The sequence below is a fragment of the Bos indicus x Bos taurus genome, chromosome 3 (assembly GCF_003369695.1).
Source record: "Bos indicus x Bos taurus breed Angus x Brahman F1 hybrid chromosome 3, Bos_hybrid_MaternalHap_v2.0, whole genome shotgun sequence".
In the NCBI taxonomy this organism is placed as follows: Eukaryota; Metazoa; Chordata; class Mammalia; order Artiodactyla; family Bovidae; genus Bos; species Bos indicus x Bos taurus.
Window position 1 is genome coordinate 58,504,617 of NC_040078.1, and position 144,179 is coordinate 58,648,795.

Consider the following 144,179-nt stretch of genomic DNA (forward strand, 5'->3'; position numbering starts at 1 on the left):
ATAATAGAAACGATGTTGTTTGTTTCATCACTGCTAGCTTATTTCCATATATTATCACACGTAACATCAAAATACACTACAAGATTTATAATACCATCGTCTCTGGAGTACTGCTTAAGAAACTGAAGCATGGAAAGGAGTGCTATTAGATGTTTCTTCCATCTTCGTGCAAGCTTAGAACAGAACAGGGTAGGTCTTCACATTTGAACGCAGCGAGGATTTCGCCTCTCTCCCTTATCCTGAACTCCTCCGGTCTCTTAAAGCAGAAGCCTGTAGCCCCGTGCAGAAACCCTCCAAGGGAAGGGTTTGGTGAAACCCCGCCCCGGGGGCGGGATCGAAGTGGGCGTGGTCTCAAACGGATCCCGGGAAGATCTGTGCGGGACTGCCACAGAGCCGTAAAGAGCTCCTTGAGTCGTGAAAGGGTACGGCGCGGAAGCGTTGCTTTACGACCGTTCGGACAGGCGCGCCGGGTCGGCGTTCACTGCTTGCTACTTCTGTGATATGCACGTGGGCCGCTCTTCGGGGTTTTGCAGGTAACTCAGCCCTCTTGGCGTGAACCAAACACATTGAAGGACGGTGTGGCAACGGAGGTCAAGGATCTTGAGCTGATGGATTTTGCTGCTGAAAGTGAAGAGATGTCGGGAGGAGGTCTCCAGAGTGAAGCTGAGGGGGCGCGGCTAAGTCTCGACACAGATCAAGAGAGAGTAAGGACTGAGGAGTCCGGCGATGGAGAGGCGGAGAATGGTCTGACCGGAATGGAGAAGACAAGGGCAGGGGAAGAAGAAAGTAGACGAAGAGCAGAGGAGATGCGAATGGACCTAACGGTTGTGAAGCAAGAAGTAATGGACTGGTCAGAAATGGTAGAAGGTACGCTGAATGGCCAGTGGGTAAAGCAGGAGGAGGACCGACATGAGGTGAAAGAGGAAAAACCAGGCACATTGGAGGTGAAGGAGGAGATGGATAGTAGTTTGATGGTAAAAGAAGAAAAGGTGGAAGAAACAGAGATAAAGGAAGAGAAAGTGAAGGTGAAGGAAGAAGTGATGGACTGGCTGGAAGTGAAGGAAGAGAAGAAAGATATCTTGGAGATTAAACGTGAGGAAGTGTCTCTTGATCAGAATATTAAAAAGGAGGAAATAATGGATGAAATGTATGTAAAAGAAGAGAAGTATTTCCCCAAAGAAGAAATGGTGGATTATACAAAGGTGAAAGAAGAGCCTCAGATAAATCCTTCAGTGGGCTCGAAGCGGAAACTGGCCATGTCAAGGTAGGGCAGAGCTGTGAAGGTCTTTTGTTGTCTAGGTTGAAAGAAACTACACGATCAGAAAGGTGTGGATTAATGAAAAATAAGCGCGAGTTTGGGCCGGGAGTCTGAGTGGTGGGGGGAGAGGCGATTAGGAAAGGAGGGTTTTGTCAGATAACAACAAATTCTGTGGAAATATGTGAGGTTGGTACTAGTGTCCAGTGGCCAAGTTAGGAAATGAAAATTCTTGGGACCAGAAAACCCCTGGACCAGTATCTGGCTTGACTTTGTATGCCCTTGGCTCAGTATTCCTTTGAGAGAGGATAGGTGTGAGGAACAGTCTAATAAAACCAACAAGGAAAAGTGGAGTAAGTTAAAATTAGGCAAAATACATTGTAACTCACTCAATTGGCTAGTTTCTCTATGGGTACTATGAACATTTATTGCTTTTGATTTGATTTCTTTATAGTGTGATCATGTGGCAGCATAGGAAATAAGAGTAGTCAGATTCTCGGGACCATTTCTGTCTCGAATACAGTGAATCAACATGTAGTTTGCTTGTCTGTTTGTAGTTTGATTGTCATTGTACACTGATTGTCACTCAAGTGAAAGATCAGTTGGAGACAGATGATGGATAGTAGTATTTCTAGAGTGTTTTGATGCCCATTCTCAGTTGGGTGAGGAACTGAGGAAGAAAGATGCAACTGCTGCTCTCTAAATTTGCCTGGGTCTTCTTTTTCTGAATGTGTCTGCCTTTAAGATATATAAACAGCTCATGGATTGGACTTCTGGGTATGTGCACACACACAGTTGTTAACAGTGTCAGGCACTCCAAGTTCAAATATCAAAAAGCGATCTCATTGTCTGATTATTTAGAAAAGGAAGTCACAGTGAGGTAATTTTTTAAATTTGATACATGTTTTCTTGAATTACCTATCATTAAACAACATTGTAAATGTAGTGTCATTTAGAGATGGTTTCCTAGAGGAGAATTTTCTAATAATGTTTGACAGCTGTCCATTATTTCATTAGAGTTACTTGCATCTACTTTATTCACTGTGACTGCAGGTCTGTAAATTGTGATGGATTAAAAGTTTATAAATAAATATATAGAATTAATATTTGATAATCTATTAAGTTTCTTGTGGACTTTTGTAGATGTGAAACTTGTGGTACAGAAGAAGCAAAGTACAGATGTCCACGTTGTTTGCGGTATTCCTGCAGGTATGTATGTAATTTTCTACCTTATTATCTCTGCCTGTATCCATTTTACCTCAAAGCATAAAAGTTCCTTCTCTTTGTCTCTTCAGTTTGCCCTGTGTAAAGAAACACAAAGCAGAACTAACATGTAATGGAGTTCGAGATAAAACTGCGTATGTTTCAATACAACAGTTTACAGAAATGAATCTCCTAAGTGGTAAGCCATCTTATGTATAGCAGATTGATGCTTCCTGGCCATAGGCATATACCATTTATTTATTTTTCTGTGTTTTTGAAATTTGTAGATTATCGATTTTTAGAAGATGTGGCAAGAACAGCAGACCATATTTCTAGAGATGCTTTCTTGAAAAGACCAATCAGCAATAAACATGTAAGTATTTCTTCTGTTCTTTTCCAGTTAGAATTTCTTCTAATCAAATAGATTCTTTTTTTTCTTTTTGCATTCAACAAATAATATATTAAGTGGCTACTATGATCCAGGGCTGTTCCAGTTGCTAGGGATACAGCAGTGACCAAAACAAAGTCCTTCCCCTTGTGGAACTTGTAGCGGGAGAGACAGGGGATGAGTACAGGAACAAATATAATTTCAGATAGAGTTAAGTGCATCTGAAAGATAAAGAGGACAACAGGAGGTTAAAGAAAATCAAAATGGTGTTTGTGGGTGAGGGAGGTTCTGAGAGTAGTCAGGAGAGTCTTCTCGGAGAGATGCCATCAAGCAGCAGTGTGAATGATGAGAAAGAGGCAGTCACGTGATCGTTTGAAGGACGACTTTACAGACAGAGACAAAAGCAGAAGTATAGAATGAATCAGGGTCAGAGTTAGTGTGTTTGAGGGCTTAAAAGAGGAGCCCAGTGACTGTAGCATAATTGAGTGAGGAGCATGTTGAACGGTGAGGTTAAAGAAACTGATGAAGTCTCCTAATGTATTCAAAGTAAAAATGGAGGCCATGGGAGGCAATTGAGCATGTTTGCTTTTTGAAAGATCACTCTTGAGGCTCTCTGGAAAGTGGACTTGAATAGGCAAGAGTGGAAGATTGGAAGCTGGGAGATCAGTTACAGAGCTATTGTTGTGGTTCTGGTCACAGATGATGCTGTTAGAATTATTGGGAAGTGATTAGATGTGTTTTTTTTAATTGGAGTATAGTTGCTTTACAATGTTGTATTAGTTTCTGCTGTACAGCAGAGTGAATCAGCAACATGTGTAAATGTATATCCTCTCTTCCTTGGATTGCCTTCCACTTAGATCACCACAGAGCAGAGTTCCCTATGCTATACAGGGGAAGTGATTAGATTTGAGTTTTGAAAGAAGGGCTAATAAGACTTGCTATTTTAATAAACTTGTTATACTCTTTAATTTCTTTTTCATTCCTTAAGCACTGTGCAAAATGAAAAGCTTACATATTGGAAATATTTTCCAACTGCTATTGTTCTAAAAATTCTTTAATATTATTTAATCACATCACAGAATTATCTTTGGTTTTCAGAGACCATACTGGTATTGGAGTTGCAGAATTTTAATACTCTTTAAAGTATTTTATTGGTATTATTGGTACAGACATGACATTACACATGTCTGAAAGAAAAATTACCATATATCAAGTTTTTTTTTTTCTTGAGCTTAATTAAACATCATTAAATTATATAGTTAAAGGATAAACTGCTTTTTAAATATTTTCTTTTTATGAAATATGGCACGCATATAAAAAAGCATAAAATAGAAATATACCATTTAATAATAATTATGGAGTGAGCATCCATGTAGCTACCACCTAGATCTAGAATTAGAACATAACCAGCTTCTCAAGAATTCCTACCACCATGTTATGCCCATCCCTGAACCATTCTTATTTCTGGGTTTTCTGTAATAAATTTTATGAACAATGCTATAGTGAACACTTTTGTTTAGGAATTGTGGTTTGCTTATGCATATGTTTTTCTGGAGTTCATACCTAGGAGTGAAATTGCTTTGTTGTGGAGTATGCATATCTTCAATTTGACTGTATGTTACCAAAATATTTTTCAAAGTGGTGATGCCAGATTATACTCACAGTATTTAAGTATACCTGTTGTCACATCCTCTCCAGATTCTTGACTTGGTCATAGTTTTTAAGCTTTTGTCAGTTTGATGGCTTTGTTACTTTATTATGATTTTTAATCTACAGTTGTCCAATTCTTAATGAGATTGAAAGTGACAGTAAAAGTCGCTCAGTTGTGTCCAACTCTTTGCGACCCCATGGACTATACAGTCCATGGAATTCTCCAGGCCAGAATACTGGAGTGGGTAGCCTATCCCTTCTCCAGTGGATCTTCCCGACCCAGGAGTTGAACTGGGATCTCCTGCATTGCAGGTGGATTCTTTACCCACTGAGCTATCAAGGAAGCCTCTTAATGAGATTGAGCACCTTTCAAATATTTTATTGGCCTTTGGATATTCCCCTTTGTGGTGTATGCCTGTTAAGTCTTTGTTCATCTTGTCTTTGGTCTGTTGTTTTTTCCTATTGGTTTTCTTTGTATTTTTAGATGCTGATGTTGATTGTGTATGTTATAAATCCTTTGATTCTGTGGCTTGTGTTTGTACTCTTTTTCATTTCTTACGGTAAACAGCTTTTTTAAATTTTAATGTAGTACAAATTGTCTTGTGTTTCCTTTATAGTTAATAGTTTTATGTGTTTTTAAAGAAATCCTTCCCTTCCTTGAGGTTATGAAGCTATTCTCCTGTAATGATTTTCTGAAAGCTTTGTAATATCACATCTCACATTTATGTCTGTAAACATGGAACTGATTTTTGTCTATCATGTGAAGTAGAGGTCCTATTTAATTTTCCAAATGAATAATCTCCTTTTTCTAGCACCAGTTATTGAAAAGTTCACCCTTTCTCCACTGCTTTGCGGGACCATCTCTGTTATATATCAGGCATCCTCATATGCTTGGCCTGTTTGTTTCTGGCCTGTCTGTTCTATTCTGTTAAACCTCTTGTCTCTTGCAACTATTGTAGTCTTTGCTGAACTCACTGAAGAAGTCAATCTTCTCACTTTGTTCATTGTTTAGATTAGACCATAGCCATTTTTCTAGAATATTTTCTAGAATATTGTCTGAAATACAGATGTGGCTCTTTGTAACTTAATACAAATAAGAAAAACCAGCCAACTGATTTATAGTCCTACCTTCCCCACTTGGGTATTTTGATTGGATTTGCATTTATTTTGTAGAGTTACTTGGGTGATTGGATTTTACGGCATTGAATATTTAAATCCTTGATTGTTGTATCTCTGAATTTATTTGGGTCTTTAACATCTCTGTAATTTTCTTAGTGAAGGTCTTGCACATTTTTTGTTAGACTTATTCTTGAGCACTTTATTTTTTCTTAGTATTTTAAATAGTATTTTCTTTTAAAATTTTTTATTATCTCTTTGCTGGTATTCAGGAATGAAAGTTTTTGTTGTTGTCCATTTTATGGTAGTAGCCATATTAAAATCTATTCCAATACCTTATCTATAGATTTTTTGAGGTTTTCTCTATAAACAGTTCATCACAATTTGTGTCTAGCTTTCTGTCCTTATTCTTTTATCTCTTTTTCTTACCTTGTTAGAATAGCAAGAACTTCAATAATGTAAAATAGTAGTGATGATAGTAGATATTTAAAGTCCACTCCTGAGTTTGATGATTTGCTCGAGGGGTTCACAGGATGCAACGTGCAATTGAACTCATGGCTAAAGTTTATTACAGTGAAAGGATACAGAGCAAACTTTGCAAAAGGAAAATGTGTATGGGGCCAAGCCTGTAGGAATCCAGCCACAAGCTTCCCAAATTCCTCTCCTATTGGAGTCATACAATACACAGTTAATTTCCTCAGGCAATGGGTTGTGATAACTAATGTTTAAAGTTTATTGTCTACCAGGGAAACTCATTAGAGACTCAGTGCCCAAGGTTTTTATGGGGACTAGTTGCAGAAACACCCTTACCCTAGCAGTTGCCAAGTTCCATACACCCAGAAGGAAAGCAGATAAAAACCACATTTTTGTACAATTTCAGCATAATGAAGCAGAACCTACCATTTTTCATACCATTTTAGGAGAAATTTTTTGTCAGTGTAGGGTCCATTTACCAGTCAGTCAAATTGCCAAACTCCAGCCAAGAGCAAACCTTGCCAACAGAACTTTCTAAGGATAAGTTTCAGGCCTCTTATGTTAGCTCTTTTCTGTCTTTGTTTTGTAACCCTGATCATAGAGGGAAAAGTTTTAAGATTTCACCATGTTTACTTTTCAGTTTGTGGGTATAGTTTGATATCTAGATTAAAGAAGTTCTGTTCCCAGTTTGCTAACACATGTTAACATGAATCATGGTTATATTTTATCAAATGTTTTTTCTATATTTTATTATTATTTTAATATATAATATTCTAATAAGAATATGAATAATAATCTTTTAGGTGATTTTCTATTTTAAGCTAAACTTGCATGGTGTATTATTATCATATCATGCTTTTTATACTTTGCAGAATTCCGTTGTGTTATACGTGTGTACACATTATCCTTTCATTCATTTTGCATTTCTGTTCATGAGTGAGATAACTTCTAATTTTCCTTTTTGGTATTCTTAAGTTTCTCTATTGATGTGATTCCAGTTTCATAAAATTATTTGCTGATATTTCCATTTTGTTCTTAAATACATTAACATTGGGATTATTTCTCCCTTGGGAGTTTGATATAATTTTTTAATAGGCTGCAGAAGTTTATTCTTTACCATTAATGGGACTGTTCGGGTTTTCTCTGTCTCACGTCATTATTTTGTCTTAAGACTACATTTTCCTAGGAATTTGTTCATTTTACCTAACTTTTCCAATGTATTGGCATAAAGTTCTTCATAACATTTTCTTTAATGTGTCTGTAGGAAATGTAGTATTATCATTTGTGATATTGCTTACTTGTGTCTTTTTTTCTAGATCAGTTGCTATTACAGATTCCTTTTCTATTTAGTTACTGTGTCCTCTTGACTTCTGTTATATCCTTTATTATTTTTAGCTTAATTGCATTATGGTCAAAGAACATATTTTTTTCTGAGTTCATTTTTTAAAAAATACATTAAGACTTGTGTTTATGTCCCAGCATATAGTCAAATTTTGTAACGTTCCCTGTTTTCTTGGAGGAGCGGGGGAGGTATTCTGCAATTGCTAAATGTCTTATTCTAAACATATTCCTTTTAGGTCAGGTTTGTTAAATACATTGTTCAAATTATAACATTTCTGATTTTCTCTTTGTTTGTTTCTTTCTTCTACCAGTTACTGAGAGACATATTTTAATACTTCCCAATAGATAAAATCATCAGGATTTGTATGTTTCTCCTTGTGGATCAGGTAGCTTTGCTTCATATGCTTTAAGGGTACGTTATTAGATGCATACTTCAGGAAATTATTGGTGTATTTAACCTTTGGCCCTATGTTGTAACCCTTTTTGTCTCTAGCTTTTTGTGTTTTTGTCTGTTTTTAAACTATTTCCCTCCTTTGGTGTATTTTGTCCTTCACTTTTACGTTAGGCCTTTCTGTGTCCTTATGTTCTGTGTGTCTTTTCAAAATACCATATTGTTGATTTCTAGTTTTTCTCCATTCTGACAATCTGTAACTCTTAACTGAATCTCTTTTTCTCTTTTGGTTCCTGTGTACTGAGGCTTACTTCTTCTTTTTTTTTCATTGTGGTGGCTTCTGTTGCAGAGCTCAGACTCTACAGGGCATCGGCTTTAGTGGTTGCAGCATACAGCTCAGTGCCTGTGGCACTTGGGCTTAGTTGCCCCTTGGCATATAGCATCTTAGTCCCCTAACCAGGGATCAAACCTGCATTGGCAGGCATATTCTTAGTCACTAGACCACCAGGGAAGACCCCCTGATTTTCTTATATTGGTTATGCTTATTTATTTTTTGTTGAGTACTCCTTTTATTTTTCCCTTTAAAAATTACTTATGAGAATTGTTTGAAGGCTGGAATAAATAAATAGGCCTTCTTTTATTCTACCAGATACCTAGAAGCATTGCAGATCTAGGCTATCTTAAACCAGGTTGAAGGCTTAAGATTACATTAATCCCAAAGCAAGGCAAATCATTTCAAGTCTGAGCATGGACTGCCATGGCCAGGCTAGATGATTTCTAATGGATTTTTCTTTTTCCCCCTGTTCCAGTCAGACTAATAAAAAAAATTCCTAGCATGCTCTGGTGACCCTTATCCTGAGGGTGTATCATTCTGTGACTCAGTTTCATTTCATTTGAGAGGAGTTTCCACAAACATTACTAGATCTTGACTGTCTTGCTGAGGAGGCTCTAGAAAGGGGAAGCCTATATTTGCCATAATTAGCAAAAGTGGCTTCAGTGCTTTTTGCTTACTTCTCTGAGTTTCACTTTTCATTAAACATTGGCCTGTAGTTTCCCATTTCTGTCAGCTCTTCAATGCTTTTAAGGTGATCTTTGAAAATATTTACACAAATATATATAGCAAATAGCATTCTTAGATGTTTTCCATAGGAGAGTTGGGTCCTTATAATCACCGTCATTACTGAAACCAAAGTTTATGCACTGTGAAATTGCATGTAATTTCTTAAGTCATTTTCTTACTGACCCTCCCTTCCTCTTGACTTGACTTGATTGTCTAACTCTGTACATTGCAAAGTCTAGATGCCACTCACTTAAAAAGTTGCATTTATATTTTGCCACTTCTTTGAGTGATCTTTCTTCTTCGTTGATGATATTACTTCCTTCAGTACTCTCTGGAGTTGACTAATTCAGCTCAACCAACCTACGTGGTCAGTGGAATAATACATGTCAGAGCTAGAATTCTCATACCTCATTTTGTACATCCTACATCAGTGGCTACTTTTAAGTTAAGCCTTGTACTCGGCAGCGCCATAGTTCCTTCCCTGAATGAGCTACCTACCTAGTAATAGAAGCAGGCATATATACAGCCAACTATGGTATGAAACCATCAGTAAAAAAGAAGAAAAAAAAAAACTATATAGGTAATCCCTGTGATTGCTAAAACCTGTATGTTTTTAAAATCCCCATGAAATTCTTCTTTTGGCTTATAGGATATATGGTTAAAAGCACAGACTGCAGTTAGACAGACCTGGATTTAAATGTAGGCTTTACATCTCTAAAATAGCAGAAATGAGAGTAATAATAGTACCTGCTTCATAATATTGTGAGGATTAAATGATATATTGCTGTTTATTGTAGTTTGTGAAGCATAAGTATTCGATAAATCTTAACTTACATTTTAAACACTGTTTTATGTGCTTTTGGAATTTAAGCTATTTGAAAATTAATTTGTCTGTTTGTTTTTGTTTGTTAGATGTACTTTATGAAAAATCGTGCTCGAAAGCAAGGTATTAATTTAAAACTTCTACCCAATGGATTCACAAAAAGAAAAGAAAATTCAACATTTTTTGATAAGAAGTAAGTTTCTGACTTCTTTTTTAGTATATTAGATGTTCTTATTAGATGAGGAGCATCTTTTAAGCTTTGATTTGCTTGGAACATTGCTCCTCAAAGTGTGGCCTATGAGATGTTTGTCATTGATTGGTAGAGGACAAGATGACTGCAGAAACTGGACTTAAGCATTTAAGAACTTATGCTAGTTTTATGTCATGTGACTTTAACATTTTTGGTTTGCTCCCTGTGTGTTTGAGAGAGAGAGATGGAGAGAGAGAAGGTAGCGTGTATATGTATATATCTTTCTCTCTGAGACCTAAAATACCATCAAAGTATTTCAGAAGCTTCAAGGACAAAATAAGAAGTCAAAGCAGAATTTCTGCATATTTTTAACCAGAGGAGCTTGACTTTTATACTCTTTTCTACTTTGGAATTCCAAATAGTAATTCATTTGTGAGTGAGTGATGGAGAAGAAGGGAAACTTGGAAAACATTTACTCTAGAAAATCTGAATAGAGATAATACATTAGAGATTAGTTTCTTGCTCTCTGAAATTGCTAGGTCAAAAAGGCCCCATTCGTACAGAGGAGAACAGGATCCCAAAGTACTGTAAGTAGCCCATTAAATTATTAGGTAATACCTTTACAAAGTCAAGATTCTGGTTTAGAGTCAAAAAGCCTGAGTGAGTCCCTCCCACTTTATTTTTTTTTTTTATTATTTTATTTTATTTTTAAACTTTATTAGTTTTGCCAAATATTGAAATGAATCCATCACAGGTATACATGTGTTCCCCATCCTGAACCCTTAGTGAGTCCCTCCCACTTTAGTCTCTTAGTAACTGCAAGGCCTTGAACAAATTACTTCCTTTCTCCGGACTCTGTCTGTATAATGGTGGGGGTTGAACTAGGTAACGCTCAGTTCAGTTCAGTCGCTCAGTCGTGTCCGACTCTTTGCGACCCCATGAATCGCAGCACGCCAGGCCTCCCTGTCCATCACCAACTCCCAGAGTTCACTCAGACTCACGTCCATCGAGTCAGTGATGCCATCCAGCCATCTCATCCTCTGTCGTCCCCTTCTCCTCCTGCCTCCAATCCCTCCCAGCATCAGAGTCTTTTCCAATGAGTCAACTCTTCTTATGAGGTGGCCAAAGTACTGGAGTTTCAGCTTTAGCATCATTCCTTCCAAAGAAATCCCAGGGCTGATCTCCTTTAGGATGATTGGATCTCCTTGCAGTCCAAGGGACTCTCAAGAGTCTTCTCCAACACCACAGTTCAAAAGCATCAATTCTTCAGCACTCAGCTTTCTTCACAGTCCAACTCTCACATCCATACATGACCACAGGAAAAACCATACCCTTGACTAGATGGACCTTTGTTGGCAAAATTATGTCTCTGATTTTGAATATGCTATCTAGGTTGGTCATAACTTTCCTTCCAAGGAGCAAGCGTCCTTTAATTTCATGGCTGCAGTCACCATCTGCACTGATTTTGGAGCCCAAAAAAAAAAGTCTGACACTGTTTCCACTGTTTCCCCATCTATTTCCCATGAAGTGATGAGACCGGATGCCATGATCTTCGTTTTCTGAATGTTGAGCTTTAAGCCAACTTTTTCTCTCTCCACTTTCACCTTCATCAAGAGGCTTTTTAGTTCCTCTTCACTTTCTGCCTTAAGGGTGGTGTCATCTGCATATCTGAGGTTATTGATATTTCTCCTGGCAATCTTGATTCCAGCTTGTGTTTCTTCCAGTCCAGCGTGTCTCATGATGTACTCTGCATATAAGTTAAATAAGCAGGGTGACAATATACAGCCTTGACGTACTCCTTTTCCTATTTGGAACCAGTCTGTTGTTCCATGTCCAGTTCTAACTGTTGCTTCCTGACCTGCACACAGGTTTCTCAAGAGGCAGGTCAGGTGGTCTGGTATTCCCATCTCTTGAAGAATTTTCCACAGTTTATTGTGATCCATACAATCCAAGGCTTTGGCATAGTCAATAAAGCAGAAATAGAGGTTTTTCTAGAACTCTCTTGCTTTTTAGATGATCCAGCAGATGTTGGCAATTTGATCTCTGGTTCCTCTGCCTTTTCTAAAACCAGCGTGAACATCTGGAAGTTCACGGTTCACGTATTACTGAAGCCTGGCTTGGAGAATTTTGAGCATTACTTTACTAGCATGTGAGATGAGTGCAATTGTGTGGTAGTTTGAACATTCTTTGGCATTACCTTTCTTTGGGATTGGAATAAAAACTGACCTTTTCCAGTCCCATGGCCACTGCTGAGTTTTCCCAATTTGCTGGCATATTGAGTGTAGCACTTTCACAGCATCATCTTTAAGGATTTGAAATAGCTCCACTGGAATTCCATCACCTCCACTAGCTTTGTTCGTAGTGATGCTTTCTAAGGCCCACTTGACTTCACATTCCAGGATGTCTGGCTCTAGGTGAGTGATCACACTATCGTGATTATCTGGGTCATGAAGATGTTTTTTGTACAGTTCTTTTGTGTATTCTTGCCACCTCTTCTTAATATCTTCTGCTTCTGTTAGGTCTCTACCATTTCTGTCCTTTATCAAGCCCATCTTTGCATGATATGTTCCCTTGGTATCTCTAATTTTCTTGAAGAGATCTCTAGTCTTTCCCATTCTGTTGTTTTCCTCTATTTCTTTGCATCGATCGCTGAGGAAGGCTTTCTTATCTCTTCTTGCTATTCTTTGGAACTCTGCATTCAGATGTTTGTGTCTTTCCTTTTCTCCTTTGCTTTTCCCTTCTCTTCTTTTCACAACTATTACAGGAGCTGACTGTGGCTCAGATCATGAACTCCTTATTGCCAAATTCAGACGTAAATTGAAGAAAGTAGGGAAAACCACTAGACCATTCAGGTATGACCTAAATCAAATCCCTTATGATTATACAATGGAAGTGAGAAATAGATTTAAGGAACTAGATCTGATAGATAGGGTGCCTGATGAACTATGGACGGAGGTTCGTGACATTGTACAAGAGACAGGGATCAACACCATCCTCATGGAAAAGAAATGCAAAAAAGCAAAATGGCTGTCTGAGGAGGCCTTACAAATAGCTGTGAAAACGTAACGCTACTGTTCCCTTAAAATTTTACTACGTAAATTAAAAAAACTGAACCATCAGAACTATCATTATTCTAAAAATCTTCCATCTTTTCAACAGATATTATATTTTTAGAGAATGGTGTTATCCAGTTATATATTTCAAAACAGATAATTATAAAGGTGGTTTTCTCTTTTCTTGGTTGGTTTCCAAGATTATAGTAATATTTTGCATTTATCAGACTTCCCTGGTAGCTCAGAGCGTAGTCTGCCTGCAGTGCGGGAGACCAGCTTTGATCCCTGGGTAGGGAAGATCCCCTGGAGAAGGAAAAAGCAACACACTCCAGTATTCTTGCCTGGAAAATCCCATGAATGGGGGAGCCTGGCAGGCTAAAGTTCATGGGGTCGCAAAGAGTCAGACACGACTGAGCGACTTCACTTTGCATTTATCAAATATGAGATAATTCTTTTGTGTGTTTTGAAACTGACATAGAAATTGACATGATTTGTTTGAAATTTAAAGTAACTGGTTTGTGCCTTCTGAAATATAAAATGTATTCCTGTTTTATGAAAGAAAACATTCAGAGCCTCAAATGTAAAACTTTGAGGTCTTTAGATACATAAATGTTTGTGGGAAGTTTTTTCCAAGACTACTACATTCAGTGTATTTTCTGGGTTTAGATTACAAATTTATGCTGTTATTTTGGAATTCCTCATCTGTGAAGTAGCAAATCAGACTCTTCTTGCATTATGCCTTTTACTCATGAATTTACAATGATTTGGGCTTGATGTTTTTATATTTTTAGTGTCTTGCCATGAAGAGATTAGCAACATAGAACACAATAGACTTTAATTAGTTTTTCAGCTGTTTTCACCTCTGTAAAATGGAGCTAATGATAGCTACTGTGTAGTCCTGACCTCAGTGTGTTAATTTACCTAGACACTAACCTGAATGCAGGAAGAAATCAGCACATAGTAGCAATTGTAAAAGTAATAAACCCTCAGCATAAAGAGTTTAAAGGAAAAATAGCAAGTGTAATTCCACTATGTAGAGACAACCAATGATAATGTTTCCTTCTCATCATGTTTGCTTCTTTTTTTCAATTAATAAAATACAATATCCTTACAAAAAAGTATAAAAATTTACTTGACTCTCCTCAAGTTAAGCATTACTTTATAAATAAAAGGTACACCTTTTTTCTACAGCTAGCTTTTTCCTATTTAGCAACATATTATGAACTTCGTGCTTGATAATGCAAGTCTGCGCGTTTTAAGTAGTATATTTCAACTATGACTACTGTATCCTAATTTATTTATTACCAGATTATCAAACAGTTGCTTAATTTCTGGTTTTTAATTATTACAAATAATACTGTTGTAAACATCCTTGAACAAGTTGTTTTGCATGCTCATGTGACTTTTCTATAGATCGATTCCTGATAAGTGGCATTACTGGGTCACAGATTACATGCATTTAAACTGTTGAGAGAAACTCCAAATTGTCCTCTCAAAAAAAGTACCACTTTGTAGCTTTTACAAAAATGTATGAATACCTATTTTAGTTATACTGTGCTTTAACTGAATATTATTAAACTTCTTTGCCTATCTGATTAGAGGTTGAATTCTTCAACTTTTTCATTCAGATATGCATGTTTTTAATCTCATCTTGATCAGTTGCATGCATTGTAAATGTTTTTACCAGTCTTTCCATTCTTAATTTTGCCTTCTGGTCATTTTTGATGCATTTTAAAGAATGGCTAAAAAGAAGAAAGGTTCTATAAAACATAAAGATAGTGAAGTGGAGTGGTTAAGAACACAAACTGGAGCTAGGCTGCCTTGGTTCAAATTTCTGACCTTCCTCTTCTAGCCATGTGATACTAAGCTAAGCCACCTAACTTCCTTGTGCTTCAGTTCCTCGTCTATAAAGTAGGACTGGTAATAATAAACTAGGGATAAGCCAGTTTTCATTTCCACTTACAGTAACTTAGAAATCCTATTTAAACATTTCACTAGCACTGAATTGTCTCTTTTTTAATATTTGTTGCTATTTTGGAAGGTGGAAATTGTTTTAATTTGCTTTTACTTAATTGCTCCATAGATAATGAGTATTTGCCCATGTGTTTCAAAGCAATATTTTAAAATTCAAATGTGAAGTTTGACTTAATCTAATCTGTGGTAGTAAGATGCTCTTAGAACTGTTTTGGTAAAATACGTAATTCAGAACTGTGGGACAGAGTTTTTCCATTTGTTCTTTGTTAAATTGCCCATTATTATTTCTAAATGGAAAATAATCATGCCACAAACTGAATTTAGAATGTCTGTATTTGGATGTTCCTTGAATAATAAAGCATGAAGGTGAGTTCCCATTTAGTTGATAGCCATACTTATTAGTTAGTCAATAGTCCGCTCAGTTGGTTAATAGCTTGGAAGTCTTTTGAGTGTGTCCTTATACTTTGTTCATTTTTCAGCATTTTCATCAGTGATTTAGGTCATGATTTCTTATCTTGGTGCTGCTAACATATTGAACCACAGAGCTCCTGTTGTGAGTGTGCATTTTAGGATGTTTAGCAGCATCCCTGGCCTCTACCCACTGGATATTGGTAACACACACACAAAGGCATTCTTTGTGATACCTGTGGTTTCTCAGACATTTGTATGAAAATGGTAAAAACTTTGGATGATCATAATGTTATTTGCTGGAGGGAAGGAAGAAGGGGATACTACCTCTTATCAGAGAATTATTTTTACCTCCCATATCTCCGATACTCTGTTTTTAAGAGAATTGTTTATAAGCTTTCTTAAACTTTAAGAAGTAGTTAAAGTTTTGACTGAGATAAACATGAATTTGAATATGGTTTCTACACTTGGTATATGTTAGGTGTCCTTGGGCAAAAGTGAATTTGCTAGATTGTTGACAGGAATAAATAAAATAATATGAAAATAATACCCAGCACTTAGCAGATAATGTGCAGCAATAAAAGATCTGCATTTTCGTACTGGAAATCTTTGGGAATACATTTACTATATTATATTCATTCCTAGTAGGTCTGCTGCTGCTGCTGCTAAGTCGCTTCAGTCGTGTCCGACTCTGCGACCCCATAGACGGCAGCCCACCAGGCTCCCCCGTCCCTGGAATTCTCCAGGCAAGAACACTGGAGTGGGTTGCCATTTCCTTCTCCAATGCATGAAAGTGAAAAGTGAAAGTGAAGTAGCTGAGTCCTGTCCGACTCCTAGCGACCCCATGGACTGTGGCCCACCAGGCTCCTCCATCCATGGGATTTTCCAGGCAAGAGTGCTGGAGTAGGGTACCATCGCCTTCTCCCCTAGTAGGTCTAGGGCAGCATTATAATTAAACAATACTATTTCTCCAGTGAAACCTCCAAATGTTTGAATTAAAATGGGAAAATAATGAGTATAAATGAGCTCAGTCACTTTTTTGCTGCTGGAGGAGTTATGAAAATCTTTCAGCTTCAGAGATTCAGGGATTGGAATTGTTCCCATGTAATTTTGGTCCTGTACTAAGATTATTGTAATTACTCCCTAGGCATTAAATTGGTCCTTTGCTTATTTAAGCAGCTTAAGCTACAATATACACAAAAACTCAAACTGAAATTATTTAAAATTGAATGTTCCAGTGGTAACTTTTGAGCAATCTGAATGAAGAATTCTTTGTGGTATTTTTGTAACTTTTCTGTAAAGTTTGAAATTATTTGAAAATAAGAGGGTTTAAAAAAAAAATTAAATACCTACACCCCCTGCCCCCACCTCCATGAAGTGTGACTAATGTACATTGTGTCTGAATTACCTCCGTAGGACTAATAGCAACTTATATAGTAGCAAGTGCATTAATACCTTAGAATCATAGGTTCATTTTAACCCAAGCATTCTTTATGGTAGAAGTTTTTGACCAGTATGACTTCAAATCTCCAAAATCATATGCAAAATTATGTGATACATAAATTTTTCTAAGACTAGGAACCATAATTCTCATTTTATAGTCGAAGTGTGATGTAACCCTAACCAGCCTGTGATGTCAAAAGTATATTTAATAGCTGTAAATTTTAAAGGACTGGTGAATTTGCTATAATGTCATAATGGATAACTTTAATGAACAAAGAAAAGTTAAGAGATGCTTATGTTAAGAATAACTTGAGCCAATACAAAATGGACATTCTCTGTTAAAAATAGAGGAGCTTGGTAAGAAAATGGTATAAGGCTCCCCTACTTATTTTAGTCATTGTTATTCAGCCACTGTGTCATGTCCAGCTATTTGCAACACCATGGACTGCAGCACGCAGGTTTCGCTGTCCTTCAGTATCTCATGGAGTTTGCTCAGACTCATGTCCATTGAGTCGGTGATGCCATCCAACCATCTCATCCTCTGTCGTCCCCTTCTCCTCCCTTCACTCTTTCCCAGCATCAGGGTCTTTTCCAGTGAATTGGCTCTTTGCATCAGTTGGCCAACATTTAGAGGGGACTACAAACTACTTCTTTTAAATAATGACTCTTTCAGAGGTAAATGCTCTGCCTCAGCTCTTTGTATGGCATATAACTTTATATTTATTCTCAATCAGTGCTAATCAAAAACTGTTGAAAGAATGGAAAAGATCTGTATGAAGAAAACTTAAATTCTACTGAATGGCTTAAACAAGTCAAGCAAATGGGGGGAAAGGACCTTGTTATTAGCTGACTCAATATTACAGAAATAACATTTATTTCTTAAATGAATGATCTTTAAATCTGATATGATCCTAATGAAATCACTAATGAAATACTGTTTTTTATTTCGGAAATTTTTTTTTTTTTTTTGGAGAAGGAAAAGATCCATAAAATGACTTTAGTTCATTCTGAAGAATAAACATGGGAGAAGCACCAGGAAAAACCAGGGGGGAAAAAGAGGAATAAGGCTGGACTCATTAAAATGTATGAAATTTTAGTAAAGTTTTATGGTATTGATGTAGAAATCTATAGTGAGATTATAGAAAATAGACATGAGGCTATTTGACACTCTAGTATATGATCAGATAGAGATAGCATTTCAAATTAGTATAGATAATGACTTATTCAATAAATGCAGTTGAGACAGCCTGCCATTTAACAGTTTTTTGTTTTTTTTAATAGAATGTCCAGTCAGGTCGATTGCTCAGTCGTGTCCAACTCTTTGTGACCCCAGGGACCACAGTACACCAACCTTCCCTGTTCCATCACCAACTCCCGGAGCATACTCAGACTCATGTACATCACATCAGTGATGCCATCCAACCATCTCATTCCCTGTTGTCCCCTTCTCTTCCCACCTCCAATCTTTCCCAGCCTCAGGATCTTTTCAAATGAGTCAGTTCTTCACATCAGATGGCCAGCGTATTAGAGTTTCAGCTTCAACATCAGTCCTTCCAGTGAATATTCAGGACTGAATTCCTTTAGGATGGACTGATTGGATCTCCTTGCAGTCCAAAGGACTCTCAACAGTCTTCTCCAACACCACCGTTCAAAAGCATCAGTTTGTTGGCACTCATCTTTCATGGCTGCAGTCACCATCTACAGTGATTTTGGAGCCCAAAAAAATAGTCTGTCACTGTTTCCATTGTTTCCCCATTTATTTGCCATGAAGTGATAGGACCAGATGCCGTGATCTTAGTTTTCTGAATGTTGAGTTTTAAGCCAACTTTTTCACTCTCCTCTTTCACTTTCATCAAGAGGCTCTTTAGTTCTTCTTTGCTTTCTGCCATAAGGGTGGTATCATTTGTGTATCTGAGGTTATTGATATTTCTCCCAGCATTCTTGATTCCAACTTGTGCTTCATCTAGCCTGGCATTTTGCATGATGTACTCTGCATATAAATTAAATAAGCAGAGTGACAATATACAGCCTTGACATACTCCTTTCCCAATTTGGAACCAGTCTGTTCCATGTCCAATTCTAACTATTGCTTCTTGACATGGATACAGATTTCTCAGGAGGCAGGTCAGGTGATCTGGTATTCCCATCTCTTTAAGAATTTTCCACAGTTTCTTGTGATCCAGTCAAAGGCTTTGGCATAGTCAATAAAGCAAAAGTAGATGTTTTTCTGGAACTCTCTTGCTTTTTTGATGATCCAACGGATGTTGGCAATTTGATCTCTGGTTCCTCTGCCTTTTCTAAATCCAGCTTGAACATCTGGAAGTTCACGGTTCACGTACTGTTGAAACCTGACTTGGAGAATTTTGAGCATTACTTTGCTAGCGTGAGAGATGAAGGCCATTGTGTAGTACTTTGAGCATTCTTTGGCGTTGCCTTTCTTTGGGATTGGACTTCCCTGGTGGCTCAGACGGTAAAGCGTCTGTCTACAATGGGGGAGACCTGGGTTCAATCCCTGGGTTGGGAAGATCCCCTGGAAAAGAAAATGGCAATCCACTCCAGTACTATTGCCTGGAAAATCCCATGGACAGAGAAGCCTGGTAGGCTACAGTCAGACACGACTGAGCGACTTCACTTTCACTTTCTTTGCGATTGGAATGAAAACTGACCTTTTCCAGTCCTGTGGCCACTGCTGAGTTTTCCAAATTTGCTGGCATATTGAGTGCAGCACTTTCACAGCATCATCTTTTAGGATTTGAAATAGCTCAACTGGAATTCCATCACCTCCACTAGCTTTGTTTGTAGTGATGCTTCCTAAGGCCCACTTGACTTCACATTCCAGGATGTCTGGCTCTAGGTGAGTGTGAGTGATCACACCATGATTATCTGGATTGTGAAGTTCTTTTTTGTACAGTTTTGTGTATTCTTGCCGCCTCTTCTTAATATCTTCTGTTAGATCCATACCATTTCTGTCCTTTATTGTGCTCATTTTTGCATGAAATGTTCCTTTGATATCTCTTATTTTCTTGAAGAGTTCTCTATAGTCTTTACCATTATATTATTTTCCTCTATATCTTTGCATTAATCCCTGAGGAAGGCTTTCTTATCACTCCTAGCTGTTCTTTGGAACTCTGCATTCAAATGGGTATATCTTTCCTTTTCTCCTTTGCCTTTCACTTCTCTTCTTTTCTCAGCTATTTGTAAAGCCTCCTCAGACAGCCATTTTGCCTTTTTGCATTTCTTTTTCTTGGAGATGGTCTTAATCTCTGCCTCCTGTACAGTGTCACAACCTCTGTCCATAGTTCTTCAGGCACTCTACCAGATCTAATCACTTGAATCTATTTGTCACTTCCACTGTAAAATCGTAAGGGATTTGATTTAGGTCATACCGAAATGATCTAGTGGTTTTCCTACTGTCTTCAATTGAAGTCTGAATTTGGCAGTAAGGAGTTCATGGTCTGAGCCACAGTCAGCTCCCAGTCATGTTTTTGCTGACTTTATAGAGCTTCTCCATCTTTGGTTGCAAAGAATATAATCAGTCTGATTTCAGCATTGACCATCTGGTGATGTCCATGTGTAGAGTCTTCTCTTGTGTTGTTGGAAGAGGGTATTTACCATGACCAGTGCATTCTCTTGACAAAACTCTATTAGCCTTTGCCCTGTTTCATTTTGTACTCCAAGGCCAAATTTTGCCTGTTACTCCAGGTAGCTCTTGAATTCCTACTTTGGCACTCCAGTCCCTTATAATGAAAAGGACATCTTTTGGGGGTGTTAGTTCTATAAAGTCTTGTAAGTCTTCATAGAACCATTCAACTTCAGCTTCTTCAGCATTACTGGTCGGAGCATAGACTTGGATTACTGTGATATTGAATGTTTTGCCTTAGAAACGAACAGAGATCATTCTGTTGTTTTTGAGATTTCATCCAAGTACTGCATTTCAGACTCTTGTTGACTATGATGGCTATTTCATTATTTCTAAGGGATTATTGCCCACTGTAGTAGATATAATGGTCATCTGAGTTAAACTCACCCATTTCAGTCCATTTTAGTTTGCTAATTCCTAAGATGTCAATGTTCACTCTTGCCATCTCCTGTTTGACCACTTCCAATTTGCCTTTTTTTCATGGACTTAACATTCCAGGTTCCTATGCAATATTGCTCTTTACAGCATCAGACTTTTCTTCCATTACCAGTCATATCCAGAATTGGGTGTTGTTTTTGCTTTGGCTCCGTCTCTTCCTTCTTTCTGGAGTTATTTCTCCACTCTTCTCCAGTAGCATATTGGGCACCTACCAACCTGGGGAGTTCATCTTTCAGTGACATACCTTTTTGCCTTTTCATACTGTTCATGGGATTCTCAAGGCAACAATATTGAAGTGGTTTGTCATTCCCTCCTCCAGTGGACCACGTTTTGTCAGAACCCTCTGCCATGCCCCATCCGTCGTGGGTGGCCCTTGCATGGCATGGCTCATAGTTTCATTGAGCTAGTCAAGGCTGTGGTCCATGTGATCAGTTTGGTTAATTTTCTGTGATTGTGGTTTTCATGCTGTCTGCCTTCTGATGGATAAGGATAAGAGGCTTGTGGAAGCTTCCTGAAGTGAGAGACTGACTGAGGGGGAAACTGGGTCTTGTTCTGTTGGGTGGGGCCGTGTTCAGTAAATCTTTAATCCAATTTTCTGTTGATGGGCGGGGCTGTGTCCCCTCCCTGTTGCTTGACCTGAGGCCAAACTATGGTGGAGGTGATGAAGATAATGGTGACCTCCTTCAAAAGGTCCCATGCAGGCAAGGCTGACCCACGCCTCTGCTGGAGACTCCTGGACTCATAGGCGTATCTGGGTCAGTCTCTTGTGGGGTCACTGCTCCTTTCTCCTGGGTCCTGGTGCACACAAGGTTTTGCTTGTGCCCTCCCTGATGGCTCAGGGTAAAGCGTCTGCCTGCAATGCAGGAGACCTGGGTTCGATCCCTGGGTCAGGAAGATCCCCTGGAGAAGGAAATGGCAACCCACTCTAGTACTGTTGCCTGGAAAATCCCATGGACAGAGAAGCCTGGTAGACCACAGTCCATGGGAATCGCAAAGAGTCGGACATGACTGAGCGACTTCACTTTCACTTCCAGGAGTTTGTTTTCCCAGTCCTGTGTAAGTTCAGGAAGTTCTATGATGGGATTAATGGCAACCTCCTCCAAGAGAGCTTATGCCATAACCAGGTCTGCTGCACCCAGAGCCCCTGCCCCTGCGGCAGGCCTCTGCTGACCCGTACTTCCACAGTAGACACTCAGACACAGTTCTGGCTCAGTTTCTGTGGGTTGGTCATGCATTTTATGCCCTTCCCTGGTCTGAACAGCTCAGGTGACCAGGTGCTTGGCCAGTGCACTGTCTCAGGTGGGCTGTGCATCTTAATCACCTTCCGGGTCCTGGCTGCACAGCAAGAGCATGTGTGCCGTATGTCTCCACGGGAGAGCTGATCTGGCAGATGTCAGCCATCCATGATCTCAGGAAGAAGTGGTTAGCAGCTGGGAGCCTGCTCACAGTTTGGTGGAAGATGCCCTCTCTAGGGCTAAAATGCCCTCTCTGCAGCTAGGAGCCTCTTGCCTTCGGGCTCGGGCTGTGTCAAGGCTGCCTCTTTGCCTCTGGGCGGGGAGGGGCTGGTACACTGCTAGCTCTCCTTTGATATTTGCTCTGTCCCTTGTGCTGTGATCAGGCCAGGCTGCATGTTAGGATTGTTAGGTTAGAGCCTTTCTGGGAAAGTTCTCCTTTCCACAGTTGCAGTTAGGCATGTATTCTGTGGGTTTCCCACCGCCCCCAACACCCACCCCACAGCGCCACCCCCCCGCCCCCCGCCTCTAGGTTATGTTGCCTTCTGAGATTCCAGAACTCCCCATAGACCCGCCTGTGAGAGGGTTTCTTATTGTGTGGAAACTTCTCCTTCTTCATGACTCCCCAGGACAGGTCTCCACCCCTAACTCTTTTGTCTCTCTTTTTGTCTTTTATATTTTGTCCTACCTCCTTTCGAAGAGAATGGGCTGCCTTTCTGGGTGCCTAGTGTCCTCCACCAGTGTTCAGAAATTGTTTTGTGAAAGTTGCTCAGCAATGAAATGATCTTTTGATGAAGGTCCAAGTGGAATTAATTGAGATATAATTGACATATAGCTCTGTGTAAGGTGTATAGCCTAATGATTTGATTTACTAACATCATGAAGTGATTATCATAATAAATTTAGTAAACATCCCTCATCTCATAGATAAAAAATTAAAGAAATAGAAAAGTTTTTCTTGTGATGAGAATACTTAGGATTTACTCTCTAAGCAACTTTTATATATAACACACTGCAGTGTTGATTATATTTATCATGTTGTTTTTTTATCTCCTTAGTGCTTATTTCTCTTACAACTGGAAGTTTGTACTTTTTGACTACCCTTCTCCAGTTCCCCTTCCTTCTCCCTTCTCTCCAGTAACCAGAAATCTGATCTCATTTTCTATGAATGAGTCAATTTATTTTTGAAGTCTAAGTGACCTACAACATCATGTTAGTAAAATCTAAAACTTGAAATAAAAAAATATGGAAATATTTTCATAATTTTGAAAAGAGAAGCATCCCATCCAAAGCCATTAAGGGAAAAATAACTAAATTTACATAGCTTTTAAAAAAAAATTGTATAGCCTGAAAAGACCATAATAAAATCCAAAGACCCCCTCTCCAAAAAAATCTTTGACATATATGACAATGTTTATGCATTGATAAGAAAAAAGACTAGTAACTAAGAAAAAGGACAAAGGAGAAGAATAGATGGTCATAGAAAGATGTGTGTGTGTGTGTGTGTGTGTGTGTACACACAATCAAAGTATGTGTCTGACAAGCATATATTAATAGTATCTAATACAGTGAACGTGTGAGCTACCCAGACCATTTTCTTCTTTCACTGTTCTTGAGAGTAAAAACTTAGGAGTCATTTTAGAAGGCAGTGTTTCTAAAAACATTATGCGTGCCTATTCAAGGAATTTAGCCTACACATGTATTAGTACAGTTCACAGAGATATATGTACATATTTATCTAGTGCAGTATTGTTTTTAATAACACAAAACCTGGAAACAACTTTGAGTATCCCTCGGTACTGGACTGAGCTAAGTTAATAATGATGCCTTCATACGGTGGAATTCTATGCAACCATTAAATTACATATAGAAGTATTGTCATGCCATGACATCCATGATAAATATCCAGTGGAAAAATAATATTGGAGTTTAGTTGTCTGAAAGATAAGAAGCTAACTTTTACTATTGTGAAATTCACATGCAGTGAAATGCACAAATCTTACGTGTACATTTGTTGAGTTTTGACAAATGCATATATACCTGTATAACCCAGTCCCTGTAAATAGGTAAAACACTATCATCACCCAAAAGATTTTTCCTAGTTATCCCATTTCCTCCCCAGACAAACTATTCTAATTTTTCCCCTGAAGATGAATTTTGCCTGTTTTAAAATTTCATATGTGTGAATCCTATAGCTCCACCCTTGCTTTTGAACAATAGTTTAGCTGAATATGAAGTATCTCAGGGTCACATTTTAGTACTTCGGTTTATTTATAACACTGTCCTCTCACTTCTTTTGCCACTATTGAGAACGTTGTTTTATATAGTCTTTCTATGTCAATTGCTTTTAAGTTCTTCGTTTTTGTCTTTGGGTGATTTATCTTCCTTTGGGGGTGGTGTGCTTTCTGTGTAATTCTGGAAAATTCTAATTTGTTACCTTAACTTTTTGCTTTTTTGTTCATCTTTGCTACATTCTGGGCAATTAATTCAGCTGTATCAACCAAGTCACTTTTCCCTCCTTGTTGTGTCTAATTAATCTGACCTTTAGCCCATGCACTGGATGGGTTTTTGTTTCAGTTACATTTTTCATGTCTAGGAGTTACATTCCTTTTTCAAATGTATCTGGTCTTTTAAGTAGAATGTGTTCCCTTCTCAGGTTTTAACCTACCTTTTTATTCAATAATTTAATACATCTGTTATCTGCATAAATAATTCTGTCTGAAATTCTTGGTAATTTGCTACCGCTATCTGCTGTTTCTGCTGATTCTTCATTATGATGGCTTATTTCCTTGTTTTTTTCTAAAATTGTGAAGTCAAGTTCATGCAGGAGGTGGTATGCAATTGCTTATGCCAGATACCGCATTGCACCAGTCGAGGACCCTCTTTAATTTCTTAGTTTGAAGTTTATCAGACTATACTATCTATGGTAATGATTTGAACTCCAACCCATTTGAGGATTTCATAGTTATTCATTCTCAATTGAAACCTTTCCCCCACCCCCTGATCCTTTCTTTCCCCCTCAGGCTTAAGCTGAGATGAACATGTTTCCTCCTTATCTCCCTTTGCTGGTAGCCACAATTTTTCTGGTTCACCCTTTCACTAGTTTTATGCAGTGGTCTTAATTTAAGGTCTTCGCCTTATTTGATACCAGTATCTTGTCTCATGTTACCCAGTGGCTGTTGAAACATAAGCCTTTTAATTACTAAGCCTCTTGGTTACTCAGAGGCAAAGGCCTCCAGAGCGGGTGTAGTTTCCTCATTCCACTATGGTTTTTAGTTCCTGCTTCCTTTTGGCTCCTGAAGATGTTTCTTACTTTTTGATGAGCTCAGTATGTTTGCTTTATTTGTCCAGGATTTCTTATTGAGCGCTTTGAGAAGATTTTCAGATGATCTTCTTTACCATTTTGCACTATTTGCTTAAAATAAGTAGTGGCCCTGAACAAAGGGAGCTTCAGTTGTTGAAGAGAGATGGATCAGGAAGGCATGATAATGACTTTTTCACTGAACAGTTCTACTCTTAGAAATGTATCTGGCACATATAATCGTATGTATGGAAAATGAAATATGTACCAGGATATTCAGTGCAATGTTTTGATAGTAAGAGAGCAGTATGAATCTAAATACCCGTCAATAGTGGACTACTGAACTGAATTATGGTGTGCCTTTATAATGGGAAAAAAATTCAGCAACTCTAAATGTATGAATATGGAGTGGTTGCCAGAAATACTAAGTGAATAAAGACAGATACAGAACTACATTCATTATATACTAGCATTTTCTGCCACTGTGTGAGAAGTAAAGTTTAATTTAGTATCTATTCTTATGTTATAAGCTATTAATGGTAGTTATATTAAGGGAGGGGAACTATGTAGAGGAGGACAGGAGTGGGAATTATGTGCCCTTTTGTACCTTTTTTGAATTTTAGACTGTGCATGTTATATTTATTTTAAGAATAAATGAATTTTTAAAATGATAATTTTTAAAAAATTGATAAATGTGGTAGGACCATTATACATTTTGAGTTGTAGTTATAGTCTTTGGAAAGTATTCTGATACTCAGATAAAATTCCATGTTTTTATCCATGGCTTCATCTTTTCAGATGTATTTTAGTTTTTTTGTTTTTTGTTTTTTTTCTTTTATAGGAAGCCGTGGGTAGCAAACCTGGAGATTATCTTTGATTGTGTTTGAATAACATCTCATTTGGTTGCCTAAGTTCCTTATTTTATTTTCCTGAGCCATTAGGGTCTGAGCAGAGGATTCAGCAGTGAGGGGCAATATATTTTGAGTTGTCATTTGGATAAAAAGAATTAGACTGAGGACTCCTCCCCAGTAATATATTTACCTTATCTCCAGGCATATGCTCTCTTATGTGATCTAACCTCTTATTCCCTAGGAGTGGACCCAGCTTTTGACCTTCCTCTTCTGGCAGTTTATCTCCACATGGCCCTGACCCTCAGTTCTAAGCAGCCCAGTCTATCTTCATTCCTTTACCACTGTCAACTTAGAACTGAGTTGCTATCTTACTTTTGGTTCAGAGTTCTTAGGCTCTCTGTCTATGGGTCTGTCTTAAACTTAGAGTGTTTAGATAGTATAAGTGTGTCCATTGTTAAACAACAGTATGAATTGATATTTGAGTTCCAGTCCTGTTTTAGAAGCTAGCCACTAGATGTCTCTCTTGTAAAGAAATAACCTTTTACAGAGTCTTAAAATTACTTTTTGTAAAAATGTCTATATGTGTATAACTGAGTCACTTTGCCATATAGCAAAGATTGGCAAAACAGTCTAAATCAACTACACTTCAGTTAAAATTTTTTTCATTACTTTTTGAATAAAATTATAACATTCAAATTATATTGCAGTGATATACCTGGTATCCATCACTGTATTAACATCAGGAGCACTTTTTTCCTTCAATAATTATATGGCAATACATTTCTTAAAGGACAGGTTTTTGGTTTTGTTTTTGTGGGTTTGAGCTTTTTGTTTCTTTTTGGGCATGGTGTTTTATAAGTAGTATATATAGGTTTTTACCTTGCTGCAAACTAACTTTAGAAAAGAACAAAAGAAAATGAAATAATGGGTTTAGCAGTTATGGTCGTGATGAAAGAGGTGGATTAGAGAATATGACATAGTAGGTTTTCAGTGCACACTTGTTAACTAATTGAACATGGTTAGCTCTGTGGTTTCTTCCCCATAACTGATACAGTTTAATGGAAGAATTTCAAAGCAACAGCAAGGACTTAATGCCTCTATTCTTTCACACTGTTTTTCTAATGGTTCTTCGGTTAATCAGGTATTTCCTTACTGGGGCCATGTAGACAGTGGTAAGGAAGTTTTTACTCCACACATCAGAGAGGGTGTGCCTTTCCATAGCAACAGGCAGCATTCACTCAAGTGGAAACCAAACATTGTTGATCATGTTACGGTCCCCGTATTGGTTCAGTTAGGAAAGTCTGTCCTCAGCCACCAAGTCTGCTTGTTCATCTCAGGAAGGAGTACCTTTCCACTGCCTTCACTGTGGCATCTATCATCTATAGCATCCAGCAGCTGTCATCTTCTCCCATGCAGGCCCATCTTGCCTCACCCGGGATTACTAGGGAACCTCTAAGGAACTCTCTGTACCTTCAGTATCTCCTTACGTCAGTCACTCTTATACATTGATGCCAATACATCTTCTGAAAGCACGTGTTTACTCTGATGGTCACCTGCTCAGAATCCTTTAGTGCTTCTGTGCCCACAGGAGTCATTAGCTCCGAGATACCTTTACTGGTCACAGGCAGAATTGCCAGTAGGTGAAATTTGTCACCTCACCAGCTTTGAACTATCTGAAGGTCTCAAGTGTTTTACCCTTTTCTGTGACCTAAAATTACCTTCCTTTATCTCTCCCTACCCGCCCCCCATTTCAAATTGCTTTTTCAGCAGTTGGAAATACCTCTTTCAAATATTTCTTACTTTAAGCAGTATGTTCCTGTTCCTCTAAGGATTGGGATCCATACTAAATAGTAGATTTTCATAGATGCCCCCACCTGATTTCCTAGTGTGTTCAACTAAAGGCACCCAGAGTGGTTATTCCTAATCCTAGAATGCCTTCCCCTTTCCTGTTTCCTAGACATCTGTGAAAATACACATGGTAGCTCATCTTCTCCATTATTTCTCCTTTGCCAGGGTTCCTATGGTACATATTTTCTCCAAAGTTAATGTAAAACAGATGCCTGCATTTAGTGCTGGTGTTCAGTTTTTGGTATGCATGTATCTGCTTTCCTTTCTGTATTCTAGTGTTTCTTGGGAATGGCTCTGTTGACACTTTGAACAGGACAGTTTTTGTTGTGTGGCACTTTCGTGTGCATTACAGGAAGGTTGGCATTTCTGGTCCCTGCCCACTAAATACCTAAAGTGCTCCCCAGTCTCGGAACAATGAAAACTGCCTAGCCGCTTCCAGATGAGGTTGGTGCCACTCCGGGTGGAGAACTGCCTTATTAAGTGCTCGAATATATATTAGTTATTTGAAGCAAAATGTACTTTTTGTTCATTTCGATCTTTACCTACTATATCCGTTTTCTTAATGTGCTGTCTACCACATACTCCACAAGCAGGTTAACCTGTTTCCTATTATGATCATGTATTACCAGTAGTGAAACTGGTTTTTAAAAGAGCAAAATATAACTGGAACTTCTCAAAGTATTTCATAATGATGTGAGGCATAAAATTACGGTTTTCATTCTCCCCAGTTCCAGTAACCCTTTGCATTCACTCTTCCAAGAACATTTGCTATGGTACCAATCCTAACAAAATAGATGGGTTATTTTTATGAAGATAGTTATGTTTATTTTTGAGGCTTTAAATTTAAAAGATAAAATTTAAATTTCAAAAGATAAAATGCCTGTGAGTGAAGGATTATGTGCGTTTATTTATTATTGAAGCGTTTCACATTTTTGTAGATTTTCTTTCTGCTTTAAGTTAAAATAAGATTTTATAACCCACAGTGGAATAAAAATCGTTTTTCCTAATAGTCCATTGGGTGTTATTTTCTGTTTCCAGATTTTATAGCAGTTGACAATATATTGATTAATCTATCTTCACTATGGCTTAGAAATGCAAGAAGGAACCTAGAAAGAAAAATGTAATCCCTTGTATGAAACAAGATGCTTTATTTGCATGAAATAAAATATTCAGTTCAAACCAGTTTGAGCTATAAATGTGGTGTATTATTATATAGGCTTTCATAACTGAATGTCCACAGGTAGGATGGACTTCAGGACTTCGGGTACAGTGACTCATTGTATCATGAAAGACCCAGTTTATAGATGATTCTTCATTGTATTTTCTGTGATGTCCGCCAGATCCTTCTAATGGTTTAGGTAAAATATTTAGGAGTGCTTGTTTCCCAATGTAACTGAACAGGAAACCTGAAATTCACTGTGATTGGACCACCTAGGTCATCTGCCCAATCCTGAGACCTTGTGTCCAGGAGAATATAAGGTGTGACTTTCTTAAGCCAAACAGTAAGTGTGTAGTCCTAGAGATGGGGATGGGATCTATTATTCACCAAAATCTGATTTGGATTAGGAAGGAGAATGGAGGTAAGGGATTGCCAAGGAGACAGAATGTCCAGGATAACTCTTAAAAGTGATTTTAAAATATGGAGGCGAGTGTTTAAAATAAAATTGAGATCCATTTGAGTTATTAGTACAGAAAAATATATGGTTTGTTATTGAACTTTGATTTCTGGAAAGTTCATTATAGTATGCTAGATTGCAGCATAAACTCTTAAGAGTTAAAGTGCTGCCTGGGTTCAAACCCCAGCTCTGCCACTTTCCAGCAGAATAATAATGTTGGAAGAGTGCCTGACTTGTCTTTACCTTAGTGTTCTCTCCTATAAATGAAATAGTAGCCTTTATCCCATAGAATTATAAGAATTAAATTAATTGATACATATAAAACACTTAGAACAATGCCTGGCATTCAGGAGGCACTTAATAAACCAGTCAGCCTTCTGCATCTGCCAGTTCTGCATCTACAGATTTAGTCAATCACAGATTAAAAATATTTGGGGAAAATCTTGGAAGGTTCCAAAAAAGCAAAACTTGAATATGCTGTATACCAGCAACTGTTTACATAGCATTTATATTGTGTTAGATATTATAAACAATCTAGGGGTGATTTTAAAGTATTTGGGAGGATGTGTGTAGGTTATATGCTGATAGACATTTTATATAAAGGATTTGAGCATCTTCAGTTTTGGTATCTGTGCAGCAGGGTGCAGGGGAGGACTGAACCAACTCCCCCAGGATACCAAAGGATGACTGTTGTTTACTGCTGTTGCGACTAGCGAGTGCTTTCTGGTATAAGGCTTCACTGGTAGTTTGCATAACCTGTAGACTTTTCTGAGTTAATGAATGGTATGGGTTCGACGCCTGGATCAGGAAGATCCCCTGGAGGAGGGCATGGCAACCCACTCCAGTATTCTTGCCTGAGAATCCCATGGACAGAGAGGTCTGGCGGGCTACAGTCCGTAGGGCCATGAAGAGTCAGACACGACTCAAGTGACTGAGCACGCACATACACATGGTAGTCTGAAGATCAGACTTGTAGAAAGTTTAGCTTTCACTTACCTCATGACGTCACCTGTATTTATGAATCATAAGTAAAAATTTCAGGCATATGTAAACTGCACTGTACCAGCAAGCTTCTCCACAAGCTTGTAGGAAATACTTCCCTTAATAACTGCGAACAAGAGTTGAAGAGTTAATGGCCTGAATATACTGTAGAAACAGTTATTAGGAGAGTTAAATAGCAGGATGACAGATTTCCTTCTAAGCTTTCATTTTGCTCTTCTTTAAAAACCTGTGTTGGTAGTGCGTTAATCAGAATAAAATCCATATTGTTTGACAGAACATTCAGAGCCCTTAGCAGTCTGGTATTAGTCCACATGTCCAGTTTCATAAACACTGAATTCCATGAAAGTAGAGTTTGGTTATAAACTCGTGGCACAATATTCTAAGTTGAAGACCCTGCAATGTTTCTGTTCTAAGCTTCATAACTCACAGGACATTAAATTGAATGTAAAATTATAACAGTAGTAATAACAGTAACTAACATTTTTGGTTGTGGTGTTCTGAGCTCTTGACCTATATACTCACTTAATCCTATGATATAAATATTGTTCTCCCTGTTTTACTGTGAGAATGCTGAGGCATAGAGGAGATGTGTCTCTTGCTCAAGATCACATGAAGTAATAAATTTTGTTAAGAGTAGGATTCAAACAGAGTCCACTTCACCTCTCCCCTCTCCTACCTCTGGGCATTACAGTATATTGGATATCTTTTCTGTGTACAATGTCAATAAAGAACAGAGTTCTTTTATGTGAAACTCTATACTCTTCTTACAGTGATTTGGAAGGAAAAACGTGCGTTGGTGGTTCATTCACTGCCCTTTTAAAAAGAGGCTGCTTTGGGCTCATCCCCTGTGTCTCTTTGCATCCCTAATGCTCAGAGAGCCCTCATAAGTGTTCTTTGAGTAAATGTTGGTTAATCAGTGATGTAATGGAATGAGAATTGGCAATTTTTTTAAGAAACAAAAGTGTTCATGTGCATTTAAATTTTGTATTAGAAATCTTAGTTCTTAGAATTCAGTCTCCATATGTTACTCTTGCTGCTGCTGCTGCTGCCGCTAAGTCGCTTCAGTTGTGTCTGACTCTGTGCGACCCCATAGATGGCAGCCCACCAGGCTCCCCTGTCCCTGGGATTCTCCAGGCAAGAACACTGGAGTGGGTTGCCATTTCCTTCTCCAATGCATGAAAGTGGAAAGTGAAAGTGAAGTTGCTCAGTTGTGTCTGACTCTTTGCGACCCCATGGACTGCAGCCTACCAGGCTCCTCCGTCCATGGGATTTTCCAGGCAAAAGTACTGGAGTGGAGTGCCATCACCTTCTCCAATGTTACTCTTAGTTGCAGCATATTTCTTGAGGCACAAAGCTTTGAAGCTGTCAGAAGATTAAATAAGGAACCCTAGTTCTGGTTGAGTAATAATTTCTGAGATAAACACTTTAAAATAGGACTTCTAATAATAAAATATTTTTTATTTGGAAAAACTTGAGAATTTTCCCCTGAATATTCATCACTTTTATTTATTTGTTTTTAATAGGATAATTGCTTTACAGTGTTGTAATGGTTTGTGCCATACAGCAGCGTAAATCAATCATATATATATATATCCTCTTCCTCTGGAGCCTCCCTCCCACCCCCGCCATCTCACCCATCTAGGTCGTCACAGAGCACAGGCTGGGCTCCCTGTGTTATATAGTAGCTTCCCACTAGCAATCTGTTTTACATATGGTAGTGTATATATCGGAGAAGGCAATGGCACTCCACTCCAGTACTTTTGCCTGGAAAATCCCATGGACGGAGGAGCCTGGTAGGCTGCAGTCCATGGGGTCGCAAAGAGTCAGATACGACTGAGCGACTTCACTTTCACTTTTCACTTTCATGCATTGGAGAAGGAAATGGCAACCCACTCCAGTGTTCTTGCCTGGAGAATCCCAGGAACGGGGAAGCCTGGTGGGCTGCCATCTATGGGGTCCCACAGAGTCGGACACGACTGAAGCGACTTAGCAGCAGCAGCAGTGTATATATGTCAGTGAATAAAATATTTTTAAGTTTAAAAAGAATGTTAAAATTATTCTTGTCTTTTCTGTGACTTCCCCATGAAAGCATCTTTGATTTTTCTGATAATAAAAAATAGCCAGTCATTATGTCGACAGTTTATTTAATACAGACACACAGAGAAAGAATTAAGTCCTTTCATAATGTTAAGAAATAACCATTGTTAAAAATTTGGGGCGTATCCTTCATACTTCTAAATACAAAGTCATGAAGTCAGAAGAGTAGTTGAGTATATACATACATTACTTCCCCAGCCCCAAATTTGTGTTTCATCCACATATTATTGTCTTGGAACTGTGGGAGAGAATGAACCTCAACAGTTTCTAGTAAGCAAGAGTTGTTGAATAAATGTCCTATGTTAACTCACTAAAATCAAGTGTAAAATAATAATTATTTTTGTCATTTAATACTTGTTCACATAGGTGTTTCTCAGTCTTTTCTCATTATCACCTCCCAAGGAACCTTTTTAAACATTTTCCCTCAAATTGCTGCCTGCCCGCCCGCCCACCCTGATATTTTGATACCACGTATGTATCTGTTTATGTACTGGAACCCTCCAAAGGGCCACAAACAAACAATTATACTAATTTTTTCTACCCTCCTAAGAACCAGTTTTCAGCCTCTTGGGAGTGATGCTTCCCACATTGAGAATGTATGGGGGGGTGTGTGTGTGTGTGTATTTGGGAGAGGAGGAGAAAAAGCTTTGCTGTGCATGAATGATTACTTCAGTTTCATGGCACTCAGAGAAGGAGCCAGTGTTTTTATTACCTTGTCAGTTTGTCCAGAAGGGAACATTAGATTTAATTGTTGCCACCATTACTTCACTGGTCTATTATCGAACTACAAACATCGTGCTTTAGGGTGCCTAAGTTGCTGAGAATATTCTGGGTATAGTAATTCCATCCTTGAGAACGTTGATAAATATGGCAAGGACACAATGACATCTTTCTAATTGAAGGCATTTTGTTGAATTGAGGGAACAGAAGTCCTAATGCGTTAAGAACAATAATAAATATTTAAACCTCTATCCTAGTGGTTGTCAAAAATCATGATTTTGCCTCGCAGAGGACATTTGCAGTATTGGGGAACATTTTTAGTTGTCACAGCTGAGGGAGTGGATGTTGTTAGTGGCATCTCATGGTGGGAGGCCTGGTGCTAAACATCTTGCTAAACATCTTGCAGTGCGCAAGGTGATGTATCCCCACACCGTGAACCATAATAGAAGTATCTGGTCCAAACTGTCAGCACTGCTGAGGTTGAGAAACCCAGCTTTATCCTAATGATTCTATATCTTGGAATCTATATTTAGAAAATAACCCAAAACTCAGAAACAATTGTATGTATGCCTAGAGATGCTCACTGAAGCATTATTAATTTTAATCTTTTTTTTTTAACAAAGTATTCTTTCAGAAAACTTACAAACAAAAGAGAGGGGGACTCAGTCCCCCCCCAAAATAATGTTGTTGGGATTTTGATGTATGTATTCTTTGAAGTAGGACTTTTATCACTATATGGGCTTCCCTGGTAGCTCAGCAGTAAAGAATCTGCCTGCAATGCAGGAGATGCGGGTTTGATCCCTAGGTCAGGAAGATCCGCTGGAGAAGGAAATGGCAGTCCCCTCCAGTATTCTTGTCTGGAAAAACCCCATGGACAGAGGAACCTGGTGGCCTGTAGTCCATGGGGTCACAAAGAGTCGGGCACGACTGAGTGACTACTTTGACTTTCATATAGTGACATGCTGCTATTCAGTTACTTCGTTGTGTCTGACTCTTTGCGACCCCATGGAGTGTAGCCCACCAGCCTCCTCTGTCCATGGAATTCTCCAGGCAAGAATACTTGAGTGGGTAGCCATTCCCTTCTCCAAGGGATCTTCCTGACCCAGAGATCAAACCCGGTCTCTTGCATTGCAGGCGGGTTCTTTACTGTCTGAGCCACCAGGGAAGCCCATATCGTTCTATATACGTATGAGAAATGAAAGAGTTAATTCTTTCAGACTTAGAGATTTCATTGCCTTAGTCAGGACCACATCAATTTCAGGAACACTGAAGAACCACTTCAGAGGGAATTAATTAACTCATTCATTTCAGGAATTTTTTATACTGTACTCTTCAACCTTTTTGTCCACTCTCTCTTAAATTTTAGACTCCACATTACTGTTCACAGATGCCTCTTATACTATCATAAAGTGAAAACATAGAGGCAGTTTTTCAGTGAAGTAAACTCTAAGTTCTATGTACCAGAAAAGGTACATGATAGCCCCATCCCTGAGGCCATTCTTCTGTTTTTCTTTACTGTGATGTAAGAACAAGAACAAGTGGTAAAAAATGGGAAGCAGTCATAAATGTCTGGAGAGTCGATAAATAGATTTTGGCATTCTTCGTGCAATGGAATACTATGTAATGGTTAAAATTAATGAACTAATTTACATGTATCATCATAAGTCTCCAAAGCATAACATAAAGAGCATGACATGAGGTATTTAGAGTATGATAACATTGAAATAGGTGTTGCTATCACACAAAATATTGCATAGATATGTTTATATATGTATTAAAAATGTAAAACCATAAATGACAAAAATAGATACCCAACCTCAGGATAGTAATTACCTCTCTTAAGGAGAAGGGAATTGGATCAAGGACCAGTGAAAAGATTCATCAACCACATTTATAATCTTACATGTCTTAGAAGAAAGTATCTCAAGCATATAAATATGGCAACATGCAAGTTGGTTGACTATGTCTATGTTGAATGTTTTTATTCTTTTTTTGTTTTTAAGCTAAATACACTTTTCAGATTTGTTCATGTTTTAACTCGGGCCAAATATAAATAGATAATAGGCATAATTTAGCAATATATAATAAAAGAGTAATGAATGATTCCCATATAGCCACAACTAGTTAACTAAAACTAATAAAATCATTTCCAAGGACTTTTCTGTCTTTGTTTTTGGAATGTTAAGTACTTTCAGAGGGTATCTGGGGTCCACTGAATGTTAAGAAAGGCAAATGGTTCTTGAAATTACTCAAGCAACAGTTGCGGTGATTATGATTTACAATTCCAAAACATGACAAACTGGTAATCTTTCCTCTTCCCTCTGTAACTTAAATATATTTAGAAGGAAACCATATTGTACATTAAGATTAAAAAATTACTTTACTTCATACTAAGAAATGTGGTGTCTCTTGGCCTCTTGATACTGATACTATACTTACCTATTTCACAGATAGCAAATACTGCAAGATGTTTCATTTTAGAAGAATTCTTTATTTAAAATCAGTAACTGTTGTGTTTGTGTTCAGGTTTTTCTGTTTTGTTTTTTTTTTTTAAGTTTTCTCCTCTGAGATTTTAGATATCCAACCTTTAAATCAGTAAGGGATGCTTTACAACTTAAATCTATCCAAAAAAAAAAAAATTTAACATGATTGCTTCTTGTATAAGTGGCACTATCAAGTATCAATATGTGTTTCTCTAACTAGTGCCCAAAACTATCTTGTTACTGAAGAAAGCATCCATAAGCAAATCTGTGATAACTTACATTAATAGAAGGATTTTTACTTAATTTTATGTTAGTCTTCACACAAAAAATTGACCAAATCATATAAATGTTTGGTGGGAGATATTCTACCAGATTGTATTAAAAAAAATTATTTTAGATTTTGGGACCATGCTGCTAAGGGATATATTTATAGGAGATATTGACTATTGCTTGTACATACAGCTAGCAATAAACTTGCCGGTGGGTTGTTAGAAATTTATTTGCCAAGAAAGAAAAACATGTATAAAATGATCATGTAGTGAAGACATTTAAATTTATGTAATGGATTGAATATTTTGAGCATTAAATGTTTTTAAAAAGGAATGGTCTCCAAATTTTGATGTATCAGATAGAGCATATGGCCATTTTTCTAAAATCACACATTTAGTGAATTGTTACAGTTGATTCTGTGTCAAGCCAAAGTTTAGACTAACAGCGAACAGACTAACTCAGAGTGCTTTCTGCTTAGCAACCAATTTGTTGTCTCCTGTTTTGCTACTGAATGCACGTACTCATGGCTCAGAAGTGTATCTGCAGCCAGCTGGTCTCAACTGGACAATACTTCATTCACCTAATTTCCAAACTAGTCAGGCAGAGATATCAGCTTTTTATTTTTAGTCATGAGGAAATTTATTTGTAAACTTCAAGTAGTAGCTCACTGATCTCAGAAGCCCCTGAACTATGAGAAACTGCCTTTTAATTCAAGAATGCGAAATCCTTGGAATTTCTGTTCTGCTTAATATTTTTTCCTCTTAAAGCCTCTTGCAAGTATATTGTTTAAAAAACATAACCTCTAACATTCTAGAAAAGAGAAAATAGCTTTTAGTATAAAAAAATTTTAAACTCCAAGAATACTTTTAGAATAATTATCTGAAAACAAAAATTTAGGAAGTTAGTTGTGTGTTCAGATTTCTGTTGTCTGCCTTTATCCCCCACATGATTGTTTTCTCTCTTAGAAAACAACAGTTTTGTTGGCATGTGAAGCTTCAATTTCCTCAGAGTCAAGCTGTGTACGTAGAAAAAAGGTATAGTATCACCACTTTCTATTCACAATTTACTTGTTTTCATTACGCCTCCGTATTGAAAATAAACTGTTAGATGTGATGTCAGTAGTAGAATGGATAACTAAGTATGGTATAGTCATACAATGAAATGCTACACACCACTGAAAATGAATCAACTATAATTACGCACATCAACATGGACGAACCTCAGAAGTAATGTCTAGTGAGAAAACCAAGTTAAGGAAGAATATAAAGTATGATTTTTGTATGTAAATATGGAAAAAAATAAAAGTATACTTTTTAGGAATACCTCAATGGCACCCCACTCCAGTACTCTTGCTTGGAAAATCCCATGGATGGAGGAGCCTGTTAGGCTGCAGTCCATGGGGTCGCTAAGAGTCAGACACGACTGAGCGACTTCACTTTGACTTTTCACTTTCATGCATTGGAGAAGGAAATGGCGACCCACTCCAGTGTTCTTGCCTGGAGAATCGCAGGGACGGGGGAGCCTGGTGGGCTGCCATCTATGGGGTCGCACAGAGTCGAACACAACTGAAATGACTTAGCATAGCATAGCATAGTAATGGTAGAACTCTGAGGAAAGTGATTAGCACAGAAATCATAATAGTGTTTACTTCAAGATGGGGACAGATGTGAAGGAGAGCAGCATAGGGAGAAGCAGGAGGGCTGAATCAAGAGGAAACCTCTTCAGGCAGGTGGTTATACAGGAAATGAAAAATAATCCCAAATTCTACTATGATAAAATTACTGCTATTAACATCACAATGTGTCCTCAGAAAATACATTATTTTGGACATGAATATGTATACTCATAATTGGAATTAATTCACGTAACAGTTGTTTATCCTACTTTTTTCATATTATGAACATTTTCAGATACCATTTAAAAATTTGAATGGTGGTATACTATTTAATTCCTTGGGTTAAGAAAATTTTAAAGTTGCCTTTTAAATAATGTCTTTAGCATATATTCATACTATGCATAAATGTCCTCTCTTTGTAATTGCCATATCAATTTTAGGGAAGAACTTGATTATTTAAGGTTGCATGACTGACTAACAACAGGGAAAGGACTTACATTTTACAGGTAGGGATATGTAGCACAGTAGTGTATATGAATATGTATGAGCTTTTTTCCTAAGTAATTTTTGCTTAAAAGGATATTATATTTTGCCAAGACTAGAATAAAAGGTCTATGTTCAGTTTTTTCTCTAAAGCCACAATATTTAATAATTCTAAATTAACACCTTTAGTAGAAAATTATAAATAATAAGTTTTGTTTTTGTTTTTGTTGGGAAGAGTACCAGATGATAAAACTATCAATGAAATCCTAAGACCTTACATTGATCCTGAAAAGTCTGATCCTGTAATTCGTCAAAGGTATGTTTCAAAAATCTTGTCACTTTCTGAAATTATTCTACATAATGAGGTGTGTATTATGTGCATATTTAAATAAAGCCATGTTTTTATTAGAATGTGATATTTTCATAGTTTACTTTCTGTCCCATTTCCTTGGGGTGTACTCAGGGCTTTGTCAGTCAGAGGTGATGTTTTGGGTGAGAATTTTGGTTATAGTAAAAATAACAGTACTTAACACTTTGTATTAATTCATTTAATCCTCACAATAACCCTTTAAAGTAGATTATTGCCATTATATCCATTTTACAGGTGGAGAAACTAAGCCTTAAAGTGGTTAAGTGACCTCATAAAGCTAATAATTAGGGAAGTAGGATTCAAATTCAGGCAGTCTGGATTCAGAGTCTGTACTCTTAGCCCTTAAACTAAACTGCCTTTCAAAGTTGAACTCAAAACTCTGAAAATTAGAGTTTCCAAGTAGTTAAAGACAGGAAATCCTGTTTCAGCCAAGTCTTCATAAAACTAAGTAATGTAGTTCTGCCTCCTGTCCAGAAATACATGGACAAAAATGGTTAACATAGCATAGTGGAAAGATTCAGTTATGAATATCTGCTTTAGAATAGCTAATTTTGTCCCTTATTAGCTATGTGATCAGGAGTCAACTTACTTACCTAACTTCTGGGCCTTAATTTTTTCCATCAGTAAAATGAGAATGATGATGTTTACTAGATAGAGTTGTTATGAAGCTTTTAAAAAATTACGTATATAAGGTTCCTGGTACAGAGTCTTACACATAGTAGCACTGAAAGAAGGAAACTGTTAGCATGTGAATGTGTTTCTGAGCAGGAGTTTCTTTTCACCAGGTGATACCTGCTTAAGATAGTCATGCTTGGTTTGTTTTAAATTTTAAATTGGGTGAATTCTAAAGCATCTGATTCAGTTCTAGTTAAATCTTATCTTCTGCTTTTCATAAAAAATGTTGACACAAACCCGATCTATGTTGCATACCACACAGTGTCTTTGGGACCGCTACCATGTTTCTTTTCCTTTTACTGTAGTCGTTGTTTAGTCATCCAGCTCATGTCTGACTCCCTGCAATCCCATGGGCTGTAGCCCCCCAGACTCCTGTGTTTGTGGGATTTCCCAGGCAAGAATACTGAAGTGGGTTGCCATTTCCTTCTCCAGGGGATCTTCCCAACCCAGGGATCAAACCTGCATCTCCTGCTTAGCAGGCAGGTTCTTTACCACTGAGCCACCAGGGAAGCCTTTCTTCTTGCTACGAACAATCTAATTGTTATTACTGGTCATATATTTAACAATAAGGCAAAATACCTGTGATCAAATTGGATACTTTTTTAAAAAATTAAATAAATTAGCAAGATTAATGTGTACAGAGAGAAGATAGATAATTTTTTTTACACTTAGATTGTTGGTTAGAAAATATCTTTAACACTTTTTCTGTGCTTGGATAGGTAAATTTTAAGTATTATAATTAGCTACTCATAGATGCTTAGTTTTCCATAGACACAGTTTTAAAATACACCAAAAAGCAGTTTTACTTCCTTTAATATGACTTTTTTATTTCAGGTTGAAAGCCTACATTTGCTGTCAGACTGGGGTCCAAATTTTAATGAAGGTAGAAAATATGCAGCAAAATTTAGTAAGGTAAAGTTGCTTCTCTTTCCATTTCTTTAAATGTTTTCTAATTCTGTAATACAACTAAGTAGCTTGCTTAGTGGAAGTGGCTAGTTATTTTACTAATTATCTGGCTGTCAGCAAAGCCTAGGCTTTTAAAAATGAACTTCAAATTAAAATTTTTAGATAATCACACATCATAATATAGGATAAATGCAATTGAAAAATCACCCTGGTTAAGGACATGGAAGCAACCTAGATGCCCATCAGCAGATGAATGGATAAGAAAGCTGTGGTACATATACACAATGGAGTATTACTCAGCCATTAAAAAGAATGCATTTGAATTGGTCTAATGAGGTGAGTGAAACTGGAGCCTATTATACAGATTGAAGTAAGCCAGAAAGAAAAACACCAATACAGTATACTAACGCATATATATGGAATTTAGAAAGATGGTAACAAAAACCCTGTATACAAGACAGCAAAAGAGACACTGATGTATATAACAGTCTTTTGGACTCTGTGGGAGAGGGAGAGGGTGGGATGATTTGGGAGAATGGCATTGAAACATGTATAATGTCATATATGAAATGAGTGGCCAGTCCAGGTTCAATGCATGATACTGGATGCTTGGGGCTGGTGCACTGGGACGACCCAGAGGGATGGTATGGGGAGGGAGGAGGGTTCAGGATGGGGAACACGTGTATACCTGTGGCGGATTCATGTTGATATATGGCAAAACCAATACAATATTGTAAAGTTAAAAAAATAAATAAAAATTTTTAAAAAATAAAAAAAAAAGAAGAAAAATCACCCTGGTTAGAATATTTTAAAATAACATCATGTGCAACTGAAAGGTTTTTAAATTCCATTGTAACTTATTTCAAGAAATATTCTGTACAGGTGTGTGTGCATGCATCCTCAGTCCCAGCTGTTTTACAACTCCATGAACTGTAGCCCATCAGGCTCCTCTGTTTATGGAATTTCCTAGGCAAGAATACTGGAGTAGGTTGCAATTTCCTACTCTAAGGGATTTTCCCGACCTAGAGATCAAATCAAAGTCTCTTGCATCTCCCACATTGAAGCAGATTCTTTACTACTGAGGCACCGAGGAAGCCTATTCTATACAATAGAGTTCCAATGTTCCAGGTTTTGCTTTAGGAATAAAAAAATTTGTGTGATAAACTGACCATTGAATATATCACAGTGGAAAGAACTCTACACAGAACGTGAAGAAAGCCAGGCTCTAACAAACATTGTGATTTGAGAGTTTTAATATCAGTAGGTTCTCTGTCCCTTCTTTAATGGGTTGATGAAGTAGACAACGTTGACAGATCTTTGAGAGTCCCTGCAGTGTGTCCTTAATAAGTGCCAGTTACGTGTGCATTACACTAAATTGCAGAACACTGATCTTTTAAGATCTGTGATGCTTTGCCCCCTTTGTTTCATTAACAAAACTACTAGATTCACTTCAGACTAAATATGATTGGCCCCGTCTGCTTGTATCGCTTAGAGATTTAAGCATCCAAGCTGTGAAAACAAAGCTGGGTTTGAATCCCGGCTCAGTCTGCTTCTAATTACATTAACTTGAGTAAATTACATAGCCTAACTGCCTTAGTTTCCTCATCTCTAAACTGGGGGTAATAATAATCAGGTTGTCATGAGATATTGAGGTAAATATTTAGCACATGGTAAGTGCATGCTTTTATTATTACTATTGCTACTATTGCTGTTATTACTACTATTACAACAGATAAATGGATTCTTACAAACATCTTCCAAAATTCAAGGAAACCAAAATTCCTTGAATTCCTTACCTATTATAAAAGGTAAGGTAAATGTAAGATACTGCATAGTTTAAAGTTTATAATATAGGATAGACTGCTTAGGCCCAGATAAGTGTTCATTTTTGACTTGGAAATACATACTGTTAATCTGTGAAGAGAGAATGGGAATGGTGATCTCAGCTTGTCCTAGAGGACAGAGTTTTCTTGGAGAGTGACAGAAATGCCTGGAGCATGACACAACCCAGAGGGGAGCAGTTGGTAAAACCTTTTCAGGAAGTTGCATTAGAAAGAAATCCGAACATAGCAAGACAGGAGGATATAAGTGAGATTGGTAGATTGTATTTTAACAAAGGACCAAAGAGGATAAACCTTCACCAAAAAAGGTCAAAGGACTTACTGCAGTGAAGATCAGATGACCTAATTCAACTTCTCTGGGCTCCATTTCCCTGTAAGAGCCTTTAGTTTCTCTTATGTTATGGCTTTCCTTCTTTAGAAACTTAAAAAGGACTTCTATTGGGCCTTGGATTAACCTTTTTAATCCCCAGAGGGGAGACAATGGTACAGTAATAAAGTAAAAGATGAGTAGTATTGACTTTAAGGAATATCTAGAATACTAAACCCAAGCCAAACTGAGTAACATGAAAAGTATTCTGACTTTCCCTTATCTATGTAGGAAAACATGTCCTCCAGATTTCCCCATTTGAGTTGTTTACTTAAACTGAATAATATATGAAAATGCTATCAAAGAAGAGGAAGCAGTAGCTTACAACCAAGGTCTAAGAATTTTGTTTTTAAAAATTGCCATGCTGCGTAACTTTGACTAGTGATGTTTTTCACTTTAAGGCAATAATAATGTTAGAAACTCTTAAGTGAGATACCTTTTATCCTGAAGGTGGACCTATGTTGGGCTAAGGTACATCCTTATATCTCTGACTGTTAAGTCAGCCTTAAGTATAGTTATCCTAATTTCTACAAAACTCCCTAGTTTTATTAGTTTCCATGCAAAGAGTTGACTCATTGGAAAAGACTCTGATGCTGGGAGGGACTGGGGGCAGGAGGAGAAGGGAACGACAGAGGATGAGATGGCTGGATGGCATCACTGACTCGATGGACGTGAGTCTCAGTGAACTCCGGGAGTTGGTGATGGACAGGGAGGCCTGGTGTGCTGCGATTCATGGGGTCGCAAAGAGTCAGACACGACTGAGCGACTGAACTGAACTGAATCATGAATAATGAAATTTGATACTATGGAGATACATTTAGAAGTATATTTTTTTATTAAATATTTTTAAACCTGTGTTCATCACATTATACATTCATAGATAGGCTAAGATGAGCGTTTACACTTCATTGTATACTTAATTACAGTTACACCATTAAAGGAAAAGTACATTCAGAGAACATCTAAGTAAGATTATTATAGGTTATAAAATGCAGGCTTCTAATTTAAAATAAGGAGGATTTTATTATTTCCTGAAAAGTACTTAGAAGACTGAAACATATTTTCCTTGTGGCTTTCTGATTTTAAATATATCATACGATTTATAGCACTCCAGTAACTTCAGAGTAGTCTTTTGACCAAATACTTGGTATTGGTGATTTCCACTGGTTGTGTTTTTCATTCTTAGAGGGTTTATGACAATTGTCCCATTATATAACTGATCAGCTAGAGCAATCTTAAATTTTCCCATGCTTTAGCTTTACTTTATTCAACTTCTATGTTTAGATTTAGGTGATCATAGAATGTGTATCTCACCCTAAGGAATTTGTTACTCTTTAGGCATTTTCTTTCCAGAATACACAGGATTGAATTTGTATCTTCTTATGAAAGTAAGTAGGCTTCCCTTGTAGCTCAGTTGGTAAAGAATCCACCTAACCTGAGTTCGATCCCTGGGTTGGGAACATCCCCTGGAGAAGGAAAAGGCTACCCATTCCAGTATTCTGGCCTGGAGAATTTCATGGGCTGTATAGTCCATAGGGTGGCAAAGAGTCGGACACGACTGAGCGACTTTCACTCACTCACTCACTATAAAAATATGTCTACTTAAGTAAATCCATTCATTCATCCAGCAGACACTTAGTGAATACCCATTGCGGTCCAGGTGTTATAGACATTAGACTGAGAGCAGCAAGGAAGGGGAAGGCAATGGCACCCCACTCCAGTACTTTTGCCTGGAAAATCCCATGGATGGAGGAGCCTGGTGGGCTGCCGTCTGTGGGGTTGCACAGAGTCGGACACGACTGAAGCAACTTAGCAGCAGCAGCAAGGAAAACCATTCTTGACTCTGGAGCTCACATTCCCAGTGGAGGAGAATTCATGTAAGATACTCTCTTGCACATCATTTCTCACCATGTTTCTGTTTTCAGAGAGTAAATGAGTGTTTTGAAGCAGAAAAGGCTATGACAGTAGTACCAGGCACCATCAGAGGCAGCCATTATATTGCTGCTAACTTATTAACAAAATAAGTTAGAATACTCCCAGCTTTGATGTAGTTCATTCAGTTGTAATTTTTCAAATCTATTATATTTTAGACCTATATTTTACTATTTACTTTCCATAAAGACTCATTTATTTTCCATAAAGAAATTCAGATGCATTTTCTATTGTTTTATGTTTACTTTGTTGCTGCTTTGATGTTTATATCAGATCCTGATTTTGATAACAATGTAGTTTAAGCTGTTGTGGGATGAATTCTTTTCAGATTTACTCAAAAGCCATTAATTAAGCACATTTACTCTCCTTGGCCTATAAATTACAAAATTGGAGTTTATATAGGACTGAGTAGGGTACAGTTTTGTTGTAATGAAGAAAACAGACATGAAGCAAAGTTGACCAGGGTGCCTGGTGTGGATCTGTCTTCTGAGAGATGGAGATAAGGTCTGGAGAGGGTTAAGGCACATTGAGTTTCAAGTAGAAGTGTCATCATTTTCTCAGTCATTACTTTCAAAAAGAATGGCCTTTCTATATTAATCCCTTATTACTAAGCACCCTATTTCTGTATCCTTTGAGCCTCAAAAGCTTTTTATAGATTCCTGCATTCTTGTCTTAACATTTATCTCAATGAAACATCCCATATGGTGATAAACTCCCTTTTGAAAACAGTGGCTGCCATATGCATCTTCATTTTTATATTCCTGAAAGTGCTGAGTCAGTGACTTTCCCATAGTAGGAATTCAGTCTTAACTCTTTTAATAAGTAGTGTGGTGGTGGTTTAGTTGCTAAGTCATGTCCGACTCTTGTGACCCCAGGAACTGTAGCCTGCCAGACTCCTCTGTCCATGGGATTCTCCAGGCAAGAATACTGGAATGGGTTGCCATTTCCTTCTCCAGGGATGTTCCCAACCCAGGAATCGAACCCAGGTCTCCTGCATTGCAGGCAGATTCGTTACCAACTGAGCCACGAGGGAAGACCCAATAAGTAGTATCAGATCAGATCAGATCAGATCAGTCGCTCAGTCGTGTCCGACTCTTTGCAACCCCATGAATTGCAGCACGCCAGGCCTCCCTGTCCATCACCAACTCCCGGAGTTCACTGAGACTCACGTCCATCGAGTCAGTGATGCCATCCAGCCATCTCATCCTCTCTCATTCCCTTCTCCTCTTGCCCCCAATCCCTCCCAGCATCAGAGTCTTTTCCAATGAGTCAACTCTTCGCATGAGGTGGCCAAAGTACTGGAGTTTCAGCTTTAGCATCATTCCTTCCAAAGAAATCCCAGGGCTGATCTCCTTCAGAATGGACTGGTTGGATCTCCTTGCACTAATTCATTTAAATATATGTGTGCTTGCTATGCGCTAGGAGTTGATACCACTTTAAAGCAGGGTTCGGACAGCTTTTTTGCGAGTGGCCAGGCAGTACAGTTGCAATTGTCAAGCTGCCACGGTAGCACATAAACAGCTATAGACAGTACATAAATGACTGTCTGGGTATGACTATAAGATCTTATTTACAAAAACAGACAATGGACAGAATTTGGCCTGCTGACTGTATTTGCCAATTCCTGTGTGCTTCAATTCTCAGTTCTCTAAAATGAGAGAGAAAGATAGATTATTAAAACAACTGCCAAGTATAATGTAAAGTTTCTTCAGAAAAAGCACTTGTTCAGAGAACAGGCTTTTTGATATGTAACCTTGACCTGAAGTATCAATAGGTTAAGACTGATCAAGTCTTTATTTTTCATTTATTCAGTTAATATTCATTGAGTCCCTTCCATATGCCAGCACAGTGCTAAGCCTTAGGAACACATAGACATCTAAAAGACTAGCCCTCAAGATGCTCACAGTTGAGGAATGAAGATAGGTATGTGGTAAATGGTAAAATACATATGTATTTAATAATACAGCATAGCAGAAAACATGGGCATCTTTGCCTGTCAGTTTTTGATGGGTGCACAGACCAGTTGTCTTCACTCTACTTCCAAAAATCGACATATAGAGCAAGGAGTTGAGACTTTAAACCCAAACCAAATTAAAATATTGTCCAAGCTTTGATTTCATGAATGTCACAGAAAATGTTATTACTCTTTTGTGGGGACTACCTATTGTACTGGAGAAAGCAATGGCACCCCCCTCCAGTACTCTTGCCTGGAAAATCCCATGGATGGAGGAGCCTGGAAGGCTGCAGTCCTTGGGGTCGCTGAGGGTCGGACACGACTGAGCAACTTCACTTTCACTTTTCACTTTCATGCATTGGAGAAGGAAATGGCAACCCACTCCAGTGTTCTTGCCTGGAGAATCCCAGGGACGGGGGAGCCTGGTGGGCTGCTGTCTCTGGGGTCGCACAGAGTCGGACATGACTTACAGAGATTCTATTAGTTGTTTCCTACTATGCTGGTTGCTGGTTGTAGTTAATAATTTCAGAACACTTTTTTCTTTTTTTTAAGCAAAAAGCAACCAGCAAAAGAATGAGCTATTTCTCTTGGATGATTTTATTTCCATGCTGAGAGGATGTTTTTTAAATAAAAAACTAAAGGTACTTTACTTTCTTTGGATCTGTAACTTGAAATATTTAAAAATCATTTACTGTGAAGTTGAGGTAAGACACTTTTTCCTATGCCCTTTTAGAGAAATTGGCTTTGCCTCCATAAAGGCCTCAAGTGAGACCCTCCTGACTTCTTTTTTTTTTTTTTCTGACTTCTTTTTGATTTTCACTAACACCCACCCACCAGCAAGCAAAGACCCCCTCCCCTCAACTACTACCTTAAAGCAGAGTGACCCCCCAGCTCAGGTTACTTGCTCAGATTCTCACTTCCAAGACTCTGAATTCTGCCTGCAAGGCACCATCTCTCAGACTTTGTTGATTCTGAGAACCTGGTCTCTTGCCTGTGTCACCTCCTCCTGGTCTCTCCTTGCTTTTCACCTCGCCCAGACACCTACTGGAGAAGGCAGTGGCACCCCACTCCAGTACTGTTGCCTGGAAAATCCATGGACGGAAGAGCCTGGTAGGCTACAGTCCATGGGGTCGCTAAGAGTCGGACACGACTGAGCGACTTCACTTTCACTTTTTACTTTCATGCATTGGAGAAGGAAATGACAACCCACTCCCGTGTTCTTGCCTGGAGAATTCCAGGGACGGGGAAGCCTGGTGGGCTGCCGTCTATGGGGTCGCACAGAGTCAGACATGACTGAAGTGACTTAGCAGTAGCAGCAGACACCTACTGGCTGATTTTGCTCCCTTAGCATAAGCATCTCTCCAACTGATTATTTAACCTGTTTCTTTTCTCAGAACATTGCTTCTCAGATTTCGGTGTCCATCATAACTATCTAGGACAGATGAAAATGTTGATTTTCAACCCGCCTTCAAAGTTCTGGGTTTAGTCAATCTCACACAGAACCTGCATTTTTTAGTCTCTGCCTCCTAGGGGACCCTGACAGAAGTTATCCCTGGAACCACACTTAGAAACTCTGCCCAGAATGGTAAACTCCTTGAGGACATTTTTAAATCCCATACAAGTGTCTAATGTGTTTTCTATATAAAAAGTATTTGGTAGATGTTTATGCAGTTGAGTTGTTGAAGTTGTATGTAGAAATGTGTAACATTAGAATGAATTTTTGAAGTCAGATTTCTACATCTTTAAAGATAGGGTCTGTACCCTTTGCCTAATCGAACTAGTAATAGGAAACTAAATCTAATTTCAGGCTTACAGAGAATGATTGAAAAGTATACTCTGAAGATATTCTAAATAAAAAATTTATAATATACATGTTAAATTAGGATTTTTTTAAAAAAATATCCTGCCATTAAGGAACTGAAGACCTTTGAACTTAAGATTATTTTGATAATAATGGTCTAGAATTAAATATATATCAGAGAACATTAAAGGAATTCCAGGATTGCTAAAAACGGCATTAACTGCTTTCAGATGCCTTGTCTTATGTAAATAGCCAGAGACCGGTTTTGCCTTTTAGTTAGATCCACTGAAAATAACTGTGATGAAGGAAGGGTTAGTGACTAACAGTGTGCTCTCTAGATGAGATTACTTAAACTTCCTTTTGTTTCCCTTTTGGAATTTAATTCTAGTAATGAATTCTGCAGAGATAAATGGGGGGAAATCACTTAATCTAAGAATCAGTTGTAAACAACCTTGCAGATTAGTAGAAGATGTCATCATCAGCACTCACTCATCTCATTAAGAGATGCATTCCCAGTAAAATTGTACTTTAAATGTTTGTAATATGTTTTTGTTTTGATCAGTTTTGTACTAATAATAATTAAAATTATTCTATCCAGAAGAAATTTTAACACTTAAAGCCTTAAGGTCATAGATAATAAAATGAAATTTTTACCTAACATACACATTTTTGTTACAGGGAAGTATAACTGGGTGCTAAGTAAAAGGTTTTCAAGCATGAATGTATTTAGGATAAAATTCTGTGGAAAATTGAAATGGAAAGACAATCAAGGAGAAAGAAAAACCATATAAGATTTCTAACTATTAAGGAAGAACTTGTTCAAACAGTTTTTAAGTTGGTGATACTGGTACCATTCTCATTTTATTTAAATTCCGGTGAATTTACTTAAGAGTGATATAACATTTTCATTTTAAATTATCAGTATGTGCACTGCCCTACAAATTATGTTCTTTATAATCTGTTTAAACTTGTGAATAAAGATTTTTAAATGAAATTTTAGATGTCTATTCTAAAATGTACAAAGGTATCTTTGTTTTCTAAAATTATTTTAGTTATGATAAGCAGAAAAGTGTGCAGAACGTGCATAAGTTTTCCCAAATGGAGACATACACAAATGTTTGCTGCAAGGGTGTTTAAAATCAGAGTTAAATCTAAAGGCTGATGGATGTCTTTATGGAACATATAAGTATTAATGACACCCTTATATTGAGTGCCTCCTACTGTTTTTTAAGTACTTTGTTAAGCATTTTATACACATTACAATTATGTTACACAATATATGCCTTGGGCTTCCCTGGTGGCTCAGTGGTAAAGAGTCCGCCTGTACTGCAGGAGATGAAGGTTTGACCCCTGGGTCCAGAAGTTCTCCTGGAGAAGAAAATGTCAACCCATTCCAGTTTTCTTGCCTGGGAAGTCCCATGGACAGAGGAGCCTGGTGGGCTACAGTCCATGGGGTCAAAAAGAGTCAGATACGACTTACCGACTAAACAACAACATACGTACATTATACATCATAAATATGTTTCATTACCCAGAAAGCCCTGACTGCAAATTTGTAACCACTAACTATTAAACCAGAGTACACGTTCTTGGAAGATGTAGAACTCAACCCCAGTTCTTTGTTACCCATTGCTGGGATTATTGATTATTTTCCCAAGTGAGAATCATAAGCAGGATGAGTACGTGCTCAAAATAGTCTTAACCGTTGGCCACATTTTGGATCTAGACTCTAGAACAGAGGAAGCAAGGGATCATTTCAGAACTAGAAAATGTTAGAATCAACCTGAAGAATGTCTGCACACATAAAGAAAATATGTAGCACAGGTTGCTAAATACTTTCATCATCTCACAACACATCCAGTGATGAAATGGGTTTCATGTGTGGCATTCTGCTTGAGGCAGTTTTATGATAAGAATTGTAAACGTAGCTTTAGAGAAGTTTACTCTTACTTAGCTCCAGGGAAGCTGAAACTCAGCTGGATGGATGAGTGGTTGAAGTTTCAGCTGCTGTGAACTTGTGAATATTAATTTGAGAGACTGTACAGAAAAGTTGATCCAAAATGATATGACAGTCAAAGTCTTATCAGATGATAAGCCCACGGTTTCCATAGTAATGATCTCATTTCAACTATGTACTATTTTGATTATTGATTAAGAGGATTATGTAAAACATAAAAAGTTTTCTCTAAAAACTTGGAAAATAAATTTTAACTCTCAGCTTGATGTTAATCCACTAATTTTATCCATTCTAGTTACATTACATAATAGCTTGTACCAAATTTTATATATTCTGCAAAGAGAATAACAACATATTAAAATTTCTAGGTGATTCATTTTAGCCAAAGTACCTCATCTCCTTTTCAACTAGACTTCTCACTGAAATTCATAAGTACCAAAACTGAATTCTGTGTGTGTTCCCATATTCTCTATCTATTAATATCTTGTGGAGAAGGCAGTGGCACCTCACTCCAGTACTTTTGCCTGGAAAATCCCATGGATGGAGGGGCCTGGTAGGCTGCAGTCCATGGGGTCACCAAGAGTTGGACACGACTGAGCGACTTCACTTTCACTTTTCACTTTCATGCTTTGAAGAAGGAAATGGCAACCCACTATCTTGTACATGTGTTTCTTCCTAGAAAGCCTTCATCTTTTCATCTCTAGTGAATACCTAATAGTTCACCATTGTATTCCCAGTTCTTGAAACAGCAACTGGTACATGGTAGACCTTAGTATGTGTTGAGTGAGGAATAACCAAACAGACAAATGATTCTATGGTGTAGTTAATCCATGAACTACTTAACATTTAAGTTATTTGGAGGAACATGATCATATTTTCCAAAGTGATACTTCCTAATGAAGACTGAAGGTGTATAAGACTCTTGGCATTTAGTCTAGCACCAGAAGAAAGATATGCTTTGTTAACAGGAGAAAGGCTACTTAAAATTCCCTGTGTTAATTAGGAGAAAATCCATGCAGGGGGAAGGATTTTTAAGAACCAATTAAGGAGGGAAGGAGCTCAAGTTAGCAAATGAAGTGCCTAGATACTACAGGCACCTCTGCAGCCTGAAAGAACATTTGGAGGTGAAGGTTTATTGAGTATCTACTTAGGTTTAGATTTCTATCCTGACACATGTCCCAATGAAATGTGATAGCTTGTTTCTTTAACTGGCACTTCCAATAAACTGTAGGGTTTACTTCTGTGAACTTCCATTACCTAGGAGACTATCTTTGTCTTAGTGTTAGTCATTCAGTCATACCAGACTCTTCGACCCTAGTGGACTGTAGCCCTCAAGGTTCCTCTGTCCATGAGATTTCCCAGGCAAGAATACTGGAGTGGGTTGCCATTTCCTTCTCCAGGGGATCTCCCCAGCCAAGGGTTTGAACCTGTGTCTCCTGTATTGCAGGCGAATTCTTTACCATCTGAGCCACCTTACATGGTAGATACTAAATAAATATTTGAGGAATTGATTGATGAATGAATGCTAGGGACTGTTTACAACATTTTCATGTGCATTAATTCTAATGAAGCATGTACTGTATCTCTATAAGATAGGGATCGTGGACTCTGAGAAATTGAGTTACCCAAAGAAACCAAATTACAGTTACAAAGCCAGGATTTGGACTCAGGTCTTTTTGTCTACAGAATTTCTGCTTTTTTCTACTGACTTGTCCATCATATAAATGATGAATATAATTCCTGAAAAGTATGTTATTTCCCTGCTAAAGATGCAAAATTACCTTTGAAGTACAAAGTCTTATTACTAACACTAGTTTGGCAAGTTACGTTTTAGAAACATTTTCACCTATTAGATTTAATCTTTACAAGCTAGCTGATGAGCTAGATAGCTTTTACAAGCTAGATAACTTTACAAGCTAGATAACTTTCATCATTATACTGATGAGGAAAACTGAATACTCTTGAGAAATCAGAGCATATAAGGACCTGTGATAAGAGTGGAACCCAAGCCTTCTGGATTTACAAGTAATTGAGCTTACTACTAATCGCATCTAGAATAAGAGCCTTGTAATGCCCTCTTTAAAGAATGTTTTAAATTGCGTAGTTGGTCAGTTTATTTCACTACATCCATAGCTTTCATGTCATCAATAGACTGGGATCGTCTACCTGTGTGTTTCTGAGCTGTAGCGCTTTATGAATGGAGGCAGGTGTCTGCACTGCCCCCACTCATGCCAAGTATGTGGAGTCCTCATTTACACGTTTACATAAATTACATAAAAGTCCCAAAACGAGGTGCAGCAAACTACTGGTTCAACTACTGTTATATTTTTAATATGAAAACTAAGTGAAATTAGGTAAGAAGAAAATTTGACTTTGGCAAAACCTGTTTCTAATGTGACATGGACAGTTTGAGTTGCAAAAATTGTCACACGGGAGTATCATCTGGAGAAATTTTAACTAATGCCTTTTTCTTTTAAACAGAAGAGTTAAAAAAAAAATGTCTGACCCCTGTATTTAGTTTGGTTTTACATGTGTTAGTTTGAATTTATGTATCCTTTTTTCTCCTATTCTGGGTCTTCATTACCTATCTGGTTTCTTTCTTCCTTTTCATTTGGATTTTAAAAACTAGTTTGTTCACTTAATCTGTTCTCTTTCTCCTCTATTGAAAAAAGTTTAGTACTTTAAAATTACTTATTTTAAAGGAATTTGATAAGTATGAATCTAAAACATTTAGTTTATAATTTATTAACTTTACTGAATTCCGGAGAAGGCAATGGCACCCCACTCCAGTACTCTTGCCTGGAAAATCCCATGGATGGAGGAGCCTGGAAGGCTGCAGTCCATGGGGTTGCTGAGGGTCGGACACGACTGAGCGACTTCACTTTGACTTTTCACTTTCATGCATTGGAGAAGGAAATGGCAACCCACTCCAGTGTTCTTGCCTGGAGAATCCCAAGGATGGGGAAGCCTGGTGGGCTGCCATCTATGGGGTCACATAGAGTCGGACACGACTGAAGTGACTTAGCTTACTGAATTTAGTTTATACCAAGATAAGTCATACTTGAAAAACATTTGCCTATCAGATAACAATAAACTGATTTATGTTAAAGCTAAGTTTTTTTAAACACCAAGAGATTCAACTGTGTACAGTTTGCACTTTTAACCTAGAAACCTAAATTAAGAAATAATACACAACTATGAAGAATATAGGTTAAGTGCTGCCTTTTGTAGATAAATATCAAAAAACTTGCACAGTTTTAGAGCTGAAGGGATCTTAGTGATCACCTCATCCAATGACCTTATCTTGTAGTGGAAAAATTCTGTGGCCTCGGGATTGCTATTGAACTGTTAAATTTGGAGAATATTCTATTTTAGTTCACCTGTTTTTTAAGGGGGTGAAAGGGAAGATGATCTAAAGGTCGTCAGTGGTTAGATAGGAAATAGAATGGTTTGTGACTCCTCTCTCTTTTTTTTTAAATCTGTGTCTCCTTTTGAGTTATGGGAAGTTTAAAAAATCCTAATTTGCTAATAAAATGCAGAGAAGGAAGTTCAAGAACTTGGCCAGTTTCTTTGAAAATTAGTAACAGAGCTAAGCTTAAAAGCATACCCTTGAATATCAGTCCCCTTTTACGTATATGATGTCAATCACTTAATACCTGTTTAGCCTCCTGAGCTGTGCTGCCCTTGCAATGCCCCGGTGAAGGTGCCTACAGCTGGGTCGGCTAGTGAGCCTGTGAGAGTAATAAGCAAGTGAAATAACAAGAGGAAATGTCTAAGAGAGTCCCTAAGGGAAAAAGAAAAGACAAATGTTGGTATGTTAATTCTTTCAAACCCAAGTAGTTTGTCTTGTGGTAGTAGAACCCTTTTACTAATGGGAACACCAGAGTTCGTGAAAATTTCAAAAAAAGATGAAGCTTTCACTTGGGATTCAGTGACTTAATGGTTTGCAAAGGAGCTGACTCCTAAAGGTTTTGGGCAGAGCCAAGCTAGACTCTACAGCTTGCCTCAAGATAATGGAAACAGAAGCATTCAAAGTAGTTACAGCCTCTTGGAAGTAAACGTAATACAAAACAATGATTTGAAAGTTGTGAGGAAGGCTATGAGGCTACATTTAAAAATGCAGAATGCATAAAAAAGTAAGTGTTTCAGTGCTACATAAGTGCCATTCTTCATTATTGAAAATGTTGACTGTTTTGAACTAAAGTTTCTGTAAGAGTGCATTGTTATTTTAGGTAAATACAACTGTAAAACTGTGTTCACAGATTAAGTAAATGAGTTAACAATTTCTGTGTTTTATCATTTAGCCTTTGTAATAACTCTCTGAAGTGATACAGTTATTATCTCCACTTTCGAGCATGGAATAGGAATTAGAGAAGTAACTTGTGAAGAATCACAGACCAGTAAGAGATGGAGCCAGGACTTTGAGTGTTAGACTCCAAACCCAAGCAACCAGCAAAAGTTACTGCCTCCTTTAACTAAACCCCAGGTCCACAAAATGTTACCACATTTATGTTTAATAGCCTTTCTTTATAAAACAGTTTACATAATTTACTTCCTAATTACTGGCAAATATTAATGGTAGACTAAGAGTAACCATTAGTAAGAAAAATCAAAGAAATTCAGAATTTCAGTGAAGTCTGACCTCTTTTAAGTGACAGACTGGAAAACAGGTCTCCAAGCTGATTGATACTCGATAGCAATATTGCTATGATAAGTTTGCAACATCTTTTAGTAAACACTAAGTAAAATTCAGTGATTCTAATTAAAACCACACAACATACCAGGTTTATTTTAATTGTTTCACTTTGGAAATCTAGAGAAGCTTAATGAAGATTTAATATTTTACAAAGAAAATACCTAAAACATTAGATATGAACTGAAAATTTTTTACCAAAAATAAGTATGTAGAAAACATTCCCTTATTTGGAAAATGTCTCTTAATAGAAGCCTTATGATTCAGTTAAAATGTACAGAAGATAAGTTACCACAAGTGTTTGTAAGATGCCACTTGAAAACTTCCTGTTTGAAAGTTCAAGTCTTACTTTCTCCTGAGAAAAATTGAGTTACATCCATTTTATATTTTACTTTATAAAAGTTAATTGTATACTTCTATATCTAATTCAATCTCTCTTTTTTGTATAATGACTGTTAACTTAAAAAAAAATATGGCTTTTTCAAATGGAAATAACGTGTAAAAGATGTGAAACATTTATTCCTTGAAGGCTGGAACCACTTTTAAAATATCGGAAACACGTCTGTATTATATTACACAGGGAAAAGAATGTATGCGTTCTGTGGCCTATGGGCACGAGGGTGACTAGTTTAGGAAAACTGAGTGTTTTGCATTTCAAGTTTCTTTTCAACATATAAAATATTCTGTGATTCTAAAGTGAAGAATTTAATTGTGGTCATGCAAAACATAAGTAAAGTTTTGGTTTTACAGCTGTTTTCTCACTTGTCACTCATTTCTTAAAAAGAAATCAGTTTTTGTAGTGGGCTCAGCTTTGCATTTTGTGAAGAAATTCTGTTTCCCCTCATTGAAAAACTAGTGCATGGGACAGAGTTAGCATACAGAGGAATCACTGCACCAAGAGTGTAGTGTGCTGCGTGTCTCAGTCAGCTGCAAAGTGTGGTGCAAACAGTTTGTTGCTAATTAAGAAACACCAAAATTTGAATGTTTTACTCTTAAAATTACAGCAGATTCAAATGTATCTCAATGGCAGCCTCACTCTTGATCACTGGTATTTCAGTGTACTTTCTTGAGTGGAAGGAAAGAGGATGGTGTTCCAGCTGTCAGGCCTGGTATCTCTTGGTATGTGTGCTTTGCATGTGAATATCATCTGTCATCTGTGGAGATAAGAGAAAGAAAGTTGTAGAACTTCTGCACTACACTGGTGGAGGTTCTGAGGTTTCTCCTCTTTGACATGACATGATAGTCACATGCCAGCACATTCTCTTAAACAGCTCCTAATGAGCTAGCTGAAATTCACCCTTCTTCCTACCTCAGAGAGCAAGCAAGGAAGAATGCTAGGGGCATATATCTTTAATCAACTGAAAAAAAAAATTGTTTTTAAGTAATGACTTGAGAATTTCATACTTTAAGGAATATTAACATCTAAATTTCCTGTGACACATTTACTGGCTTATGTCATAGTGAAAATAAAAGTTGCTCAGTCGTGTCTGACTCTGAGACCCCATGGACTATACAGTCCATGGAATTCTCCAGGCCAGAATACTGGAGTGGGTAGCCTTTCCCTTCTCTAGGGAATCTTCCCAACCGAGGAACTGAACCCACATCTCCCACATTGCAGGCAGATTCTTTACCAGCTGAGCCACAAGGGAAGCCTAAGAAAACTGGAGTGGGTAGCCTATCCCTTCTCCAGCAGCTCTTCGCAACCCAGGAATTGAACTGGGTTCTCTCTCCTGTATCACAGGCGGATTCTTTACCAACTGAGCTATCAGGAAAGCCCAAAAAGTGCAAGTCACTTAGTCGTGTCCAACTCTTTATAGTTAAACTCCATATTTCTTATATTTTGTGCTTTTACCTAATTCATAAACTCAAACCTGGTTTTTTTTTTTTTTTAATTTCAAAATAAAGGAAAGCCAGATTTAATTATATGGTAATATAAATTTTGGAAAATATAATTTAGAATTAAGTTTTCACAGAAGTATTTTATAGCCAGTTATTTTACTGCCATATATAACTATAAACTATCAGGGCTAGTTGTTTGGTTTTCTTTTAAGGCTCAAACTAAATATATTTGAGGAATTTGAGTTTTTAGCTAGTCGGTATTTTATCCAGAAAAATTTCATGACATATCAAATATAGATATTATATAAAAGCCTCTATCCCTTAAGATGAAAATGAATAACTTATTCTAGAGCTTTCCTAATATCAAATTATTTGATATGCTTTTGATTTACTTTGGGACCTCATAATAATAGCTCTTTTACCCAATTTTCTTAATGCTAGTAAACTTACTATATTTATAAGGAAACAGCTATTGAATTGTCATCTCCATGTAAAATTTTTTAATATAAGGGACTCATATTTTGTTTATGAATAACTTCAAATAAAAGAGTATTTTTATTTTTGTTTTGCTTTTTTTCTAAAAGATATTATGAGCTGGATCCTGACAGAAGTCTCCTTGACAATTTGAGGGGCAAAGTGATCCTTGAATACCCAACATTACATGTAGTATTAAAAGAATACAGTAATGACATGAAAGTTCTTCACCAAGGTGAGTGTAAATTTCTTCCTGGTAACTTTTAAATAACTGGTGAAATTGAAACCGTTACATGATTGTCTTTATATATTTTCTCACTGTATTTACACACTTAACTGAATTTCCTCTGTAACTACAGATAATGCTATAAAGAAAAATATGATTGAGCTGTTGCTTCTGTCCTGTTTGAGACCTTGTAAGCTTTCATCAACTTAAAATGAATGAATCATTGAATGTCTGCCTCTAAAAAGATGTCCTTTGCCTCTTTGGAGTTCTTTGTATTTTGTCTTTTTCTAAGGTAATAATCTTTAAGTAACAGTCAGTCTAAGATCAGATACATTTATTCCCTAGTTAAAACTCCTTAGAGATTCCTAAAATGAAAGATCACAAAACATTTTTAGTATTCTATACTTTTCCCTCTTTGGTGAGTAGTGAAGTTGGGAGGAAGTACCAAAACTGGAAATTGTATGTGTAAAATGTTAGTATATAAGGTGACTTATCCCTATTTGCAATTACTGTTGAAACTAATTATGTAGCTGAATGTAAATTCTAGAAGATGAATAAAATTTTAAAAGTACTTCTAAAAAGAAGAAGTTACTTACCTTAACTCAGAACCACTATATAGCACTTTCAGCTAATAATTATAGGTACAGACCGGGTTTCATTGTAATTCCAGAGAACCATAAAATCCTTGGATTGGAAATATGTAGTTCAGGTTTTATTGTTATACCAGCATTATAGACTCTTAATAGGCAATAGCCTTTGTTGTAAGATCTTCTCTGTATGTGTGTATGGTAGCTCTTTTTCTTTGTGAAAGTTAATAGAAAAAAATTTTTTAAACTAGCCAAATTTTGTTAGTGCCACAATTTGAAGCCAGATTTTTAATTGGCAAACATGAAGTTTCTAAAAATCAGTTAGCTCTCTAAATCTTTAGGCTAATCCTTGACTTTATGTTTTGGTGGGTTTTTTTGCAATTTGAGAGCATCCATTTTTTCAAATTAAATTAGAAATTTCAGTACTAAATGTCCAGTTTCACTTTTTTTGAAAAAAAACTGTAAAACCTTTCTTTTTCCTTAATATAATTCACATAGCTCTCTCTCTAAATGTTGGTTTCAGGGAAAGTTGTTTAGTAATATGGGTTACTAGCCAGAGCAAACATTGTCTGTGTAAATAAACACAGCACACACAGCTCCTCTTTCACCTTGTTTAGGAGTGCACATTGAAGTAAGGCTTCCTGTCACGAAGCAAAAAGAAAAGGCTACTTTTGTAGTGTACTTGGAACCTTATGAAGTAAAATTTGGTATTTTTTGGTGGTTGTTCGATATTTGACTTATTTACATGAACCTCAAGTGACTTGCACTTTCAGTATAGAGGATCATTTAGAGCTGCTGTGGCAAAGGACTGAAGACGATCGAGCAGGATTTTAAGGACCATGTCAGTATTGTCACATCATGAATACATGGACTCTAAAAATAATGCCAGGTCTTCCTGTAGATGCATTTCTTTGTGTAAGCACTTCAAGGTGTCTTTTTCTTTGTACATTCTCACAGCACTGGATATTCTACAGGGTGGTCCCTTAGTGCGGGGGTGGGGGGGGAGGGCAGAAAGGGGGTATTATATAAGAACGGGGCATTTTATTTGGAAAGCCTTGAAATTTTTTCTCTCTCCAGAGGCAAAAAATGTTGGATTTTGATCTCAAGTTCATAGCAAAGGTGTCTCTCTTCTAGTTTGGGGAATGTGTGTTTCTGGCCTGGGATTCAGTTGTTTTCACATTTGATGATTGTTAAAATGTTTGTTATGAGTATAGATGGCCATAGTTTATTTTTTTAAAAGTCTGCCTCCATCTATGGACAATAGACAAGTTTTGTTTGCTTTTGGCTTTTTATGAAATGGAAAAGGTTGACTGGAAAAGGTTAAGCAGTTAGTGTAGCCGCACCGGATTGGAGGCGTAGAGTGCTGTCCCCACACCTTGTATCAGTCCAGTGGAAGTGCTCAGAATGGTGTTTCTTGTCTCACAGGTCCTGTTTGCCAAACTTAGCTGGTAGATTTAAATGACACAGTAAAGGCATGCTACATTTCAGACTAAGGAAAAAGAATGGAGCTCCATTAAAAGAAAAAAACTGGGCAACTTCAGTAAGCAGCAAACGGAAAAGCATCCCAAACTGCAATACCAAACAGCACAAAGCCCATTAACTTAAAAAATTAGCAAAATATTTTTCTCTAATATAACTCAGAATCACAGAATACTTCTGCCTTTTTAGGTTTCCCAGGTGGCGCTAGTGGTAAAGAACCTGCCTGCCAGTACTGGAGACTTAAGAGGTGCGGGTTTCATCCCTAGGTTGGGAAGATCCCCTTGGAGGGGACCATGGCAACCCACTCCAGTATTCTAGCCTGGAGAATCCCTTGGACAGAGGCGCCTAGCTGGCTATTGTCCATAGGGTCTAAAAGAGTAAGACACAAGTGAAGTGACGTAGCATGCACGCACACAACCCAAAAATGATTACTTGAATTAGTGAAAATACTAACTTAGGAGTTACTTATGTATCAGTCCTTTCTTACTTATTTATTTATTTATTTTGATCATGACATGAGGCTTGTGGGATTTTAGTTCCCCAACCATGGATTGAACCTGGGCCCTCGGCAGTGAAAGCACTGGGTCCTAATCACCAAACCATCAGGGAATTCCCACATCAGTCTCTTCTTGGGCCAATAAATCCTTTCTTCCTTTCTCCTGCCTCACTCCTGCTTACCCCTTCTCTTTCCCTTTCTCTTTCTGTGTGTGTGTGTGTGTATGGCATGGTAGGGCAGCAGAGGGGAGGCAGTGGGATGGGGATGGAGTTCAGGCCATCTTTACGGCACGGCAACTTTACAGTGCAATCAGGTCACTGTATGGTTTCATAATGGTTTCAATCCTGAGAAAGCCAGAGGAGAAAACGAATACCTTGTATTCTCATGGAGAGAGACCTGAAGGACTCTGCTAGGATCTTTATGAACTTCTACAAAGATCAGGACCATATCTTGGGTAGAACCTATTTCAATCCTTGTAAAAATGACCTGATGGACACCAGTTTGGTTGCTGGTACAGTGTTACATCTAGGTACCATTGGCAAACCCAAGGAACTTGGCAATTGGAATTTGAAGCAAGATCCAAATTTATGGTTCTAGCATCACCTCTTATTAGCTGGGTCCTTGGCATTCACTCTGCCTCTGAGCTTTATTTTCCTTACCTACACAATGGAGATAAAGGGCTATAAGCCTCAAGCAAATAGTCTGTATTTTAACCATAACAGTTTTCAAAGTGTTTATGTGCTATTTCCTTTTAGCTTCCCTGTACAATAAAATAAAGAGAGTAGTTGTTGTGGTTCCCATTTTGCAAATTGAAAAAAAAAAACAACAGTCTATAAGTTGGAGTAGTTTACAGTTATATTAGTTCAGTATACATGCTACACAGGGGAAATAAATATAGGAGAGAAAGGCCCAGTGTCTATTCTCCTGGAACTCTCCATTAGTGAGTAAATCATAGTTTTGCTGTAGTCAAGACAACTCCTTTAAAGGAGCTCCATTTCTACTCTCAGTCTCCTTTCCTGGGAAAAGAAGGAGATGGCGATTAGCTAGTCTTCTGTCAGCCCACATTCATTCAATATATACTGACCCTCAATTTTAAGTTTAAAAAAAATCCTGGAAAAATTTATTCCAACCACACTTGGCCAGCCTGAGTGATAATAGTGGTCTGTTCAGTGGTGCAAGTATCGGATCCTGCCCACACTGTGAAGTGACCATTCCTGAGTCTTCCGCAGAGTCAGGAAGGATGTTACCTCACAAAATATAATTGCCACTTTCAGACATCATTTCTGTATTTATTGTGGCCAGAATTGTATATCTCAGCTGCCTGGGACATGACATGGTTTGTCTGTCCCCATGAGCAGTGCTGTTGGTATGAATCAGAAGGGAGGAGAGAAGAGGGAAAAACAGAACAGGCTAAACAGAAACAGTATACACTCTTGACTGTATGTTTACTTACTTTTTCAGTGAAAAGTGAATCTACTAAGAACATTGGTGATGAAAATTGAGCACTTCTTTTGGAGGAAGAATGTGACAGTACCCAGATAGTGGCAGAGGACCTTGTTGGAAGATTTGGGGGTACTTTCACTTGGTCATTGGAAAGTTTTGTTTCTCTGAAAAGTGATTAAACCATCTTGGAAAAAAAAATGTTTTAATGTATTTTCTAGCTTCCTGAAAAGCTTAGACTTTAATATGCTTTATTCTGTAGGCTGAAAACTGTGTTAGTTTGATCCAAGGATCCTGCGTTAGCCAAAAGTTGGCATTCTCTTTAGCGGAACCTCACTAAGAAGGGCCATGTGGCACACCAGCTAGCCACAGGAGGACTGGTCTCTCAGATGCCCATTCTTGTCCTTGGGATTTGTGTGTAACTTAACCTCTTGAGACAACTGAATGGATCTTCTACTTGGGTGGCACCTGGTATGATGTCCTATGTAAAAGATTGTGTAAGTACTAGGAACTTCTATTTCTTACAGTCAGTTCAGAAAAGCAGCGATTCCGCATTGTTGTTTGAACCATCAGTGCTCGCGAATCTGGCTGTCCTTGTCCACACAGTGAGCTGTGTCTTACTGTGAATTCTGTGCCTTTCACCCCATTCCAACTCTCCTCTTGGCATTACCACACAGGGTGTTGTGATGAGCAGTTTAATGCTGTGTTTGGAAACATCTAACAATAGCTAAAGAAGAAACACTTGGAACTCTTCAAAGTACTTTTGGAATGTGTATGTGTATTTATGTATATACATGATTTAATTTTTACCTTATGGCAGCTCTGTATACATTATGATCTCACTTATTAAAATTAAAGTTTCCTAGTTTTATTGGAATTTATAGTTATGAAATTGCAATATGACTATAAAAGATTATTACATCTGTATTGCATCTGTGTGCTTAATGGTTAAGAAAACAAATGATAAAATTGAATATCAATGTAATTCATTTTTAGTTTACAATTAAGAAAAGTTTTAGACCAAAAAGAAACCAGAGATATTCATTAAAAGAGACTTGGAAAGATTAGAAATAGGAAAAGATAATGAGAACATTATAAGCACAGAAGAAACTTATAGAATACAAATATATGTAACTTGGGGTAGAAATTGGAGAAGAGCATCTAAAGACAGTAATGGCCCAAAGACCTTTGATATAGAGTAGTGGTAGAAATGTGATTCATAGACAGTAAAGGTTAGGCGTTTGAAAAATACATATACTTTCTAAAGCAGCTTCAGGGATCTTCTCCCCATATATAGTAAACACTGTGTGTAGAATTATGTTTTTCACAATAATTACAGGATTGAAAACTAAATGGGATTTCACAATCTTAACAGTGAGATTTATCTTCTTGAGACAGGCAAGAAAGATAATGAATTGAATCAGACATGTCACAGAATTGTTACTGGGAAAAGTGGGATAAAGTATACAAAAAGAACATGTGATCTGAGTGTCAGGGTGGAGAGGAATTTCCTGACAGTGAAATCTGTTATGATGTAGTCTCATTTCCAAGAAAAGTGTTGAGTTCCATCCCATCTAGAATTTAAGTTGAAAAACTGGACGAAAACCAAAGGATTTATCCTGTACTTTCCCTCCTGGGGAGGGAAAAAAAAAACAGAAAAAACCCCACATGATCTAATGCATCTTTACCATATCTATTGTCTGGAATTCTGTTAGACTTTAAATTATGGACTATTCCTTAGGAAAGAATATAGCAGAGTTCCCTTAATATAACTATCAGATCATTTGATTAATATGCACATTTATTCCCCCAGAATTTACAATAAACGTGTTTTAGTGAATAACTGTGTCAGCTGCTTGGATGGGGTAAACTTGGAATAATTCACTGAGAGCCCTTTAAGTTTGTAGTATTAAAACCCAATTTCTTTTTTAGAGGCCTTCACCATTTTGGATTCCTGACAAATTCTGATGAATGAACAAACTCCCTGACCCATGTTAAGTTCAACATCCTGCATTTCATTCACGAACCATATTTTAAAAGGAGAAAGGCTCCACCTGGCCTTCTTTATTTTTTAAACAATGATTTCAAAGGGAAGGTAGGCCTTTCATAATTGCTAATTATTACATATGGGATTAATAGACATAAATTTACAGTAAACAAAACTTGCACCTGTTCATATTATAAATAGGAATTAAAGAGAGTTACTATAATATTCCTAAGTGTAGTTGAGCCAATTTGTTTCATTGTAGCAAGTGATAGAATTCAGGTTTCAGGATGTTAGTGAAATGCTAAACATATAATGCCAACAATTTACTTTATATGTTTTCTTTAATTTGTTTGGCATATACAGTGTGTTGTACCTGACTTCATATCAGGCATTAAATTTTAAGTAAAGATAACCTAAGCTGCTTTTATTTAGTCATAAATGACTGTATTAAAATGTGTTAGGTTTATTTTCAGGTAGGTATTGAATACTTTTATTAACCAATCATCCTTCAACTGCAAGTGTCAAAAACTCAAACTAGAGTCAGCATGAAAGGCAGTTCATTGACTCCTGTGCTGGGAAGTCCGGGCATGACTGGGTCCAAACAACAAAGAAGCCATCTGTGTTTCCATCTCCCATACTTGACCCTGCTTTTCTTTTTTGTCCATGGATTGGTTTTCTTTCCCAGGCAAGCTTTCTCTTTGGGGATGCCCACTTTGGAGTGAGGTAAGGATAGTAGGTGACAGCTGTCGACGGTTTCAGCTTACATCATCATACAAAGCTTGGCAGCAAGTTATATAAAACTGGGGGTAAGAACTTTCATTTTAACCAGATTAGATCACATTAAATCCCTGAGCTGATGAGGAGTTCCCCGAAAGGAAGGGGAAATTACCAAAAAAAGGAAGGGTGTAGGGAACAGTAGAGGAAAGGTGGTTCCTGAGGATACAAAAGAAACAAATAGATGTCCATTGCACATTTATTGGAATTTAAGTAGCAGGGGGTTTCTGATTTGAAATCACTTAAGGAGTAAAATTCAGAATTAATCTGGAGGCCTTCATTGGCTTTAACTAGAGATTTTAGTTCCTACTTGTGCCATTGCTGCTGAGTTGCCATTATAGGCTTTTTTTTTTTTAATGCTTCCCATTTGTGTTTGACATTATGTTGCTACTGGTTTGATCAGATGCACCGCACCAGTCTGTTTCCAAAATGGGGTTTGGAAATTGCCCATTTCATCAACATATGAGAAATACTGATTTTGAAATTAGAGTTGTACTGGAGGATAATGCTTCAAAAAAATGAAGACTATTTTAGTAAAAATAGACCCTTAAACCTCTGAGGATCTGTACCTCATTACAAAATATTTTCTTTTAACTTTGGTCAACTGAAAGCTATCTAAAGTATGTGTGCATGTGTTCTTTAAAATGAACTAAAGTGTGGGCATTTTCCATATTGAAGTGTGGTGAGCTGCACTCATTTTGAACTTCATAACCAAATGCATCCTTTAGCCTTTGATAAGCTGCTACACAATTCTGCTATCGCCAGTTTTGTTTTCTTAATGAATACAATACCACTTACTCTTCATGACTGGTCCCCAACCTAATTTTACAGCCATTTCTTTCCTTTATCTCCACCCTTTAACTTCAGTCTCATAAAACAACAAAAACGCTACCATATATACATCCCAAGCATTTCCCCCCCAAGTGCCTTTCTCCTTGTTCATAATCTCCATATGAGCATATTCTCCCTACTCTCTGAGACTCAGCTTGACCAGTCGTGGCTGTGAGCCTCTCATGCAGAACCCATAGTTATGTTCACACTGCATGGGTCTCCTGATAGGCAGATGCTCATGCCACACTGCCTGTTAAGTGTTTTTAATATCACACTGATAATAAGGTTAATAACTAGCATATATTAATAGCTTACTAAATACCATGCACTATTCTGACACTTGTGAGCCAGGCCTATGTCTGTCTTGTACATCTAAGAAAATAGCAGGAGCCCAGGAGTCTCTCAGGTAGTCAGTGCCCATCTTAGCACCCTTCTCTTGAGATTAACTCACCCTCTGCCTCCCCACTTCCTGAGACAGCCTACCATCTCCTCACCCACCTTCACTCTCTCTTTCATGTTCCTTGCCTCCACCAAGAGTTGGGATTTGAGCCCACGTGCATTTGTGAACAGGGGCTCAGGTGGAAAATGGAACTGATTCATGTTATGTTAGCATCATCGATGGGGTTTAAAATAAATCCATTTTACAGATGAGAAAACCAAGGCAATAGAGGTTCAAACTTATTACACTGTTAAATGATGAATGATGGGTGTTCGATATTTTCCTTCTCTTAATTCCTCTCAGAACCTGGTATTATCTTTCTTCCTGTCTATATAATTATTGCTCAAATCGTTGTTTAACTGGTCTTGAAGGCCAAATCTGTGGTTGATAATTATGGCACAATATCAAGCAGTTTCTGGCATAAAGTAGGATCTCAGTAAAGACTGGATATTGAGATAAGTTGGGAGAAGTAGGGAAGCTCTCTAGGTTGAAAACAATTTTTAAGGTTTTGTTATAGATTGATATCTCTCAGTCTATAGCAAAGCCCCTGACTGATAGGTTAGTATTATTGTCTAAAAGCATAGAACATAGGCACCATTCTAAGCACGTTACAACTGTTAATCACGGATTCTTCACAGTCCGGTGAAGTAAGTACTGCTGTGTTTCATTGACTGCACAGTGTCATTAGTGATAAGATGCGCCATTTTATTAACAAAACAATGCTGCCAATTAAATTGTGACAATGCTTTTTAGAAAATTTAGAATGCTTATGCAAAAAGCTCTTTTAGGGGTTTTATTTCAATAAATCGCAGACTTTGTCAGTTGTAAGACATACCATTTTGTATAGCACTAAGAATAAAAATACATGGTTCAACAAATTGTATGACACATCCTGACTTGAGATGTTAAAATATGGAAAAAATAGCTAGAATTGATGTAATGTGATATTGAGACAAACATATCATTCTGTGCTTATATTTTAAATAAGTGAAATTAACTGGGTAAGGCATTCCTAAAACTTCATAGTCTGACCTTTATGACTCAGACCACATGATGCAGCAATTCTTAATGAACTGCTCCACCACTGTCTGTGCAATTTCCTTCAAAGTCACTAACACCCATTCTGCAAGTTCTGATGCTGGTGTTTTAATCAGAAGGTATTTAACAGAAAGGTTTTGGTCAACTGTTATTTAGACAATGGTCTGTGGAATGAGGGCTTCCCGGGTGGCATAGTGGTAAAGAATCTACCTGCAATACAGAAGACACTAAAGACATGAGTTTGATCCCTGGCTTGGGAAGATCCTCTGGAGGAGGAATGGCAGCCCACTCCAGTATTCTTGCCTGGAAAATTCTGACAGAGGAGCCTGGCAGGCTCCAGTCCATGAGGTCACAAAGAGTCAGACACACACCCATTCTACACGTTCTGATGCTGATGTTTCCTGATCTAAAGGTATTTAACAGAAGGATTTTGGTCAGCTGTTATTAAGACGCTGGTCTGTGGGATGAAATATTGAAAGATTGCTGATGTCCATGTGTGCCACCAGAGACAACCACACATGCCCAACAATGACACGTACATCATGACTGTGGCCTGGCCAGCGGCCTTTGTTAAGGCCCTGAAGATTTCAAGAATGTTAAAATGTGGGTTCCAGAGTCAATAAAGTACAGTACCGTCATCCCCATTTTATATAGGAAAGGAAATTAAGGTCCAAACCAGATGGGTTACATGGAAATTCACTAGGCGGGCCACGATTTAAACCAAGGCAAGTCGGGCTTCACAGGTCATGTCCTTAACCATTAGGTTAATTGGACTCCTGGATGGGCTCTGCCTAGGTCATCAAGTCATCCTGAAGTCATACTATGTTTCATAATGATTTCGAGATGACATTACAGTTTACTGCTACTTAAAAGTGGATAATTATTCTAATAGGCTACTTTACCTAACAAATTTTTTGAAAAAATAGGACAGTTTCTTCAGAGTTTGTGAAACCGCTTTTCTTGGAGGTTTTTCTCGCCGTTGATGGACAGTGGGCTGTTTCTCCTAATGTTTTCAGTTCCTGTCTTGAGTCTTTCATCCATGTTACTCATATTTTGCTGGTTTGGGCATAAAAACTTCAATCACTTCAGTTAGTTTGAAACCAGCTGTTAATGCTAGTGCCAGCTTCTTTCAGTGGGATCCAAGATGTTAGTCTCAAGTCTGTTTCACTGTCCATGATGGATTATGCACTGCTGAACTGAGCACTGCTCAGAACTGTTACAACTGACCTCAGGGAACATGGCTGTCCAGGACTATATTGTAAAGGGAGCCCACATGGAAAAGACATAAGGACACAAAGACAGCTGTTAATGATTGTTGGGTTGACCTTATGTTGAGCTGTGGCAGGAACATGTGCTTGGCATACTGGTGAATCCAACTGAGAGCTGGTGGGCATTGCTTCTGGACAGGACAGGCTTGGGGAGCTAGGACAACCATAGGAGAGGAGGTGTAATCTCAGGACCTGTTGGAAATCTTGAGAATGACTTCAAAAGTGGAAACAGGATAGTTGGAGAAAATCCATGAAAAGACAAAGGCCTTGTAAATAGTGAAATCTGAGTCTTAATTCTTAATTTCATGAAAGCAAGTGTTCATGCTCTAAACTGTATAACCAAGGAAAGTAAACTAAGCCTCTTAATTTTTAAAAGGGAAATTTCCATCCCCCTTGGGTAGGTAATGCAGTGTTCATCAAATAACTGTTTCACTTTGTATCTCAGAAAAGCTTTCCTTCTCCCAGTTTTCTGCTAAGTATTCTCAGTTATTTTTACCATGAGAAGAGATTGTCACATATCACCTCTTGGTATGATTTCTTTTGGCTCTTTTGAACAGTTGATTCTAGTTTAAGTCTATACAGAATGATTCTGTGGTGCAAAGACAGTCCCTGAAGCCCAATAACTTCTTATTTTTCCTAGAACCATGTAGTCCTATCCTTGACTGCTGCTCTGTGTTCCTAAAGAAAAACAGTAGAGTCTGATCTCTGTGTTTTGAAGTTTTAGCAGTTGGTTAACCAGATGCTGTGATGTTGTGCTTTGGCGCCCCCGCCAATGTAGAAGAGACAGCAACTTTTTCCATGTTCCTGACAGATTGGAAGGTGTTTTTTCAAATCCCCTGCTTCAGATCTCTCCCTGGAAAGGTTGGTCGGTTGTTCAGCCAACACCCTTGGCCTGCGTAACGAGTGCAGCTTAGAAGCCTGCACTTAGTTCTTGCCACATTTGGACCCTCACAAACAAAACTTCTAAGCATTGGAAATGGAAAACTTGAGGTGGCCAGGAAAGCCAAGTGAGAGCAGGCATCCAGTCTTCCAGGTAATGAATTAATGCGACTCCGCAAGAAGGAAGCTACTGTTTGTGGCTGACCTGTGTGTGGACAGTCAAAGGGAAAGCATGATCCAGGTGTTCTTTTCTCACTTTCTTAAGTGCCAAGACCTGTTGGGAGGTTTGGTTTGATTTTTTTTTCCTAAGCAATCAAATCTTCCTTTCCCCTACCAAACTTCCGTGCCCCTTAGGAGCATGAAGGACAGCAAGTTCTTTCTTAACCCGTCAAACAGTACTTAATTTGAAATCCTATAACTTAGTCTATTCAAAAGGACTTTAAAATATTTTGTAATCTCCTTTAGTCCTGTTTAAGATTTCTCCAAAGGGTGGTAGTGAATCTGTAAAGCTTAGGCCAAGTGATGGTCCAAGTATAAATTAAAGAGTATGGTAAAATGTGTTGTTTGCTACTCAATATGCATCCCCCTTCTCGTAACACTACCTTGAGTTTCTTTGGGAAGCTAGCAGCTCCTTCTGTTCACAGTGATCTGGTTCAGATGGAATTAAGACCAACCCTAGCTCTAGGGTGGGTTTTCAGCAGCCTCAACAGATCCCACTCCCGTGATCCTGCGTTTGGTTCAGAACTGTGCAGGTGACCTAAGCTGGTGCAATCCAAGAGACCTACAGAACAGGCAGATAGAATCTCCCCTACTATAAAGATGCACGTTAAAAGCAGGTTAGCTTGTTTTGCTACCGTAAGGGGAGCCTGCCTGAGACTGGTGACAACTCAGAGGGAAGCTGATTGAATCTAGATTAAGCCAAACCCATATATCCCTGTGTAGTGCTCAGTTACATTACCCATTACATTCCTCTTTTTTCCTCCCTTAATCAAGCTTGTGTAAGTTAGATTTTCTGTCAACTGTCAGAATTTAATACCAGGAAATGAAGTGTGGCAAGTTGCAGCCCCTGGATTATAGAACTGGATGAATGAAGATAGTAGAACTTCTGGGTGCTAGTGAGGATTAAGTTGGTCTGTAAAAGGAAAAATAATCTTAACGGGCCCTTTATGGACAGTTTGTGGAAGTTGCACACAGCACTTCTGTTGATATCCCATATCCAGAACTTGGCTGTATAGCCACACCTGCTTTCAAGGGAATGGGAAGAAGTCCTTCTGATTGGCAATGTGCCTAACTAAAAATTGTGAACTCTTCTTACTAAGGAGGATAATTAGATGGGTATTGGGACAATAACAGTCTTTAACACAGTCAGTTATTGGCAGTTCTTGGTTTGTGGTAAATTGTTTAATGTACACTGGGATTTTCAGCCCATGTGACTCTCTGGGCAGCAGCATTCAGGGACTTGGAAAGTTCAGGTTGTAGGAATGTAGTGGTTGCAGGTTGAAGCCTCTGTACATTTTACAAGAGCTAATGCCTCTAAAACCAAGAAGGAATGAAATAAGGCTTTGCTACAAAAAACAGTTTCTGCCTGTGACCCAAGTCAACTGAGTGTATTCATCTGGATCCTTTGCTGAATAGAAAAGCCAGATTCCTTGTAAAATTAAATTAGTTTGAGCAAAAGAAAAAAGAAGGGAAAAGTACAATAAAGACAGATTGTTATTGTTGTTTATTCGCTCGGTCATGTCTGACTCTTTTGCAACCCCATGGACTGTAGCCTGCCAGGCTCCTCTGTCCATGGGATTTCCTAGGGAAGAATACTGGAGTGGGTTGCCATTTCCTTCTCCAGGGGATCTTCCCAATCCAGGGATCAAACCCTGGTCTCCTGCATTGACAGGAGGATTCTTTAGCCACCTGGGAAGCCCAAAGAAAGATTAGGACCTAGAATAAGTGTGATCTCCCATACCTCTTCTAGAATCCTCTTGCTGCACCCTCCTGACCTGTCAAAAGGGACAGCCGTGCCTCTTGAACAGATGCAGCGGGTGTGCAGCCCTCCAGCAAAGGAAGAGTAGCTCCAGGTCATTGCATTGCATTGCCCCCAAAAGAGACCAATATAGAGGCAGAAGCCAGTAATTTACAGCCACCCCAAATCTGTGTTCTAAATGAAGCTATAAATCAGCTAGATCTCTACTTTTATTACTAACTCATGGAACTGACCTGTGTATTATCAGGGTTATCCAGAGAAGCAGAACCAATAGGTATATATGTAGAGAGAGAAACAGATTTATCAGGAACTGGCTCATGTGATTATGGAGTCTGGCAAGTCCCAAGATCTACAAGGTAAGTGCTCAAGCTAAGACCCAGGAGAGCAGATGTTTCAGTTTGAGTCTGAAGGAATGTCCCTGTTCAAAGGTAGTCAGGCCAGAGGGATTCTGTCTTACTCAGTGGGTGGTCAACCACTTGGCTCTAATCAGGCCTTCAACTGATTGGCTGAGGCCCACCCATATTAGGGAGAGTAGTCTGCTTTACTGCCTCTTCTGATTTAAATGTTAATCTCATTCCAAAATATCCTTACAGAAACATCCAGAATAATGTTTTACCAAATATCTGGGTACCCCATGACCCAGTCAAGTTGATACATAAAATTAACCATCAAAACCAGAAACACATAGATGGGAACCAGTCTGAAAACTGTCCTTGGAACCCCTTCCCCCACTACAGATGCACTCCCATTTATACCAGAGAGCAATGGTATTTAAAGCTGTGCTGTCCTATGAAAAGGCTCTCTCACAGAAACAGCGGACAAGGGGATCCTCTTAGAAAGTGCAAACTGAGGCAGCCCCAGACCACCACTTCCCTGCAAAATAGGGGGTCTTTGCCACTTTTGTCCAAAAAGATTGTAATATGTGTGAGGCCTGGTAGCCACTGGATGTCCTTTGCAATTTGGAATTTTTCTGTTTTCCCTGTCCTAATATACATAGGGTGTGGCTTAACTTCTTATTTACCCACAGATCACTGAACAAAGAAGAATCACTTGACAAGATTTGCACACTGACATGAAATATTGAACTTGGATCTAGCTTTAGTAATGGAGTTTCACATGATGTCCCTGTAGAGAAGTATCATGCCCTGTGTGTGTGTGGAAGCCATGGGTTGCTGTCAGGCAGCCAAAGGCTGGACCAGGCAACGTTTCTGAGTCCTGTCTGGTTCTCCACATTTCCTCTGAGAGCCACTTCCCCATATCCTCAGCTGCAGGGCTGGTTGGGATTGATGCCCACCTTCCCATTCCGTCTCAGCCACAGTCATTGGTTCAGGAATGGGCATGGAAATCCATACCAGAGTGAGCCTCCAATTTTTGCTAGGACTGCTAGAACTCCATCTCTCTTCCTCACTAGCCTAACTCATGGGGATGTCACCATTTTTGCTGCCACAGGGGACCCAGCGTGAGAAACTAGAAGCAGAGTTAAGAGATGGATCCTGGTTATAACATTTTGCTTTCATTTTGGAGTCATTCTGGAGGGCTTTCCCCTCATTTGCAACAACAACAAAATTTCCTAAGTGACATAGAGAATGTGAGGAAACTCAAACAAGCACCTCTTTTTAGTGGTCTTGTTGTCTTTTCCAAGGAGCTTTCTTTCCCCTGTGTGTCATGACCTTTAAGGTCTCTGCAAAACCACAGAATTGTAGGATCTTAGAACCAAAAGGACCATAGAAATCAACTAGTCCAGGACCTCGAAAGACGCTTCAGGGGTTTAAGCAAGGTGATTTTTATGTGATTCATGAAAATTTTTTTTATTTTAAAAAATATAATTATGAATCCTAGTAAAATATAACTAGCATTTTCACATTAAACTTGTGATTTAACAGGTTTCGTAATCCTTTTACTGAAGGGAAAATTGAAGCTTTGAGAGATTACTGGATGTTTTAAGGATTGCCCAGATGGTGAATGAAGGGTGAGAGATATTAAATGGAGAATCTTATAACTGGAAGGGAGCCTAGAGGTCATGAAATTACCCTTGCCCACCTCCAATTTCAGAATTTATCTGAAGCATCTCATAAGTGGTCATCTAGCCTCTTTTTGCATATCCTGAGGATGGAAAGTTTATCACCATTAGAGGCAGCACATTCTGTTTTGGAAGTTTTGATAGAAAAATTCTCCCGTATACTGAACCAAAATCGGCCCCTTGAAATTTCTTTCCATTTGATTCCAGTTTTTCCCTCTGAAGCTACTCCCTGGCTTCAAATGTTTCAAGACACTTAATCCTGCCCTCTTCCACTTTTCCCTCAATACACACATCAGATCTATTCATGAAATGTGGTTTTCTCACTTTTTTTTTCTTAATTTAACACCCAGATGTCTTTGTTACTATTAAAGCTGTGTGGCTAGAACATGACTTAATACATATACAGTGTAGACTAAACTAGAGCTGTCCCCCGCTTTGTCTTAGACTCTATGTTTCTATTCAGGCAGCCTAAGATCACCTTATCCACGGCTGACCATGAAGTAACAACGTCCATCTTTGTTCGCCATCATTCTGCAGTCAGCTGACTAACTGAACCTCAGTTCATGACTTGTCATTTGTTCTCACTCATTTTCATTCTATCATTTCAGCTTGTTGAGATTTTTTTTCCTTTTGGTCTTGATTTCTATCAGCCAATAAATCTAGGAATAACAAAGTATGAGGGTGTCCCTTGAAACTTAAAAGTAATTCAGAGTACCCAAAAATATGGTAAATGTAGAAAATAATAAACATATACAAACTAGTATCCCAGAGATTGATGTAGACTGAAAATATTAATGGATTTAGCATGTATCAATGAGAGATTAGGAGATACTTAGGCAGGTGCTCAACTTTTTTAATATGATGTCCTAACCTTGCCTGTCTAATGTTTCCGCTGGTCAACACCAGAGGCAGACCGTTGAGTTATATTAGTTAAAGGTTTAGCTCAGCATGGGATTTCTTACCAATTTTTCCCTGTTGCAGAAATAAATCTATCTTTGGCCCCTGGGGCCAGTCCAGGATACTGATTGAAGGAACCCATTAGTGAATTAACTAGAACTGAGTTCAAATGCTGACTCTTTGACTTTCTAGTCCTATATCCTCTCACAAGCTGCACAGCCTCTCCGAGCTTCAGCTAACCCAGGAAACAGCACAGTGCCTGTCTCAGGCCAAGAATTACATAGAGTAATATATATAAAGCATCTGGCACATGGTAAACACTTAACATAAGTGGCTATGATTGTTTCTAATTCTCTTAAAACACACACGAAATAATTAGAGGAGTTGAAAATAAAAGTTAGCCCATGGAGACTGGAGCTGTCCATCATGACCTTGTGTACCTGGGTGAGTCAGCTTCTGTCTTGTACTGTCATCAGGACTCTGACAATTTGGTGGAGAAAACTCCTAACCACCCAAAGGCTTTGCATGTTGGGAGGAGCAGTATGAGAGGTTCAGAAGCAGCTTTGATGAAGGAGCCAGCAGAAACCAGCTGGAAATGTTTCCTCCACCACCAGGCAAATGCAGCACTGTCTGGAAGGAAACACAGAAGATACCCGGCCACTAGAAGGTCACTCACTCCTGTGTCACCTGCAGAGTCTTAGGGGACTGAAGGCTTAGGAGTGAAGAGCAAGAAGAGGAGTGGAAGGTAGGCTGTTTCTCTCCCAGTATATTTTTTCCAACCCTGGATTTGCCAGCCCACCTGAATGCAATTCTGAATGTAAGGCAGTTGTGGGTACACGTGTCTGGGCAGGCACAAGCTTCTAAGGATCATGCTTTCAAACAGTAACTGGGCTTGCCAGAGTTGGCCGAGGGTGGCCTCATCTGATCTGAGGATTATTGTCAGGCAGGAGGGGTTTAAATTTTTAAATCCCAGATTTTTAACACATAGGAAAACACCTGGCTTCCTGTGAAATGAATGGCTTCAGTTGGCTTCCTTTTTTTTTTAAAGAGTGATTAGATTTAGTGCTTTTTTTTCTCTTCATCACCAGCTCTAAGGAGCACACAAGCAATGGATGTCCAGATAGATATCCATCTATGGGCCCCATTGTTAGGACTCCAAAGGCTCCCAAGACTTGCACCTTCTCGGGACCCCATGACTTACAGCACCTCTCTTCCTTGCTCCATTCCTTCAGCATTCAGTGCTGCCCCATTGAGACAGAAGTACCAACAGACCTTTTACTTGGAAGTTCCTAGGCTATTTAATTAGTCATTCATCCTATATATTCAAAGGGCATGTGTATGTGTGTCTGTGTGTTTTGCCCTTGGCCACACTGAGTGTTGTGCTTTGTGTGGGGGTTTTCTGTTTTGTTGTGTTTTTTCCCATTTACACAAGGTCACACTCAGAGTTCTTCCTCCCTGAGAGGAGGTTTCACATTCATCACTTAATCTGCCTCCCATTTCCTTCAGTTGGGATCATTCAGCCCTTCCTGAGGTGTTACCATTTTTCCATTTCTTCTTTGCTCCCTCCTTTCTTTTAATAACTCTGGGAGACAGGGAGGCACCTTGTAAAGTTAATTTCCTCAGAAGCTTTCAAAGTAAAGGCATCTCTCAGCCCAGACACCACCACCCCTCTCCACCCCTCAGCAGAGACACACACCCCTCCACGGAGCCTTAGTCACTCTGGGCTGTGCCCGCCACCCAGGCCTCTCCATGCCCAGCTCTGTCTCAGGGGCACAGTGAATTGCTCTGTCTACTGACTCTTTGGCCTGGGTGTGGGGAGCCCAGATGGGAAGAGCCTCCCCCTTTATTTTCCCTGCACCTTCCTCCCATTTTTCACTTCCCAGCTGTGCTCCCCCTTCCTTTCACTGCTTTCAGCTTCTCTCTGGTACTTTCAGGACTTGGGGGCTGGCTCTCTGCCTGTCCCAGGGATGGCATTTCCTCTTCAAAGGCCTGTGGCTGCAGCCACCCAGCTCTAAGGAGCACACAAGACTTTGGAATCACTGTGGCTTTTGCTGCCTGCCTACTTGGAAGGCAGGGGCAGTTTTTTAAAACACCCCTTTGGTTTCTTGGGGTGAAGCTTTTCTCAATCTTGTTTTATTTATGTGAACACGATCTGTGGCTTTTGAATGTTTGTGTTAATGGACTAAGCTGAAAGCATTTCCTCTTACCGGAGAGAGGGCCCCGCACAGCTGGGGGCCAGGCTGCTCAGCTCCGGCGAAAAGTGTCCCAAGAGGAACAAGTTGTCAGCCAAGGAAGTCTGGAGACTGAGAGAAATTCATTGAGACCTGCATGGGCAACAGCGGTCAGAGCTGGGATGATAGACTGGGCCACAGAGCTCAAGAAAAAATCTTTTGATTAATAGGGAAGACTGGACTGGAGGCAACTAGATTTTTGCAAATACATTTTTTAAATTGTGCATATATTTACCAAAACTGTGGTTTTCAACAGCTTGGGTGTCTGATCTTTCCAGCCATATCCCCAGCCTTCTGAGTTACTCCTGGCAGTGTAAAGAAATCCAGCATTTAGCTGATTCCTGAACCATCTGTCCGTAGGGGAGCTGTCATCTGAAAGTGTAGCAGAGTTCTCAGCCTATTGACATGCTTCCTGTGTGTTTCCCTTCCCTTCTTCTCTCTCCGCACTGCAGATGGAAACAGAAACAAAGACCCAAAGGATCCACTGAGTATACGATCTTTCCATAGTTAATGATTGGACATCCTAGTGCTGGTGTGAGGAAAGGAGGCAGGAGAGGGGCAGGTGGCACCAGAGAGGACAGTGTGGAGGGAGGAGGATCCTCAGATTTGCCATGAAGACCGAGGAACAGAGTAGAAAGCCTCGGGGCTGGGGTAGAGTAGCCTTGATGGGCTACTCATCAAGGGGTAGACCCACCATCCCACCAACAACAGCCCATAGCCTGTGTATCCCTGTGTCCAGTGGCCCCAGAAACCTGTGAGCCCTTGCGCTAAAGGTGGGAGACTTACCTGGACAGTCTGTGTGAGGATGTGGGCGCAATGAGGAACATGTCTCCCTGCACACAAGACGGAACTGAACAGATTTAGTTGAGAATCCTTCTATGACCTGGGCCAAACGATGGGTCCGCCAGCAGTGCTGCTTGAGTTAGTAACCTCCTTACAAGCAGGGGCCAGCTGGTGCTGGAGCAGAAAAAAACTGCAGCAGAAAAGAACGGATGTGGGGCTCCATGGGAAACAGTTCTTGAGGCAAACTATTCCAGAGTTCCTTTATTTAAGATATGAGTTCAATGTTGGTGACCCATCTATTCAATCTTCACCCTCTCCTTGGACATCATCTTCTAACTCCTTGGTTTAGTGACCACTGAATCTCTCTTCTGACCTTCAGACCTGACCTAACTGCTTACTTGACATGACAATCACACATGTACTCAGTGTAACACATGGCCAGTTCATTCTTTTCTCTACTTCCGCCTAACCAGCTCCCCTGGGTCATCACTATTCATTCAGTTGCTCACACCAGAAATATCAGAATTATCTTTTTCTCTTTCCTTTTCCCTAATACTCCAACCAGCTACATGATCCTATTCATTCAGCTTTCTCTCTTTATTCTGTCCACATCTCATTCTCTCTTTGGCCACCAAACTAGTCCAAGTTAACATCTTTTCTCATCCAGCTACTACTTTGGTCCTCGGACTGGTCTCTTGGCTTCTCTTCTTATCTCCGCATAGTCCATGCTCTATGGACTTAAAGTACAAATTAAAATAATGTATCTAAAATACAATCTGATTGTATTTCTTACCTGTCCAAAACCTTTAAGTATTTTATATTGCTTTTCAGATAAAATCCCAAGTCCAAATTCCAGCCTTGCTTCCTCCTTCCAGCCTCATCTGTTACTAGGACAGAGACCTTATCTTACAGTTCACTGCTGTTCCTTCAGCACCTAGAACAATGTATAGCACAACATTGCTTTCTATAAGTAGTAGTTGGATGAATGAATGAATAAATAAATGAATACACAGAATTTCTATGTATTCAAGGATAACCAAGTACAATGCAGAGTGAGAGAAAGCCAATATTATAACCCCTCAGGAAAAATTTTTATTCTAAGACTTCAGTGTATTTTTTGCTTTTGGCTGCACTAGGTCGTCATTCGGTGGGCAGGTTTTCTCTAGTTGCGATGCTTGGGCTTCTCTGTTGTGGAGCACAGGCTCTGGAGCACTTCAGTAGTTACTGCACCTGGTGCTCTAGTTGTATTGAGCAGGCTTAGTAGCTCTGTGGCATGTGGAATCTTGGTTCCCCATCCAGGGATCGAACCCTCATTCCCTGCATTAGAAGGCAGATTCTTTTTTTTTTTTTTTAGTAATCTTTTATTTTATTTTATTTATTTTTTGATATCCTTTTATTTTGTTTTTTTTTATATTTTTTTTTATTTTATTTTTTAACTTTACAATATTGTTTTGGTTTTGCCATATATCAACATGAATCCGCCACAGGTATACACGTGATCCCCACCTGATTCTTAACCACTGGACCACAAGGGAAGTCTTGACTTCAGTGTTTTGATCCCAGGGCTGGAATAGTAGAAAATACTTGAGAAAGCATAGCACAAAATGCAAGTTGAATAAGTTGGTCTCCGTTATTCTGCCCCATGGGGTCCCCATTCTGGATATAAGCAGCTTGCTATGCTATCTGAAAGATTATCTATGAAGACTGTGGGAACTGAAGGGTTTACAAGGGGAAGAGAAGAAGTGGCATTTGGAAAGATTAGTGTACAGGATGGTTTTGTCCTGTTTTGGTTTTGGCTGACTAGCATCCACTTCACTCCCTAACAATACCCCAGTTTTCTTTTGAAGAAGGATCTCTTCCTGTTGGATTCAGTCTATTGGGATTGTAATTAAGAGCCTGCCTTCCCTTGAGGCCCAAGTTAAACCAATAGATGCTTTCTCCCTAGAAGCAGACTCTTGAGCACAGAGATCAAGAAATTTAAAACATTTGCTGTGTGGAGGAGACCTTCCAGCCATACCATGCCTGCTATGAGACCAGCAAGGTCTGACTGGGGGCCAGTCATCCCATTAATTAGCCCAGTTGTGGGCTCTCAACCATTACAGAATAAACTTATTATCCATAATTTCGTCAGAGTTGTTTCTGTTGTTTGTAACTGCTAGCGTGATAATGTTGGCACAAGGGAAAATTATCAAAATACATTTCTGACATCTTTGAATGTTCTGGGCCAAAGCCATTATGTAAAGCCAAGAATAAACACCATATGCAATTTGACCTTGGGAGTACAATTATGACTGACTTTCCTAACACGGAAATGTGTAACATTCAAATATGGATCTTCTTAAGCTGTGCTTAGTAGCTCAGTCATGTCTGACTCTCCTCTGTCCATGGAGATTCTCCAAGCAAGAATACTGGAGTGGGTTGCCATTCCCTTCTCCAGGGCATCTTCCAACCCAGGGATCAAACTCAGGTCTCCTGCATTGCAAGCTGATTCTTTACCATCTGAGCCACCAAGGAAGCTCTCTTAGAGATCAGTAGCTGAAAATATCACACTTTGGACTGGTCATCTGTATCTAAAAGAAATACATTAAAAGCACTCCTTCAAATTTGTCTTTCATTGTACCCATAGTAAAAGACTAAAAGTGATCAAACTTACTACTGGTCTGCTGCTGCTGCTGCTGCTAAGTCACGTCAGTCGTGTCCGACTCTGTGCGACCCCTTAGACGGCAGCCCACCAGGTTCCCACATCCCTGGGATTCTCCAGGCAAGGACACTGGAGTGGGTTGCCATTTCCTTCTCCAAGCAGGAAAGTGAAAGTGAAGTCGCTCAGTCGTGCCCGACTCTTCTCGACCCCATGGACTGCAGCCCACCAGGCTCCTCTGTCCATGGGATTTTCCAGGCAAGAGTACTGGAGTGGGATGCCATTGCCTTCTCCATTACTTGTCTGGTAAATACAAATTAAAATAAGTACCATGCTCTTGCCAATCAGTTCTGCCAAAATTTAAAAAAAAGAAAAAGGAAAAAAAGCAGGCAATATCCGTTGTTGATGAGAATGTGAACAAAGGGCATTCTTTCATAGTAGAAGTACAAATTGGTCAGTCTTTCTGGAAGGCAGTTTGGCAGTATCTATCAAAATTCAATACATGTATACCCTTTGACCCAGCAGGTCTACTCTTAGAAATAAAAAGAGTAATACAGGCATAAGACTGCTCAATGCAGCATTAATCTGTCCTATCAAAATATTAGAAACAACCTATGTTCCTTAATAGGTTGAGTACATTTTGGTATAGTTTCATGATTCATTCAGTAGCCATTATAAAGAATGTGATTGCTATGTATGTAACAGTAGTTCATAATATTTTACTGACTGCAAAAAGCAAGTTATAGAATGTGAAGAGAAAAATTCTTTAAAGAAAAAAAAAACTATACACAGACTTTATGTATGTGTATGTAAAGATGTCTGAATGTGTACGGAAAAGATCCAGATGGGTTCGCACTGCAGTTAGTGGTGGCTACATTTGACAAATGGGTAGGAGCATTGGAAGGGGAGAAGAGAGGAAAAGAAAGGAAGTTTGATTTTATATTTTATATATTTTGGTATACCTGAATTTTTATGGCCCTTCTCTTACTCTTGGGATTTAAAAAATTACTTTTTAATTTTCTAAAAACAGAAAAAAGGAGTAAAACTGGTAACATATAAATAAAATAATCAGATAACAAACAAAGTAACCTTTCCAGAGGTCAAGGGTGGGTTCTAACCCACGGGTCTGGACAACAGTCTGGTCTGTCCCAGTAGGTGGAAGCTGAGGGACTAAGCGTACCTAGGTTCTCTGCAAGAGAACCACCTAGGCAAGCCAAAGGAGCTCCTCCTGGAAGCCTTTCCCAGGCTGGGTGAAAATCAACCCCTAAAAGAGTTGGAATTGCACAGCTGATTGTTTTCATTGGCTCTGCCCATCTTACCTTGAATACCTCCTCTCTTGTTCATGAACGTCTAATGTGCCATCATGTTACAGCTGCAACAAGATTCCTGTCTATCTAATGAATTTAATGATACTGACGTAGGTGTCTAACAGACAGCAATTAGATCCTGTTCTGTTCATTGAGATATCGTACCACCAGGTACCTGTTTTTCATGCTGCCTTGTTTGGGCAGAAAGTTTATTTATTTTTTTCTTGTATTCTACTTCATTTCAAAACACATGGTATGTGAAACACACTGTTTTAAAAAAAAAAATCATAAAATGGGGAATGAAAGAAAAATAAGGGTTAAAAACAAAGTTAATCCAATAATGAGGTGGACTTAAAACTACATTTACCTAAAGTTTTCTGTCCTTATAAGTTAAGGGTGGGCCTTCATTTGACTCTGAGTTTCCTAGTTGGCAGAGCGACATGGTAAGGTATAGGGTCAAAGTAACAGTCTTGGTTTTCCTAAGAAATGAAAGGAGAAAGATTTCTCGGCAAGCTTGAATGTATGCATAGCTGAGAAGAAAAGAATCCTACCACAGTCTCATGGATTTTAGAGCTGAATCCTGATTGATGGCAGTCAACTTACAGTTGTTTTCCAAGGCAACAGTAGTTTCCTTCTTTTCTATGAAATAACATACCTTGAGTCACTTGGTCCCCTTGCATCGTGGTCCCTCCTCTCCAGAGAGGAATCCTTGTGCTTTCTCTCAAAGCCATAGCTTGGGGAAGAAAGCTATTTTGTTCAAGTTATTCTTGATTACTTCAGAACTTCCTAAAGCTCCTGTCATGTGGTTCCAAGTTTAACCATAGTCACTTCGGACATGAGTTTGTTTCCACAGTGATGTATGTCAGCAACCACAGAGTAAGCTTGTATTTTTATATCAATATGATACCCTTTGTTTATTTGTTCCTCAGAGGTTTCACTTTCGCTTATGTAATGGGCTAAGGCATTCTTCGGTCATTAACTCATGCTGGGATCTCCTTTTCCTTTGTATCTCTGATGCGTCATATTCTTGACACTTGACTCCTTTGGATCTCTGAGATACAATGCTCTGAGTTAGTGGGCAGGAGTGGGTGGGAGCCAGATGACATGATGACTTCTCCACCCTTCCCCACACAAGAACCGTCTGAGTTTGTCACTGAGTCGTTTCTGAACTCAGACTTTTGACATCCGTCAAAAATCACATCACCTTAAAACTACGGCAGCTACCAAAATCATCAGGGTTACATGGGCCTGGAAGACTGTAAGCTCCCATGCTGAGTTAAGCAACGGGCCCAAAAGAGTCTCCTAAACTCCAGAGTTCCATTGACTCTGCTCCCACAGAGTCTGTGGCTAAAAGTGGTCAGTCCCCCATGCATACCCCCATCCATACCTACACTATAGGAGGATCTTGAAGGAAACATAAGCTGCAAAATAGGAACACTCCTTGGCTTGGGGCTCATTTTCCTGAGCTCCTCCATATTCTCATATATAGCTATCTGCTCAGATGTCTGACAGGAATCTCAAGCTTAACATGCACAAAAAAGAACTCCTGTTTCACATTCCCACCCCACTCCCACCCACGTACTATTCTTCTACTCTTCTCCATCTGGAAAATCGCACAGCTATTCACCCAGCCACTCGACCCAAAAACTTAAGAATCATGCTTAATCCCACCTCCCCTTTCCTTCACCTTTTAAAAGAAAGTGAAAGAAAGAAAGTGAAGTCACTCAGTCGTGTCCGACTCTTTGCGACCCCATGGACTATAGCCTACCATGTTCCTCCATCCATGGTATTTTCCAGGCAAGAGTACTGGAGTGGGTTGCCATTTCCTTCTCCAGGAGATCTTCTCGACCCAAGGATTGAACTCGGGTCTCCCGCATTGTAGGCAGACACTTTACTGTCTAAGCCACCTGCCAAATACAGTGTTTCTATTTCCAAAATATATCTGAGTCCCTCCACTTTTCCCCATACTCATGGCCATCATCCTAGTTCAAGCTGCTGTCATCTCTTGCCTGAATGACTGAAATCACTAACTGGGATCCCTAATTTATTCTTGCTACCACTACAATCTATTACCACACAGTATGCAGGGTGGCAGAATGCGTTGTTCCTGTGCTTAAATCCCTCCAGTGACTTCATGCTGCTCTCAAGGGGGGAAAAATGCTGTTGCTCCTGCCCATCTCTCAGATCACATCTCATACCACTTTTTGTGTCAGCTCTAGACACATTAGCTAGCAAATGAATGGTGAACGAGTGATCTGGATGAAAAGGAAAAAAGAAAAGAGGAGCAACAAGGCCACTGTCAGATTCAGACCTAAGGTACCAAAGAGGAAGCAAGCAGAAAACAATGAGAAGGCTAAGCCGGAGAGACCATCCTGCCCATTCAATAAGCTGGGCACAGTCATGTCTGATTATGAAACATGTTAAGAGTCAGGGGCTTCCCTAGTGACTATAATCATAGATGTCCTTTCCATTTGTTTAGCCCAACCTTAGTTCAAAGTAGCATGGACATAAACTTTAGCCCTGGCCTTGACCGAAGGGCCACACACTCCACTTAGTTGAAAAAGCTCTATCAGTCAATGTGTATCAGTGAGAGTTTATACCAGTGAGGCATCGTAGAGCACTTTGTGGACATGGCCCTGATCAGCTTTCACCTGCCAAATAAGCCTCCTTTCCTTTGGGATCCCCTTCCTCTCACTCTTCAGAGTCCTAGTTCAAAGTCCAGCCTCTGTACTGATCTGAACATCTGCATGAATTTCTGTGTGCACTTCTGGAGGCCGCTGGTCCTTCCTCCTCATCCTGTTAATTTCCTTTTCTTCTCCCTTGCCCGGGTCTTCAGCAGACCTGCCACAAACCGAGAACCCACAGGCTGCCAGGAAACAGTCCTTTTCTCTTGTCTGGAGCATAGAAATACAAGGTTAGATTTGGAACAAAGAACAGGATGACTAGATCAGCAAATGAACCCAAAACTTACAGAGATAAGATGTGCTTAGCCACCATTACAAAGGAATGTCATGGTTTCTTTCCACTTGGTTAGATGGCTTACATTAAAACTTTCAGATGTTGGGTGCAGGTAGTGTCTTTGGGACCAACAAGATGGGAATCTAATTACACATCCCAGGAGGGAATCAGCTAGCAGCTGCAGCTCATCTCAGGTCTGAAGTGTCTCCTCACCCAACTGTGAAAATGACCTAATTGTGTACAGACAACAGCAATTGTACAGGGAAAATAATACAGCAATGCAAATATTCAAACCAAATTGGAAAAGCAAAGTAAGAAGGAGCCAGAAAACATTAGATCATTCAAACTGCAACCTGGCCAAGACAGCATCTGGGCGTGCACCCTCTGTCCAGCTTTTGTTCACATACCATCCCTAATTCTTCTTTGCATTTATAGAATCATGACTCGGTATTTGCACAAAACCCTTTGTGTGGCTGCATTCTAAAGAAAAGATTTTCTCACAGTGTCCCTCCAGCAGGGGCAGAGAATTCCCCCAGTGGAATGCTTTAATAGGCTTCCAGGTCAAAAAGAGCCTTTCTCACTCTGAAGAGATGGGCGGAGGAGTGTGCACCTTTGGCCGGCGTATGTGTTTTAATTGTGTGGCCAGGGCAGGCGGTGCTCACTTTCCTTCCTCACTGGGTCATTTCCACTTTAGTTCTGAAAACAAAAAACAATTGATTAAATAAAGAACCTTCCTGACTGAACTTTGGATCCCCTCTTTGGATCCAAACAAGAAGCAGGGGTATTCCCACTCCTCTCCTCCTCCTCCCCCACCATATCCTAAAGCTGGTTTAAGACCACCTGAGAGTCTGTGTTTCTCCTGGCACAGTCTTATGGGTGTCTTTTTGGAGTGGCCCCCTACCCCCTTCTCAGGTGGCATAGGAGACACGACTGAGCACACACTCACCCCCTTCTGGGGCTTCCCTAGTGGCTTCCCTAGGTCACTCTCTCCTGCCTGCCAAAGCAGGAAACATTGGTTCCATCCCTGGGCTGTGAAGATCCCCTGGAGAAAGAAATGGCAACCCATTCCAGTATTCTGCCTGGGAAATCCCATGGACAGAGGAGCCTGGTGGGCTATATATGTCTGACTCGCAAAGGAGTCAGACACCACTGTGCCACTAACCAACCAACCAACACTGTCCTCTATAGGGAAATCACTGCTGGACAGGCTCTGGAGTCTGAAACCCTGGGCAGAACCTGCTCTGCCACTGCAGGATCTGGGGCAAAACAGATTACCTCTGAGAGCTCTGGATCTCTCATGAATTAAATGAGAATAAACAGTATTATCTGCCTCCCCTGTTTTGTCAGGATGAAATGCTATAAAGGGCTTCTCAGAGTGCCTGGCACCTAGCAAGTATTTCAGAAATGGGAGGTTTTCTTGTTATCATCACTTGGATGTTCTTCAACCTCAGCCACCCCCACCCCCTCCCACCCCCTCAGCAGTCAACTAGATACCTCAGCACAAGCTCAGTGAGGAAGCAGCCAAGGACATTCAGGTTTTAGCACCTGCTCATAATAAGTCTCTCCGGTTCATGAAAATGAAACACAGTAGCATTTACTCAGTGACAGCCACCCCATCCCCCATGGAAACGACGACAAATCACCGCATAAACCCCAGTTCCCTAGTTTGTTTGGGATTGTCTTCATTTCGGTAGGTTCTCCATTTGTCAAGACGTAGAAAGTCTTAAACAGCTGGGGCTCTGGGAGGAGGGAGAATCAGAGGAGAAGAGCAGGGACCTCAGACAGACAAACCCGCCTTTACCTGCATCACTCAGCGCAGCCGATGCCTCCGCCCCAGCGCTCCCCAGAAGGCGCACCCAGGACTGCTCCGGGAAGCATCACGACAGCCGGCGCGAAGGGGCGCGAATTACCGTCCTTGGCGCCCTAGAAATCGGGAGCCAAGCGAAATAGAGTAAAAGAAGAAAAAAAGTCCTGTATTCAAATCCCTTCACTCCACCTTCCCAGCCGAGGCAGCTGGGGCAAGTTCACATCGTCCGTGAGGCTGGAGGATTTCGTTTGTGAACGTGGCTCATGGCAACACCGCTTTGGAGGTTCGTGGGGAGGATGAAATGGGACCGGCCGGCGCCATGCCCGGGGGTGCAGAGGCAGAGCGGCAACGGAAGGATGTGCCCGCATCCCCGGTCCCTCCCTTACGGCCACCCGCGTTCCTGCGGGTCGGGTGGCGCTCGGCCTCCCCCGGGGACCTGACCCGGCTCGTCTTGCGAGCCGCTCTCCGGTTCCGAGAGGCCGGGGTCGCGGCCCCCGCGGCTCCGCGTGCGTCAAGCGCCGGTGGCCAGGGCTCCCGGGCCGGGAGTGGCGCGCGCGTAGCGGGCACGGGCCATTGTCCTGCAGGAGGCCCGCGTCGCCCTGGCGGCTCCTCGGTCACCGAACTGGGGCTCTGCTTAGTCACAAGTGGTACAACCCAGTTTCTGATGTGCTCAAACTCTTGCCTGCAAAGAAAAGAAGAAAATGCTTAAAGAGAAGAGCCCTCGTTTATGTTTGTATTTGTTGCCATGGGGTTCAGTTCAACTGTACACAGATGTAATTTTTTTTTAATAAAAAAAAAAAAACTTTTCAAGCTGTGTACTGCAGTGGACAAAGATTACACCATGTTTGTGTTGTAATGTTGCTATGGAAGTGCATATGATTTTATTTGGTAAAAATTTGCAGAGAAATCGAAGGAAGTTGTATGTATGCTTGACAAACATGAAGTTTCAGAAGACAGGATTCCAAACACACTTGAATTAAGAGGGTTTCTGACAAATAACTTGAAATCTGGAACTGCAGTGTATGGGTGCCGCTTTACCAGCAGGGACTCTGACCCAGGAAGCAAAGGTTTTAGAGTCCAAGAGTCAACGATTTGACCAGCTCTGCCACCTACAAGCTGTGTAAGTTAAATGGGTGAGTTACTAAGCCTTGGCTGACCTCTGCTTTCCTCATCTCTATATCAGGGAGCCATTATCCCTACCTTGCATTGCTGATATTGAGAGGAAATAAGATAACAGGTCTTGAGCTCTGTACACAATAACTGTTCAATAAATAAACAGTAGTCCTCCTTGGTGGCTCAAATAGTAAAGAATCTGCCTGCAATGCAGGAGACTCAGGTTCAATCCCTGGGTCAGGAAGATCCCCTGGAGGAGGGCATGGCAACCCACTCCAGTTTTCTTGCCTGGAGAATTCCATGGGCAGAGAAGACTTGTGGGCCACTGTCTATGCAGTCACAAAGAGTCAAACACAACTGAGCGACTGCTTTTCAAAGCCATCCTTGTGGAGTGGTGAGAGCAGTCCCATTAAGCTCAAAGCGTGTAGACTCATTCATCAAACTGTCTTTGGGGTTCTGAGGTTTGGAGCATTTAGGGAGCACCAAGGAGGTTTAGTCGGAGAAGGCAATGGCACCCCACTCCAGTACTCTTGCCTGGTAAATCCCATGGATGGAGGAGCCTGGTGGGCTGCAGTCCATGGGGTCTCGAAGAGTTGGACACGACTGAGTGACTTCACTTTCACTTTTCACTTTCCTGCATTGGAGAAGGAAATGGCAACCCACTCCAGTGTTCTTGCCTGGAGAATCCCAGTGACGGGGGAGCCTGGTGGGCTGCCATCTCTGGGGTCGCACAGAGTCGGACACGACTGAAGCGACTTAGCAGTAGCAGCAAGGAAGTTCAGTGCTGGCCAGCCTTGGTTTTGTGGACAGTTGTCATCAGATGGGACCATCACTGAAAAGTATAGACTTCAGCTGCCAAAGGTGATCTGCTACAAACAACTAGGATGCCTAGTTGAGGCAAGTTGGTGACACTTACCAGGAGCGGCCTCCCAGCATCTGGCTCCTATCAGTCCACCCATTCTGTTTTATCAGCGGTGGTCTAGAACTGCACAGACTCCAGCATGTCTAAGAGAACAGAAAATCTGTCTCCAGAGCGTTCACACCTAAACACTTTGGAGGGCTGGGCAATGATTATAATCAAAACATTTTAAAATCTTCATTTAAATCTTCAAGTTAATTCAAGTAGATTGAAATCTGCCAGGGGAGTATTCTACATACACATTTTGTATGGCTTGCAATTTGAAAGATTCACAGACTTGCTGGAATGCTGTCTCCCCACCCTCACCCCTGCCCCTCCCCCCACCCCAGTACACACAGTAGAGGTTGGCAGAACACTCGGAGAGCTTGTGCTAACCTTGATCAAGTTACTGGATCTATCTGGGGCTCTGTTTTCTGATCTGGAAAACGAAGTGATTTCTGAGGTCCTGCTAGACTTAAATGACTATCACTGCCATTCATTTACCTTGAATAAAATACAAGAGGTCCCCCAATATTGTAAATATTTTAGCTAACCTACATTAGAAAACAATGAGAAAAAACTCTATATCCTCTCTCAACTTGGCATTCTAATTACTCAGTCCCTTGAAGGGCCCCCCAGAATAAGCATCTAAAATATAGCAGCTTACCCATACCTTTTATAGCCAAGCCCTTCTTCCTTGTCCCGATTCAGGAACTCCACCATTGGACAAACGTTCCTCACCCTGCCAGGGATGATTGAATGGACTTTATGTCTGCTCTTTCAACACCTTCATTACTTTTTAAAAACTAGTCACTTTTTAAAAACTAATAAACAGTGAAAAAGAGGAGGGGGACCTAATCAATTTTGTTTTTAAACTACAAGCCATATAACTTTGTGTATAATTCAAAGGAATTTTTTTTCCCTGGCAAAATTAAAGGACAAATGTTCATTCATTCAATCTACATAATAAAATGGTCAAGGTGTATATTTAGTGATTACATTATATAAATCTCCGTGTGTGTGTGTGTGTGTGTGTGTGTGTGTGTGTGTATGCTCATCATGTCCAACTCTTTGTGACCCTTTGGACTGTAGCCCACCAGGCTCCTCTGTGCATGTGATTTTCCTGGCAAGAATATAGGAGTGGGTTGCCATTTCCTCCTCCAGGGGATATTCCCAACCCAAGGATCAAATCCAAGTCTCCTGCAGCTCCTGCATTGCAGGAGGATTCTTTACCCGCTGAGCCATTAGGGATACCTTATATTAATACATATATATATATATACATATATATATATATATATATATTGCTAGAACCCTAAACTTGAAAAAAATGTCTGCCAAATGGCTAATGGTACCAGTCCCCTCATTAATACAATAGATACTGCCTCTTACATTGAGGACATGGGACATCAGCAGAGTTAGCTGGCTAATGATGTCAACTGTGTATCTAATGCTAGGATTACTAATGAATCAAAACCCATTCTTTTCCCCTTCCTTCTGCCCCTGACTATTTTGATCTTGGGTTACACATTGGCTGAGGTGTGGCAATGAAAGCCAGATCACCTTGATGCTGGTCACAGCTGTACCATTACGCAGCTCTGTGACCTGGGACAAGCTTTTACCCTTTCTGGATCTAGGTTTCCTCATCTCTAAAGTAGAGGGACTGGGGTTTGGGTCATCTCTAAGGTACCTCCTGGCACTAATAGTCAAGGATTCAGCTATCTTCCAGCTTGGAGAGGTTATCTGCTGCCAGCTACTGTTGGTTCTGGGAACTTCTGTTCACATGAGACTGAGTCTCAGATCCTATCAGCTTGAAAAGTCCTTGGCCCTTGGACTTCATACAGCTCTTCCAGGAATCAAGACTGAAGCTTTTGCTCAGACTTGGGTTCAAAGCCTCAGAGTTAATTAGAACCTCCTCACGTTTTGAGAGTAATACAAGAACTATATCCCTTCCCAGGACTGGTAGGTCATATTCCCTGCCTGTTTGTTCTGTCACCCGATGTTTGCTTATCTTCTTTTGGGTGAAGATTCCATTTTCTTTCTTTCTGTTTTTGCCTTCTTCAGATTCCAGCCAATTGAGCTTGTGGACCACTATGAAAACCTTCCCTGTGGGCATTTCTCATCTCCATCCTCTTTTTTAAGAAGTTTCCAGGAAGGACTGTGATATAATTTCATGGAATAGAGCTAGACAGGATTGTATTTATCCAGGAGTGGCCTCCACAGGCTCCTGGTGATACAAACTGAGAGATGGCAATGGCCTTGGCAGACCTTCCTCATCCCTGATTAGCGGTAGGAGTACATGGTCTCCTGTATCCTTTCCCCTTGTCTGCAGTGGGTATGAGACACCTATCAAAAGAAGCCTGGTTGAAAAGCCACTAGAAAGTTGTACATCTTGTCCAATACTCTACTACTCATCATAGAAAACCTTTATAAAGCACTTAAATGGGATATTCTTTCTGAACTTGGAAAAGATTTGTTTTCAACTTCTCCCACAAGCTTTTTTCTCTTCTTATGCTTATCCTTCCTTCCTTTTCTCTTTTCACATCCTAATTTAAAGCTAGGAGATGATTTTTGGATTGTCTTGGGTTTTCTGTGAATTTTTTTTGCTGCTAAAATAACTGAATGAGGTCATCACCAGTTTGGAAGGATACCCAGCAGCCACTACAATTATTTGTTACAAGCTGGCAGGTAAATAGAAAAGAGGTCTTTTGGAGACTGTGCAACAAAGCCTTGCAAGAGAAGGCCTATGTGGGGAGAAGGAATGCATTCAACCCAGGCAAGAAGCACAGAATTATTCTGGTAAAACAGGGTCTGCCACGGGGCACAGCTTTGCCTCCCCTTCTTCTGCTGGACCCAGTGCAGGCAGCATGTGGTGCTTGGGAAAGGCCTTTCTGGAAGGGCAAACCACAAGAATGCAGTCCTGCATGTTGCCTCCTGAACCAATCAGGGCAGCGATGACTGGCCCTACATGAAAGTGCTGATTGGTCCTGACGAATAACAACTCATATCTGGGAATAGATACTGCTGTCATTGGCAGGCTAGGGGTGGGGGTGAGGTTGGGGACAGATTTGCCAGTTTGGGATTTCAAGTTCATACGTGGCCAACACGGGTTGGACAGTGTATCCAGCCTTGCCCTGTTGGTACCTTGTTCCTGCCCTGTATATACAATTCCTTTGCCAAACTGGTATTTTGTCCTGAGTCTTAGGGCACAAGAGAGCAAACAAACAGATGGAATACATTAACTCCATCTCTTTTCTTAGGCCCTTTGCCGATACTAGTTAAAGCTGCTCTGCTCTTTATTTGGAAGTAGTTTTGACTCCACTTTCAAAGTAACATTTGCAAAGGGAATGCAGACCAGTGCTTTGTCATGATTTCTCATGTACAGGGAATTTGAGATTTGAGTTCCTGGCTGAGTGAATGAGGGCTCCAAAAGCTTGTCTTACTGAGCTGTGGCTGTAAAGATGCTGATCAGAAAGGAAGGCTGCTGCTCCTCCTTCCCTTCTGCTCATGCCCACATAAGCCCTCTCAACACCAGGCTGCTGGTTTTCATCACGAGCTGCATCTGGTGGTGAATTTCGGCTATCTGGGGACTCTTTCAGGCATTTACCATGCCATTTAGAGAAAGGCTAGTGTTGTGAGGCTGAGACTGAGCAAAACATCAAACAGGCAGGGATGGTCTCAGCAGCAGCAGCAAGGGCCTTAATTTATTCAAAGATTTGTTAAATATCAGCTGAAAGTCACTGACACTGATGGATCTCAAATGAGCCCTTCACCAGAGGATATACAGTAGAATTCTTTTTGTAAAAATTACATAAGCTCTCCCTCCACTCACAAATGAAAGGGAAGAAAAAAGGAATCAAAACTAGGACTTCAGGGCCTAGCAGTGTTCATCCATCAGCATGTTAGACAGCCACACAATATGTTGTTAGTTTTGGAAGACATTCACTCAAGGAGAACACCATCACGACGTGGCCCTCCTACTGCGTGTCCCTACCCCCTGCCCCCACCCAGGTTCTCATGCTGTTTTCTTTCTCAGGGTCCTCTTTGGTGGGCAGCCACTCTCCCCAAAAGCTGTCATCGGGGGTCTGCAGTCAGAGGGGGTCTGCACAGGCACAGGTCCTTCCTGTCTCTTTATGTGGGTTTTAGCCCCAGCCCTGTCATCCACGCTAGGGATCCTAAAGAATGACTTCAGGGTGTGCAGCCCTGGGCGTGCCACACAATTGCTGGAAGGCCTGCAGTGACGACCTTAGTATAGGAGTGTAAGCCCAAGGGAGAACCCTGCTTCTGAAGTCTGGTGTTGACACTGGAAAGACAGCACAGAAAAATCTGACTCCCAATACCTTCTGGAATAAGGAATTCCCCCTCTTCAGTACGATGGCCCTCCTTGTCATTGACCTTCGCTAAACCGTGGCAATTCATAAATAGAGGAAACATGAATGAATTAAAAGCATTCCTTATTTTTTTAAAACTAATATTTGCACATTTTCTTAGTATCTTTCCAAATCTTTTTCTCCCCCCACCCCCCCCACCGCCCCTTTGAAAGATGGTTTCCCTCCCTGGATCATTCACTTTACTTGGTTTCTAACTTTAGATTTTCTTTCACTTGTTATTTGACTTAGCAGGTGCAACAAAACACAAACAAGTGTGCCCCCCCCTTTCCTCTTAACTGAAAAAGCTTCAAATAAATTTCTGAATTATGTCTCATTTAAAAAAAAATTACATAAACTGGCAAACCTGATCTAGTCTGTTAAGATGTCAGGAGAGTGACTACCCTTGAGGAGGGGATGGGCCATGCCTGGACCTCTCTGGAACCAGACAGAGACTTGGAGGGACTGATAATGTTATGTTTCTCGATCAGGGTGCTAGTTATATGGGTGTGTTCAGTTTGTGAACACTTATTCAGCTGGACTCTTATAGTCTATGCACTTCCCTTTATGTATATTATATTTCAGTTTAAAAAAGTTACTGAGAGGCCATTCTATGTATAGAGACATGGAATGATCTCCAAATTAAATGGGAAATGCAAGAGACAGAACAGTATGTAGAATATGCAATGACTGGTATAAAAAATAGATGTGGGCATATAATTGTATATGCATAGAGCATCTCTGGGTCCTGAGAAGAATGATTGCCCCAGGGGTGCCTGGAGACAGAGGTGGGAGAAGAACTTGCGTTTTATTCTGTGTCCTTCTGTACCTTTTGAATTTCATATCATGTGCTCAAATATTTTATTCAATAACATTATTCATTAAAATATTAGTTAAAGAAGACATTATGCAAAGTGAAATAAGCCACAGAAGGACAAATACTGTGTGAGTCCACTTAGATGAGGTACCTTGTTGTTGCTTAGTTGCTAAGGTGTGACTGACTCCATGGACTATAGCCTCCTGGGCTCCTCTGTCCATGAAATTTCCCAGGCAAGAATACTGGGGTGGGTTACCATTTCCTTCTCGAGGGGCTCTTCCTGATCCAGGAATCAAACTGGCATCTCCTGCTAGGCAGGTGGATTCTTTACCGCTGAGCCATCCGGGAAGCCCTAGAGGTACCTGGAGTATTCAAATTCATGGAGACAGAAAATATAATGGTATTTGCCAGGGGCTGGAAGGAAGAGGGGATGGAGAGTTTTTGTTTAATAAGTGGGTGCGGAGTTTCAGCTTAGGAAGATGACAAACGTTCCTGAGATGGAAGGTGGTGGTTGCACAACAATGGGAATGTACCTAATGCCACTGAACTATACACTTAAAAATGATTCAAATGGTCAATTTTGTTATGTATATTTTGCCACAATAAAAAAGTATATTTGCTAAGGCTAAAGTCATTATAAGATTAAGGGAAATGTGTATGTGCTAGCTCTGTCATTGGCAAGCTGTGTCACCAGAGGAAGTCAGTTAACCTCCCTGTGTCTCCACTTCTTTGTTTCCTCATCTGTAAAGTGGGATAGTATTAGTACCTATCTTATGGGATTGTTGTAAGAATTAAATGAAAGAGTACATGAAAGTTTAGAATAGGCCTTGGAACAAATGTGCTCAAGAAATGTTACTTATTATCATTTTTGCAGACCCCTAGCTATAATACCACCACATTTATATTTTGTGAAAAGAATCTATACACTTGTATGAGAGTGTGTATGTGTGTGTGTGTGTGTGCGCGTGCGCACGCGCGCACGTGTGCACGCAACTAATATACTCACTCATGCATCCATCATATATTTATCAAATACCTTCTGTGCATCAGACATTGTACTACAGGTTGGGCAGACAGTGGTGAGCCTGGATTGTTGGGGTAGAGAATGGTGGTAACAATGAGGCTCCTGTTTAAATAGAGATGTTTCAGGCTGCTTCTCTGAGCCGGTGACAGTCCTAAGTAGATCGTGAGTCCTGAAGGGGCTAGCCACAAAAACAAAAGAAGCATAATGCTGCAAGATCCCAAGTTTGAAGGCTCTTTGTACATGGGTTAAGAGGAAGAGTAGTATGAGAGGTGGCTGGAATGTACATAGAAAATTCTAGAAAGATAGGGAAGGAACTGTTCAGAGTGGTTTCTGCTATGGAGTGGGACTCAGGGAGGTGTGCGGAGGAGGGTATGTAGCAGAGAAAAGGAATTCCACTTTTTACCTCATTCCCTTCTACACAGTTTGAATTACTTGACATAGCATGTATCTAATTAATAGGGGGGAAAGCTGGTTAATAAAAAATTGAGGAATTTTCATGCTTAATAGTAAGGAATCTAATAACCTTTCCTTCTTTCAAGAATCACCTCATCTCAACCCTCCTCTCAGTTACTTTCCATGCATCAAGAAAGTAATGTCATTGACCTAAAGTGGCCTTCTCCTCCTATAGTATTCAGCCATCTCTTTTTGAGCCGCTAATAACTTTTTTCAATTCTTTCAGTGAAACTCTTTAATCATCTCTGCCTCTGGGACTATTTTTACTTTTTTTTTTTAAGGACCTTTCAAATTCATGTAGGATTCTTACTTTGCTGTCACTGCAATGGCAGATGCACCCAGAGGCAGGTGCTCAATGTTTTGGCCACTTGAAGCAGGAGGGGAGGGGGGATTAGGACAGAGGGGCTGAGGGAGCAGGAAGAAATAAAGCAGTGGGCCTGCCAAATGAATTCCAGAGGCTCTCTGGGGCTGCATGCGTCCCTTTCTGTACCTCTGCCAGGGTGCTCAGCACCTTGTCTAAGTTGGGCAGGACTGAGAGTTTCTCTGTAGATTGAGGATTCAGAAAGGCAGAAAGCTTTGCTTTAGCCAAACAGAATTCCAGCAGTGCTAAGACCGCTTAGACTCAAACCTGTGAGTCAAGATAACTGACGATGTGTTCTAGGATGGATCTCAAAACAGCCCGAGGCGGTGGTGTGGACGGGAATTTTGATCTGGAAGTCTCCTGGCATCCTCCATCCTCTAAAGTGAGCCGGAGTCAGAAAGGAGGAAAACAGAGCATCTGATCCATCCTTGGCCGGCCTGTCTTGCTGATAATGTCATTGGCTACATGGCAACAGGAGAAATAAGGTGACTAATACCAATTTGGAAACCTGCACTGGCCTCTTTGTCTGCTCAGCCCAAGTCCTAAATGTCTCTTCTGTGTCCCTTTTGTTTCTTCTCTGATGTTTTGGTACCTATTTCCCATCCAGAAGAAGTACTTTAGTTACAACTTTGTCTTTGGCATCTGGTCAGAGGCGGACACTTGAGTTTCTTCTCTTGGCACTGCCCTTCCCCCTGTGTGCTACTTCCCAAGTCCTCCTCGGCCAGACAGTTCCAGACACCGCAGGGGGAGGTTCTCTTTCAGGTGTAACCCATGCAGTCCTATTCCAGGAAGACTCCCTCCCTCCCCATCACTCTGTGTTTAGAAAACTCACTCTTTGCCTGTTGTAGCCACGCGTTCCGGGAAACAAACTCACTCAGAAGGACAATGCAGATAGTGGAGTGCAGTTTATTACACCAGCGGGCCCAAGGTAGAGTCTCCTCTTAGCCAAAGACCCTGACCAGCATTTGTAAAAATCTTTTATACCCTATGTGTACGTGTCTGAACCCACCACCCCAAATTCCTTGAGACTTACATAAACCAAGGAAAATACAATCCCAATAACCCCATCATTCACGTGTTAGGTGCTCATGTGCTCAAACAGTCAAACAATTAGCCAATAATCAATAAAACCGAGGTTACACTCCGATAGATACAGAAAAATTTATGGCCTGTCTGGAGGAAGGGGTGATTAGTGTATGTTTTCTCTTAGGCAGTGAGTAACCTAGATCGATCTTCAAGGTTCCCCTGTCTGGAGGGGGTCTTATCCTTCTGTTGTTGTTTTCATAGGCACTAAACACAGATTTCGGAGTCCATTGGAAAGGTGGCCAAGCATGATCAGCATGAACAGGCCTAAGATGGAGTCCAGGTCCTATGAATTCCTTCTTCAGGCCAACTATGAGTAATGATATTAGTAATAAACTAGTATTTATTGAGTGTTTATTATGTATCAGGCAGCATTCTGAGTGTTTTACATGGATTAACTCATTTCATCTTTATCATGCCTCTCTACAGTGCAGATGTGCATGCTAAGTCGCTCCAGTTGTGTCCAACTCTTTGAGACCCTATGGACCATAGCCTTCCAGGCTCCTGTGTCTACAGAATTCTCCAGGCAAGAATACAGGCAAGAATACTGGAGTGGGTTGCCATGCCCTCCTCCAGGGGATCTTTTCAACCCAGAGATTGAACCCACATCTCTTGCATTGCAGGTGGTCTCTTTACTAACTGAGCCACCAGGGAAGCCTGACTCTCTGCAGTAGGTGTAAAGAGGCTGTTGAGGAAACTGAGGCTGGAGAGGCTGGCTTCCACAGCTTTCCTTTCTACTGGGGTCTCTGCTCCGAGCCAGCCGGCAGTTCTCTGTACACATTGACAGCCCCTGCCAAAGGGGCCTGGCTCTTGGTGAATAATCCTCTCCTTGATCTCCTTCACTCCTCATCTACTTTCACATCCTGAGCAAAAAAATGTGTCCCTGGATTCCTCCTGCCAGCTCCATCTGTGAGGCATGTGAGCCGATGTTTGAATAAGAATGACTAAAGGGGAAAGCGGTTTTATGAACTTCAGACTGTGAACTCAAGGAAGAGAGTGAGTCAGGCCTCCACATTCTTGAAATACTTTCAGGAGGCTCAGTGACTTCAGACAATAAGAACCTGAGGCCGAGCTCTCCGGACCTCCTTGGGAGGCCTCCCACGAGGAAGAATGCGAGGGCAGCCCCTGGGCACCTGGTTCCTGTACACCGTGCTGTGTGGGGTTGAAGGCCGCGGCCAAGCAGAGTAGCCCCTGACTACCCAAAGCTGCTGTGCTTCTGCCCAGGCTGTATCCTTAGCCTAGAATGCCTTCCCCTAATTCCTTGTCCGCTTGTCTTCCGGGGCTCAGAGGCTGTGTCTCCTCCTTGGGCTGCTCCAGTCAGAAGCAGAGGCTCTGTGCCCTGCCTCCACAGGGCTTTGTGCCTGCTTCTCTCACCCCCAAACTCCGTGCTCCTAGAGAAACGTGCTGGCTTACACCTTACACAATACACTCCTTACACCTATTGAAGTTGGCAACAGCTCCGGGGTGGAGGGAAAATCCTGTCCTGGGAGGTGGGAGATGTGGGTTCTTGTCCCATCTCTGGCCTTGGCTATGCTGCGTAAACTCCCATTCCTGGGGAATTAAAATGATTTGTTTTATATGCATTACCATATGTAAAATGGAAAACTAATGGGAAGTTGCTATACAACACAGGGAGCTCAGCCTGGTGCTCTGTGACAGCCTAGAAGTGTGGGAGGAAGGTTCAAGAGGGAGGGGACATATGTATACTCTTAGGGATGATTCACGTTATTGTATGATAGAAATCAATACAACATTGGAAAACAATTATCCTCCAATTAAAAATAAATTTAAAAAGAAAAAGTAAAAAAGAAAAGGTTCATGAGGAAATTTTAAAGGGTGGTGGATATTTTTATTATCTTGATTGTGATGATGGTTTCACGGGTGTATGTACATTTCTAATATGTGTAGCTTTCTATATTTCAATCATACCTAATAAAGCTATTTAATAAATACTGCAAAAAAAAATAATAATTTGTTTTGATCTGCCTCTCCCACAGATGTGACCTCCCAAAGGTCAGGGATATAGACTCCCAGACATTGATCTCAGCAAGGAGTAGCACACCTGCATTAAAATAAGTTGAAATAATCATGGATGAATCTTTCTTCTAGTCTTGTTCCTCCATCACCCCTTTCCTTGCCCACTTTAGCCCCAGAGGCCGACTTGTGCCTCCATCCACAAAAGGAGAGGATCATCCACCAAATCAAAAAAAGATGATTTTTCGTGCATGTATTGCAGGGCCAGAGTGAATCAGAGGCTGCACACGGCTGAGTTCTGGCACCACAAGGGTGAATGGTGAAGAATGACTCTCATTCCAGATGAACCTCACATTACTGCAGAAATCCTTCCCAGATCCTTGAGCAAGGAAGGAATGAAAGGTTGTACTCAAGGCCCACCTTATAGACGGAAAAGCTGAGAGCAGAATCAGTCAAGAGAATTCTCCAACAACTGCAATCACTTTCCAAAATGAGTAGTAAGTGAAGGATGGAACGAGGACACAAGACTAACTAGGCTGTGAGTTATTGGTCTGAAGGCCAAAATTTAGTGCTCCAGTCCCTAGACTCTCTGGGAAAAGTGCTTTCCATGGTCCACCCAATGTATTGGTTAAAGCTATTGAAATCAGCAACAGGACCCAGTGCCAAGGAAAAAACCCTGCCCTGGAAGTAGGAGGGACTTCCCTAGTGGCTCACATGGTAAAGAATCTGCCTGCAATACAGAAGACCCAGGTTCAATCCCCAGGTCAGGAAGACTGCCTGGAGGAGGGCATTACAATCCACTCCAGTATTCTTGCCTGGAGAATCCCATGGACAGAGGAGCCTGACAGGCTATGGTCCATAAGGTCACTAAGAGTTGGACATGACTGAAGTGACTTAACATTCACAGAAGTAGGAGATGTAGCTTGTATCCCCATCTCTGGCACTGATGAAGTCAGGGACTTGGCCATGTCACGTAACCCCCCATGTCACCTCACCTGTGATGTGAAGAGATTGGGCTGGTGAAGAGGTTGGCTGAGGGTCTATGGCTCCTGCCCATGTCTCCTGCTCTCCCATGTCACATACACAAGCATTTCTCCAGTGAGCAATCTGGCATTTTCCCCAGCCTCTACTTTTACAGGTAACAGGGCTGTCACCCAGTAGCCCCACCCTCCACGACAGAAAGGATGGAGTGTGGGTAAGTACAGATACATTTTGGCACATGTTCAGCCAGGCAAATTGGATTTTTATTAGTTAAATGAGTTTAAAATTTAAAAATGAGGTTGTAGGTTACACAGGGAAGGCCCCCTTCCCCTATCCATTCTCACCTCCATTCTTGCCCATTGGCCCATCCCCACTACCCACCCCTGCCCACTGGGGGCCTCTCTGTCATTCTAGCCACCAGTGGAAGCTGCCTAAGGACACTTAGTTCTGCCATCCTAGTCAGAGCAGCCCAAGTTCACCTTGCTGCACCTGCCAGATGCCTTCTGCATTCTCCCAGGTAGTTAATGATCTTCCCCCCATGGGCAGAAGAGCCCTTTAATAATTTACCAGAGTAGATAAAGAAAAAAGCATAGTTCTCTACTTGGAGGCCAATTAGGCTGGGAATTCAGACATTAGGGATGGAGTTAAGATTGACTTCAAGTTCAGGCTGAGCTTTTTGTATAGGAGTCCTGCGTTATAGCTATGTTTATAAAGTCTTAGAACCTTCATCCAGATATTTAAACATCCCAGCTCTACTGTATGATCAGCACTTTAGGGCTCCTTCACTGCTTAGAGGAATTAGCTATGTAAAACAAAAGAAACCAAAATATTCCAGGACAAAATGAGATTGAAACATTTAAAGGACTCCAGAGAAAGAAAAGTCACTTTGCATTATCTGACTTCTTGAGTTCCTTATTAGAACTGAAAAACAACTGTATATTTCTTTGAGTCAAAAGCACAGATTCCAAGAGAGAGCAGTGTGGTTCAGTAATTAAAAACAAAACAAACAAAAAAAAAACATTCTTTGAATTAGAGATCTAGGTTGAAATCCTGCCTTTCAACTAACTGGGAGACTTTGAGGAATTTATTGAGGTTCTCTGAATCTCACTCATCTCTAAAATGGGAGTAATTCTGTCCTTCAGGTTTTTTTCATGAATTGTAAATATGTGAAGAAAAACCTGGCACACAGTAGACAATAAATGATGCATTTTCCTCATCACCTCCCTCATGATCCACAAAATTTGGATTTTGAGAAAAAAATACTCCTTCTCAAATGTGTGACAGTGGCGTTTAATAAGGGTAAACATGGTAAACTGTAACACTGATGGCCCCTAATGAACCACACCTCTTGCTATCCATGACCTTGTGCAGTTCCCTCCCATCTTGGCTCTGTGATCATGTGACGTGTTCTGACCAATGAGGCATCAGTGAGTGTGCCATACTCAGAAGTTTAATAGGTACTTGCACAGTGGGGTTTGTCTACCTGGAACACTCCCTCTCAGAAGCCAGCTCCATGGCTGTAAAGCAGCTCAGGCTAGACTATAGATGATGAGAAGCCACAAGAAGGGAAACCCTGGGGGCTAAGAGGTCACCTCAGACACCCAGTTCACAGCCAGGCTCCTAATTGAATGAGGAATTACAGGAGTAACCACCCAGCTAAACCCAGTCAACCAACAAAATTGTGACAAATGGTAAGTCATTGTTGTTTTAAGTGGCCAAATTTTGGAAGGGTTTTTTTACACAAATGTCAAGTCCTAAATTTACATTAAGAAAGGTCAACAGTACAAGGAGAATTGGCAGATGATCCTTACAGAATGTCACAAGAATTAGACCACAGGATTCCATTTAACCATAAGCACTGACATACTGCTAAGAAACTAAATGCAAGCTCAGCCTGTTTTCATGAAACAAATGAACTGGTTGATAGACCATACAGTTATTAAGTGCCTGCTAGTTACCAGGCTTTGTGTCAGGGTCTGGAGATACAAGGAATTTAAGACCCAATTCTCCTGTACCATATTTTCTCTTGGATTCTGAAATTTATGCCTGTACTAGCACTGGGGGCTGCGAAAACAAGAGAATAAGTGCTCATAGTTTAGTAGGGAAGGTAGGTATGTAAATAGAAGAAAACTTTAGGTCCCTTAAGGAAGCAGATAGACTTGCTGGAGTTAGCACTCAGGGAAGATCTAGTGGACGACCAATCTCAGGCTCCCAAAATCTAACCCACCAGTATCCCATTTTTTACAGTGACCTTGACAAACTCAAGTATACCTGAAAGCAAGTAATCAGGAAATGAAGGCCTGAAGATCAGATAACGTGAGGAATCATTGTAGCCACCATAAATTCTTCTCCATGGATAAGAGAAACAGGAAGGAAAAGACAGGCTGGCAGTGTAAGTAGGGATGAAGGATGGAGCACAGACTTATTTAACACTTACATATGGAAGAGGATTAAATTCATTCTGAAAAGTGCCAGGAGGAGAAACATAAACAGGAACTAAAAGTTACAGGGAAATGAGTTTCAAATTAATATTCAGAAGAATGTCTAACACGTCTGGAGGATGAACTGCAGGATTTGGAGTGGGCACCATAGAGATTAGGGAGAACCGGCTGGGTCGCCTCCTGCCGAGCAGGTGGGGAGGGGCTTCTGACAGTAGGTGGAGCCAGGAGCTTCTAAGTCTCGCCTAAGTGTTCCGCCCTAGGATTCACCCCTGAAGTTCTGTCATTCTCATCCCGACTGACTAGCATTCTGAAGTAGACCAGCCGACATCGGCCTGCCAGTAGTGAGTGAGAGGACTGTCCACAGATGGTGCAGAGCCCAGAGATTAAGGGAATGAGAAGTCAAGGCTCAAAGACCCATAGCCGCTGCCTGAATGTCTCTCACCACTCTTGAGTGGTCGTGAGAACTTGCGTTTTCCGGGAATTATTTATTATGCCCTGGAGGCAGACTCAGAGGAGCAGGTCAGGCAAATATGAGCGTGCAGATTTCGCAAGTGTGGACAGTTCAGGAAGGACGAGGGAAGAGGACTACACAAGGAGAGGAAGTCATCTGGCATTCCTGATTAGGAATTCAGCTCTGTTCCAGCACCACTGTCAGGGCACCTAACTGGCTCTCTCCTGCTCCCCTCCCCCTCCAGCCTGTGAAACTATAGGGGAGAAGACCTTTCCAGGGGTGGGGGCACCATTTCCGGTCCGTGGGTCTGGCCGCACCCATGGTACCAGGACGAGAGAGAGGACTACAGAGTCGCAGGTTCGTGGGAAACAGCACATCTGGGAGGTCGTTTCGGGTTCCCTGGGGACCTTGCAATTACGGGCCGGGTCCAGGGCCATTTTCTCCTCCCTCACCGGCTCTGGGTGAGAATAAAGGAAGGGGCTGCAGAGAACCCTCTGAACCTATCTTTCCCCGGGGCTTCTCGGGCTCCTGCACACCTGTGCCTTTTCACAGGCTGTTCTCATAGACCTGGTTTCCCTTTCTCGTTTCTCCTTCTCTATCAAGACCCAACTTCCAGGTTCTACCCCGTGTAAGAAACCTTCCACAACTCTTTCAGGCCGAGGCAGCCTGGAATCATCCAGCAAAGCTCACTGTAACTAGTTCTACCAGAGACGGTCTTGTTCGCCTCTTTCTTCCTCAGAGGAGGCGGGCACAGAACCTGGAGCATCTCAGATGCTCAGTTCAAGCGGGTGGAACGTGCGGAGTGCTCCCTTCTCCACCTGCTGGCGTGGCGCATGCTCACTGATGCTCTTTCGACGCAGGGCACATACCTGCATTATCGCTGTGGCCCATCTGGCTCAAGTTGGAATGCAGCTCAGAGAGAACTTAATTCTAAAGTAAATGAACAAAGGAAACTGTGATTTCCATCTGTTCCCTCCACAACAGGGAAGCCCTGGCATCTGGGGGAGGGGATTGGTCAATGGGGGCCTGAGCAGACTAGGAATCCTCAAGGGAGAGAGGCCAGTCATGGCAAAAACACTTTAGGCCACTGACCTAGCACAAAGACTCTGCTGTGGGGAAACTCAATATAAGGGTGTGCCTTGCTTGTCGGGAACTCGATACACAAAAATCCAAAGTCATAAAATAGATAAATCTGGGGTGGTTATTGACTTTACAAGAGGACTCGCCAGCAATTCCTCTAAATAGCCAACTCCCACAGTCTACTTTACCTCCGATTTTATTTTCAAGAGTTTGATATTACACACCGGTTTCCAGGCAAAACATAAATAGGTCCCTGGAGAGCCTGGTGTTGCAGTGTGTCTGGCCAGAAGCTTGTTGACCGGGCCTTAAGGTGAACAGGCCTGGAGCTGCCCTAAGTGCTGGAGTAGGTGTGTTTCAGGATACCCCTCCAAGCTCTCTGAGCTGGCACTGTCCAAAGGCAGGTGTGATAGGAAAAATCAGGCTCAATCTAGACCATCTGGCTCTGCCTGGGTAGGCTGCTTGATTGCTCAGGTGAACATGGGATTTGTATCAGCTATCCATTCATTCAGAAGTGTTTGCTACTGACTTTCTGTGTGTGACACTGTGCTAGGCACAGCAAAGCAGAGGAGATTGTAAGGCGCATCCCTATTCTCTAGGAACTCGCAGTCTAGTGGGAAAGAAGCCCTGGATTTCACTGATTCTTAAAAGTATGTTTTCACTCTTTAAGAGAGCTGAAATCACAGTGCATCTTACTGCAGGTGGTGTGGACAATTTAATTGGCTGAGTTTTTCTCAGCGGTATGTAAAAGGGTGATGTTACCTTGCAGTCGTCAGCGTCTTAGGTGAAACAGGGCAGATGTAAGTGCTTGGTGACAGTTTAATGCCACAGAACTCCCAGTGAGATTTGATTTTGGAAGGATAAAATTGGGCCCCTGTGTGAATATACCTTATGGGTTCCTGTTGCAGAGAATGTGTGAAACAAGTTCAAAATAATATCCCTTGTCCACAGTTATCCAGGGACACTAGGCTGGAGTGGCCTTACCCTTCCTCCATTCTGGGAGTGAGAAATGGTAGTGGCCATGCCTTGATTGATTGCCTTCTATGTGGGTCCTGAGAAAACCAAAGGAGCCAAGCAGCAGGAGCAGGTCTGGGAGGCAGCCCTTAAGGAATGAGGAAATTGGTGTTTGATCTGTGACTTCTAGATGGCAATTCCTCTGCCAGCTGGACCTTCCAAGAGCCAGCCCTGTGCCTGGCCAATAACAAACAAGAAAATAAACAACAACTGTGTGTGTGTGGTATGAGTGCACATATAAACATATGTGTGCAGATAGACAGAAATATATGTACAGATATATGTCAAATGAATGAACTTCTGTTATGGAGGCCAAATTGTTGTTACAAAAAAAATTTCAATGTGACTGCTAGTCTTGACTTCTTGGCTCAAATTCAGAATGATTTCTTACAGTCTGTCTAATGTTACAGGGGATTTCTTCCCTATCTTTTTTTGGCTTCACCATTCCTCACCCAAAAAAACAGTGACTCCTGTTGTGGGTACTGAACCATTGCCCTGTTCTATTTATTTAAATGGCTGTGTTCCCATCTCATGCCAAGAGATCTGGTCTGTAACTTCTGAAAGGGTCAAGAGAATGTACAGCTTCTAGGCAGATGATAGTGAGAGTGATGGTGTAGGTTAAATACATTCTTAAGAGCATGTGAAGATAGCTGGAATGGTCTAGACCAAGCACATCAACATAATCAGTTCAGTTCAGTCGCTCAGTCGTGTCCGACTCTTTGCAACCCCATGAATCACAGCGCGCCAGGCTTCCCTTTCCATCACCAACTCCTGGAGTTCACTCAAACTCATGTGCATCAAGTCGGTGATGCCATCCAGCCATCTCATCCTCTGTCGTCCCCTTCTCCTCTTGCCCCCAATCCCTCCCAGCATCAGAGTTTTTTCCAATGAGTCAACTCTTCGCATCAGGTGGCCAAAGTACTGGAGTTTCAGCTTTAGCATCATTCCTTCCAAAGAACACCCAGGGCTGATCTCCTTCAGAATGGAGTGGTTGGATCTCCTTGCAGTCCAAGGGACTCTCAAGAGTCTTCTCCAACACCACAGTTCAAAAGCATCAATTCTTCGGCACTCAGCCTTCTTCACAGTCCAACTCTCACATCCATACATGACCACAGGAAAAACCATAGCCTTGACCAGACGGACCTTTGTTGGCAAAGTGATGTCTCTGCTTTTGAATATGCTATCTAGGTTGGACATAACTTTCCTTCCAAGGAGTAAGCGTCTTTTCATTTCATGGCTGCAGTCACCATCTGCAGAGATTTTGGAGCCCCCAAAAATAAAGTCTGACACTGTTTCCCCATCTATTTCCCATGAAGTGGTGGGACCGGATGCCATGATCTTCGTTTTCTGAATATTGAGCTTTAAGCCAACTTTTTCAGTCTCCACTTTCACTTTCATCAAGAGGCTTTTGAGTTCCTCTTCACTTTCTGCCATAAGGGTGGTGTCATCTGCATATCTGAGGTTATTGATATTTCTCCCGGCAATCTTGATTCCAGCTTGTGCTTCTTCCAGCCCAATATTTCTCAGGATGCACTCTGCATAAAAGTTAAATAAGCAGGGTGACAATATACAGCCTTGACGTACTCCTTTTCCTATTTGGATCCAGTCTGTCGTTCCAGTTCTAACTGTTGCTTCCTGACCTGCATACAGATTTCTCAAGAGGCATAATAGCACAGTCCAAACCCTCTAACTTGGCTATCATTGATGTAGCCCAGAAAGTCTATGAGGGACTTTATAGTTCTTGCACATACAGAACATGAAGACACTTGACTTTCCTTACGTCTTTTCTTGACATTCACTTTGACTGTGAGTGCAATTATGAGAGTTCTGGAAAAATAGATGAGGTTTCAGAAGCCGGCATGGAGTTGCCCGTGGCCTTTTGTTTACATGTCACACTGTAGGCTTTAAGATCCTGGATGAGAAAGCTGTGTGCAGCTAGCAGGAAGCATCGCTTGAGGAGGAACTGGAAGGCATTAATGGGCTGGCCTCCTGTGAGATTCTGACTGTGGCACAAAAACAAGAGGGTGGCAGCGACCGAGTCATCCAGGCCACTTCTCTCCGGGCTTTTTGCCTTCGCACCTGGGTCCAAGTAGTCGCAAGGGCCTCCTCGGGTGACTTACCAGTGGGTCAGGCCTAGACTGGATCCTGTCTGGGATCCACCTGTCATATTGAGGCTGTCATGTGGGAGAAGCAGATTGATTTTCAGCCTGTATCTGGTGGTGCCAATGCTACTTCGCTACTTCACCCTCTGCAGGATGGCAGCTCTTCTTACTGTGGTGGTGGGGAATTTCCAAAGGTAATTCCCCTAGAAGGGTCCGGCCTGTCCCCATCACCAGGTCAGGTCTTCTGTAGGTCCCTGCTGAAGGCTGCTTTTCTTCTTATCCATTGTAAAAACCAAGATGCAAAATACTTTGCTGGCTTTGATAGAATTCCCAGGCTTCAAATACTTCTCCCCCCTGCCCCCCACCAGTTTTGGAAGTAATTCCAAGTAGTAGACTCCTGTTCATGCTTCAAGACCCAGTTCAGATATTTTGTCCTCTGTGCGGTTTCCTCTGACTACCCTTTGTACTCTCACAGTCCTAGGTTCTCCAATGCTGTTCCTATGCACCAGAATTATTTGTATACCTTGCTACCTCTGCTAGATACAACATTCTTGTGGCCAGGGACAATGTCTCACTATTTCATCTGTTACCCATGTCTTGATATGTGGCCTGTCAAATACTACATACTCAGTAAATGTTTGTTAAATGAATGGACTTATTATATTTCTGTCAAATATTTGTTTGTTGGTTCATTCACTCATTTTTAGGAGTACTTTCTTCTCCTTTGGATATGGTTATCTTTGTGTTATTTATAAAATCAATAGGCCTCAAAAAGGGCCAAGTGTAAAATCATCAGTTGGATGATTTTGAGCTTCGCTGATGGCTCAGTGGTAAAGAATATTCCTCCAATGCAGGAAATGTGGTTTCGATCCCTGGGTTGGGAAGGAGGAGGGCATGGCATCCACTCCAGTATTCTTGCCTGGAAAATCCCATGGACAGAGGAGCCTGGCGGGCTACAGTCCATGGTGTTACAAAAGAGTCAATTACAACTTAGTGGCTAAACAACAACAACGAGGATGATTTTAGCTATAACAGCTGGTTTAATAAAAAATAGCTTGAACAATAGGAGATTTCTTATCACACTAAACAAGAGGTATGGATGTCAGAGGGGCTGAAGGTCGGGTGACTCGACAGCTCAGTGGTCTCTTTAGAGACCCAGGGGCCTCCTACGTTCTGTTCTGCTGTCTTCCGTGTGTCAGTGACACTTCTCCCTGAGCTCAAGAGAGGTGATGTCCAGCAAAGAAGAAAAGCTCTCCTCTTCTAGTTTCTTTTTATTATCAGAGAAATCCTTTCTCAGAAGATCCCCCATCACCCTCCTCCAGGATATATTTTCTGGAATATCATTGATCAGGATTAAATCATAGCCCATCATGGATAAGGAAATGAGACCATTATGGTGGCTGAAGCCAGTCCTGATGCAACCCTTGGGGTTAGGGAGAGACAGGGGACTCCTTCCCTGAACGTACGGAAGGCCAAACACCTGAACAAAACCGGGGCTCTGCTAGCAAGGAGTCAAGGATATGAAGGGTGTCTGTGAGGTGCGTATCTAACGGTGTCCCCACGCCAAGTACTTGAATAAACTGTGGCACATCAATAAAAGAGTGAAAGTCTATGAACCCACTACAGTGGCTGAAGGAGAACTACACGCAACAACATGAAATGACTTTCAAGATATAAGAACTGTAAAGCTCTGTGTATAGTCTAATCTTTTTGTTGATAATAATAATAATGAATAACAGGTTAGGCACATCCCAAACCTATAAGTCCATGTAATATGCCCATAAAAGAGGCTGGATGTGGGGACCTGTGTGAAGGGGAGGGTTTCCTTAGAGACCTTCATTTTTGACATTCTGTATTTCTTATAATATTGAATTTGTATGAGTATGCCTTCTTTTGTTAAGGGGGAAAAAAAAGCCAAATATTAAAAAGAGCACTTTAAAAGGCCAAGTATCATTGTGAATGCAAGAAGTCAATTAAAGACACGGGCTCCTTTCCAAGAGTAAACTAATTTGGAACGTGGGCGGGACCGCTCCGAAAGTTTTGCTCATGAGCCCAGAATTCAAACTCTTTCCATGAATGAGCAACTTTTTTTTTTTTTTTCAAGTTAGCCAATCTCCTTCACAGAAGATACACATTTTTACAGTGTTGAATCATTCTCTATTTGCTGGAGAAGGGCATCATCCTTGCTCTGGGATGCTGAGGATGCTGACTCGCCTATAGGAAATCCATTAGCAAAAGTCGTCCCAGGAGCCACACTGATACCAAGAGCCAGGCAAATGTCCCTGTAACCCAAGTGCTTTCCTGTACCCCAAATGACTCTGTCAGGGATAAGCTCAGAGAATAAATCCTGGGGTCCGCCTTCTGCTCTGCTACTGACTAACTGTAACTACTCAGTTCAACTTCTCTGAAGTTCATTGAACACCTCTGAAAAATGAGTAATATTTATGTGACAGTACTTGAAGGAAACATTTTTGAATCATTAAAAAAGATTTCTAGAACAAACCTCCTGACTACCTGGAATGACTCTCCTGGGAAGGCTCTTTGGTTACTATAAAAATAGATGGTTAAATTCAACAGAGGTTCAGGATGCAGTGTATATCTTTGATCAACTTATCTGGTGTCAGTTGAAAAATGTGACATGATATTGTAAATGGAATAGGTACAACTTCTCCACAAAAATACACAGTCTGCAATGGTAGAGGAAGATAGGGAATGGGAGCTTATTTACAGCCCCACATATTTGAAATTAATGAAGTGGTCTCTATTTTATCCTGGGCTTATAATGCAGAGTTTCCACGCCTAAAATCTTTTTTTGAAGCACTTTCATAGTAAAAGTGGTGCTCTGATTGTGCCTTTTTTTAGAAAGATCCTGGATTTTTAAAGATCATCTCTGCCTGCCCTTCAGTTCCACCAACCTCAGGAATACATAATCTCTTCTCCATCCATCTCTGGTGAATGCAGCATACCTACTCTAAGAGGGGAGGCTGCAGCTCAGCTCCCACCCTGTGCAAACTAACTTGTAGAAACTGTGGCCTACTGTTACCAGATCTATGAATTTTTCAAAAGAAGTCAGAAATATGGAAATATGAAAAAATTCTCAATTTTCAAATATTGGCAGCAAATCCCAGTTTTTATAAACTCTCTGCAGGCTGAACAAAACATATTTATTGTCCAATCCTATTTAAGTCACCAGCCTAGGACCTCTGGGCTTCCCAAGTGGCACTAGTGGTAAAGAACCCACCTGCCAATTGCAGGAGACACGGGTTCAGTCCCTGGGTTGGGAAGATCCCCTGGAGGAGAGCATGGCAACTGACTGCAATACTCCTGCCTGAAGAATCCCACGGACAGAGGAACCTGGCAGGCTACAATCCATAGGGTCACGAAGAGTCGGACACAACTGAAGCGACTTAGCACACATGTGCTTAGGACCTCTGCTATGAGGCAAGGCAGGACAAACTTGCTTTCTCTTCTTCATGAAGATCTGGAGGTTTGGGAAGCTCTCAAATTCCTTTCAATCTATTCTTAGCTGGCACTCATTCCTTGACAAAACTCTTTAAAGAATTTAAAATCTGATGGGAATGGTTAAATAGCCACTCACGATGTGGTGGTGTTGCTACCATGGATTTGCCTGACGAGCCAATGGAGGGAGCACTTGTTTTCTTTCTAGTAGTGTGTCCAAGTAAGGGACTGTGTTTTACCACATTTATGAGGGTTTGGAGAAGAATTTTCTCCAGAGCTTTTATGAGACTCCTACATCCATTTCTATGGAACTTGGGGTTAGTGTTCTAGAAATCTTCTTTTTTTTTTTCATTTTATTTTTTTTAATTTTAATTGGATAGAAATCTTCTTGAGGTGCCCCATACCTTTGGTCAATGAAAAGTCAATGCTGGCGCCCCTCCCCCATACATACCCAAGCACAGTGTCCGGCCTAGAGGAATCGTAGGCATATCTGGCAACAATTTTGCTTTTTCTGACTGCTAAAATGCATTCCATTTTAGAGAGAAGACATTAGTTTCTTCTTCTCAAAAGGTTTTACGACACAAGTACGGTGATGGTTAATTTTATGTGTTAACTTGGCTAGACTATGATGCTGGTTTGTTGGGTTGAACAAAAGTCTAGATGTTACCCTGATGGTATTTTATAGATACAATTAACATTTAAAACAGTCAGCTTTGCTGTAGACTACTTTAGACTGGGTCTAGGTGGGGAGGGAAGGTCAATGAAAATGTAGCTTTGATGCTGAGACCTGCATGACAGGAAGAAGTTCAGATCAGGGAGTGGGGCGTTTGGGGCAGAGAAACACAGCTAGTGCAAAGGTCCTGAGGAGGAACTTACATGGCTTATTTCAGAAAGGAAGGGGCAAGTGGAGCACCATAAACTCCACTTACAGTGAGTAAATGAAAGAAGTAGGCAGGTTACCAGGAGCTGTGTGCCAAGTAAGGAGTTGAATCTTATTCCAAGAGCAATGGGACCTGTTTCTGATTTACACTTTTAAAGAATTACTCCAGCTCGTCTAAGGAAAATGGATCACCAATGGTCAAGATTGGAAACCAGTGATGTTGCAGTTAACTTGCCATGTAACAAACAACACTCAAAACTTAGGGCCTTAAATAATCATATTGGTTTGTTCATTATTTTATGTGTCAAGAATTCTGGGAAGGATTCAACAGGCAGCTCATCTCTAATTTATTAGACATCAGCTTTTGAGGCAGTTGGGGCTGGAGGGTCCATTTCCAAGATGGTGTCTTCATATACATGTGGTACCCAAGGACTCCCTGATCTTCCTCTCTCTCCACAAGGCATCTCATCCTCTCAAGCCTATCCCTGTGGCATGGGCTTATCAATCTTCTAGTCTCAGTGTACTTATAATTCTTTTATGGTAGCTCGTTTTTGAAGAGAAAGGAAATAGGAGCACCTAGCCAGTGCACCATTTGGAACTAGCACCATATCACATGACTTTTTAGATATTTATTGGTCAAGGCAGTCAAAGAGCCCACCCAGCTCCAAGAGGGTGGAGAAGTAGACCCCATCTATTTTGGAGAGCAATGGGGTCACACTGCTGAAGGGCATGTGGGTTGGAAGACATGGTTGCAGCCACCTTTGAAAAATACTGCGTGCCACAAGTGAAGGAGCCATTCCAGTAATTCAGGCAAGAGATGATGATGTCTTAGATTTAGATGTTTGCACTAGACTAAGAAAGAGGTGGATTCAAAATTAACAAGCAGAATACATGAGAACTGTAAAGTACTAACAAATGTGCTTGAGTACTTGTTTAATTGAATTGCACCTTATTAGATTATGTGGTAAGTGTTTCCCACCAGCAATAAAGTTAAAAGTAAGTCTGTTCTATTCTTAGGACACATGCATCACTGTCATGCATCACAATGTGCTTTGTCTCAAAGAATAAGCTTTTTAGGGCAGGAATTTTAAAAGGTCCAGATATTGGGGCTATATAGAGAGAGGGAAAAATAAGGACCTATAACCTACAAGATCCAGGGACAGCCACATCCTATAACCAGGAGGGCTTTAGAAACTAAAGAGAGCTTTATATTTTCAAAGGCTTCATGGAGATGAGTGCTTTTGTCCATAGACAAATGTGAACAGTTTTTGCTTCATACATTCAGTTGCTTGAGGAGGCAAAGCTTTAAAGGTATGGCAGTCAATGTATTAAAGAGAATATATGAAAAAAAATTTTTTTGTGACAAAAATGTGAGAAGTTCCATTTTAAAACAGGAGAGAAGAATCCAGAAACTCACCCAGGCTTACCCAGTAAATTAATGGCAGAGCTAGTATAAAAGACATGTCTACCAATTTCTAGTCTGGGATTCTTTCTACAACATCATCTGCCATTCTGCCCAAAACACAGCTTTATTCTGTACTGTGGTCCCACTGGACCCTGGCTATTATTGCTCAAGTGACTTTCAAATAGTGTCAGAAGGCAGGAGAAGAGGTTGTGAACATATCAAATCTGGTCACTGTACTAGTAAAATAACTAAAATATACTTTGCTAATTTTGATTCAGTTGCATCTCTTTATGGAGTGGACAGCACATGTGCTTATGTGAGAATCATCACCATGAGACTACTTACTGTGCTACTTTGTCATTCAATCACTAAGTCATGTCCGACTCTGTGACCCCATGGACTGACTGCAGCATGCTAGGCTTCCTGTCCTTCATCATCTCCTGGAGTTTGCTCAAATTCATGTCCATTGAGTTGGTGATGCTATCTAACCATCTCATCCTCTGCCACCTTCTCCTCCTTTTGCCTGCTAAATGTCCCAAACAATATTTCTTGAGTGAAGTCGCTCAGTCGTGTCCAACTCTTTGCGACCCCATGGACTGTAGCCCATCAGGTTCCTCCATCCATGGAATTTTCTAGGCAAGAGTACTAGAGTGGATTGCCATTTCCTTCTCCAGGGGATCTTCCCGACCCAGGGCTTGAACCCAGGTCTCCCGCATTGCCGGCAGACACTTTACTGTTTGAGCCACCATTCTTTGGGACATTTTTTTAGAAATATAAAATGTCTCAAAGAATATTTCTTAAGATTCACTAAATTCCTAGGATTCTGGGATCACTTTATAACTCTCAAGGCTTACATCTCTATCAAAAACAAAACAAGAAAACAGCTCAAGAACATCAGAATCTTTTAGATTGGAAAGTGGTTACAACATAAGATCTTTACCACATGTGGTGGTGGTTTACTCGACCCCATGGGCTATAGCTTGCCAGGCTCCTCTGTCCATAGAATTCTCCAGGCCAGAATACTAGAGTGGGTTGCCATTTCTTCTCCAGAGGATCTTCCTGACCCAAGGATTGAACCTGGGTCTCCTGAACTGCAGGCAGTTTCTTTACCAACTGAGCTACCAGGGAAGCCCATGTGTAGAGGGTACAAATATGTTCTATTTCACATTTGCAATGCATGGTTTTTTATTTTGTTTTCTCAATATTTGAAGTAGGCAGTGTTCCATTTTAGACCTAGATAAAACTGATATGTTCTAAATTGCATAATTTCATTCTCAATTACTTTTAATGTCTTCACTCTCACTCATTTTCTATTGCCAAATCAAATATTTTGTGTCTATTGGTGTTTTTTAAAATTAATTAAGTACTCATTGAATCAGCATTTGTGTATCATTTAGTGTATTTCTTATGATAAGTTTAATGATCAAAGATCTAGTATTTTCCCATGCTAGATATGTTTCACATTTGAACTTCAATGGACAAATACTGGGCTTCCCTGGCTGCTCAGATGGTAAAGAATCTGGCTGCGGGAGACCTGGGTTCCATCCCTGGGTTGGGAAGACCCCCTGGAGGAGAGCATGGCAGCCCACTCTAGTATTCTTGCCTAGGGAATCCCCATGGATAGCGGAGCCTGGAGGGCTACAGTCCATTGAGCTGCAGAGAATTAGACATGACTGAGCAACTAAGCACAGCACAGGACAAATATTACCTCTCTACATACATAAAGGGTCTATAAAATATTGCTCCTTGATCTTCATGTAAGAAGCAATTTGCTGGGCTCTAATATTGGAAGATAATACCAGGATTGGTGCCTGGGAATGCATAAATTTTGCCTAAAGGTTCAGATGTCTGTTTAACAATATTGCACCAAAAATCCTCACAACTTTATTATGTTTTACATGTTCTGTTGCACTGACAAGTTTAACTGCATCCAAGACTGAGCCAGGTGGTGTTCAAATTTCCAAATACCTTAAAATTTGAATGCCTCAGGCAAGAAAACCTGACCACTCAGTAGGCAAAATTTATATTTAAGGCAAGACATTGTCAGAGTCAAAAGAGTGAAGGCCTTTGTCCACAGATTTTGCTATCACATTTACTTGAAAAGTTATGAATTTCAGTAAGGCTTTAAAACAGGTGCTCAGGCAGTGTTTTTCTGTAGATCTTAATGGAGCATCAATATTAAACTATTTTGAAAACTCACAAGATCCCAGAAGCGGCTCCTCTTTTAAAGCACCTTCTCTTGTTGCCTAAAGATTCAAGTACTCTCTTAACTAAGTGAAGACCGAAATATTTCACTATGGATTTGAACAGGAGCCAAGAAGCTGAGATGAAAGGGAAACTTCTCTCTATAAAACATTTATTGTCAGTGCTTTCTTCAGATGTGATTCTTCTAAAACTAGCTACCAGCATTTTCCCAAACATTGACGCAGCCTTCTCAACCTCTCCTAGACCTACAATTCGGGTCCTTTTAGGAATGCACTGCATCTAGCCTCTGACCCTCTGGATAGCCAGTTCTATCTAACTGCTCCCTCCTGCCTCAATATATTGTATATTATAAAAAGGAAAGGGGGTGGGGTAGCATGGTCCTCACGCTATTGGAAAAGTACTTGAAATTCCTTGCATTCCTTTGCATTTAACAGCATGTTTGCCTAATCATCGGCTTATTAGGATTAACACAAGTCAATGTTCAAATTCATTTAATGAAAACAAACTGACTTCTGTAGATTGTAAGATTTTTTTCTCTGATCCCGACCACGGGTGAATTTTTGAGTCATTCTCCCAGGTTTTAGGAATGATACTAGAAAAATATGAACAGGTGACTTGATAACACATCATCCAACCATATTTAAATCTTGCCCGTGGATTTAGACGTGGGCAGCCTGAGTTATGGAGTGTTTTCATTAAAGTTTCTCTCCTCTCTAAAGGATGTGCACAGTTACCTAGTGATTAAACAGCTTGGGTGATGGAGACCCTTAGGCTTTGAATTCTTATGAAAATAAAGCATTATTATTTAAATCACAAACTTAACTTCAGATTCCTTCTTATGCTTTGTACAAGGGCTGGGGTTCAATGTGTTTTTAAAACAGATTACTTTCAATGCCAAGGTTTTCTCTACTGAATTTACAAAAGCAATCATTGTTAGATTTTTTAAGTTAGTTCCCTGCTCTGTCCCAAGCACTAGAACAGTTCCTGGCTCACTCAGTAAATCTTGTTTCAGTGATTGAATGCATAAGCTGGATTGTCCCCAATGGCTTTGAACATTCTCTAAAAATACTGAATGCCATACACTCAGGTATTAGGTAAATATTTCTTTATTAAATGATTAATTCCATAAATAAATTCTTTTCACTGAATATAAAATTAAAATCATTTACAAATTATTCCAGTATTACATTTCCCCTCCCTCCCTAAAAGCTACATTTTGATAAATAAAAACATTCAGTCTTAAAACACCTGATTTCTGTTTGCAATTTAGAGTGCAGATAGCTGCCTCTCATGGACACTCACAGAGTGTCACCTTCAGAAAGGGACGGACCCCCTTCCCATTTACTTCTGTCAAAGGATGAAGGTTTCAACTGTCCAACTAATCTTAATTACCTTTTACAACTGTAAAACCGAAAGGAAAAAAGCCTAGAGAAAAATATGCTTACCAAATAATTTACAAACAGAAAACAGAACGTCAACACCACAAGCTCCAAAATGAAGCGGTAACGTGTGCTCCAATACTATGAAGCGAAGTATTCTCCAATCGCAGCTGCATTAGTGTCCATGTGCACCGGCACACCTGGCAGTTTCCAAATACCTTACTACTACTCAAGAATGAGCAATGCCTCCCTTCTACCATAAGTCCCTTGACCCCGCCGCCCCCACCCATGCCTCTGTGATTCTGACACTCTCTCCCCACTTTGTCCACCCTTATGCTGGAAGCCCGAGTTGCATTTAGTCCCTAAACTTGTGAATGTCATTGAACAGCCTGTAGAAGGGGAAGGCAGCCTCGTTGGCATGCGGGCAGTTGTAGTTGCATCTGCAGGACTGTATCATCATGACATTCTTGGAAAACATTTCACCGTCTTCGCAGCGGAACCGCATCTTCACAGTCCTGGTCTGCTGAGGCGTGCAGCAGCGGCCGTCCACGCAGGAACCGCAGTACTTGGGCCGGTATTTCTTCACACTCGAACATCCAGCGTAAGTAAAGTGAACCGGTTCGGGGGACTTCTTGGTCTTGCTGCATTTCTTGCCCTTCTGTAAGAAAAGAGAAGGGAAGTTAGTGTTTTCTCTTTCTTGGAAGAGAAGGTCCCTTCTCACCCAGTCTACACCCAGGGGACTAGTCTACAGCACAGCACCGCAGGCACTTACTTTCAGGCTGCTGTACACCGGCTGTCCACAAGGCCGCACTTCACAAATCCGGGTTTCTTTCACCAGGCGGCATTCAGGGTTGTCATTGGTAACGCGTGTGGAGATACCAGTTCCACAGGTCTTTGAGCACTGGGACCATGAAGTTGTTTGGACGATACATTTCTGGCCGTGTGAAGAAGGGTTGTAAAGAATGCGAGGTTCCATTCCAAAAACTAGACAGACAAAACAAGAGGGAAGAGTTCTCAGAGACATAGGGACACAAACAAATTCAAGTTCTCATTTCTCTAAAGCTTCAGACTAGGCATAGGGTTCAGTGCAAGGTCGCAGTCTTAACTTACCGGGGAGCCGCTTCAAGAAGCCGCTTTTTCCAACTGCAATTAATTCATTGTTTCTCGTTAACTCCACCTCCGAGTCATCGAAGGCCAGCTCCTTGCCCTGGAGGCCCTCCCCGTCGTCCATAGGGTCCTTGGCACTGTCGTCGTCGCAGACCCACTCCTCACAGCACTGCCCGGTAACTTTGACCAGCCGGAGGTTGGGGCAGCCCAAGTTGGGGAGAGAGAGTTCTTGGGGGCACAGAGGAATGCAGCCCACGGCGCCGTCGATACATGTGCACTGATGTTTACAGTTGGGCTGGAAACTTTCCCCATTCTGGTAGATTCTGGAGTTATATTCACAGGGTCTGCCCTCCGACTGAGCTGCAAAGAGCACCGAAAAAGAAAGGAAGGGGTGGATAAAGGTAAGATTCCGAACTACGGCCTGAAACTCATACATATTTTCTGCTGCTTAATTCAATTTATGGTAAAGTTTCCTACAATTCCCCGGAGACTCCAGGCCAGAACAATAAGTTAGTCAGGAATCACTTTTCCGTATGCGCTTTTCGTTGGGCCCAGACACACTGAATTGCATTCCAGACTGCTGAAATCATGTGCCTTTCTGCCAAGCTACCAACAACAAAGCATCACCATACATGGTCTCAAAATTACTAAACTTCTGGACTTCGGGGACTATTCTTTTTTTTAAAAGGGGCCAAACCGCAAGCCTCTTACCTCTGCAGATCCCCTTCAGAGCGGTGGAGTTGGCGCCGAAGTTGCATTCCAGCCCCTTGGTGTGGTCGCAGGGCTGCGTTTTGCTGCAGTCCTCGTTGAGCTGCTTGGCGCAGACCTTACAGCAGCCGCAGGCGTCCCGGACCAGCCCGACTCCCGGGGCGCACTTGGGAGCCTCCAGGGGGCAGTGGCAGGCGGTGGGGCAGGTGGAGAGAGCCTGGAAGGGGGTGAGGAAACGCGTGAGGCTCCGCGGGGTACGCAGGAGAGGCGCCCCAGGAAGGGACGAGGGTGTCTGACCCGGGCGGCAGGAGACGGGGGTTTCTGATCCCGTCCAGCCCGGCCGTCCTGGGCAGCGGCGAACGCCAGGAGGCCCCCGGCAGGTCTTCAGGGCGGGATTAAAGAAAGAGCTATCCCGAAACACCCCCAACCCCCGAACTTTGGAGTCTAGCTTTTCCAACCGCGGGTCGTCCGGGGAAAGGGGAAGGGGCTGTGAGAACGGAAGGGGAAGCGGTGGCCTAAGAACTCACCAGCCTGGCCAAGTGGAGAAGGGTGACGGCGAGGGCGAGCGTCCTGGCGGTGCGGGAGCTCATCGTGGCGCGCAGGAGTGGTCCCGGCTAGCGCGGAGGCAAAGACGCCAACACACCAGAGCGCAGCGGACGAGCCGGTGCGGCTGGAGTAGTGGGCCGGGCGGCGGGGAGGCGAGGGCCGGGGCGGCGAGCGGTTTGCGGGCGTCCTTCTTCCGAGGTCCTGGCCGAGGAGTAGCGGAGGACGCGGGTGCTGCTCGGGGGCGCTCTCGCTCGCGGTCTGCCCCAGCGCCCAGAGCCCGCCTTTTATACCGGCCGGTCGCGGCGCCGCGTGTTTCAGTGACGTCGGCTCTGTCTGTGCGTTCCAGAATTCTCAAACATCTCAGGAATGCTGGTTGGCGCGGGCTCCTGCCAAGCGCCTCCCCTGGCTCCGTTGCACTTTTTTTTTTTTGTCCTGGACCCGTCAAGAAAACAATCTTCCTTTTTTTCCACTTTAAATAACGACTTCTATTGGGGAGGGCTCTTCTTGGCGTGATGATGGTGATGGTGGTGGAAGGGCTGAGGGGGGCGAGTTCAGAACTTTGCCTGGACTGGGAGGGTGGGAGGACCTGGAGGGAGGGATAAAAGTCGTTTTGTTTGGTGATGCCGAGTTGACCCCGCAGCCTTGGAAGCCCTCACCCGGGAAGGCAGCGAGCTGTTTGCCTGTTTACAGCGAAGGTGAGAATCAAGTTATCTATTGAGAAAGGCGAACGAGGAGGGGGAGTGTCTGGGAGCCAGGACTCTATTTGAGGACTTCATAGAGGCATGCTCTGATCAAGTCCCAAAGCTTTGGCATGGTGTTTATTAGCCAAGTTAAATATATTGCAAATTAATACCCGCAGTGGCATTTATGAATGAGAAGGGGGGGAAAAAAAATCTACTCCCCCCATTGTCTGGCAGATTCCCAGACAGAGGTCTTCCCTATTCCGCATCAACCCCCCCCCCCCCCCCCCCCCCCCCCCCGCTTTTTGGTACGTCGTACTTGTTTGTTTTTGGAGGTTCCCACTTAAGTTCCAGCCCACTGCCTGGGTTGGAAGTCCGAGAGGAAACGAACGCAGGGAGTTCTCCGGAAGGCTGTCTTACACTTCCGCACGGATGCAGGAGACCGGGTAAGCCCTTCCAGTCTCCCTCCGCAGGCGGGAGGCGACGCTAACTAAGCAGACAGCCAGAAGCGTAGAGGACTATCGTCAAGTGATTTGTATTGAGATCATTACCGGCATATACAGCAAAATCAAACCAGATTCCAGCACCATTGTGCCCAGTAAATCTCTGGAGAAAACAAACACCTTGACACGGAAAGTTTTGCAGGGGAGTTTAACTCCTTTCCTGGGACTACTTAGAAGCCTCCCATTTCAAGTGAATTGCAATGCTTTGCCCTCTAAATACAGAGAAATTAGTCTTAGGATGTAATATTTTGTAGTAAAAAAAAAAAAGTTGGCAATTTTAAGGTCTTTTTCTACGAGCAACACATTCAGTAGAAGACCCCTTACAAAGCAAATTATTTGAACTTCAAAAACCATCAGTGTGCTTGACAAATGTTCCCTCAAAGTTTCAAAAACTACACTTCTTGTGTAATTTTCATAAAAACACACACAGTAATTATGCCAGTTTGTCATGTATATGTGCTCTAGGAGAAATTCTTGTCCTTTGTAATGTTTAGGGCTGTTCAGTCTAAATGACTGAGCCGTCTGGCTTAAGAAGGCCTTCAGTGTAATTTTCTGTGAATGATTGATAAACACAATAAAGACCTACTGCAATGAAAACATTCTCCAATGCAGAGAACTGTGGCAGGAAAGAGTTAAGTTTCATTCATTCAAAAGTGCTCTTCCAGAAGTCTAAGAGACTTTTACTAGAGAGAATAGGATCTTTAAGGTTTAGTTGGGAGTGGGGTCTTACTTTTCAAGACAATAAACTGTCAGGTTTTCTGGGCCCTATCCAAGTCAACTCACCAGTTATTATTTAGAAAGCGTTTTTGTTTTTTCTTGTAGTAGAGTTTCTGTATTGTTTCCTCCATAATGAAGTGACTAGGAGTAGATGCAGTACAGGGTGGGAGGAGGCGGTGGAGAAAGAATGGAGAGGAGCTTTCCTGGCTTCTGTTGCGGGTCTTTTCTATTTGACTTCATGGTTGTAAGTATTTCCAGATGGTGAATCAGACACCAGACGTAACAATATTTCCATATTTGGGTATAGCAGTAGCCTGCGTTTTTAACATTTTTCTGCCTCTGTTATCCAACCACAAAGCATTCTTGACAGCTTCAAATGTTGTTAAATATAGACTTAACTTCTGTTCCCAGGGCAGGAAATTCTTTGGAATTCCTTGTTTTTCATACAATCTGTCTATCATAATTTAAAAATGAAATTACGACAGATGATCCAACTGGCTCGTGTATACACCTTGTTCCTTTATGGAAGTTGTATAGGGGGTGGAGGCAAGGGGGAGCTGAGAGAGATTCAGTGTGCAGCACAGCATTCACAAACACACCATTCCAGAGATTCCATTAAAAATCAGATTAAAGTTTTCTAACAAGAGTGTGTGGGTTTGTTTCTGGACTTCATCTGGGGAATCTTGGAGGATGAGTTTGCCTCAGAGGAGAAGCTTACAGAACCTCACCGTCAGCTGCCCATTTAAAGCAGGGGGTGTGTTGTGGGAGTGGGTGGGAAGCCGGAGCAAACAGGGCCAGGACGCGGGAGCCGGACAGACAGGAGTAACCTATGTGCACAGCCTTTCCCTATACTATGTCCTGGTTCCACTGCTAGTAAATGACAGCATCAAACAAGAGGAATAGCAGCTCCTCAAGTCCTGTTCCAGGAAGGTCCAGAAACCCCAAACGTCCCGTTGCCTTCTCGCCTCCTCTGCTGAGAGCTGCAGAGCAGCTCACGTTGACAGACTGCAGGGTAAATGTGCAAACGTTTATGGGTAAGTGTCCTCTGGTCCTCCTTCTGCATGGCTCTTTCGCTCTCTTTCCTCCCCCACCCTCCCTCTCCGGGTGCCCCAAGAGTGAATAACGGGCCGTCTTGTTTCCTTGGGCTGCAGGGCACGGAGAAGGGGCTGATTGTCTTCTCAGCTCCTGGCTTTGGACTGAGCGATGGGAACGTCTCTCGTCCGCTGATGCCAGGGAATTTTAGGTCACCAAAAGAAGGGTTCACTGTCTGGCGGCAACTGAGAATAATAATCACCCTAAATCTGGCGACTCCGGTTTCCTAGCCCTAGACCAGTGGTTCTCCAACTTTGGCCCGCATCAGACTCACCTGGAGGGCTGGGTAGATGACAGACCCAACTGGCACCACCCTAGAATTTGTTATTAGTTCTAAGAAGTTTCTTAGTTTCTAATTAGTTCTAATTAGTTTCAAAGAAGTCTCGAGGTGATGTGATCCCGCTGGTTCGGGGAATCACACCCTGAGGACCGCCGCCTTGGATGACAAAAGTGCCTGTAAGAGCTGTGTGTGTGCTTGCATTTGTCCTCAGTCAGGCACTCGGTGGTCTCACAACTCCACTTTTTTAGCCACCTTAAGGAACAGAACAACTGATGGGGACAACGAAAGGCCGGCTTTAAGGCTATTCGATCTCTCCCCACCGCCCAGCCTACCCCGAGAGATCTCAGGGAGAGTCAGTGAGCAAGATGGGGGCAGGAACTGAGTGGTAATGGTGCTGGGAAGGCCTCGGCTGCCCCCCGCACCTCTGCGGAGACAGCGGGTAGGGGCCGCGCGGCGAGAGTGGTATGGGGAGGGGAGAGATCCGGGGCCGAGCACCGAGAGGCGCCCGGCCGCCTGCCGCCCGCTGCCCCCTGCCGGCTGTCCGGCCCGCGCACCCGGAGTCACCGCGGTTGTCAGGACTAGAGGTTTCCGGCGGCGCGCGCCGCAGGACGTTTCCAGCCCCAGCCCATATTTGGTGAAAGTCTTTCAAGACTCCGTCATCCAGCTCTGGGGGGCGGAGGCGACGGCGGCGGCCTTAGGAGCTGGGCCCGGCAACCGCGCGGCCGCTGCGTCGCTGAAAAGTGACCGCGTCCGGCCCTCGCGCCGCGGGGCGGCAGGCGTGCCGGGCGTGCTGGTGCGCTCGTGCCCCGGAGATCGCGGCCGCGGGACCAGTACCTGCACCCGTTGCGAGGGCTCGGCCCGCCCTGCGCTGCGTGGGAGGCTGGCGCGGAGGGCGCCGGCCCGATTGTGTCACTTTTCCCGTCCACCCCTCTGTTGACTCGTCCTCCCAACGGGGCAGAGTTGCCGCGCTGTGCTAGACTTGGAGAGTACGCCCAGGCGCGGGGGTGTGGGTGTGTGTCGGAACCAGGCGTTCTTGAGACATCAAGCCCACCAGAGAGTGGGGACCAGGAATTAATTTTGGGGAGTAGTCCCCGAGGGCCTTGGTTCCGTTATCCCTAGAAGGGAGAGAGGCTGAAGCTCGCTCTCGGTCTCTCTTGGATCTCCCACCACCCTTCCTTCCCTCCTTATCAATAAGTTCCGTGGAGGGGGAACCCCTGGATAGGAAGCCCTAGCTCTGTCGTCCACTAGCCTACAGTCTTCAGTAAACTGCACATCCTTAATGGACCCTGTATCCTTCATCAGTAAATTGGGAAAGGAGCAGTGGTAAAACTGGATCAGTCCCTTTCAGGGCCAAATTTTATGTCATCCTCTCCTGATAATGACAGAAGCCAGTGCTTATATAGGGCCCACTTTGTGTCAGGCACGGTTTTGAATGCCTGCTATTTATTGACTTATTTGATTATCTAATGCCCCATTGAGGGCATCGTTAACACCATTCTCTAAATGGAAAAAAATTGGAGGCACAGAGGGTAAATGTTTAGTCATAAAGCACTCAGGTAGGTAGCTGAATTGAACCCAGGCTTCTTGGTCCTAGCTGACCTTGCACTTAACCGCTGTGCGTACTCCCCATCACTTAGAAGTTCAGACCTGTCCCTTCTTCTGAAACTTACCTTTATTTAACTCTATCACAACTTACCCAGATGTTCCAGGATAAATGCATCAGATAGAAAAGAAGTTGATGAGTTAACTGAAGCTGTATAAACCTCTAAGAATTGCCTTATGTACTGGCTCTTGGGCTTCCCTGGTGGCTCAGACTATAAAAATCTGCCTGAAAATGTGGGAGACCTGGGTTCAGTCCCTGGGTTGGGAAGATCCCCTGGAGGAGGGCATGGCAACCCACTCCAGTATTCTTGCCTGGAAAATCCCCATGGACAGAGGAGCCTGGCAGGCTACAGTCCATGGGGTTGCAAAGAGTTGGACACGACTGAGCAACTAGGCACGGCATAGCACTGGCTCTTGGGGAGGAGAGGGAAAAGGTCATTGCATTTCAACGGAAAAAGCCTTAATGCAAACAGACTTTTTGACACCTTGGCAGATGACAGAGAAGGTATCTAGGCCTTTGGAACCCTTCTTTAATCTTATAAGCCACATTGATCAGACAGTCCTACTTCTGGAGTAAGGGTTAGCCTGGTAAGAGCTACATTTGTCACTGAGATAGTTTTCACAGCTACTTACTTGATAGTTTATCAGTCTGGGTGCTTCTTATACACTCAATCTACTTTTAACTTTTTTTCCAGTTATGTTATGAGCATAATCACCTATGTATATGAGGACAAATTGCTTATCCTCTTCAAACCCCAGATTTATTCTGAGCTCATGATATGTCATGGCACCAAAAAGAGGACTTTAATATTGGCCTTCCCCTGAACGACTTTACAGTCTGACACTTTTGGGCCTGGGCAATGGATATAGAACTAATCTGAGTCTATAAGGATAAACAAGAGTCTGATACATGGAAAGATATTTGAGGGAATAGAGCTTTGATGACCCACTAGTAAGGCTTGGCCATAGAATTCCTTTGGGGAACTGGCAAGAGACGTCAACTGGATCTTCTGCCAGTGGCCTTGCCCATCTGATTGGGACTCTGTCTATAGGCAGTGGTGAGCCTGTGAGGTTTTGCCTTGGTTTCCTCTCATCTATAAGATAATGGCTTTGCCCCAGCTCAGGGAATATGCACTGAAGGGCTCAAAGGGATCAGCCAGGTAACAAAATGCCATTCCAAGGATTTTTGTCTGATGACACTGGCCTCAGCCTGGGGCAACAATGTGGATAGTGTAGACTCTATGAGGGGTGGAGTGGGGGCTGAGTGGTTGGTAGGTGAAAATGTAAATCCAGTGTTTGCTTGTTTTCTCAAATTTTAGAGGTACTAGTGATCTGAATTTTTACACGAAGGCTTTTAATTTTTAAAATATTGACAATTAATTAAAACAGTGTTAAAATGCCATCTAAGTTAATCCTGGGAAAACTCAAGAAGACAGTGTGTGGGAGCTGCCAATGTGATCTCCAGACCAAATGTCTCTGAAAACTTGTCCTGCTCTGGCATTCTGTAACTCTCAGCCTCTCTTGACATATTAAGGAATAGCACCATGGGCTCCATTGAACTGGCAGGTTGGTTAGGCTTTCATTTGTTTAAGAGTTAGGGCTGTCATTTGACTCAGTTGTAAGAGTTTATGCTTTATCAACAAAATTGGAATGTGTCTTTTCTTATTTTCCACTTTCCATCTTCCCCAAACACTACTCTGTCTTCTTACTTCTCCCCTTGAATTTATATTGTAAGCAGCAGGCATTCTCTTGGCAGCATGGTAGGAAACACTTTTTTTTTTTTTAAGGCATTTGTATCCAGTGGGAACTATATCTGTTTAGTTTCTTCACCTGGCATCTGTCCACAGGAAGCCAGGCATTTCTAACCCCTTTTTACCTTACAGATCTTGTTTTTTGATAACATAGAAACATTTCAAAGGAATGGACTGGAAGGTACCCCTCCCACTCCGCCCTGCAATCTATCTTCTAGACATGCTGGAGCAATCCGAAATATATAATTATAAGTCACTATCAAATGGGTTGGTTCCAGATTCAGAGATTAAGAATTAACCTTCACCTTCTATGGGTTTTATTTCCAGAGATACTTGTCTCTTAAATGCCCACTTAAAACCACACATACCACATTGAGAAAGGATTTGATCTGGGCACAGTACGTGAGCACACAGAGAGACTGAAGCCATTTATTTGTGCCAACTTTTGCAGGGCCGAGGATTAAGTGTGAAGGAGGATTCTGGCAGTTGGGCTGAACAAAGACATAAGACATGTTTAATCCTCAGCAGGATGCTTGGCATATAGTAAGTACTTAATAAATTATAATTATTTCCACTGCAATCACCACCATTACCTTTACTTTTACTACAATTAGCATAGGATGAATTAGACTTATTCTCTAGAGAATATTCTGTATTCCTTAGACTAGAGAAAAAAATTAGATGAACTCTAGTTTAAAAATCATTTGCTAAGTTATATATAGATGATGTGATTTATAAACCCCACCCAAGTCAGGATCCTGGCTTGCACTGGAGCCCCAGTGATCATCTAACAAAGCACTTTAATGGCCTTCCAGTCATGGAATTGCAACTTTGCCTATAAACAGTGTTGAGCCATGTAAGGTTCTTGCCTTGGTTTCTTCATCTATAAGATAATGACGTTGCCCCAACTCAGAGGTCATGCACTCAAGTGCCCCACAGATCAGTCAGATACAAAACACCATACTTGAGAGTTAGTGACAGCTAACACTTGGCCACAGTGTTTGGGAGCCATGAGGATCACTGTATCTATGGTGCCTGAGTTTTGTCTACCAAAGACTAGGCAGTTCGTATATATATATGAGATGTTAAGGGACAGCAGAGTGTTTGCATCCAAAGGCCATTCTTTTGATGGAATCTGCCTTAAAATCTATGTACTTGCCCCCAACCTCTTGACTTCCTCCTAACAACTGATTGTGGACCTCACTTAAATATTTTTCTAAATGTGAGCTTATTTGTGTTTTCAGTCATGGTAGACCTCACTTTCTTCAAGAGAGTCTGGTAATGAATGAATTAAATAATAAAAAAAGGTTCCCTCCTCAGGGACCCTTGCCTGAGCTTGCTCCTATTTCCTCTGAAAAGCAAGAGATGTGTCAGAGCAGAGGAGCAACTCAGAGATTGAGAGATGCTTCTACCCTAGCTGAGTCATCACCATTGACTTTATCCCCTGAGGCCAACTTTACCACCTGAGGTGGAATCACTGCTACCACCCACAGCCTGTGGTCACCCTCACATCCGAGCTGCTCAGTCCAGAGCCCTCCAGGCACCCATCAAACACTCCTAGTGTGCGCCTTGTGCAAGGTGTCACTGAACCTTGGATGTGGGCATGGGTGAGGTGCCCAAGGTTATGGCAAAAAATAAAAAGCATACAGCAATTTAAGGCTAGTCCCAGGCATTTCTTTGACATCTTTTATCCTCTCTCCTTTGATTAAATATTAGCTTTCAAAAAAAGAAAAAAGCTGTTTTTAAACAGTTCTATTTTTTTGTACTTGTTTCTAACTTAAAAATTGATATATAATAGTATATTAATTTTAGGTATACAACATAATGATTCAATGTATCTATATATTGGGAAATGATCACCAGAGTAAGTCTAGTTCACATCTATCACCTCATATAGTTTTTTTTTGTGGGGGAGGGAGAGTAGAAGTTTTAAGATCTACTCTTATTTACAATGCAGTATCAACTATGGTTGGGACTTCCCAGGTGGTACTAGTGGTAAAAGAACCTGCCTGCCAATGCAGGAGACATAAGAGATGTGAGTTCGACTCCCAGGTCAGGAAGATCCCCTGGAGGAGGGCACATCAATACCGCTCTGGTATTCTTGCCTGGAGAATCCCATGGACAGAGGAGCTTGGTGGGCTACAGTCCATAGGGTCGCAAAGAGTTGGACACAGTTGAAGCAGCTTAGCACAGCATGAACTATAGTCACCATACTGTACATTACATTCCCAGGATTTATTTATTTTATATTATTTTATAACTAAAAGTGCGTACTTTTTGATCACCTGAACAGTCAGTTCTTAAAGGGCGAAGACAACATGTCTTCAATGCTTGAATCTTCTGAGGCCCTAGGAAATGCTGCTGGGGGAATTATAAAATGTGAATATACACCAAGACACTGCCGATTCAGAAGATGAATGGCTCAGTTCAGCCCTATTAATATGATATGAATGACAAGCTTCATTCTAAGTGACAAGGCAAAGAGAAACAACATCTAGATTTTGCTATGTTGGCTCTCATAGCCTAGAAAAGATCTAGAGGCATAAACAGATAATATAATACAGCGATCTATGTTCTAGGTAAAAGGCAGCCAAATTGCTCTGGGAATAAAGACAAGGAACATCTTAACTTTGAGTCCCACCCTTTCAAAATGTGAGGTTTTTTTCAGTTTGTATATTTTGGTGGATAGGATGGGTCAGACTCAGTCACACGCAGGCACTAACATGTATGTTCCCCTTGAAGCTGGCGATTGCAGAAAACATGGGCATCTTCATGAGACAATAGTAAAATACATACAAATGAGAAACTTAATATGAGCCTCTGAAAATGCATTGATTACAGACAGGACCAACTTTGTGGGTGCTGCTGGAAATTATCACTATGGACCCTTTTTTCTGAGGTAAGAGGCAAGGGAACTGACATGAACCAAAACCTTAAAGGCTATCTCACCTTACGTTCAAGAAAATCCTCTGAGGTGAGCATGTGAACATCTTTCTAAACTTAGGAAGTTGGAGTTCAGTGAAGTTAAGCAACTCGCTCAAGATTAGGCAGTTAGTATGTGACCAAACAAGGCATCTAACCCAGACCTAACTTCTCCCAAACCCGAAGTCTTTGCCCTTTCTACATTTCTGCTACATCGTCCTACCGTCCTGAGTTTCAACTCCCTTTATGAGTGTTTGCTCTTGTTCTATTTTCTTTAATTGTTACCACCTTGCCTTTATAGAGCCAGCCCTTTCACCTTTTCTTAGCACTTTCAGATCCATTGATGCTGCAGTTTTTGAGCCACTCACTGGTGAGCCTGACTTCTCAAGAAGGTGCAAATTAAAGTGAATGAGATCATTATCCTCACCACTATAATCAGAGAACAAGTATGGTGATACTAAGCCTGCACTTGGATTTGCTTCCTTGCTAGGCGCTATGTAGAATAATTTAGATATCCATGATTTCTGTCTTCTAGGGATAGATAGCAGGTTCCCCAGGGTGTGGAGTTTAAATGGAAATAATGAAGGAAGTATGATTTAGGGAGTTTGTGTTTCAAAGACAGAAGGAAGTGCCGTGGCAGTCTGAGACTGCCCTGAAGTAATACAGTGGCTCTATAAAGGCAAGGTGACAACACTAAGAAAATATAAAAATGAGCAAGCCCTCATAAAGGGTGATGCCCTTCACTGACTCAACAGACATGAGTTTGAGCAAACTCTGGGAGATGATGAAGGACAGGGAAGCCTGGTATGCTGCTGTCCAAGGGGTTGCAAATAGCTGGACACAACTGAGCGACTGAACAACAACTCATTAAGGGAGAGGAAACTCAGAAGGAAGTCAGAGGACTATGTGAAAAGAGTATTGGACAAACGCACTGAATTGTGTGTTGTGTGTACATGTGTGTGTATGGGTGCTTGTGTGTTTGGGTGGAATGAGAAGAACATAGTGAATTATGACATTCCTGTGGATTCATTATTGTCATTATTATAATTATTATTATTCATTATTTTCTTGTTAACATAGCTCATCCTGATTCCAATCACCTTTCTTTTCTGTGGGTTTTCTGCACTTCCTAGGTCCTTGCTCTGCAGTTTCCAATAGAAAAATCCTTGAGTCTCCATCCAGGAGAGGTGGCCAGAAAGGACTACTTTCATAGTTGGGCCATCCTGCAAGCACTGTTTTCAAGAGGCTGAAATTCAGAAATCTGGAGCCAAGGAAGGAGGTAGGAGATGAGGGTGTGAGGTAAACTCAGGGAATAATTCTGAAGTGACATAAAGTAAGAATTGAGGCAATTTCCACTTGAAGTCACCTTTCCACTCACTAGGCATTAACCATCTGGAACCAAATGCAGCTAATTTAGCATCATGTTGGAAAGTTTATGACATGAAGCACATTTTAGGGCCAGGACATCCAGGTTTTAATCCTTTGTATTCAGTAAATGCCTCTCTTTTGGAATTCAGTCTGCTGTCAGTACATAGGAACTAAGAATAGCGCCAGCTTGTGAGTCACCATTCTTTGCTTTCTTCCAGAACACCGTGGGAAAAGGATGGGCAGACTAGTTCAGATAAAACCCAGTCCCACCCAAATACTCACTGAAGGCTGGAAACAAATCCATTTTTTAAATGTTTCAAAAATTGAATTGAACTCAGGAAAGAGATAGTAAGCCTGTGTTCTTTAGTTTCAACTTGGATCAGAAGCCTTGTTTTGTGTTCTAAGTCTCAAGGCTATCACATTGGGTGTTTTCTACAACCCTTTAGGTTGCTAGGGGGGTTCCCACTTGACTTTAAAGGACATTTATTAAATGATTGCACCATGCTAGGGTTTAGGGATACAGAGGTGACTAACATGTGGTCTCTGACTTTGAGGACGGCATGGTCTAGAGTGGTGAGAGCATAGGTAAATAATATGTAGTTGCTCAGTAGTGTCCGACTCTTTGCATCCCATGGAATGTAGCCTGCCGGGCTCCTCTGTCCATGGAATTCTCCAGGCAAGAATACTGGAGTGGACTGCCATTCTCTTCTGCAGGGGAGCTTCCCAGTCTAGGGATTGAACCTGGATCTCCTGCATTGCAGGCAGATTCTTTACCGTCTGAGCTACCGGGGAGCCCAGGTAAATAATGCCTGTGTGCAAATACTGTGTCCCCTCATAAGGGTGCATTGTGTATACACTGCCTCTGGATCCTTTTGTGCATGTGGGCTATGCTAGCGGTGAGGTCTTCTCACTGCCCGTGATGGTGTTGCTCTTGGAAATTCCAGTGCTTCTTTTGTGAAGCTTGAAAGAACAGGCTGAGTCTGTCTCTGCTTGGTTTTAAACAACTATACTTAAATGACATAATATCAGTGTAAACTCAGAGGGTCCTCTGACAATCTTGTTAGTAAGGGGTTGGGTAGTTTTGTTTTGAATGCCTTTCCACTTCCCTTTGGTAAGCAGTCTAGGCTTCCTGATGTCTACTTATGGCCTTTTAGGTGAAGTTACATGTTCTGGCATTGTGATAATAACTAAAGTGAAGTGAAAGTGAAGTTGCTCAGTCGTGTCCGACACTTTGCAACCCCATGGACTGTAGCCTACCATGCTTCTCTGTCCATGGGATTTTCCAGGCAAGGTACTGGAGTGGGTTGCCATTTCCTTCTCCAGGGGATCTTCCTGACTCAGGGATCGAACCCGGGTCTCCCACATTGCAGGCAGATGCTTTACCCTCTGAGCCACCAGGGAAGCCGATAATAACTAACGGATGTGTGAATTGTATTCTTGGCCTCCCTAGAAATGGTGCATAGTGAATCCCAAGATTTCTGTTATATAGTTTTAAAGGTAAGCCTAGCTATTGAAGCCTTTTTCCTCGGCAGTGGACCACATTGGAAGTAAACAGGAAAGAAGAGCATAATCGGCAAGAAGGCTATGACCCAGCATGCCATTACATTTAGTAGCATTTTAAAGTATGGTTTAATTTTATTCCCCCATTGTTTGTGGTATGCCATCTGGCTTTATTTGTTTTGTTTACTTTGGGTTCAGTTTCCTTTTATTTGTCAAGTTTCTTAAGGTGGAACCTAAGGTCACTGACTTAAGATCTTTTTTCTTTCTATTGTAATCATTTAGTGCTGTAGATTTCCCTATAGATGCTCCAGCTGCATCCCAGAAAATTTGATACATATGCTTTTATTTTCATTCATTTGAAAGGCTTTTCTGATTTCCTTTTTAATTTCAATTTGACTCTTGGGTTAGTGTGTTATTTAGGATTTGAATATTTGGATATTTTCCAGACATCATTCTAGTTACTTATTTATTTCTAAATAAATAATAATAAATATTCATTTCTAGTTTGATTTCATTGCAGTCTGAAAATAAACTATTTGATTTTTAAAAAATATCTTACACTTTACATTTATATTTTACCTTAAATACTTGTACAAAGTTATAATAGCTTTTTAAATTCTTACTTATTTTTATTTTACTTATTTTAATTGGAGGCTAATTGCTTTATAATATTGTAGTGGTTTTGCCATACATTGACATGAATCAGCCATGGGTGTACATGTGTTCCCCATCCTGAACCCTCCTCCCCGCTCCCTCCCCATCCCATTCCTCTGGGTCATCCCAGTGCACCAGCCCTGAGCACCCTGTCTCATGCATTGAACCTGGACTGGTGATCTGTCCAGTTATAATAGCTCTTTTAATATTATCATTTTCTAGTCTCATTAATCCTGTAATTTCTAAGTTTGTTTCTATTGATTACTTTTTCTCCTGATTCTGGATCACATTTTCCTGCTATTCGGTATGTCTAGTAATTTTTTACTTGGAAGCTGAGTGTTATAAATATTATGTTATTGTATTTCCAAACAAATATTGTTTGTTTTCTTTCTTTAAATGGTGTGGTATTTTGCTTTGGCAGGTCATTAAGTTATATGCAGATTAGCTCGACCCATTCAAGGCCTTATACTTTCCTAGGGCAGGTCTAGAGAACCCTTCACTCAAGAGATAGTTCGGGTTTACTACTAAGATGTGACTCTACTGGTGTCTCTATTGAATGACCTAGGATGTCATGAGGTCTCTCTACTAGTCAATGTCAAATGTCAGGAAGGCAATTTAAAGATGGACTAGCACAGCTTCCTTGAGAATGTGAATGTTTATCTTTTCTTTTGCCTTTCTTTACTGGAGCAGTGGGTATGAATTCTTTTAATAATATTGATCTATAATGTCAAACTGCTTTCTAGAAGGTCATAACATTTTCTACTTCTATCAACAGTTTAGGAGAGTGCCTGCTTCACAATATCCTTGCCAGTATTGAGTTTATGTTAAATAAAGTATAATACAATCTCTTGGAAGGAATATCATGAAGCCATTAGAATCATGTTTTCTGAAAACTAATAACTTGGGAAAACTCTCAAAACAGTGTTAATTGAACAAAAGCAGTACAAAGAACTCTATACACATCAAGATACCACTTTTATATAAAGATCATATGTATATATATACATTCATTCTTTGTTAATATCATTTATCTGTGGATAATGAGATTATGGGTGATTTTTATATTCTTATTTTTAGTATAACTTTTATACTAAAAACTGCTTTATAATATGAGGTATCTGATAAATGAGTGTATAGTAAAGAAAGGGCTTTACTCAGAACATGGAAATACTCAAGGACAAGAAAATCTACAGACATAGAAATCATATACCCTTCACAGACTTTAAGTGGAGTCATGTTTTGCAATCTGTGTATTCATTAGGGGTCCTCTGGGAGGAGAGCTGTCTGGGCCACTGAAAATAAAGTCCTACTAACACCAACGAAGATCATGGCATCTGGTCCCATCACTTCATGGGAAATAGATGGGGAAACAGTGGAAACAGTGTCAGACTTTATTTTTTGGGGCTCCAAAATCACTGCAGATGGTGACTATGGCCATGAAATTAAAAGACACTTACTCCTTGGAAGAAAAGTTATAACCAACCTAAATAGCATATTGAAAAGCAGAGACATCACTTTGCCAACAAAGGTCCGTCTAGTCAAGGCTATGGCTTTTCCTGTGGTCATGTATGGATGTGAGAGTTGGACTGTGAAGAAAGCTAAGCACTGAAGAATTGATGCTTTTGAACTGTGGTGTTGGAGAAGACTCTTGAGAGTCCCTTGGACTGCAAGGAGATCTAACTAGTCCATTCTAAAGGAGATCAGCACTGGAATTTCTTTGGAAGGACTGATGTTAAAGCTGAAACTCCAGTACTTTGGCCACCTCATGTGAAGAGTTGACTCATTGGAAAAGACTCTGATGCTGGGAGGGATTGGGGGCAGGAGGAGAAGGGGACGACAGAGGATGAGATGGCTGGATGGCATCACTGACTCGATGGACGTGAGTCTGAGTGAACTCCAGGAGTTGGTGATGGACAGGGAGGCCTGGCGTGCTGCGATTCATGGGGTCGCATAGAGTTGGACACGACTGAGCAAGTGAACTGAACTGAACTGAACACCTCCTACCTAATTGGGAACTGGCAAAAGTTGTATAACTGGTCAACCAATGACCATGGAAGAGAGGCAACTTTCTGCCTTGAATTGTTGAATTCATTTTGAGTCGTTTGGACCCAATGCATTGTCCTTGGTTTCCATTTTACACTTTAACATGGAATGTATTAGTTAGTTATTAGGACTGTCATAACAAATGATCATAGATTAGAAGTAAACAAAATTTATTTTAATTAAGATTTATTTTCTTACAGTTATAGGATCTAGAAGTCCAAGATCAGTGCATTTGCAGGTTTCTTCTAAGGCATTGTTCCTTGGCTTGCCAGTAGTGATTCTTGTGTCTTCATATGTACATGAATGTTTGTGTCCATTTCTTCTTCTTATAAAGACACTAGACATATTGGATTACTCCAAATTGACTACACCATAATGACCTCATTTTAACTTAATAACCTCTTGAAAGACTCTATTTCTAAATATAGTCACATTATGAGGTACTGTGGTTAGGACTTCAACATACGAATTTTTGAGAGGATACAATTCAGGCCGTAAGACTAAGTGTAGCTCTTTCTTCAAATTCCTCATGGATGTAGCAGAGGGAGGAAAACCCATTTCTTTACTCTTCAAGCATAAACTCTGGATCCCAAGTGCTTGATGTTGAACTCTGGCCCTCTCACTTAAGAACTCTTTGACCTGAGGGACTTCCCTGATGGTCCAGCGGTTAGGATTCCTTGCTTCCAATACAGGGGGTGTGGGTTAGATTCCTGGTCAGGGAACTAAGATCACACATGCCTGCCACATGGCATGACCTTAAAAACAAACAAACAAACAAAAAAACCCCCTATTTTTAAAAGTACATTTTTAGAAAAAGAAATAAAAAAAAAAGAACTGTTGGGCCTGGGATGAGATACCTAGCCTCTCTATATTTCAGTATCCTTCTCTCTCAAATGGGAACAATATAAGCTTATATCTCATGGGTTTGTTGTAAACATTCAGTAATTTAATTTATGAAGATCTTGTAGAATAGTGCTTGTCACATAGCCATATACTAGGTATTCAATAAAGGTTAGCTGTTATCATTACATCAAATTATCTCATTCACGTACCTATCTATTTAACACTGTACTTCACGCAGAAGGTATAGCGATAAACACAAAAGATGTCTCTGTCATCACCAAGGAGGATTTTTGCTCCTGAATCTATGTGCCCTTCTTATTTTTGGCAAGGGAGCTTTTGTTCTTCCTTTATAAATTCTGTGTGGAAATACTTTTCTAAGGGATACTGAGCAATCAGAGCATGCTTGATCTCTCTGCCCTTCCCTCATTATTGGCACTGATTCTTTAATATGATTTGTAGATTTAGGGAGAGAGAAGGTCTGAAAAAGAAACCTGAAGTGATAAATCCTACATCTTTTTGTTATGGTTGCTTCTCCTTTCTCTACCCCAGAAACAACACACATATTTATACCTTTTTAGCTGTACTGGACACATTTTCAAAATCCGCATGCCCAGATTGGGCACCTAGATAATGCTGTCTTGTGAGGTTGCAGTATCTGCTACGTTGAGCAGCCTTTTTAGAATGCTTTGATGACTAAAAATATGGATGATGAATCTGTCCTTTGTGCACCAGCTCTCTCCCCTTCATGTGGAACATGTCTTTTAGGTCCTTTTTCAAGCAAAGACTTGTGCTGATCTACCTCATACATTAATTCTAGCTGTAGTACTACTTTGGGAAAGGAATAGGATCCCAAAATAACCACCAGGAGAAGTGTGTCATGAAAGGTCATGGCAATGGGGCAGAAGATATTGGACAGAAGAGTTCTAAAAATAGGGAGCGAGAGATGAAAGACCCAGCAGTAATGAGGAACCGTTTTGGCTTTGCCTCACATGAGGAGGAGGCAACGTTCCCCAGCCCACTCCTGCGTTCGGCTCGACCTGCCACTCACACCCCGCTGGCAGAACTGCTGGGGCTGGGAGGATGATGAGCACGTTTTTCTGTCCTGGGTGTGAACTGCCTTTGTATCATTTTGATGATAAGTGTATTCAGATAATGCTTAAAAGCATATCAAAATAAGCAACATCATGGAGAATTTTACCTTATTGCCACATTCCTAATATTGCAAGGACATCAGACATTTCTGAGCAGGGATACTTAATTTCACCTTTCTTTTGGAGCAGTTCTTTAGATTTTACAAGCTAGAGTTGATTTTTCATTGTCTCCTGACAACGCACCTGATGATTAAGTGTTTGCAAAGCTAAGCACCGAATTTTATGTGCATGCACTGCAAATTGGGTCAGTGGGTTCAGCCACATCAGATCCCATCAGCCACTCTGTGTGTTCCGGAGGACCAGGGTATGGGCATGTATAGCTGCAGGTGAAGAAACTGATTTTAAATATGATGTTCAATGTTCTCCCTCCATAGATAGAATTTTGATGATAATGTGGTAGGCAGATTAAAACATTAAAAACATGGGCCCCTTGAATGAATTTTGGGATATGATTTTATGTGTGTGTGTGGTTTTGTTTCCTCATTCCATGAACTAGAGAATCAGAAAGTCTGAGATAAATCCCGTAATCTAGAAATCAGTTTCCTCCACAATAAAATAAGCTTACTGACACTTGGCTTAGAGATGATAAATGTGCAGAAGTGCTTACAAACTGCAGGGCTGTACATGTGTTCCTTTTAAATCACACGGCTGTCAGAGAACTCGTCTGTGCGTTCACGTAGAATCCACCCTTACCTCTTCAAATACGCTTCTTTTCATTCATTCCAAAGCTGTTTACTTCACTCCAGTGTGCTGGGCACAGGGCCAAGCACCAAAAAGCACTCAAAGATGAATCATACCCAGATCCTGCCCTCAAGGAACTTAGTGTAGAAGGAGGCATATAAAACACCGAAAAATGCATTGCTTGGTTTTTAAAATTTAGCATAATTGACTGCATCCTTGAACAAAATACCACATTTAAAAAATGATTTAGCAGTCCCTCTTAAATATTTAAATGATAAAGTCTGTGTTAATGAACATTCATTAGTCTGCTAATAGACTAATGAATATGTGTGCTATTAGTCAAGAATATGGAGAAATGCCTGTGAAACAAAGGTATCCTGACTGAAGACAGGCGATCTGGGGAACTGCAGTGATTAATGATGACTGACAGTGCAGTAATCCCAGCCCTTGTTGAGGGATCACTCTTCATTAGGCTCCCCAAACCACAACTGATCAGGAATTTGATTCTGTCTGGCCCTAAAGCCAATTTCTCCATTTGTTTTGATTCAAGGCTTTCCTAGCCTGAATCCATAAGTAAACTGGTCCTTTTGTTTAACATTTTCACTGCAGTATAGTTAACAAATCTCTGAAAATAGAGACAAAGTTGAGATTTCTCCAGGAGACTGGGAATCCTAAGATTTGTGCAAGGGAAGTGTGCAGTTATAATCCTGAAAATTATGCAATTTGTCATCAGTGTAATGAAAAAAGGATATTTGATAAAATTTTTAGCCCTTTGAAAATCACAACAAAATCTTAACTCTTTTAAAAATCTAGCTTAAAGCACATTCTCGGTCAGGATTATGACTTCAAAAATATGCATTGAATAAGAATATGAAAGGCCTTCTGAAAATACAGGACATGATTTTGATCTTCCTGTAAAAAAAAAGCTGCTTTAGAGATCAGAAATCTCATCATTCCCTTTTCAGGATAACTGTGAGGGCCTGTGCATTGGTCTTGCGTCAGTCTCTCCTTCAGACATTAATAGATTTAAATCAGTATGGGAGATCTTAAATATGGTCCTGAGGAAAAAGAAGCTATTGTGAGCTCAGAAAAGAGGAATGTTTCGTGTAGGGCTTAGAATAATGGTAGAAAACGATTAGGGGTATCTGGGTGCTAGCTAGCACTTAACTAATGAGTTCTGCAGAATGGTGAGAAGAGAAAGGCAAATGCTGTGTGAGCAACAAGTAGAACCTTCAGATGAAGATGCTGATGGTAGGCAGAGGGCTGGGTGAGCTCCTCAGGGCAAGACACTCAACTCAGAGCCAGAATCCTCAGGAAGTTCTTCCACAAGGAGTCCTCCAGCAGACTGGTCACAATTTCTGACCTACAAGCATTCTGACTAAAATGTCTCAGAAGAAGGAGAGTCTGGATCTGCATCCCATGTCCAGTCACAGCGCATATGGCATCCTGTATTGCTTAGCTGCCCATTTCCTCTCAGGAAACTGTACTACCAGTATTGCCTTCAATTTCTGCATTCAGTCAGTTCACACAACAGGTATTTATCAAGCCTCTGGATGGCGCAATGGTAAAGAATCCACCTGCCAAGGCAGGAGATGCAGGATCAATCTCTGGTCAGGAAGACCCCCTGGAGGAGGAAATGGCAACCCACTCCAGTATTATTTCTGCGTGGAAAATTCCATGGATAAAGAAGCCTCGCAGGCTACAATCCGTGGGGTCTCAAAGAGTCAGAAATGACTGAGCATGTATGCCTTTCTTTCTTCTTGGTCTCTACCATCTTCTGAGCACAAAGAATCTTTTCATTCCTCTGACTTCTAATTTGTGCTCTTACAAAGTGCAGTGAGCTTCCACAGACCTAAAATGGGGCACCTTCTGCTGGTCAGATCAGCAACGCTGCCCTTAGAGGGTGGCCTCTGGGCCCCAGTGGCCTCAGGCAGGTGTTTACAGTTAAGGATTCACTGATTCTCACTAAGCACCTTAAATGTTATCAGGAGGTCCCAGAAGTTTTTGTCTCCAACTGGCCAGTGATTACAACTCTTTCAGACCAATTTACTTTAGGAATAAAAGAGTTAGGATTCATTCATTCCCTGACTTTTCTGGTATCTACTGCTTTAAAACAAAGTATTCCAAAAGATAGTAACCTAAAACAGAAGCCATTAAATTGTATCTTGCGGATTCTGTGAGCCAGTAATTTGGCCAGGACTCAGCTTCTATGGGGAGAAGGCAATGGCACCCCACTCCAGTGCTCTTGACTGGAAAATCCCATGGATGGAGGAGCCTGGTAGGCTGCAGTCCATGGGGTCGCTAAGAGTCGGAAACAACTGAGCAACTTCACTTTCACTTTTCACTTTCATGCATTGGAGAAGGAAATGGCAACCCACTCCAATATTCTTGCCTGGAGAATCCCAGGGACGGGGGAGCCTGGTGGGCTGCCGTCTATGGAGTCACGCAGAGTCGGACACGACTGAACGACTTAGCAGCAGCAGCAGCTTCTTCTGAAAGAAAAAGATTCTTCTGTTCCTCGTGAGGTGAACAGGTCACTTAGTGGTACTCAGCTGGAAGATGGCTGGCCAAAAGGGTCTAAGATGATTTTACTGACAAGTCTGTCACCTTGGTGGGGGTATGGAATGTGAGCTTAGCGGGGACTGTCTACTGGAGCACCAGCATAGTCTCTGAGTTTACTCTGAGACTGTCTACTAAGACTGTCTACTGTCTCTTGCAGCGCTGTAGTCTTTGAGGAGACAGACTTCATACATGGAGGCTGAGCAAGCATCGCAAGAGAACCAGGGGAAGGCCGTAGGGTGTCACCTCAGAGGCCATGCAACATTACTTGTGCAGTATTCTGTTGGTTACAGGTGAGTCCTAAGGCCATCTCAGACTCAAGAGGAGAGAAACAGGATTTATTTCCAGGTTAGAGGCCACTTTGTAGAAGAGCTTGGGAAAGATTGTTGCAGTTGTTCACTGTTGTTCAGTTGCTCATTCACGTCTGACTCTTTGAGATCCCATGAACTGCAGCACACCAGGCTTCCCAGTCCTTCAGTAGCTCCCAGAGTGTGCTCAAACTCATGTCCATTGAGTTGGTGATGCCCTCTAACCATCTCATCTTTACTCTTGCCCCCCCCTCCTCCTGCCCTCAATCTTTCCCAGCATCTGGATCTTTTCCAGTGAGTTAGCCCTTCGCATCAGGTGGCCAAAGTATTTACAGTCTTCCACTTTGGCATCTGTGTCTCACTTATTTCCTGCTCAGACTGCCTGTACCTGCTTCTTATCTAGGAGTCAGTTACTGTGTCTACTCAGAAGCTAAACTTCTTCCCTCCCTTTCTTTCCCTTGTCCCTAGTCAAGATGTCCACTCCAATAAGAACTTCCCAGAGACACCTAAACTACAGGACAGAGTAAAATAGGTGCTGGTGGGAACCAGCTGGCGGGAGCCCAGGAGAACATGGGTCAACAAGGAAGGAATAATCATGATGCGAGGAATTAAGAGAGGTCTCACTGGGGAGTTGGCCATTATGCTGAACTTCAGACAAGTAGAATTTTGACAGATTAAGAGTAGGGGAGAAAGAGATGTCATTCCTACATGAGCAGAAGCACATAAGTGTAGAAAGGTGTGTTGTATAAGGAAAAGCTAATACTGCTAAAGAATTCAAACTTCAGACTCTAGTCACTGAGAAGCTAGCTTTTAAAAGCAGTGCTTTAGGAAGATGACTCTGGCAACAGTGTGGAAGATGCCTTGGAGAGGTGAGATCTGAGGAGAAAAAGATGGCTAATCTCTGTAAGGGTTAATATTATCTCCCTTTGAAAGGAAAGGAGAGAGGGTTTTCTCTCTTTTCTGGTCCATAAGAAATAGTAACAGTAACTCTTTCTCCAGACATGGTGGCATGAAGAAGTCTGATTCACCACATTCAGACATGGACACTTCTTTAGCAAAGACTTGTCCAAATGTATTTGGACTGGATACTTGATAGGACTAGTCATCTCCTTGGGATTTCATCTTCCCACCCTCCCTCATCCCAATGAATCTGTACCTCAGCAACCCTTCAATTTCACTGCCTTCAATTTCCCATGTCCACCCCAAACCCTTGCCCTAGTTAAAAAGTCTAGACTTTGTGCTATTTCTTCCGTCATTCCCTCAAACTCTTTGTGGCAACCACAGAGAACTCCTCACCATTCCTGGCATACCATACCCTATTTCACTGCCTTGTCTTTGCATATGATCTTTTCTCTACCCAAAGAATTCTTTTTATCACCTCCTCTTCCACCAGGCAAAATTCCTTGCCATCAATTAATACCAAATTGAAATGTCCCTGTGATGTTGTGTCTTCTACCATAGCATCTGTCCTATTATAGTGTTATGTGCATTTCATGTTTATTTTGTGGATTAGATTGAGCCCTTTAGAGGAATAGACCATACCTCATCGTCTTTGTATCACTAGTGTGTCTCATAGGAGTAGGTGGTCAGGAAATGTTACAGCAAGGAAGGAAGGAAAGTAGGAACTTTGTTAGACTCTTGCTAATTTAAATGTTATAAATGTCAGTCTGTGTCTCTGATCTAGAAATTCTGATACTCTGAGCGAGCAGGGAGCTGTTATCATTCTATGCAGAACAGTGGCATTTAATTCTGCTCAGAAGAAGCTGGATTTCTGTTGACACAAGTTATCGAAGTAATCTGGAGAATTAACCAGTGAAAACCAGAGGTGCCAGAGTGCTAGAGCTCTATTCACAAGCCTTGTTTATTTCTAGCAAACACTTTCCCAGAGGTGTCATGAACAGCCTATTGCCGTGTCTCTCACACCCCAGTAACTATTAAAACTGGCAATGTTCTGCCTGGTTTCAAAGCAGCACAGCAGCCCTGTGTAACCTGGGTTCATCAGTAATATTCTCTGAGCTGAAAGGCTGACATTCACAGGTAGTTTAGGTCATTGTCAGCTTCTGTGGTCTCCTTTTAAAACCTAAGGTCACACATTCATAAAAGCCTTCCTGACAGTGTGGATAATAGCAGGGAACTCAGCTTACACATATACTAAGCCCTAAAGTATGCTCCGTGGGCAGAGCTCAGCTTACTTGGGAGAAATTTGTTTGCACAGGGTTTCAGAGCCTGCGTAGATAGGATGTTTTCCCTTTTACCAAGAACACTGCCATGACCTGCTTTATATAACCAAGGCAGTGCTAGCAAGTTGGTAATGGTGGTGTTTTCACTACACGTAGAGTATATAGACTAATGCTACGTGTGCCTTCCTAAGCTTGAGATTAATGTAAAGATGCTCATGGAGGACCTTTAAATTGTACCTGTTTTTTAATTACTCCCTTGGGTTATTTTCTGGTCTTATTAAACAATGGTAGGTAAAGGTATAACATTTTGCATACTTCTGAGTGAAACGTTTTGATTTAATTTTATGCCTCTCAGTTTAAGTATCAGATGTTTTCACCACTGAGGTGACACATATGTGAAAATGATAATTTTAAAACCTATAAATTATTGGTAATTCATTCCGACACCAAATAATTCTCCCTTATAGCTGTCCTTTGAAGAGGGAGCCCTCCTATTCCATCCAAGGATCACTAAGGTCCTGAAGCAGAGTGATTGGTGAAGGGGGGGCGGGGCGTGAAAAAAGTGGACTTTGGACTGCTCACGGCTGACTTATGTCCTAAAGCTACCACTTATCAATGGGAGCCTCCTGGCCTCAACTTTTCTAGGGATCAGTCCCTCATCACAGATTTGTTGTAGATAAGATGATGTAGCCCTTAGAATATGCTCAGTAAGGGTTAGTTGCTGTCTTTTCTTCCTTGACAGGTCAGTAGGGCTGAGGAGCTCATACTAAGCAGACACGTCAAAGTAAAAAGTTAAGAAACAGTGTCAGTTGGGTATATCCAAAATTAGGATATGTAAATAGGATCCAACTGACTGTAATTTGACTTGCAGATTCTCGGGAACACATTTATTATATCAGTTCTTCTCAGTTCAGTTGCTCAATTGTGTCTGACTCTTTGTGACCCCATGAATCACAGCATGCCAGGCCTCCCTGTCCATCATCAACTCCCGGAGTTCACTCAAACTCATGTCCATCAAGTCCATGATGCCATCCAGCCATCTCATCCTCTGTTGTCCCCTTCTCCTCCTGCCCCCAATCTCTCCCAGCATCAGAGTTTTTTCCAATGAGTCAACTCTTCACATGAGGTGGCCAAAGTACTGGAGTTTCAGCTTCAGCATCAGTCCTTCCAGTGAACACCCAGGACTGATCTCCTTTAGGATGGACTGGTTGGATCTCCTCCAAGGGACTCTCAAGAGTCTTCTCCAACACCACCGTTCAAAAGCATCAATTCTTCAGCACTCAGCTTTCTTCACAGTCCAACGCTCACATCCATACATGACCACTGGAAAAACCATAGCCTTGACTAGACGGACCTTTGTTGGCAAAGTAATGTCTCTGCTTTTGAATATGCTATTTAGGTTGGTCATAGCTTTCCTTCCAAGGAGTAAGCATCTTTTAATTTTATGGCTGCAGTCACCATCTGCAGAGATTTTGGAGCCCCCCAAAATAAAGTCTAACACTGGTTCCACTGTTTCCCCATCTATCTGCCATGAAGTGATGGGACCAGATGCCATGATCTTAGTTTTCTGAATGTTGAGCTTTAAGCCAACTTTTTCACTCTCCTCTTTCACCTTCATCAAGAGGCTCTTTAGTTCCTCTTCACTTTCTGCCATAAGGGTGGTGTCATCTGCATATCTGAGGTTATTGATATTTCTCCTGGCAATCTTGATTCCAGCTTGTGCTTCTTCCAGCCCAGTGTTTCTCATGATGTACTCTGAATATAAGTTAAATAAGCAGGGTGACAATATACAGCCTTGACATACTCCTTTTCCTATTTGGAACCAGTCTGTTGCTCCATGTCCAGTTCTAACTGTTGCTTCCTGACCTGCATATAGATTTCTCAAGAGGCAGGTCAGGTGGTCTGGTATTCCCATCTCTTTCAGAATTTTCCACAGTTTATTGTGATCCACACAGTCAAAGGCTTTGGCATAGTCAGTAAAGCAGAAATAGGTGTTTTTCTAGAACTCTCTTGCTTTTTTGATGATCCAGCGGATGTTGGCAATTTGGTCTCTGGTTCCTCTGTGTTTTCTAAAACCAGCTTGAACATCTGGAAGTTCATGGTTCACATATTGCTGAAGCCTGGCTTGGAGAATTTTGAGCATTACTTTACTAGCGTGTGAGATGAGTGCAATTGTGCAGTAGTTTGAGCATTCTTTGGGACTGGAATGAAAACTGACCTTTTCCAGTCCTGTGGCCACTGCTGAGTTTTCCAAATTTGCTGGCATATTGAGTGCAGCACTTTCACAGCATCATCTTTCAGGATTTGAAATAGCTCCACTGGAATTCCATCACCTCCACTAGCTTTGTTCGTAGTGATGCTTCCTAAGGCCCACTTGACTTCACACTCCAGGATGTCTGGCTCTAGGTCAATGATCACACCATCGTGATTATCTGGGTCATGAAGATCTTTTTTGTACAGTTCTTTTGTGTATTCTTGCCACCTCTTCTTAATATCTTCTGCTTCTGTTAGGTCTCTACCATTTCTGTCCTTTATTGAGCCCATCTTTGCATGAAATGTTCCCTTGGTATCTCTAATTTTCTTGAAGAGATCTCTAGTCTTTCCCATTCTGTTGTTTTCCTCTATTTCTTTGCATTGATCGCTGAGGAAGGCTTTCTTATCTCTCCTTGCTATTATTTGGAACTCTGTAGTCATATGCTTATATCTTTCCTTTTCTCCTTTGCTTTTTGCTTCTCTTCTTTTCACAGCTATTTGTAAGGCCTCCCCAGACAGCCGTTTTACTTTTTTGCATTTCTTTTCCATGGGGATGGTCTTGATCCCTGTCTCCTGTACAATGTCACAAACCTCTGTCCATAGTTCATCAGGCACTCTATCTATCAGATCTAGTCCCTTAAATCTATTTCTCACTTCCACTGTATAATCATAAGGAATTTGATTTAGGTCATACCAGAATGGTCTAGTGGTTTTCCCTACTTTCTTCAATTTAAGTCTGAATTTGGCAATAAGGAGGTCATGATCTAAGCCACAGTCAGCTCCTGGTCTTGTTTTTGCTGACTGTATAGAGCTTCTCCATCTTTGGCTGCAAAGAATAGAATCAATCTGATTTCGGTGTTGACCATCTGGTGATGTCCATGTGTAGAGTCTTCTCTTGTGTTGTTGGAAGAGGGTGTTTGCATTGACCAATGCGTTCTCTTGGCCAAACTCTATTAGCCTTTGCCCTGCTTCATTCTGTACTCCAAGGCCAAATTTACCTGTTACTCCAGGTGTTTCTTGACTTCCTACTTTTGCATTCCAGTCCCCTATAATGAAAAGGACATCTTTTTTGGGGTGTTAGTTCTAAAAGGTCTTGTAAGTCTTCATAGAACCGTTCAATTTCAGCTTCTTCAGCATTACTGGTTGGGGCATAGGCTTGGATTACTGTGATATTGAATGATTTGCCTTGGAAACGAACAGAGATCATTCTGTCGTTTTTGAGATTGCATCCAAGTACTGCATTTCAGACTCTTTTTTTGACCATGATGGCTACTCCATTTCTTCTAAGGGATTCCTGCCCACAGTAGTAGATACAATGGTCATCTGAGTTAAATTCACCCATTCCAGTCCGTTTTAGTTCACTGATCCCTAGAATGTCAATGTTCACTCTTGCCATCTCCTGTTTGACCACTTCCAATTTGCCTTGATTCATGGACCTAACATTCCAGGTTCCTATGCAGCTCAGGCTGTGCCAATTTTGTGATTCTGTGCTACATTTATAATCACTATTATTTTAAAGGGTTCCTTGACTCTATAGCTTCTTTTTGTTGTTTTTGTTTAGTCATTAAGTTGTGTCTGACTCTGCGACCCTATGGACTGTAGTCCACCAGGCTCCTCTGTCCATGGGATTTCCCAGGCAAGAATAGTGGGGTGGGTTGCCATTTCCTTCTCCAAGAGATCTTCCTGACCCAGGGATCGAATGCATGTCTCCTGCATTGCAGTTGGATTCTTTACCACTGAGCCACCTGGGAAGTCCCTATGGCTTCTTTAGCATCGTCAAAATTTCTGCTGTAGAAATTAAAGGTCAATTAAAGTTCTGTGGGTTTTGGTGAATGGAGCCCCAGCCCAAGTGTCAGTGATGTAAAGTTTGTCTGTATTTACAAAATGTTACTTAATCACTCCTCCAAGGAGACAAGAATAAGTTCATTTAATCCATATGATTAAATGAGAAATAAGAAATTTATCTCTTAAATAGTTAAACATAAAATATTTTCAAAGTTTCTTTTATTA

General features: G+C 41.0%; 2 protein-coding genes and 1 long non-coding RNA gene across 6 annotated transcripts; 1 reads left to right on the top strand and 2 right to left on the bottom strand.

The window, feature by feature from the left end:
- The first annotated feature begins 403 nt into the window (after positions 1 to 403).
- On the top strand, positions 404 to 66,311 carry ZNHIT6 (zinc finger HIT-type containing 6). Its single transcript, XM_027536672.1, has 10 exons — positions 404 to 1,264; positions 2,399 to 2,464; positions 2,551 to 2,657; positions 2,746 to 2,831; positions 9,791 to 9,894; positions 37,233 to 37,301; positions 38,601 to 38,681; positions 40,245 to 40,322; positions 57,285 to 57,409; positions 61,424 to 66,311. The coding sequence occupies exons 1-10, from the start codon at positions 609 to 611 to the stop codon at positions 61,462 to 61,464; spliced, it is 1,413 nt and encodes a 470-aa protein (XP_027392473.1). The 5' UTR covers positions 404 to 608; the 3' UTR covers positions 61,465 to 66,311.
- A 4,182-nt stretch (positions 66,312 to 70,493) lies between these two features.
- On the bottom strand, positions 70,494 to 82,236 carry LOC113889676. 4 transcript variants are annotated; one of them, XR_003510317.1, is made up of 7 exons: positions 81,128 to 82,236; positions 80,840 to 80,951; positions 77,321 to 77,461; positions 76,531 to 76,717; positions 75,980 to 76,190; positions 75,721 to 75,837; positions 70,494 to 74,143 (listed from the first exon to the last, which is right to left on the bottom strand). It is a non-coding gene; the product is annotated as an uncharacterized LOC113889676 (long non-coding RNA). The 4 variants fall into 4 exon arrangements; XR_003510318.1 differs by lacking the exon at positions 80,840 to 80,951; XR_003510316.1 differs by having other exon boundaries at positions 80,840 to 82,236.
- A 32,194-nt stretch (positions 82,237 to 114,430) lies between these two features.
- Positions 114,431 to 117,564, bottom strand: CCN1 (cellular communication network factor 1). Its single transcript, XM_027536674.1, has 5 exons — positions 117,064 to 117,564; positions 116,540 to 116,753; positions 115,832 to 116,188; positions 115,494 to 115,705; positions 114,431 to 115,379 (listed from the first exon to the last, which is right to left on the bottom strand). The coding sequence occupies exons 1-5, from the start codon at positions 117,124 to 117,126 to the stop codon at positions 115,077 to 115,079; spliced, it is 1,149 nt and encodes a 382-aa protein (XP_027392475.1). The 5' UTR covers positions 117,127 to 117,564; the 3' UTR covers positions 114,431 to 115,076.
- Between the last annotated feature and the right edge of the window lie 26,615 nt (positions 117,565 to 144,179).

Coding starts and splice junctions, on each gene's coding strand:
- ZNHIT6 (XM_027536672.1), top strand. CDS start 609: ATGGATTTTGCTGCTGAAAGTGAAGAGATGTCGGGAGGAGGTCTCCAG. Junction 2,465..2,550: donor TGTTTGCGGTATTCCTGCAG/GTATGTATGTAA, acceptor TTGTCTCTTCAG/TTTGCCCTGTGTAAAGAAAC. Junction 40,323..57,284: donor ATGCAGCAAAATTTAGTAAG/GTAAAGTTGCTT, acceptor TTTTTCTAAAAG/ATATTATGAGCTGGATCCTG.
- CCN1 (XM_027536674.1), bottom strand. CDS start 117,126: ATGAGCTCCCGCACCGCCAGGACGCTCGCCCTCGCCGTCACCCTTCTC. Junction 116,754..117,063: donor TTCTCCACTTGGCCAGGCTG/GTGAGTTCTTAG, acceptor ACCCCCTTCCAG/GCTCTCTCCACCTGCCCCAC. Junction 115,380..115,493: donor CGGTGTACAGCAGCCTGAAA/GTAAGTGCCTGC, acceptor CTTTTCTTACAG/AAGGGCAAGAAATGCAGCAA.